Source organism: Larus michahellis, chromosome 17 (genome assembly GCF_964199755.1).
Source record: "Larus michahellis chromosome 17, bLarMic1.1, whole genome shotgun sequence".
NCBI lineage: Eukaryota > Metazoa > Chordata > Aves > Charadriiformes > Laridae > Larus > Larus michahellis.
The window spans coordinates 6577580-6690590 of record NC_133912.1 but is presented as its reverse complement, the minus strand read 5'-3'; the positions used below and the strand labels follow the sequence as shown (position 1 = coordinate 6690590).

Here is a 113011-nt window from a genome sequence, read left to right as displayed (position 1 = left end):
AAAATCTGGATATGTCATGCCAGGGCTCTAGGCAACATGTTCAAAATAAAGCAAAAATGCATGGGTATTTCTTGCACTTTGTACTTTTTACTCAGCTTCCAGTTCTGAGTTAAGGGTAATACATATGTGAACTGCTTATGAACCCTTGTTTTTTTTGCAGTTGCTGCGTTTATCTTGATCAAATCATGTCATCTGAGTGGGTCAGAAGGGAGCTGGCAGGGCTTCTTGGAGCTCAAGAACTGGTTGCTCAGGGAGCAGATTGTCTTTGTAGGCTCTTTGAAGCAGGTTGTGTGACCTTTCCTGATGGTGATTTTTGGAAAGCCTTCCCCAAAATTCCTGTTGTCATTGTAACTGCTTCTGCTGAAGTGAAGTGAATGGCACTCTAAGTGTTTGCTTTCCAAGTTCATCTTGCTCTATGGAGTATTAAATGCATCAGTTACTTGTCATTCATCAATATTTAGGCTAAATAATTCTGGGGAACTGAGAAACAGCTAATCTTTTTAGACTGGCTGTACTGAATCAGAGCTCTGGCCTCTCTTCGAACATGTGATTACTTTAAATAAACATTAATAAAACAAGGTGAAGTGCTTGGGGTCATAAGAGTGTCTTTGCAGAAAGAGGTTTAAGGGCCTGAGTTACACTAGAAAGACTAAAAGTTAAAGCCATGTGGTTCTACGGGGTGGCCAGGGTCTTGGTTATTTAACTGGAGTTTGACATCAGAGTGATATGTAGTAACCTGAGGTATTAAGAGGAAAGATAGCCTTCTGGCTTCGTGATACCTTGGTTGGGTTTTGTTTGCTGTTGCTCTTGTTAGAGGTTTTCTGGGGAAACAGTAAGTGTGTTTTGACTTTTCACAGACAATGCGGTAAACGTACAGGCTTAACTTCTCCTGTCCAGTTCAGCTTGGTAGGAGCCTCAATGCTTCAGTGCCAGGTATAGCTGCTCCTTCAGGGTACTGCAATCTGTCAAACAGGTTCGGGGAGGAGCAGCGTCCCATGTACATGTGTGCTTGGTTCAGGAGTGCACAGCAGAGTTTGGTTTGACTTGGCCTGACCCAGTCCTTGAGCCAGGCTTCTCTGGAGACACGCAGGTCACTGGAGGTTGCTGGGCTTGGGTCAGTCACAGCATCATCTTGCAGCTGAGGGGTGCTCATGGAGACCCTCAGTGATCTGCTGCTATCTGTTGGAAAAGTGTGATTTACCTTGTGACTAGAAATGGGGAATGCTGAGTTGATATGCCTTGTAGCAATAAGACTTACTGTGGTGTGAGGCCCGTGTGCAGGCATGCTGGCTGTGGGCATATTTTTCAGAGGTTTAGAGCAGGGTGTGCAGAGTGTGCCTGCCTCTCTGTGAGCCTGCCGCTTATGCCGAGAGGGAACCATTTGCTGCTGGACACAAGGATATCTGGTTTGTGCCTCAGTGACTCAGGCTCTAAGCAATTGCTGCCAGATCAGGACTCCTAGTATAGAGCTGTTGGTTTTTTGGGGTTTTGTGTGTGGGTGTTTTTTTGTTGTTGTTGTTTGGTTTGGTGGTGTTTTTTTTTTTTGTTTGGGGGTTTTTTTTTTCACCTTACTGCATCCAGAGGAGTTGGGATCCCTTGGCAGGGGAAATTTGGCATCTATTTCTATTTCCGTCAGCTGCTCTGCAGATTTTCTCTGGCTTGCCTCTGCTCCAGCCATCTTCCTGGGGAATAGCTTGCTCGGTTCATGAAAAGGGTTAAAGCACTTCAGAACCTTCCTTGGCTTTCTGCACTAAATTACCTTAAACTTTTGACAAGTAGGAAGGCCTAGACAGATGTGTTGACATGGCAACCGCTCCAAGGAAACGGCTTGTCAAGAAAGGGGAGCAGCTGGCCTCCCGTCATGACAAGGTACTGCAAGCAGGAATCTGCAGCCTCTGCCCTGGCTGTGCCCCCAGATCTTGCTGTCAGCACCCTGATTAGTGTGAATAATTTATACGTGTCTCTAACAGCCTTTAATGCAGCTGCAGTGACGTGAGCAGTGCTAACAGGACTCAACTGCTAATTTGCTGCATTAATAATAATGTCCTGCCGCTTTTGCTCAGAGCAAGTATATCCAGGGAAGGAGGTTAAAGCCAGGTTTTCTGCTTGGTGGTTCCAGTTGTTGTTCCCCTCTTCACCCCAGACAGACTGATACACTCTCAACTTCCACTCTGCAAAGCTAGGAACCTGGGGTGGGAGTGCATGCGTGAACTCTGACAAGCATGACCACTGGTTTTATCTCCTTTTCTGCATGCTCTGAAGGCAGCAGACCCAGCTTGCTGGAGAAACAGTGTGGCCTAGTGGCTAGGGCGCTGGGCTTGGGTCTGGGAGATGCTGTCCACTCACTTTCCAGCTTTGGCACTCTCTTTCTGAGTGCAGGTGGGGGGATTCTCCCTTTACAGGTTACTTGCCTGCAGTATCTGCTGTTATTGTACCTACCATTTTCTGGGTGCTGACCCTGACAGTATTTGCTGGCCAGCACCGCTGTGCGGTTCACTTTGGTTGCTGTGAGTCCGTCACGCAGACCAGGCTCAGTGGACTGGCTCGTCAAAGGAGAGGACCCCAGGTCTTGCAGAGCCATAAAAGGAAGCTCTGCTGCCTTTGTGGGCGTGTAAGCTCCTGATTCCCCAGATCAGCAGCAAAATGGCCTCTCCAAGTGACTAAGCTGTTAATTGCAAACAGAACAGCCTGTCCTGCAATGGGGAAAGGTTGCCTTTGGTCTCTTCTGAGAGTTTTTGCTATTTGGCATCTGTTTATCACAGTACTTGGCTCTTAGTACACAAACTGAGCAATGGTGCTATATACTGTGCTTTCAAAGAAAGAAATAACCCTGATAAACTCGATGTATTTATTTTTTGTTGGGGGGTGGTGGTCCTGGAGAACATTTACTTCATCTGATGTAGCATTTTCCATGCAAGTAGGCACCTGGGCTTCCCAGACTGCTTTGCTGCACAGTGTGCTCAGCAGGCTCTGTGAAAGGGTAATGCATACCTAGGTGATTTCAGTACGTGGTATTATTTACCCTATTGACGTCAGCAGCTGCACGCTCTCAGCTTCTCTCCACTATAGCAGCCTGCAGGAGACAAGCTGCAGAGAGCTTCTGAACTCTCTAAATGTGCCTAACCTTTCCAGAACTCAGCATATAATTCTCAGCTAAGAAAATGTCCATTTGTGAGTATTTTGGGAACAAACCTCCTATTAGCTTTCTGTGGGCAACTCATTTTGCTCCTATTCTGCAAACCAACACCACATGGATTCTTATCAAAACACTGTAGCCTTTATTTGCTGATAAGTCAGTTCAGCAGGGACTGTTACATAAAACCATATTATGGCGTTTTCCTTGCAGAAGATTACAACATTTAAGTACCTTCTGGAGCCAAGAGATCCCTTCCCAAACCACCATATTTAAATTCTTTCCTAACACTGAGTGACAGCTCTATGGAAAATGGAGCCTTCCCATTAGGGATATTGTATAGAATCTTTGCTGGAAAGCCCTGGAAAAACATACAGATAGAACTTTTGAAATAAACTGGAACGATAAGATCTGCTGTATGAGTCTCCTTTCCCTGAATAGCCTGTTATTGATATCAGTCCTTGTAGAGAAACAAAGAGAAATCAGTGTGTCTCAAGTATAATTCCATTTTCTTTTTAGCAGCAGGTTGGGCTTGGCAGCGTGTTTTGTTCATCCTGGTACTGTCATGCAGTGCTATTGTTGTGTGCTTCAGTCTCACCTTTGATTAAAAACTATGGCTCCAGCAGTTTGGGTTAGAAAAAGCTGCTTTGATGTGAGCTGAGTGTAACTGTAGCAGAGCAGAGCTGTCTGCCTGGGTTTGTAGCCAGTTTTTGAAAGGAGCCGCTGTGGGCCGTGTACTGAACTGCCCCTCTCATCTGTGTAGCTTTGTGTCACTTCCCCCTGGCCTCAAAGGTTCCTGTTGCATGCTCCTGCAGTCTTTGGCTGGTGGGAGAGGGAAGATCCCACACACAGTCTGTGTTAATTAGAAACAGTTGCAGATAATAATGTTGTGGCGATATAGCAGGCCACAGAGTGAGCCTTTATAGGGGGGGAAGGTGATTTTATTTTTAAACAAGCCTGACTTGAATTGCTTACACCCTTGTACCCACATGCTCATGAGCATGTTGCCATGACGTGTATATATTCATGTGGTCGGTTTGGGATTCCCTGCAAAGATGTTGAGGACAGGAATGGTGCCTTAGGGCATCCTGCTTGCTTCTCTGTGGTTATTCTCAGATTGGTGGTGATGTGCAAGTTTTGGATATGCCTTTTGACCCCTTTAGGAGCAGACAAGGTTCAGTTTCTCAATGTTTATGCCCTTCCCGGCCCCTACTGTTTACTCTGTGAACTCCCAGGATTAACTTCTCATCCTTTGTAATATTTGTTGGTTTTCTAACATAATACGCAGTTTTGCTGTTTTGATGTCAGCTTGTAGATAATAGATTATTGGCACTGAATAGTTATCTCTGTTCCTGAAAGTGTAGGCTTGATTTTTCGTTAAGGAACTTTTCTCTTCAATTAGAGGATACTGTGAGCTAGACATGTCTCTTCCCTGGTTTCAGTTTCTACTCTGTTTTGGGATTTTACACTCGGATTAAGCTAAATTTTCTATGTCTGTCTGGATGTCCATGGTTTGTTATAACTGATCTTTGTTCTGCTAATTTTCAACCACTGAGAATCAGAATAACCTGTCCAAATCAGGTTAATATACTCTGTGTGGACTAAACATGATATTCCTTTCTTTATACTTGGAAACCTTAGTCAGTGGCACAATGTTATTCTCTGTATGTTGAGGTGTAGTACACAGATGCTTTGTAATCATCTCCTATAATCCTTAAAGCAGCGGAGGCAGAAACACTCATTATTTTGCAATTGCCATTAACAGTAAGAGGCTGTCATGCCCACCGAGAGAGTGAGCTTCCCCTGATTGGTGAAGCTTTCAAATTGGATCTTTCTTCTTTTCCTCCCCCTCTCTACATGTTTTTACCTCCTTGTTGATCTTCCTGCGCCATTTTTTTTCTTGTGTCTTCCTTCACGTGTGGCATTTGTTTATAAGGAGGTTTATTTGTATTAAATGCTGGGGACTCATCCTTTTATATTTACAAAAGGGCCTTCCCATTTAGCCTGTAGATAGTGGGGGTTTGGGGTGTCAATTTCAAACATGCAACAGAGTCTCTTACTTCTCAAATGAATACTGGAAGGCTCTGTAATCCCTCTGAAAAAGGAATTGCTACCAGACAATATTCATTGCCGTGGGCTGTCTTTGTCCACTTAGGTATAAAATGTACTCGTAAGCGTGCACACCGTCTGACAGCCTGCTGGGGCAGCATGGGGAGGTGACTTGTCTTTGTCTTGCCTCTTCTTCTGCACATTTCAATTTTTGAATTCAATCTCCTGGCACCTGTTTCTATTGATGGTGTTCCACACTGCTACTTAACTTGTTTTTTTCCAGTTATCATGTAAAATATTGTAACATCAGTTCATCAATTTCTCCTTTTCCTGTCTGCCTTCGTCCTGTTGTTTCTGTTGTGCCAAAATAACAACCATTACTAGTTGTTCCATGTGACCCAGGCTGGCTACTGCTTTAGCAGCTACATCTGCCTCCTTTCTCCATTCATTTTCCTGATTCTTATTCCTTTGAGGTTTTGTGTACGTAAATCACAGTTGATTCCCTGTGAGATTCACCCAATTAGAATTTTCTTCTCATCATATTTAAAATAAGCTTTCTGCTGTCTGACCTCCAAACGTGCAATATAATATTCCCATCAGAAAATAATCCAAATCAGCAAAAATCACAGTGCTTTTGTTGTCTTAACTTGCAATTCTCTATACTCAGTTGACCTGCTTGGCAATGTTCCTTGTGTTTTTCCCCATCACGGTCAGGGCTACAGAATTTATGCACCATTTTCCAGTTTGGCACTTTGAATGTCCAGTAGTGGAGGGGGAAAGGGAGGAGAGGGGCATTAATTTCTGCTATAATTTTATATTCAGCCTTAAATCTTCTTCAGTTTCATATGTAGGGTGTTCTTATAAACGATTAAAGTCACACTTTACTCCCTCGTTAGAAAATACACAAATTAAGAGATTAAGTTCTACCCCCTGCTTGTCATATAGCATTGCATTCAGTCACATCCTCTGTAGCAGCAGCTGAATATACTTCCAAGTCACATCTTACATTTCATTCCCTGCTTCAGTATTTGTGAATTCTGATTATCATTAGTCTGTTGCTGTTGTGCCTTTTTGTTTTAACTCTCAGCTTCTGAGAATATTCTCCTCTGTGTCGTGACCCTTTTAGGAGAGCATGCCCTTAAAGACACAAAGAGGATGCCCGTTCTCCCCATTTACTTTTATATAAAGAATTTACACTTACTTACATGTCTGCATAAGACAGTATTTACTAGAATATGCCTCATTGTTAGACACGTTTGCATGTCTGAAACTGCTTTCACAGTCCAATGACCAAGTCCTTTTCTTGGATCAGCTCCTTCAGAAACATCTTATAAATACTTCAAGGGTGGGTGTCGGGAGGATGGGGCCAGGCTCTTTTCAGTGGTGCCCCACAACAGGACAAGGGGTAACAGGCACAAACTTGACCATAGGAAGTTCCATCTCAACGTGAGGAGGAACTTCTTTACTTTGAGGGTGACAGAGCACTGGAAGAGGCTGCCCAGAGAGGTGGTGGAGTCTCCGTCTCTGGAGACATTCAGAACCCGCCTGGACGCGTTCCTGTGCCACCTGCTCTGGGTGACCCTGCTCTGGCAGGGGCTTGGACTGTGATTATTTGCAGAGGTCCCTTCCAACCCTGACCGTTCTGCGAACCTTCAAAGGGGTCACCCACTCTGTCCATCTTGATCTTGGGGCTAAATTATCCCAGTTCTTGCTTTTTTTCTTTTTTTTTTTTTTTTGGGGGTGTGTGTGTGAACATAAACTTAGTTAAGCCTTTTCAGATCTACTAGATAATTTCCAAAATGCAGCCCTCTGCCTCTTAGGATGTGCACATCTGACTTGACTGCCAACTCTTTATTTAAGCAGTTCCAATTTAAGTAGATCCAGCTGCTATTTGATGAGGTGATTAATTGCAAAATGCATACACAATGGTTTTTTTTATTATTATAAGTAATGCAGCCCTCTGCCCAACAGCTCCATTCTTATTTGGAAATAACAGCCATTGAGGTAAAACTGGTTGGTTTGTTTTTCTTAAATCTCCTAAAACAGCATTGGCATAAAGCCTAGCATATGCGTTTCCCTTTTGTGTTGTCCAGCAATTAAGTCTATACACATCCTGCCTGCACCTTGTGTTCTTCTTCAGTTAACATGGAAAATAGTGTGAAAATGTGAGGTCTTAAAAGAGGGGAAAATGTGTTTTCACTTTAAAATAAACTTGATCTCCCTTGCACTCTCATGCCCACGTGCTTACAGGCACCAAAATGTGTGTATCCACATGATCTGGTCAGGATTCCTTTCAATGATGGAGGTGGAGGACAGAGGTGATGCCTATGGCATCCTCTTACATCTCCTGGGTTCTTCTTAGATCGGTGGTGAGATGCTGTGTTTGGATGTACTTTTTGACCCCTTCAGGAGCTAACAGGGATCAGTGTTCTCAATCTGCTTCACTCCTCTACCCCCCGCTTATTCTGTGAGCTGTCAAGATTAACACACCATGTGCTGGGATCTGAATGTCCTGTTAATCTAGATGCCACCTACACCTGCTATTCTTAAAGCCCTTCTCCCACACTTTGTTCCTTTCGGTGCTTTCACACCTGGATGTTCCCATTCATTCTCCATTCACATCAGCCTTTGTGTTTATGTCACGCTTCTCTAGACAGTGGGCAGCAGGAGGGGAATAGTCCCATCATCTCGTGGAGGCTGAGTTGAGAAGGGGTAAAGGAGAACTGAATCTAGAAATCATGTGGTCCCAATGAAAAAGGGATAGGTCAATCAGGAGATAAAACCTCCAAAGTCTCTCTTGTGGCCTTAGGCAGTGGCTTGCACTGGCTTAGCCTGGCTTGCATACTGCTCTTCAACTTCAAGCTCTGCTCTGTTGATTGCATTTGCCACTGCACAAGGGCTAGATGAAGGTATGCTCAGCAGTAGGTATGAAATAAATGTGTTTGGGCTGCAGGGTATTGGTCCTGTCAAGAACAGGAGCTGGTGAAGCACTTATTATTTCAGAGCTTGCTTTTATGGGCCTGATGTTTTGCTGTGGGAGAAAGTCTGCCTCTTGGGAGGAGCTATCTTGTATTTGGAAAGGAACTGTCTTGTATTTGCATGCAAACAGTCCTGTGCTGGCTGTTGCTGTAAAAGAGATGAATCCTGTCAGTGCTATAATGTTTGGCTCCAAGTGTCACAATTCCCTAACATGTAAGCGAAGTGCAAACCAGCATGGGTGTTGTGTGCAGTCTTTGTATGTAGGTGGTGGAGGGCTCGACACAAGCTGGGAAGAAGCATGGCTGTGATGCGGAGTATTCCTCTGGGCAGCAAAGGACTGGGCAATGCTGTTTGAGCACGATGCAGAGCTCTGCAGCTTGGCTATGGTGTTTCAGATAATCCTGAGGTAGCATCTCAGCAGGGGGAGACTTTTTCTTCATCAGGCAAACCTGCTCTTGTATCAGGAAATTGGCCAACTCTGTTTTGCAGCTGTGTAGGTGCGTCCTTCCAGTGCCCAAGCCAGTATAGCTCCTGGTAAAAGCATGTAGCCTTGTTGCTGTTTACCTATCCAAATATGCAAATCTGCCTGTACTAGCGGGAACAGTGTCTAGGTTAGCTGAAGCCTTGCAAGACTACAGCTGTTGGCTGTACCACTGTTGGAGCTTTTCTGGCAGTATGTCTGCATTCTGGCCTGCAGAAGTCCTTCCTGCTCTGTATGTGCAAAGGTATCAGGTTTTTGCAGTGTGGGTCGGGGTTTGTGTCTTTTTGAGCTGTCATTGAGAGTATTTGCTGTCTGGGGCTATCTAGTCCTGCAGCCCTCTACTAGATGCTTGCCTTTTCCCTCTTTCTAATGCACCAGTTCTTTTACGGGCTTTCTCTCCACTCTTCCTTCAGCTAATCTTCCCCCCTCACCTTCCCTTTGGTTTGCTCTATACCAAAAGGACTTGGGGATGAAGCTTTTTAAGGCTTATCCTGAATGTGTTTAGGACTCTGGTGCAAGGTGAACAGAGGCTGAAGCTCACGTCCATAGAGATGTTATGCACTGAATGCAGACAGTTTTACAGCTACAGTCAGACTGTAAAAGCCTAATCATCAGAGGAGATGTCTCTGCGTTCTGCTTTCACCCCATGCATAAACTGTGCTGATAGTCGGCTTCTACCTCATGTGTATTGTGTTCCAGTGACAACCTTGCTGCTGATCCATCTGCCAGGGACTTAAACGAGCACTGTCAGCCAGTTAACGCTGAAAAGGAAAGCTCTGCTGGCTTGAGGCCCAGCAGAGAAATGCTGTGCTCTGCAACTCTGCAAAGGATTTAAAGGCTCTGACCTAGTCTGTAAGTCAGAATTTATCCCAGTGAGGGGGAGGGCTTTCTCTTGTCTCCACTGGGATAAGGAGGGCTTAGCCTTTGCCTCTCGGGGTGGGGGAATGGGAGGGGAGCGTCTTCCAGGCAGCTTGTAAGGTTAGTTGAGGTAACCCCTTATGGTGTGACCTTCTCTGGCTTTGCTGTGATTGCTAGCAGTGAAAGACTATGTCTGTATGGGAAGTGCGTTTGTATTCTTTTTTCCTGTCCTGTGTGTAGCCTGTTTGCGGTGCTGTTGGGGAAGGAAGGAGTGACTAACAGTCCCTGTCTCTGTGCAGCTTGAGTCATCCTGCGATCTCTGGCTGACGTCTCTGGTTAAGCAGGGCATGCAGGCAGATACAGTGCTTCACCCTTCTTGCTTGGATCACTGCCCAAGACTGTATCAGGAGTTTTAGGAGTCAGCAGAGAAACTGCTGTGGGAAAGCAGCCATGAGAGAAGCGTCAAATGTGTCGAGCTTGGTGTAGAGTTAAAGCACAGCATTACTGGTGTCCTGTCCAGGTGTGTAGTCTAAAGGTTTCTTGGCACATCTGATTCACGGGAAGGTGGAAGATGATCAGTCAGTTGGTTGGTACTGTTACAAATCAAGCTACTAATTCTGTAGCAAGGTATTTTGTGTCCCAGTGCGTCATACTAACTGCTCAGCTGCAGCTGTTCATGGCCAGTTGTAGTTGAGGTCGCTGCACAAATGCAATAGGGACAGCAGTTTATGTGTGGGAGGACAGGTGAATCTGCTGGGTACAACACTAATTTTCACTCGACATCTGTGAGCATCACACTTCCAATAGGAAGGGTTCAATAAATGCTGAGGATCACAAGAGTGGTGCTAGTCATGTTGAGAAAAGAGCTATCGAGATTTTTTTCACATAGACACACATTTCGTGACCTTTTGTGTCACGTAACTGTTGCAGTCCTACGGAAGAACTATAATGTTTTCCTTATGTTTGGTAGTTATCTTCTGGTCTCTGACACTCCCTCTGTGAAGAGCATGGCATTTTGCTTTTCCACAGAGCCTCTTCTGGAGTTGCTCATTCTCTCTGTGAATGTAAACTTCCTGCCTAAATTACCAGAGAACAGATGTGGTTCACTTTCAGTTTTCACCCTCGACAGGACAGTAGTGTTGTGCTTCAAGCAAAAGAGTAAGATGATTTTCTTCACTGCTGTTGCTTATAGTTCTAGAGGAAAGCAGCCTCTCTTCTAAGAAGAAAGTCCTAGATTGTCTTAGGCTTAGTCAAAGTAAGCCTGTTACACCTCAGGTCAGGGTAAAAGGTTTTAATGAAAGTAGTTAACAGGATGCAATTCATGGATATCTGTCTTGTTCTATTCTTGGGAGTGGGGCTTTTGTTCTCAGGAGGTCTCTTACAGGCCAATTCAAACTTGCTGTCTGAGCAGAGAAGGGGAGAACAGAAAACATGCGTAATTTATTGGTTCTAATTCCACAGAATAAAAGTTTTCTCCAACTACGCCTAATAGTTTTTGATCTCATCTTAAGTAATTTTGAATGAGTCTTCTGTTAATGAAAGTGGAAATCTTCTGGCATGAAGTTTTCTAGTCTCTACAAAAGAGTGCAGCGTCCCATGCAGTGCCTTGATTCTCTGGTCTGCCTTAAACTCTGTGTCTATGTGGACTGCAGAAATACAGACTCGTGGCAGTTGGTAGCATAACTAGCTCAGTAGAACCTAGTTGTAATTTATTGTTGCATGAGTAGTAAATGCTTTTTTCCAAAAAGCTTTGGAAAGCTACTCATGCAACCGTAGCTTTTTTTTTTTCTTGTCCCAAACTGCTTTGCATTGCAGAGCTGCTCAAATATTGTAGAGAATGTACAGAGAAGGAATGTGTTTACAGCTAAAGATAATGTGTAAAGCTAGAATAGCAGGTAAGCAGATCTTTCTTGTGGACACAATCTCATTTTAATTGTACTTGATGTAACAGGAGACAGACAAAAAAAAAATCTAACCTCAAGAAATTTCATAGTAACTTTGGAGTCTCAGGGAAACTGTTCCACTATGATGCCTAAAAGAAAAAACTCATTTCTTTCTGCGAGGTACTAATTCTGAGCCCAAGCAGCTCCCTCTGTAAGTGCTTTTTCTGGTCAAATCCAGGCTGGTACTTCTCAGTGGAGCATGGGATGACATGATGGCATGCTGTGATTATGTTCCTAGGGAAATTATGACGGAGTCCCTCCGGCAGTACTCAAACTTCCCTTCACGTGCTGTTCCTAGGGTCTAGCATTATACGATCAGCATTAAACTGCTTTCGTGTCACACGTTGGACAGTGTATACCAATTAGTGTGTAAAAAAATGTCAAAACTGATAGTACTTTTGAGAATAACTTTCCTCTTTCAAAGTCAAGGTGATACACCACTGACAGATGAGCTTGCCCGAGTTGGAGGCATGCTCCTGAAGTGTTTGACATTCCATAGCATAGCAGACAGTAAAGAAATGGAGCTCTTTTGTTGAAGCTATTAGGATGCTTTGTCCATTCATATTTGCCTTCAGAAGTCAGTGGAAGCTAGTACCCTAAGTATGTCAAAATGATAGGAAGCAAACTTCAGTCTAGAAAATTCAGCATTTGCAGCAGACTTCCACTTTCTTTTTTTTAACCTCAATATAATACATAAAGAGGCTGCTAAGAACACAGGGGCAGGGTCTGCTTTAGCTCACCAGATATTTAAAAATCAAATGCACATATTCTTTATTTTGTATTAATACACTGTAATTGCATTACAGAGTCCAGCATATCAGTTACATGTAAATACTACAGATGAACTTGCCAAACTGGAGCTCACAAAACTAGTGCATTTATCCCAAAGCAGAGACTAAACCCTCTAACTCCTTAAAAAAATACATTAAAGAACGTACCACACACACATATTGCACTTTTCTCCATATGAAATTTTTACCCCATATACATCACACCAAAGTCTCTTCAAAGGAGTCTGTAATATGAGATAATAAAGCTAATAATTACTCTAACAGTAGTGTACACAGTTAGACATAACAGATTTGAACAAAAAACCCACTTCAAAGTAGTACGAAGTGGTACCCAATGGATACTCTGCCTTGTTAGAAGCCTTTTATTCTAATTGGCTTAAAGGAAATTACATGAAATGTTAAATATGGTTTTGCTTGAGGGGAAGGGTCAGTCTAACATACATTAAAAAACACTGTAGCTTCCCCCTTACCAGCACTGCAAAGCTCAAATGAGCTTAGACTAGTTGGCACATCCTGATAAATGAACTGCAGCACTGAAGAACGGAACTATTTTTATCTTAAGAGTCCCAAAATGTACAGTATCCTGGAGTTGGATGTGGAAGGAAGTGGTTATAGTTATGGCAGTAACCCAGTTCCTGGAGCAGAACTAGGCCTGTCTCCATAGGTGGTGTGTGTCCTGTTAGCAGTTTTCACTGCATAGTTCCTTGAGCGCTTGGTCAGATATTAAAATTCTAGAAAGTGTTATGCTGTGGGGTAGGGAGAAGGAATGAAAGGACGGGACTCTGTGTTGCCTGTTTTTTTTTCCCCAGTAGTGAAATGCCTGGCCTGTTACCCTGCAGTGTTTGTCAAGCTGTTTCCCGTCCCTTTGTTAGTCACTTAAGGTGTCATAGGGGCTTCCGTGTTCCACAGCTACTTAGTGTGTCAGATGGGTTTCCTTTTGAAGGGAAACCACACAATAAAAATCTTTTCTATCTCAGCTATTTAAAATGGAGCTTTCTAGCCTTCTTAATCTTGCATCACGTAGGTAGTGTATGAATGTGATCCCTGTTCTTTAAACTCTCCTTTGCTCATGCCTTGAGAATCACTAATATCAGAGGTAGAAGCTGAGCACTTATGGATTGAGTCCAGCTGCACAACTGGACCAGTATCAGAGCAGGCTACATAGCAACAGGAGTTGCCTCTCTAGTTGTAGTATACAGGAAGCAAGGTGCCTTCTGTCAGTTTTTAAACCCTTCCCTGCTTCACACAGCCTACAATGCAGTGACTAAAGTCCTACTATTCCACATTTAAATGCGGTCTTATTGCTATAAATACTGGCTGATTATCCACCTTTCTACACCCTCATTATTTTTAGTATCAAAGACCTTAGCTCACCAAACTTTCCAGCAAACAGTGGTGCTTTCTACGTATGTGATCAGCACCGTTTCTCTGCCATCCTTTGTGCTTTAATGAATCTGCATTTGTGCTTAATGTGTTTGCTCAGAAAAGGGCTGAACTGTCTAGCTGTCAGTCTTGTTTGCCTGTCATCCTGTGATGTCCCACAATACTTAAAGGCTAAAGACAGAACCCAAACTAGAGATCTAAACTTCCTGCAGATTCCTAAACAGTCCTTCTATGACTCGCATTTCATGACTGAAAGTTCTGGAGACGCAACTGCTTGTTGAGTTTAGTATTTCTTGAAATGGTTGATACATCAACAGTTTGTGATGCTAAATATTGCTGTAATACTTTCAATGTTACATATACACGAGCAGTCAAAACACTAGAAAGTTAAACATTATGTTCCACATGGTGGAACGTGTGCTCTGAAGGGACTTTGGCTGTAGCAAGGATATAAATGGGGTATTGTCTACTTTCTTCAGAAAAAAAGCATATAGGCTGATAAAGAACTGAAAAAGGCACAGCACTATCACTTCACAGGGGTTTTTTTAAGCTCATTGTTTTTATCCTTAAGTTCTAAAACCCTAAATAATTGTCCAAATATACAAAGCTCAATAAACCACCAGCAACACATACTGCAAATTCAAAACACAGTTTGTTTGCTTGTTTTCAAAATGCAACAGAAGGACAGATGGATCCTTTCCAGTGATTGGAACTTCCCCAAGACAGAGCCCTCCACAAAAGGCCTCCCTGCAAAAACGGTTGATTTCAAAAGCTACCCAGGTGGATTTTTTTTTTTTTTAATGCCATTGTTTGCAGCTCTTGATTTTTCTCATGGTACTTCTTACCTTCTATCACTGTTAGCTAAGGCTTTATCCTTTAGTATTCTGATTTCCACCCAGAGGTCTGTACAAACCGCTGTGGTGGCCTGTGTCAGTTCCAGGTATCTTTTGACAACGTAAAGATGTCACTTAGCAGAGATCCAAAAGCTTCCCTTAGCGGACCATTAAAAGTTCCTTGGCAGGCTTGAGAAATACTGTTTGCTTGCTAGGAGGAGGAAGTGGCAGCTGTCTGAGATGCCTGGTGATCTCAGAGACTTACCATGGAGTAGTTCCAGATCAGTAGCTTAACCAGCAATTGGATGCCAAAGTGCAACTTTCCTTTAATTCCACCTTGCACTACTGTTTTGAGAGTATTACAGTTGCCATCAGCACAGACCCAAATCTACCCTGAATTTCAATGAAAACTATTGCTTTTATTGCCAAGAAGTACAATACAATGTACACTCATTCTTGTTTCTCCAACTGAATGTTAGATGAATGCTGACAAACTCCACAATCTTTTTAAAAGGGGCTATTTCCTTCCTCTAAAATTTAATATTTTCTTTTTTTTTTGCCTCCTTCTATGCAAACTAGTTCTTTGTGGGATGAAACTGCACTGTCTGTTCTCTAGCCCCTGCCACCAGCAAGAGGAGCTAGTGGCCAAACACTTCTTACCACCGCCCACTTTTCGTCCAGTCAGGTGGATTTTTAGTTCCCCTGTTAATTCAAGGGTCGAAAAATTACCATGAACTTTTGGGTAGGAAGAAAAAACAAAAATTCACATGCTTCTCCATTAATTGTCTTCCACTTATGGTAGTCACCTTATGGTATTAATTCACCAGGACATAGCCGCTGTGCTGGGGATCTACAGTCTCCATCATTTCACAATCAAAGAGTCCAGGCAATTCTGAGAGGGTTAACGCATCATAGTTTGACTGGGACTCATGAGCTGCTGAGCTGCTCTGGCTGTCAGGCAATGCTACACTGCTCTGTTGTGCTGGGTCCATGGAATACTGGCACTGGTCTGGGTAGTCTGGCTCAGAAGAGGCGACAACAGGCAATTCACAAGTCTCATATGAATATTGTAAGGACTGTGGTGGCTGCTGCACCTGAACTGGTGATGACAACCGTGATGAGCTGGTGATCTGGGAGGGTGGCAGCGGATCCAGCTGTACCTTCTGGTATTGACTGAGGAAAGGGTCATATTGCATTTGTTCTGAGGAAGGCTCCATCACAGGGCTCAGAGGCTGCTGCAAGCTGAACTGGGCTGATTGCTGCTGCTGCTGCTGTTGTTGCTCCTCCTGGCATGAAAGTGGCAGTTGACTTGACCTCGGGTATGAGCTCTCAGCTATTTGCATTTGGTTAAAATAGGCCTGTAGCTGGGACTGCTTCTGGAGAAAGAGTCTCTTCTGATGCAGCCTGAATCAAGGACATAAACAGCAATTATTTTTGTCTTTTGAAGTGTTAAGGTGCTAGCATGAGTCCTGCATGCTAGTCACTCAAACAGTTCCAGCAGGGACTGAGGTACACAATTGGAAAATTCCGGGGCAATCTTGTGTATTAAATTTCACAGCGCACCAGAATCTTTACCTTTCAGCAAATGTGCAGAGACTGAGTTTGTAGACCTCTTTGATAACCTTTTTAATCGCCTAGTGATTTTTTCCTGTGCAGTTGAGTTAATCCCATGCATTGTTTAATTTTGTTTGCTAAGAATAAGATGCATTGTATGAGTATTAAGCCTGCTATTCAGTGCTCTGTGGAACTTGGGAGCTGAAGACTTGAGTATTGCTGGCTACTAATGGAAATGAACAAAGTCTCCTTCCCCACCGTATTTTCTCTGAACTGCACTGTTCCCTATGAACTTTTATGAAACTCCAAGGTTTTTGACTCTTTACAAACAGTACGAAATTACATGCAATGCAAGGTTATAGGTACCTTTGACAAATTCCAGTGATATGACAGAGTGGAGCTCTCCGGCCAGCCAATTCCCAAAGCATGCAGAAATAGGAAACCTACTACTGACGCAAGGAGACTGCATTCAGAAAAAGAATCTATTGCTTCTCCCAGCTTATTTCTCCTTGCAGACTTCCTATTCTTAAAAGTAGTACAGAAGTACACCAAAGGTGCTCTCAATACTGTTAGTTAAATTCTTGATTGGGATTAATCAACTCTACAGTTGTCAGGAGTGGCCATAAACTAGAAAGTAATATCAGATTGCATGCTTTCTTGAAATCAAGTGGCATTTTTATACCCCTGTTCCTCAGTCTTTTTGTTCTAGACAGCATGTAGGTATGTTATTTTCCTTCCTCTTTCTGTGATTCTTTTGCAAAACTCAGTAACTGTCTTCAGTATCTATCTTGCTTACTTGTTTGATTACCAAATTAAGAGCTCATAAAGAGCTTACAGCCCTTTAACTTGGCAATTAAAATCTTGTCTGCTATAATACATACAGTTATGAGGGGACACTTCAAATCTATTCACTCTTTACTGTAACTTTTTCAGAGGAGGGTCACTTCTAAACTGATCTTGTTATTACAAGAAAAATTTGATTTACTTTACTGTAAAATTATTGGGTCATGGGAATGAGACAAAATACCTAAATGACTGCAGGGCTTCCCAGCAGGCAGAAATACATGTTTGCTGAATACTGCAGTCTGTAGGTTATAAACAAGGGGTGGTTGGGAGGATGAGGGTGAAATTAAGTACAACAATGTAAGTAGTAGGGTAGCTTCCTCCTATGCTTCTATACACCCATCAGTACTAAATGTAGCATGCAGGTATTTGCAGTTTACCTGCACCCTAGTAGTGTTAGCTGATAAAGAGCTCGTAGCACAGAAATTTGTAAACACGTGGCAGGACTGTTGTCCTTCTTTTAATACAAGGACTGTGCCCTTACAAATTTTAAAGTGAAGCTTTCCTTTCTCAAAGAATTTCTAAATGGGCAAAGATTGTTCTAGTTCTTTTATTACTCTTAAGAGCAAGAATAAATAACTTATTTGAATAGCTTGAAAGCTTCTTACCTGTGCTCCTGTAACTGCTGTTCCAGACTCCGGGGCAATTCTTTGCAGTATAGCTGGCACGTATTCTGAGCTTTTGATAGTAGAGTGGGTTTCTGCAAGAAAAGCAGTGCTGTTTTAAATTGCATTTGATATAACGCATTAGTCCAGAAAGCAAGTGAAAGAAGACCGACTACCCTTATGATAGTGTAACTGCCCAGCTCCATTTTCAGTACCTGTCAATAGAGCTACTTTCTAAAACCACAGCCACTACTGCTTATTGGCTTCTAACCCTTAGACAAAGAATATCTTTGCATGATAGATCATACCATAAACATCCATAGAAAGATTTCTTCCCAAGTGAAAGAGAAGCTGCAAGCTGGGAAAAAGTTTTTTATAAATAAAGCTATATGAAAATTGGTTTAAAAAAAAAAGAAAAAGGTGGTGGTGGTGGAACAGTAAGGCCCAGGGGGTCAGAAGTGGCTCCTCAGATGCTGATGCATAACATTTATGGGGTGCAACATAATCGGTACTCACTAGCAGTTACTTCAAATTGCCTTAATAACACTACACAGTAACAGACTGAGTAGGAAACCAGCAGTAATATAGTATACTTTTTGCATAATTAGGGTCAGTGTCTGACAAAAGAAAAATACAGCATAATTTCAAATTCAGCTGTTCTCCGCTAATTTAGCCTTTGACTGATTTTTCCTGAGTAATAAGATCAAGAAGGCTAGTCTGCTGTGTAGTAACAGCAGCTGTTTTAATTCAGTGGAGGGGAGGTATGGTACCTGGAGCCTGTGTTGTAAGTACTGTGTTTCTAAACTCTGCCGTCTGGATACTAATGGGGGATGTGCACCATTAGGGAAAGCAGATGCAGCTTCCTGCTGCTGCTGAGATGCTTCCTCCTGCAGAGAGAAGAGGAACAAGTTTCATCCCCAGAAAAGGCTTTTCTGCCTCAACCCTTTCTTTAAGGATTTCCCCTGACAAAGGTTTCCTAGCTGCCATATGGACTGGTCTCTGGTGTCACTCACCAGTTTCACTGTATGGTGAGGAGCCTAAATTACAAAACTTTGTACTATCTGTGCTGCCAAAGGGCAAGAGCTTACATCTGTAACTAAAATGATACTATATATAAAATGTATTTTCTGACTTGCCCTCTGAAATAGTACATGTACAGTGTTAGAAAACTGTGCAAACTCTAAATGTGCTTTTGTGCAGCTCTGATTGCACAGCTTCAAAAAGCAAAGTGAAAAGCTTTCAATAGTGGTGGAGAGGAATATGCAGAGAGTAATCATCTCTTGCAAGCTGGAGAGTGCTGATATGGGAGGGGAGTGAATTGTTGTCATGAGAATACCATGAGCACTGCGGCGTGTTTACATCAAGCGGGAGATTCTTGTGAAAGCATTACAAGTTTGTGGTTGTCAGAACTGAAGTTTTCCAGCAGTCAGAAAGTAACAGCTGCAGCTTTAAGAACAGCAGACTTCCTCTGGTGCTTAGAGTGCCTGTGTACATCTTACCCATTCTGTTCCTGGGGTTTAACAGAAACTTACTATTCCTCTTTGCTGTGACCTGTTCCATTTGAAACAAGTAACTAGGGAGCTGGTAGAAGCTATTTAGCATTTCACTACGCAGATCAGGCTAACCATTATCACTTGGCTTTTGCACTAACAATTATACCAGACCAACTCCAACAGGGAAAGATGTTACTGGGCTTTGTTAAATCTAAATCATCCTTCACATTAAAAGCAATAATAAAATGTTGTATTCAGAAAGCTAACAATGCCTTCTCACTGACACCATGAGGATGGTAAAGGCTAGCCTGCAAATGCCCATTCTCTATTCTGCAGAAGACAGGAGAACAGGGAATTTTAGCTGTGAATTAGCTCTTCTCAGATCTCCAGAACACCTTATCCTCTCCTTATAAGTCCCAAAGCATGAAGATCTGAAAGATGGAGCTTGATTTCTGATTTAAGTACCTGAGGAGGACTGTTAATGAGGTCCTGCAACTGGGTGGCAGTTGATGCCAGAGAAGGTTCTTCTTCAGATCCCATCTGTTCATACAGCAACTGGACTTTGTTCAGTTCCAGGATTCCTTTGGTTCGTGCCAGATTCTGGAGGTGCTGTCTAAATGCTACAATTCCTGGAGAAGAGTTGAACAAAATCCTTGTCAGAAAATCAGTTAATTCATATCTGGTTAGCACAGCAAATATGAGATAAGCTGAGTAACAACTAAGTCACAAGATGGCTTGGTGCTTCTGCGTAGGGAGTACAGTTACTGATGTGTCTAGGTATAAGGTGTCATGACAATAGTTATAATTACCTTGTGTGAGGGATGTGTCAGAAGCTCTGCGCCCCTCTCGGAAACTGACAGGAGAGCGGTTGTGGGTCTCTCGCTTTTGGGAGGTGAGCGCCTGCATGGCTGGATTGGCAGGTCTCAGACCTATGAAAGGCGTCATTCTGGGTGCTTGGTGGTTAGTTAGCACCATTTCTTTCAAGGAAGGGGTGTCTTCCAGGAATTTAATATCTCTCTGAATGGATCCCATGTCATACTCTGAATCAATACTGCCCAGAGATGAGTTTTCATCCAATGAATAGACTTTCCCTGTGACAAAAACCAAAAGCCAGAAAAGGAAAATGTAGCAGTAATTTAGCAAAGGAAGTGCCACAGGCTCAAGCTATTTCTGCCAACAGTGACTGTCTTAGAGGAAACACAACAAAAAAATCAAGTTTCATAAAGTAATTGTAATTTAACATTTGCAGTACCAGAACGGGGATTTGCTACTGATTTTTACCGCAGTGATAAGATGCTATGCAGATGATGTTCACTGGTTTGTTTGGAGAGCGGCCAGTGTTTGTTTTTTTTCTATAGATAATCCTGACAAGCCTGAGCTGAGAGACTTGGTCATCTTGACAGCTTTGGACTATCTGAGAATCCAGAGGTTTTTGTTTTCCCCACTGTCCTCCTCTGTCAGTACATCTTTAGGGGATGAATGATTTGGGGACGTTACGTGAAAAAGTGCAAGCCAACTCACCAGACTTTACCTGTTGCTAGTGGGGATGTACTTGACTGTAGCCAGCTGTATATTTGCTGCTTTGGTTTTACACTGTCTGTACAGCAGGTTTTGGGGTGTCTTCTTGTGGTTTTGTTGTGTTTTTTTTTGGTTGGATGGTTTTTTTCCCTTTAGCCTTTATAGCAAATGCTAAGTAACAAAACCAAGAAACTCTGTCTTGTGCTTGTCACTCTTAAAACCTAGTGTTTTTCATCCTGGGCTTAGTAGATTGAGTGCTGAGAGCAGGAAATGAGCTTTGAGATATCTATGCTAACTTCTATACCTGTGCCTGGCATCATCACCAGCTGGTTGGTAACTTCTGCCAGAGTGTGACGTCGCTTTCCACAGCGAGCTGCCTGGAGGGCTGCAAATGCCTGTGCAGGGTCATCTTCTGACTCGCCTTCTGTCTCTATTCCTTCATCAATAGAAGTTTCCATCATGCTGGTAGGCAGTGATTGGCATCCTTTCCTAATCACCATGGGAGGTACAGGATCTAGCAGGCAGCCATTTACCTAAATGGCACAAGGAGAAGATGGACAGCTTTCAATTATGTGCACAGAGCATCACCTCAAAGTGCAAGAAATGTCTGCCTATCATGTAGACTGAAAGCAGCTTGGATATTTAAATTGCATGAACCTCCCTATAATCTACTGAGTTAAGTAAGACTTGTTAAGAATTGTACATGACAAACAAATCCCTCCTGGTAAGATCACCACTGACATTCTCTTAGTACTCAAGTCCCTAAATCTAAATACTCTTATTTCCACAGTACTATGTTCTCCAGGGCTGCTTTTTTTTTTTTTATAGTTATTAAAAACCTTTGCCAGCTTAGTCACAAATACAAAATATTTATGGAACACACAATATTATTGTTTCCCCTTGCTATACCTACCACGCTTATTTATCATGCTCAGATAAGCACTATAAAAAAACAGTCTTGTATTTAATTCTGCAGCGTTCTTGCAGAGCTGTGTTCAAGAATAATACAATAAATGCACCCTTTCCAGGAAAAGTCCATTTGATTCATGGTGCTCCTCTGCAAACAAAGGTTGTCTAGAGATCCCCCTCCTTGGATTCACTCAACTTGGTAAGGCTCAGAGCTAGACCTCAGAGCTCATCTAGCTTTGAAGGTAGACGTGCTTTTAGCAGGAAGTTGGACTAGAGGGCCTTTAGAGGTACTTTTCCAACCTAAAATACTCCTGGTATTTTAATTTTGTTTTAATTCTCTGAATCAGTTTGTCCTGAATTCTTCTGTACCGTAGCTAATTCTTTGCCATATGCAACCACTTGGGTTTTGAGGACCACGGCTTGCATGTACCAAGTTTTGGGGTGGGTATTCTGTTCTGTAATACCTTAGAAGCTCTAATTAGTGTCCTGTTGCACAAGTTGCTCCTACCGTTTTGGTAGGGTCAGGTTGGGTAAAATATGAATGAAACAACACACTCATTTAGCATAAAACCTGTCACTACTACACATGACTTTATGTAAAACTGTTGATGAACCGTTCCTGAATTTTCTTCAAAGTTCTTCAATATTTTGAGAACAAGTGCATCCGGAAAAGAAGCTTCACCAATTAACGGTAGCTTTTAACAAATGGTCTTGCAAGCAGACTATATGGTAGTACACTAGGAAAATATTTAATGCTGTATTGAGAAATAGCTATAAATATTTTGAGCATCAGTGTAATGATAATGCTTGCACAGTAAAATTTTGGATCTGTGGCCTCACTTTTAATTTAATGGATTACGTCTTTAATTTCTGGCACACATTACTTTCCATTTGTGACTTTCCCATTCAAATGCTTTCTACTGCTGGAAAGGAAAGAGAGAACCAGTACCATGTGGGCAGTTGGCCCTCTGCAGTTTACCATGGCACATGGATCAGAGCTTGGAAGTCTTTCGCGGACATGTTCTATAATACTTGAGACACTGAATATTCCCAAGTCAATTGTGATCGGCCACCTCACTGTAGTAACCATTTGTTGATCTACTCTGGTCAAACTGCATCTATAAAAGCAAAGGGGGATGCAAAGTAAGTTTGAAATGTTAATTTCCAAATATCTTTGAACTGCTTTTTGCTTTCCAGCTGTAAGAGACCACACAAGGAGTTACTTAAAACAGCAATGAGAACCAGGGCCACACTCTTAAGTGTTGGTAACTAACCAGTAAGTGAGCAATAAAAGCTTCAAAATTGCAAGCATGAAATCAAACCCCCAAGCTGGCACCAGGAGAAATACGATATGCTGAAATTAAGGTTATAATACCATGTGATATGTGAAAGAACAACAAAAGTTTCATGAGAATAATAACAATATACCTCATCAATGTAATTTTTTTAAGCTAATTCCCCTTCCTCACAAAAGCTCTAACTGCTAACTCCCATATACTTCACTTATTCTTTGCTACCCTGCAGAGTATTGTCACAGACCTCAAAGTTGCATGGCAAAATAGACCAGACTGTAGTTCCCTTCAGAGAGTTAAGCTGTAACCATGCATTTGTAAGGCTGTGGAGCTGTCACATCTTATTAGTTAAGTTCAGTTAAGTCTGTTAACTGTGGAGGTGTGGAAAGCTTACAAGGTCTTCCAGTCTGATTACTGGAAACAAAACCCATTAGATGGAGCCGCAATTTTACATCGATTCCAGTGAAGATTTTACAGGCATTCCTAGTTACAGAAATGGCCTACAACTGCTACAACCTATTTGAGATGCTGCAGTTCTAATAGCTTTTGACAGTCAGAAGGTCCTGCTGGCTATTTACCATTCAACAAAAAAATTAACAAAAATGCAACCCTTTTGGATGGCTTATGAAATTGGCAGCGATATGGAATTTTAAGTGGGTAATATTTTAATTGCCTTAGCTAGCTATGGAAACTTATGGTTAAGGTTCCATTATACCTTCCTGTTCTCATTCGTCTGAATTTTTTGGGTAAGTAGCTGAGTAGGTTACTCTAGATGCTCAGCAGTGAACCCTTTGTATTAGAAACAATATATGACGAATCTTCAGGCCTTGTAAAAATATGTTTGAGAAGAAGAAAAAAAACCCACTTCTGTAGGCTGATTTTTCTTTTACAAATGATAGTGTGGTAGGATTGAATGTAAGCAAAGAACGCTAGAGGCACACTAGTGATCAAAAAAGAGGCACAGCTATTGAAAGTTACATGCAAGAGAGAAGCAGAAAAAGCCTCTGAAACATCTAGAACACTGACACCCAGAGAATACTTAAGTTTAGAGAAACAGGCACAACATGTTCTATCCAGCTAGTACAAGAAATGTACAAATCAAGTGTTTAAATACTAAAGGTCTTTGTATTTGACTTGCTGTCTATCCTGAGAGGTTACCCAGGAATGAGAACTTCCTGGAGAGACCAGAGTTTTGGGGACAGCATATGCTTAAGAGCATGTGCCTGGGAGCAGGTTGAGAACAGAGGATCTTTGAGGAAAAGGCTGCTGAAAGCAGAGAGAAGCAGCAGGATTCTCCAGCTCAGCAAGTGTGAAGACACAGGAGGCATACTAAGGTCAATGAGGTGACATTGGTCTGGATTAGCAAATGCTCTGGCCCAGACTCTACAGTGCTTTGTGCTAGGATGATGAACTCTACCGTGTCAGAAGGAACTGATCTTCAATTAATTATTGAAGAGCTACAGCTACTACCACTAGCTGTGCTTTTACTAGGCAGTAATTTAAAAGGCGACAATCTTTTTTTAGCCTTAATGATTTTTGACGAAACATTAGGGTGATTTTAAGCTGTACCTTTGGCGTCTCAACTCTTTCTTCCTCCATAAATGCTGTCTCTCCCTGGCAGCTGGACGGAGGGAATGAAAAGGCTTCTGCTCCCGAAACTGAGGGAAGACCTGCAGACTGCAACAACCTTGCATTTTGTGAATGCAAGTTAACTGATGGTACCACAGCTTGTGCCTAAAAAAGATTTTAATAACTCCAAAACCAGAACAATTTTAGGTAGAAAACAACATTCAAAGTCACAAATTAAAAAGATACAATAGCTATCCCATTTCCACAGCAGGAGAAGCATAAGATTGATTTCCTCATTCTTAATGAATTACACAGTCTTTAGACTTTAAAAAAGCACCACCCCCCAAAACACACAAACCAACCCCCAACCCCGCTAAGCTAGCTACTTATTGAAGCTGAGCACTTACTAGTAAAGACACTGTTTGGGACCCTTTGGTGCCCTCCAACTTCTGAGATGCTAGAATTACTTTTTATATTCAGTACACAACCCTTAATATTACTATGAGGCACAGGGCTATCTTCAATGACTTTTCTAACATGCACTCATTCCTGTAGGAAAAAGTACGAGAGAGAATAGAGCGGGCTGGATCTGAAATAACGTATTTTAACAGAGGGCGCATGGCTGCAGGGAGGGGAGTGCCTCGGGAAAGGCAAGCATAGCACAATTAGGAAACGAGTGGTTTTCACTGTGTCTTAACCTTAATTTCCTGAGGTGCAGTATCCACACAACTTGCCTGTCAAAAAGGAAACACGCAGCCTTATCCAGCAGCCTGTGGTGCCACCATGTGTGAAAACAAATTATCTTGTTACTCAGGATAACTGCAAGATTGCTTGCGGTCCTGAGGAAAAAGTGGTAACCTGTCTAGAAAGTACAGGAATTTAGGACAATAAGGAACTACCTTCTAGGAGGTTTTTTCTTCCTCTTTGTTCATCTGTCTCCACCTGCTTTTACTACATCTTATAATTAATTACCTGCTTTCAAATACTGCGTCTTGCTAACCTTTGAGCTACTATCTAAGAAAATAGCTGGTTTTAATCTTTGTCAGCCATATTGTTCCTGGGCCTCTGTTTTTATATCTGAAGCGATTTGGCTTTCATTTCAACAGAATCCAAAACCAAGTAGCATCTTGCTGCCTCAAGCAAAAATGGAGCAGCATGGTTGTGATTTCTCCTGGAAGTGAAGTCTGGGCACTTGTTCTATACAACAGCAATACAGTACCTAGGAGGCTGTGAACTTGTGAGAATATTTACTTGAGACCACGATAAATCTGAGTCATCTTAGACCAAGTCTTTCATGTTTCCTGTTACGCATTAATAGAAATCAAAAGCTGTACAATGTCTGTGTATCTTAATGAAACAAAAGAACATGTAAAATACCTGAGAATTATTGGAATAAGACATGATAAACTGTACATGACCTTTCTGAAGAAAATTACTAGGGAAGAAGCAGACTGAATAGCCTTAGAGCCTGTAGCTGAATCAGTCAGTATAATTAGAGAGGATACTAAGTGGAAAGCCTTCCGGGAAGGGCTGGCACCAGATGTAAGGAGCACCCAGAATTGCTCTTGATAAAATAAATGTGACATCCTTAAGACTTAAATCAATTAGTCAGTCGTCACTTTGGCTCTATACACATAGAGGTTTTGCAGCCATGCTGCGAAGTCTCCCATGAAATTGGACTCTTGCTGGGTCACAGGAGGAACAAGTGGAGCAAATCTTAAAAGAAATTACATTATTTAGTCTTGACAATGATATTTTTATCAGGTGCTTAAGATACCACAATGACTTGGGCATCTTAACCAGACAGGTTGGTCCTAATATTTTCTTTTGGGTGCCTCTTTACTATTCTTTGCCATGCTTCATTTTATGGGAGACAGAAAGCATATCTAGAGAACAGCAGGGGAGAAAGCAATTTTATTTTCAACAGGTCCCTTTAGAGCGACAATGTTTAAAACACTAAGTAGCGCCTGCATGCTTTTAGCCTCCATGCTAGCACAGCTCTCCATAAATTCAACAGCTCGTTTGTCAGTCACATTAAAGATACTCCAAGTGTTGCACAGTCTCCAGAAACGGTATTTCTCTAACATTTTAACCCATGACTTCCCAGCAGAAGCTTGAAATTCTCAAAAATGGAAGTGTTCTAATTAGAAGCACAAGCACAGTACTTTAACTAGGAAATAAACTGGGAGTTAAGGTTAAACCCATGCACAGATACCCACTAAAGCCAAAACCTTTGCATTTGCATTTTGGACTTTAGAATGCAGTCAACTTCCCATTCACATTTAAAACTTATCCAGTCTCCACCAAACTCCTCTTTTTTTTTTTTTTTTTAAACCCCCACCCCACCCCGCCACTAGGGGGTGGGGAGGAGGCAGTAGGAACAGTTGTAGGAGGCATGCCAGACAACTGATTTGTCATCATGCAGTTCTGACAGGAGGGAAATTCAAAAAAGTCCTTCCAAAATGATGCTGCAAGTCTACATAATATAGAAATCAGAAAACAGCACTGGATTCTAAGTGAATCTATGTAGAAACACCATTTTGAAAGAGAAGTATGTCTTGAACAGCCTTAAGCCCAGCTCTGCTAGGAATGAGATCTTACCTTGGCTACTGTCTGCTCAGCGATGGTGCTTGGCCGACGCTGACGAGCATCAACTCTGTGTTCTACGGGAAAGCTACTCCGATGTGACTTGAGTCTTTCCACCAACAAATAATAGATAGCAGCAAAGTGGTTATAACTCTTGTTCTGCAGAGACTGAAAAAGAGAGGCACAAAAGTGTGGGTACAGCCAAATATGCATTATCTTCTATGTTCAACGAGACCAGGAAAGAGAAAGAATTGCCATCTAGGGGGGAGAAAAAAAAACAAACAGAAAAGCAGAAAAGATGATGATGTTCAAGAGTCAATGGGGTTGGCAAATGTTCTGAATTGAGAAAGTGTCACACCAGAGTGCCAGGCAAAGAAAACCATCAACCTTAGTTTAGTGGCAAGCTCACAGGAGCTTGCCATGTTCTGGGCTGCAACAGTACTTGTAGCTAACTAACACTGAGGTGCTACTCTGAACCCTCAAAGATTTGAACCTGGCAAAGGGACTGAGCTCCAGGGCCCCCTGAATACATGGCCATTCCAAGTCACTAGAAGCAATGGGGAACTGAGCCTCTGCAAAACAGAGAAACTAGCCTCTTCTTGCAGAAAAGTACTCAAACTGCCAACCTCCGCAATGGTTTAAAGTATCAACTCCATAGGGAGTCTTAGCATTTACGTTTGGTAAGAAGCAAGATTTGGGACTGGACGGACATTCAACTGCTTACTGCTTTTATGCTCCTTTTTGAATTTCATTTTCCACCCTCCTAGAAGTTCAAAATGAATTTACTTTCAATTCTGATTTTCCCTCCTCTCTCTCCATTTGAGAAGTAATGACTCACCCAACCCCTTCCCAGGAAATCTAACAGCATGGAACCTAATACGGCTCCTTTATTTTACTTCCAAACCTAAGAATCAACTTAGCTAACAAACAGATTTCCAGAAATGACCAATCGTAAGCAGCAGCAAGTATCACCATTTTAACAGGCAGCCCTAATGGGCTACCATTTTTTACGCAGCGCACACTATATTTCTATACACCCTCTAGCTTAAAGCAATCGCCACAGAATTTTTTTAAATGTGTGCTTGTTTAAATTAAATAGTTAATACACTGAAAGGACAGTACCTAGTCCTGGGACATGTGACCAGAACACATTATTCTTTTCCATGGGTTCCAATTTGCGTTTCTGACCCAGAGGAGCATCCTTTCTCTCAGAGTGCTGCCTTTTCATTGACATGTTTTCCTCTATGGGCAATGGATGCCTTGGACTGGAATAGACAAGTGTGTCCGGTCAGCATAAAGCACACAGGTGAAGTTGGCTGTGGGCATACTGCACAATGTTCTCCCTGCAGTTTGCATAACACAGACACCTTCTCTCCACTAGGAATGATCTTTAGGTAACTTTCTAGAGGGATGTCTTTCCTCTTCCTGAGCAATCTGCTGGCACAGACTGAAACATGAGTAGGACAAGGAGGCAGCAGCACAGCATGTTTAATATGGTTACCCTTGCTAGGGCCTGACTAGGTAAAATACACCACCAGTTTTGTTTTTGTTTTCTCTCTTCACTGTTGAAATAAAGAATGTTGCAAGCAACTGAGGTAATAAATTCTAGTCATCAAAACAAAACAGGAGACCCTCCCTCCAGGGACGAATATCTGTTTGAACCTGTTTTACCTCAATAGTTTTCTGTTGGTCTATTCCAAGACTGTGCATTAGCCGTAAGACCTGCTCGTTATACTCTCCAATGGAAGGCTCATTCTCCTCTCCTGGTGGATAAAGAATAGGTCTCTGTGCAGGAACTTCTATAAGCATCCACTTGTGCTCCTTAATCTGAGCAATAGTTAACCGTTTGGATGGGTCTAGGACCAACATTCTTCTAATCAGATGTTCACACTCTGTTGGGGGAAAGAAAAAAAATTACCAACCTGTTGAGTGGTACTCGCATGTATTCACCTGAGCCCTACCAATACAGAGCACGACAATAGGAAACCGCCTTACTTCTACCTAACTTCTGCGTTAAATACATTTCCTGAAGGCTAAAACAACCTCTCAAAGTAAGATTGTAAGTCACATTAAGAAGGACAAAAGCCCAACTTCTTTAAACGCATGGTAAGGCTCAACAGTGCCTTTTCTTCTACACAGCTCCCACATTAGGGTAATAGTAATATTTAATACCTCTTTTGAAGCTGCTTGCGCCCTTCTAAGTACAGTGCTAACATTAACTGTTAAAGCTTCAAACAACCTCTGTGAATCGCTTGTTCTTGTCTGAAGAGGCATGAGGAACAATGAAACCCAACAGATGGGCAATTAATTGAGGCAGAGAGATCTCACGTCACATGCGGGAGTGCCAGATACGGGACAATGAGAACCTGGCATATGAACTGGTTGTGCACTTTTTTGCCTTTGGTTAGCAGACACTGTCAAAAACCAGGAAACACCCAATCCACAACTTAGGTTTGACAACGATATTGCTCTCAGCATATTTTCTTTCCACATTAAAATGTACATGGACTTGCAGGATGAAAGCTAACTGCTACACAAATGTGCCTCTCCCCCTGCATCCCCATATTTCTGTTCACAGTAGGATGAGAGATCCTTCAGCTTCCATTTCGACTCTCTCCCTGCCCATAAGTACAGCCACATTGCAATCTCCACGCATTGCATAGGGAAAAATGAGTTGGTTTGCCTAGCAGCAGCCTAACTGCAAAGGCATACAGCTCACCTAGGCTTATTTGTGTTTCTCTGCAAAATGAGTAGTCTGCCATACCATAATCTAGTGTGCAGCTGCACCACCATTTGCTCTATTGCAACAGACATTATTCTAGAATTTACTCAAGGTTTACAACACTAGGAGCATAAGAGGACACCTTGTTACCTTCTGACATAAAATAAGGGATCCTGAACCTTCCTTCAAGAACTCGTTGCCTTAGTATGGGGAGCGTTGGTCCATCAAAAGGTAATGCTCCACAGACCAAAACATAAAGAACTACACCCATGCTCTGTAAGAAAAAGAATAGTCATTTTGTTTTCCAAGCCAGAAGCAAAGTCCCTGAGGTTGGCTGGCCAAATCCTGTCAGAGAAAAAATTAAAATTATGTTCTGCAGAAACAGGAAATTTGTACAAGGAGGAGTTAGATTTCTGAAGATCCCTAAACATTAAGAACAGTCAGCTAACCCATAATGGCTAGGCTTGCAGTACCTTGTGCTGATAAGCAGGTAAGCTGAAGTGTAATGGGTTAGAGACTCTGGCTGCTAGCAGGAAGCTCCACGCAGATGACTGAATGATACCTGAAAAGTGAGCCCCAATTTCAGGTGAGAATTAGAGATACGTTTTATTAATCTCAATGTTGGTCAAACAAAAACAAACCTTAAACAGCAGCCCCTCAAAATAAGAAACTATAACCTTTTACATTTACCAATTTGTAAAAGCCTGGGTAAGAGGGACAGTGGTAACTTCCTGAACGGTCAGCTTCAGGGCAACACCAACTAGTAATTCTGCACTGCTGTATGCAGTGCTAAGCATGACAGATTATTTGATATAAGCAAAAGGAGACAATCTGGGCAAGAGCTCTCCTCCAACTGCCAGACTCATTTTTGAAAGTATGCAAGTTAATTGGCGCTGCAAGTGGAAATAGTCTTGCAGTATATGCGAAAAAAATACAGCGCCACACTAGATGAAATAACCACAGCAGACCCTCATGCCAATCAGCTGGCATAGACAGCCACAGCACTGGATTTCTCAAGGGGAAAAAGCAGGCATTCAACATTCACCTTAAAACTTTGTAAGTACACAGATTTTAATAAAATTAAATATGTATTTTTAGAAGTACTACTTCTTTCCTTAACCTGCCAAAAACTGAACTGTCGATTGTTGCATTCCTCCTGCAAGCTTAGCACTTTCAGCAGACCCATCCTGTGATTGGATGGTGCAGAAATACAGACTCTTTAACTCATCTCAGAAGATAAGTGAAGATGATGATGATGATTTTATCTTAAACACATGTGTGCTTCTCTTTGTGGGCAGGCAGATTGTTAACAATTTAGGATCTTATATATTTAAAGAACACTTACCAAAGTTCAGAGATTCACTTCTGACATTCAAACAGTGCCTGTGCTACTTGAAAGAGTAAGCATAGCTGCGGTCTGCTGTAGGTTTATTTGTCAGTTACTAAAGGTTCAAAAAGGCTGTAGCCTTTTTTTTCCTTAAATTCTAACTAGCTACATATACGTGTATGTATATAGAGAGATACATGCATGCACACAAATATAAGTAAAAGTACAGCTTTTATTTGTTAATGCAATTAGATTAATTTAAATTAGATTAGCAGCTGAAAGGTGACTTTCATTGAACTGCCCTGTTCGCATAACAGGCTCTGACCAAAATGACAGTGCCCATGTTATGCTATGTGCGATATTATCACTGCAAATCTGATGCCAGAGCAGAGACTGACAAACGAATTGTACTCTGGTTGCTTTAGAATATGAATCCATCATGGTAAGTACCAAAATACTAAAATTAAAAACCAACCAAACAAAAAAAACCCAAACAAAAGCAAATTAGGAATGAAAAACACTCTCTGACAACGCGTGAAGGGTGCACAGAATTTCTTCAGTTCATTTTAGTCCCGTTTCCATTGCATAGGAATGTGGGTTGCGCTCTCTGTCCTCTTCCGTTAAGAGTAGTACAGATGGAGACACACCAATTCAAAAACACGCAGCTGCCTGCAGTAGAAATGTTTGTGGCACAAATGTGCTTGTTTCCAGCCCAAAGTGCAAAGCAGTCATCATCCCTCTTGTGTTTCAGTGGCTCAGAATCCCTTTAACCTCATCAAGAACTTACAGCCTTACAAGTTCAATTCCCACTTAACACAGAAGATACTAAATGCATTGGAAAAAAAGCAAAGTTCATGCCTTCAACCAGGAGAGTTTTGGAGGAGCTAGTTTTCCCTCTAGCGGGATAACATACACCTACAGTGTACATTTAATAGCCACCTGGATAGGTAACTTTAATTCTATTCAATGTTAAGAGGCATTTTATGACACTCAAGAAATAAAGCTGAAGAGGAACAGCTTGTCTGCAGCTTAAGAAAAATCAAAGATGATTCCTTTGTTCCAGATTCCTAAAAGTTGACTTGAATCCAGTTGAAAAAAGAATAATGATACCCAGATATCCAGCTGGGGTCCCTCGTATTGCTGTCCTTCAAAGACTTCTGGGGCTGCATATGGTGGGCTTCCACACCATGTCGTCAGAGGTTCACCACTCTTATAGAAATTTCCAAATCCAAAATCTGTTGAGAAATTAAGGGGAAAGTCACTCCAAACTCCAGTTGTGTGACAAAGAATAATTATATGCATGGACTAGATCTGAAAGCTCACCTTCGTTCATGAAAGGCTCTATCACAAATCCTTTTATCAGTACTCCCACTGAAAATATTTACTGGGATGCCGAACGTCCTCTACTGCTATTTTCATGACAACTATGTAATTATTAAAACACTCTGCAAAATTTCACAACCTGTAGGAGTTTTGAGCAAACTTCTACCCATTTGCTAAATCGAAGTTTATAAACAGCTATCACTAAAATTCAACAAACTGACATTCATGCATAATATGAGCTTATTTACTTGCCAAGAGATATGAGATTCAGTACTGAATCTGAGATTCCCTGAATCTTGTTTAGGTGCTCTCCAGCCTTGAATACACAACAAATTTTGACAACAAAAGCATCAACTTTGGAGATGGGAGGGAGGCAGGAAGGAACTCTGCCAAAAGCAACAAGCATGGGAAAACAGAGCCTTTTGCTAGGAAGGAAACTCAGCTACTGGGATTGTCTACAGCCCTTTCAATCTACAACTGAAATTTACCGTTCCACAACTAAGCAGTTCTTTTAAATGTTTCTTTTTCTGGCTTAATATGGGACCAGACATGGGTCCCATGGGACTTCAGTATTAGTCACCATTTGTAATAATCCAATAGTAAAAAGCAAGATGACAGACAGTATTGCATAGAGACATAAAGTCAGATCAAGTCTGATGCAATTTTTTTTTAGCTTCCCCTATTGCTGCTTTCCCAGGTTGCATTTTTATTTTTTACTAGAACTGTACAGCAAGCAACATTAATACTGAAGAAGCTGGCTTTATGACTGAACTGAAACTGATTATTTTCAAAATGCAGAATTTCAGGTGGCTGCTACCACTCCCTGGTGCTCCGATCTGTAGCTGTGGCCTTCCACTCCACTCCACTCTTACCAGTGCCTTTGGAGCTCTTCAGAGCCCAGATCCTCCAGTTCCTCTTAGGTCATACTATCACGCTTGCTCCCTTTGCTTAGTTCATATATCATTTGCTTTAGCATTCTTTATTCGTCCTGCCAAGATCCTAAAAGTCCCTCCTACATCCACTGCAGATACCCATTTTGAATACACTCTTTCCATGACACTCCTCAGTATTAATACACAAGGCTCTTATTCATCAGGCTTTTAATAAAAGCCATCGGAGCAAAGTTTTTAGATAACGCCTGTTCACACCATGAATCAAAATACTTGCTCCACTTCAGTGGAGTTTTCTCATGGAATTCAATGAAACCAGCATTTTTCCCTGTTGCTCCCAGAATTACCACTCTACTGCTTAGGCCTCTATTCCACTTGCATTGCAGGCCACTCTGTATGTTCTCTGTGACAACAAATGCTGTTAATACTAAAGCAAAGAAGATCTCAAGGAGAGAGATCTGATAACAGGGACAAATATTCTTTGGTTTTAAGGCTTTCAGGCAAACTGGCTTCAATTCACTAACTGCTCAGCTATATCTCCAAAGGAAAACACAGAGTGGAGCACTGGCAAGTGACATGCAAAGACTGTCAAGCACAACAACATTGTTTATGTTTGTCCCTGGTCTACTCCCGTGTGGACAATGATTTAACTGTTCCCTGCCACTTCTTCCACACAGGAACAAACTATGCAGTAGAAGGTTACAGAAAGTGTTTCTTTTCGTAAGGTGATAATGCTAGCTTTACCCTTGTAGCTAACCAGGCTCCTGCAGAGTGATACTGCATGCTGGCGTGACTCGAGGAATCCTGTGAAAGTCAATAGTGTTGATAAACAGTAATCAGGCTGTTGATTTAGTACTATCAAGTGCCGAATACCTCAGAGGTATGTTAACACAATGCGGTGCTGATCAGCAGATAGCAAAATTGATAAACAACTGTGGTTAGCAGACACAGTACTGGCACTACTGGTACCGCTTCATTTACTTCTGTTTGTATAGGTTGTGCTACTCAAAGAGCCTGGCTCTCTCATCATACATCATGAGCTATCAAACCACAAAAGAACCTTCAGTATCAAAGCAATACAGAGATATTAAACACAAACTTACCAAGCGTAGGTTTAGCTTGGAGTTGTTCTAGAGAAGCTGTATGGAAATTGAACCGGACTACTTATACTGAGCTTAATGGTAAAGGTATTTGCTTGCTTTCCTAACAGAAGGACACAAGAGCTCCAATAGTTCTTTTAATAGAACTCTTCCTGCAACATATATAAAAAATGAACATAGGCGGAAGAAGCAGTTTTGGGAACATCAGAACTGAAGAGGCTTCTAGAGCATTTTTTATTCTGTCTTCCAAGATTTTCCAAGCGTCCCTGCCCATGGCAGAGGGGTTAGAACTAGATGATCTTTAAGGTCCCTTCTAACCCGAACCATTCTATGGTTCTATGATTTTCCTTAGTTTGTAATAAGCTACAGAATCAGAATAGTTTGGGTTGGAAGGGCCCTTTAAAGGTCATCTAGTCTAAGCCCCCTGCTGCCATAAACAGTGGCATCTTCCATTAGATCAGGTTGCTCAGAGCCCTGTCCAACCTGACCTGGAACGTCTCCAGGGATGAGGCATCCACCACCTCTCTGGGCAACCTGGACCAGTGTTTCACTACCTTCGTAAAAAATTTCTTCCTAATAGCCAGTCTAAATCTACCCTCTTGTAGTTTAAAACCATTACCTCTTGTCCTGTCACAACAGGCCCTACAAAATGTTTGTCCCCAGCTTTCTTATAAGCCCCCTTTAAGTATTGAAAAGCCAAAATAAGGTCTCCCTGGAGCCTCCCCTTCTCTAGGCTGAACAACCCCAACTCTCTCAGCCTGTCCTCATAGGAGAGGTGTTCCATCCCTCTGATCATTTTTGTGGCTCCTTCTGCAACTGTTTCCACAGGTAAGACATACCACCCACTGCTTTAACACCTATACATGAACCTGCAGGAATGTTTTTGCCTTTTGAGGTTCCTGCTCTCTGTCAAATTTGGTTATGGGCAAGCAACGGGTTCAAAATTTATCTGGGAAACATACACAAACAGCATGATCTCATAGGCCTTTGGCTGTTTTCACTAATCCTTTTAACTTTGAGGTCACTAAAGAGTTCAGCAAGAAGTCTACAAGACTTAGAAAGAGATTCCAAGTCTCTGTGTACCACTGGTTAATTCTTATTACAATGACTACCTCTTTAATAGCTTCCTTACCTCTGATTCCTTACTGCATTGCACCGCGGACTCTACATGGTGTTAAGCAGTACCACTAATATAAGCAGGTATTTTTAGTTGTCTTTAATGAAGTGCACTAATTAGGAATAATAGATAATCAAGACTATGCAACCACCCAGCTCTCAGTATGAAAATCTCTACACTGGGTGACATACACTGTTAAGGTAATAAAAACAGTCACTATTCCATTCAGCAGCAATATCACTGTGGGGCATTCATAGTAAATTATATTAAAATATATGGACTTTTTTATGTAGTCCATTGTGTTGGTGGTCCATTTGATTCAGGTAAACAACTGGTAACTGTAGATCAGCCACAGTTACACAGACGCAATCAGTGTCATTCTGTCCTCATTTTATCCTTCCTTTTTCTAAAGCTCATTTGTGGTAATCTTTAAGGAACAGCTAGATATGGCAATATAAATATCTAACCTCACTTAGACCAGTTCCCACTGGTGTTCTTCCACAAAAAAAATGCATCTTTCAAAATATTTGCAGCATGCATAAAGCCGCTCTTTGCACTTAGGAATTTCAAGGTACTGATTATGGAATTTGTCTCTCTTATCAGGGGTTTTAGGGTGTGAAAAAGCATACCAGTTTTACAGGTGAGGACACTGGAACACACAGGTTAATAGAGTAGCCCAAATTCAAGTAACAAATCAGTGACTGACCCAGGCTACGGCCAAGCATAACTGAACTGCCTGGTCATTCTCTAAACAGCAAATAGAAACCAGTCACTCTGCTGAAAACTTTTGCCTCAGCATTTCCACAGCCTGAAATTCGATGCTGTAATTCTGCTATAAACTTTCTGCCACCTTTAATGCACATCACATACTCTGGGCACATCTCAGTCCAGTGACCCAAATACATCAGGGTATAAGCGGAAGTGCTAAGTCTCATTTCCTTTTGTAAACATTGGCCTTATGTGTTTTTCCCTCAGGTGTAACTATACAGTCCAGTACTCTGCACATACTTCATCACTGTCGCAACGACTGATCAGAAATTGCCTTTTATTTTAAGTAAATTAATCCTTTTCACTTCTCATCTCACACTAACCATACCCACTGTCTGCATTCACACAAAGCAGGAATAGATACATCTCTTATATCCATGCAGTTTTACCTTTTTTTCTTCCTCCCCAAAATGCTTTTGTTATGAACAAATAGATCTCTGTTCTAGGAAAGGTGATTTGGTCATTAGATAGCCTTGTCATACTCCCTTCAAGCCTACAACTACAGGGCTTATCTGACATCAAATCTGTTAAAGGGATCCTAGTGACAAATAAGGAGCTGCAGCCCATGGCTTCAGTTTGCAAGAAACAATTCATGAGAATCTACTGAATAAAGATGATGATCAGAGCCTTCGGACTTAAGCAAACTGCTTGGTAAGGGGCCTCTGGGGCATAAACAACTTTGAAACAGTTATATTTCATCATTTTTCTTAACAGATTTGTTTTAGACTCATCTTCTAGGCAGCATAGTAGTATTTGGTGGATTGATTACTTTAAAAATCTGACTAGAAATTTGAGGACTTTTAAAAAGATAAACTTTAGTTCAAATATGAATGACTGAGTTTGCTGGAAACAGTGATTGATTAAATCGGATCTACAGTCATGCTAGGTCCTTAGAGATTTACGTATCTGTGTGCTGACTGATAATGATGAGCTGTCATTTTTGTGATGACACTCTTTTCCCTCATCTATTTTTGCATTGTCAACAATCAAACGGGAAACTTAAAAGACAAATATTTAAGCTTCATTCTACCCTTTTAACCCAATGTCCCAAAATTAATTGTACTCCGGATAATTAACATACTTTCTTACAGGAGAACGTCTTACATTGTAAATAGCTGGTACAGGTGGAACCCTCAAGTGGTTAAATCTCCAACATCAGTCCAAGGTCTCTGTATTTGTTCAAAGTCAGAAAATCAGATACCCAATCTCACAGCAATGAACTTCTGGCACTTGTCCATAATCAAAGAAGAGCCCCACTGCCTATCAGTAAGGAGGCTACAATGCCAGAAAGACTATTTGAAGGTCACCCCACAAGAGACCCATAACAGTGTCATGCTCTGCAAGCACATAGAATGCCTGACAGTTGCGTGAACTGTTATGCAATGGCATCCTGGCACATCACCATACTCTGGAGGTGCAAATGGTCAAGGTCAGCTCAGATTCCAAATCTACATAGGAAACACTGCATATAACATTCATGCTATCCTTCCTTTTACATCCTCCTTCAGCTCTGAAACAACTGCAACTTCAGCTGTCATAACGGAGGGGGAAACAACAAAATCTTCTACATAAAAGAAAAATCCCCCAATTGCTGTACGTCACCTGCCTTTTTCCTATCATAGCTACGCTTTTGTTGTGAATTCTTTTATTCTCTATGAGGAGACTTTTCTTCACACATAATTGGCTTGGCAACCTTGACAATACTTCAGGAGACAGGAAGCAATTTATTCTCTCAGAAGCATTTTGCCATCTGTGTTAGGTGTCATTAAATCTGATCTCTCCGTTCACTTATCTTGAATTTGTCAGATTTTCAACATCCTCTTAGTACTGTAGGTAAACATCAATCTTTATCTCTGAACTGCAGCTCCTATTCAGGTGCCACCCTCATAAATCTTCATATCAGATTCACACAAGTACATGCACGTAATATTTGTAAGCACAGCTCTAGAAAGCATGACCTGCTTGGAAATACACAAGATTTCAATTCCTAAGAAAGTGAAACTCTGCCTATCCAGGCTGGATTTACAGTTAGCTATTTGGTGAATGTGAGCATGTGAGAGCCACTTCAAAAAGAAACATGAACAAATCTGAACAGCAAAAGACAGAATAGAGTCTTTAAGTATGACTGATCAATATAAGAGAAGCTTCCTGTTTAGGATTAGGATTTTTGGTTTTTTACTATTATCTTTACATGCTTGATTTCATAACACATAATAATTTTATTTATCATTACCAAAAGTAGCTCAAGAGCAAGGATATCTTAGAACTAAATGGCATGATCCTTGCAAGGCTGTTACCTTTAGTCCCTCTCTGAGCAATAGAATTATAGAACTTACGCTGTTGAGACAGTGCTTGACTGGGTGGAACAGCAACACTTGGCTTGCATCTGATAGTCTTGTGACAGCATAGACGATTAAGTTTTATTAGGCAAATCCACGTATGAAAGGTTGATACACATTGATACTAGAAAGAGTAGCTAAGGATGCACTCTGTACAAGCACTAATACAACACTGGCTGCTGGGGTTTGGGCATAGGGACGCGCACACAGGGAACAGGCTGCAGAAAATGGCCAGCCTGGTATACTCTCCCTGTCACTGCTAGATGGATCTGACCCAGTACGGAATTCCTCATGAGTCTGTGTACTTGTCTAGGAGTATGTGGTATGTGTCTTATAAACCTGGAAAATGGTTCCTTCATTCTGTCTTTGATCTGCAGTTTTAAACCTTCTATTTCTTCCATTTTTCGTGGTAATGAACACCAGTATTCTTTAGTTATGAATTTTTGCTGAAAAAATAGCATGCATTAACAGTACAAACCACAATAAAAGGCACCTACTAATGCATACTGGACTTTTTCATGTAACATAGGACTTAAAAACAGTGTTGTATATTTCAGCAATCTGCTCTTATCTTTAGAAATCCAATTGTATTATATTGTTGGAGAAAATTACCTGTGCGGGGAGATCAGCATTATTTGTTAGAGTACATAAATTATTATGGTTACCTCTTTTTCTTTCCGTTTTGCTTTCTACACTTGTGCCTTCAAATGATGTTAAGCCATTTCTTAAGAACTCAAGAATTAATAGCATCCATGAAAGCCATTTCAAAGAAGTTAAAGATTTAGATAGGATACTGGATGCTTGGTCCATTGGGCTTCCTCAATTTTTAATTATTTTACTGTTGGTTTAGTTGTCCCACTTTTTGGAGTGTTGGAATGGCCAGGATTCAATTAAGCACAAAGCAATCGCTAGTCTCTTATTCTCTCTTTCCCCCTCCACCTTGTTTCTACTTTGCAATTGCTGATTTACCAGAATCATTATGGATCAAAGGTAATAGTTTTTAACCTAAGAACAATGTTAAGATTTTGCATTCCAGAGAAATGGATTTTACGAACGTTACTGGTGTTTAAGGAGAAAATGTGCCAGCCCTCAAAAAAAAATGCCAGCCACAGAATTCAAAGAGGACTGAAATTGGACTCGTTACCAGAGGACTGAGATTATAGAATGGAGTGATCTTTATCTTCTTAACATTTGCCTGAATCTGCACATTAAAAAAAATATGATCATTTGCAGCATTGTGTTCAGCTGAATAAACTCTGTGTTTGTGCAATCTGCAAATATTGGCTCTCAACATTTGCGGTATTTTATTTCTCAATCTCATTACCCCCTTTAGAATAATCTTGACTTTAGAAAGGTATAATTTTTTGAACATACATCATTTAAATGGAATCTGTTTTCCTGTTAAAAATGGAACCAGACTAAGATTTCAGACCCATTTGCAATTTGAGAAATGGAAGCTCCCTGCCAAAGCCACTGCAACTTCTGCTGTGCATCTAGCAATATGAGGTAGTCTCTAATTTGTACCTCTAAAAATCCTTTAGAAGGGATACCCGCTTCAGAGCTATAATTAATCCATTCTTCTAAAATTACCAACAGAATTCAATCTGCCTGGCTCCACAGAGCCACATGGATCTTTTGTTATAATAGTAATATGAGCAAAGGAGATTACCGTGAGAGAGGTACTGATAAAGGAAAGGTATGAGTGTGTTAGAAACAAACCTGACCCACTTCATGAACTGAATGCTGATCAGCCAGTTCTGACGTCAATGCATATTTTACTGTCCACCAGCAAGACAAACCAGCAGTACAGCCTACTTCAAAATAACAGTCTCTCCTACCTTATCTGGTTCAAACACAGTAGCTTTACCACCAAGATGGCATGATTTCTGCAGACATCTATAAGGCATCGCAATCTGGCAGTTTTGTGGGGCTGGAAATATACAGAGAGAGGCTCACTATCCCATCCTCAGTTCAAAGCTGTATTTAATTTTCACAAATGCACAGATGTTTCCCTGTACAGACAATGCGCAAGTTTTATTTGATGACAGCATAGCGCATCAGTGATCAGTAACTGAAATCCAGTCCCTATGATCCCTTCAAAAACCAGCAAAATGTAAAGGGTACGTGAACAATCCAGCTATCTACAGGCACTAACTTTGAGAAGAACAAACAAGGTTTACCTTGTTAGTGCTAAAAAAAATTCGATGTCAAACCTGATGGAGACTGCTTGGTATGGCGTTCTTCAGCCACAACCTTCTTAGTGGACATTTTATCTGACTAATGCCTTCTTTTACGTTACTTATGCTAAAATTTAAGCTTGAGGTTTTTGCTCCCAACTACCTAGCTCTTCTAGAAAATAATAGTTTATCAAAGCTCTTGCCTCAAGGTCTTTACACATCCTCTGTTTCTTGTCTAGTTACTAAGACTGAAAGATCCTTTGAGTTCTATCTATCTTCTTTCTTTTAGAGCAATATTAACACAAAACTGTTACATTTCAGTCCAGCCTCCTTGTTTAAGCATACAAGGTGCAGTCTCATGAGCTCAAGTTTTAGGAACACTGATTTTTGAATCTTAGTTTATCCTCCTGGTAGCTGAGATACAGAAGTAACTTTATGCATGTTTCTGTATTTGACTAAAAAAATGTTGTATTTTAAAGAGTAAAAGCTTCAATAAAAGTCTCAGAAGTATAAGAATGAATCAAGCAGTCCATTGGAAGTTAGGAAGAGCCTGGAATGGCCACGAGCATTTATGTGGATTTCATAGCTGCCCGGAGTGATCAGCAAGGGACAGCCCTGTGTACAGTGCTGGGGTCCAATGCAAACACTGACAGAGCAGAGCTTTCTGTCAAAATAATCCATCAATTACTGTGTTGTCTTTCAATTGCTTGATTAATTTGAATTAGAGAGTAATTCTAGCTATCAGAGTTGGGATCCTGGCTGCCCTTTGTTCTTCCACGGTTTAATAAATGAACCATGAAGAATACGAACCACTGGTAGAGACTGTTCTTGGGGATCTGCACAGCACCAGGTAACTCCAAAAGCACAGATAAACCATTCTGTGGAATTCCTCTATCTCTTTAATAGAGAAAAATAAAACAACTGACTCGTCATAAATCACTACAAACTTTCTAGCGGTCATAACTTTCCTCCAGCTACTTTATCACCAAAGCTGGACATGGGAATTGCTATCAATCTGATAAAGTCTGACAAAGATACCTGAAAAAATCATACCATAAGAATCACTGCCAGTTAACATGATCGTTTACATACAGACCGCCTACAATTAACTTTCAGTAATACACAGGTAGAGCACAAGAGCAGCTAAGAGGAGGAAAGAGACAGCAGCAGCTGATAGAATCTAGTAACTACCATTCATCAATGCTTTTATTTGAGTCCGTGGAGAACCTATGCATTGAAATTCCCTGCGACACAACAGTTCATGTCTCTAACCTTTCTTCGGTTAACGGGTCTCCCGAGATGCCTCTGAAGTAGTGTTTTTGTAAGCCTGTGTCATGCTTGCACTGCAGCGTTCAGGGAGGCAGGGAACTTGCATCCCCGCAGTGCTAAGGACATCACGAAAAGAATACCTCTGAATACGGTCCCTCTCCAGTGCAGCTGAGGCCCCTGAGGAGCACTGAATAACTATGCCAGGCTGAACGTGACAGGTTACAGTGCAGAACACTGATGTAGACGAAAAGAAATTAGAAGGGATAGAATATGGTGGTGAAAATGGGGAGAAGAGTGGCAGATCCAGAAGTCAAGGAAAGAAAGCATAGATGAACAATAGCACAAAAATTCCCTTATATTTAGTTCAGTTACTCAGGGTAAGTGGGGTCCATGTGGCTTGCAGCCCTTAGACACAGTACTTACTGAAGCCATATATTGTCCTGGTAAATACAACTGTATGTCAGTCAAATCTCCAGGTGCTATGACTGTGAGTAGCTGCCAGAAATAAATGCAAGTTTGAAATCAGAAGTGAGAAAAGAAGAAATACTCTACAAATGGTAGTGCTGATGAACTCGCTAGATTAAAGCTCAACACAGTATTAAACCCTTTCACTGTCAAATTTACAGCCTTATTACCAACAGCTGTGAGCAAACACTACAATGATCCTACTAGTTTTCAGAATTTTGAGATATTGCCACCAATTCAATGTCGATGTTATTAGTTATTATAATTGGGCCACTTCATTATCTCCATCCCAATTGTTTTGTTAGCTTTCTTCATTTATCAAATGCCATAAAAATAAGAACTTATACCAGAACTGCATCCCCCTGCTACAACAGTTGCAAAACCCTTTTACTTCATCTGATGGTAGCTTTTAATATTTCTACAGTTCAACATTAATACAAAAGCCCATAATAGAATAGAGAAAATTAAAAGATAACCATAAACAGTTTAATATCAAATGAAATGAAAAAGACTGCAAAGACTCTGCAATTAATTTATATAAAGTGTTAAATAACAATTTTTACAGCTTTTATAAGCCTGCTGTAAAATTCCCACTCTGAGATGCTAAAGAGCCATGAAATACAGAGAACATGCCAAAGAGCAGATTAATAGGCTTCCCTCTCTAGCTTCAGAGAATCCGTTTTCTACACTGTTCCTTCTCCGCCTTGCATTCAGATTTGATAACAAGCAGTAGCCTAATACTCTATGAAAGTCATGGTTCTGTAACTCATAGCTGTATTTTCCTTTTCCTCAATTTTAATTTATCTGTTACTTCACCTTTCTGTAAACTCTTAAACCATGTGAAAAAGGAGCTTTAGGTACAAAGGTGGCAGGTAAAGGAATGAAGAAATAAATGTTTTAAATATATAGACAAAACCAAAGGTCAATACAAAAGCAACACATAGATCCAGGATCTGGGAAAGCTGCTCCATTAATACATACATTGATAAGAAATCCTTCTTAGTGCATCAGTAAAATCCCTTTTCATAAGCAAAGATAACCTATGTTGTTTTGGTTTGTTTTTTTTTGATAAAGGAACCCATAGTAATTGCTAACTTTAAAGAGGATAAAATTCTTGCTCAAGAAATAGTTTTCATCTCAAAGGTCAGTGCTTATTTTAAAAGACTGTGTAGATTTCCCGTTCTGATAAAGATGATTTTAAAGGATTTAAAACATTTTTGCTGAGGGTGAAGTTAATCCCCAGAATTAATAGCCTAGTCTTCCCAATGTTCGGCATAGTATTGCAGAGAAAGGGGTGAATCCTTGTGACACAGATGGTAACCAGTTAAACAGCTGTTAACTTTTCCCTTAAAAATCTTTAAGAACACTGTCTCCATACTCCATAGACAAAAAGGAGCACATCTTTTGAAGAGCTGCTGGCACACGTAAAGCTTTTCTGCAATTTTATCCTTACAGAAAGCATCAGAGATCAAGATACATTTCCAGTTCATCCATTTCAGAAATGCCAGAGAGGAAATTCAGGGGTAAAATAATCCAGCAGTGATTTACAACTCAGAAATGTTTTATCACTTTACCCTTCTCAGCTGGATTGGCTATCTATTGGCACTTCCTTCTCAGAACTAGCAAGCTTACTCCTATACAAACCAGCTTCTTACGGCTGTTAGCCTTCCTTTCCTGCTCCCATATTACCCACGACTGAAGTTCAACAGTCCTCCAAATCAAGATGTTATCTAGCTTTCCCATTTCAAGTGTCGCTGGGCTAAAGTCAGTTCGGAAGGATTTGTGGAATTGTAACGAGTTGACAACCGACAAAATGATTTCCATTGCTAGCAACATCTGCTGTGTCTAAATTTATAATTAAAATGAAATCATGCATGCAAAAAGAAAAAAAAAATCAATAAGCTTCCATTTTGAGTTTTTCTAATGTTGAAAGAAGTTATTTGATTAACTGTTTTAACCTGAACATCTGGCAGCATTATAGACATGTTGTAACACCCACAAAAAAAGACTAGAACTCTAAAAATTATTTCCTTTTTCCTGAAAGTATAATAGAGCTAATTTAGGAATTATTTTAGCTACATCTACTGTGATATCCATAATGCAAAAATATTATGTGTATTACCTCTCCGATTTTCTGTACCTTAAGCACAGCAGGATATCTTGGGCAGCAACAACTGAATTACTGGAACAGCCTCCATAAAAATAAGGTGTTACTGAATATCATCTACATTCTGAGTACCTGCTATTTTGATGTTCATGTTGTTGTCAAGCAAAAGATTTTCAGCCTTCAGGTCACGGTGAACAATCTTTCGACCATGGCAATACTCCACTGCTGAGAGGATCTGCCAGAATTTGCGCCTGGCCTCAGACTCACTTAGACGGCCATGGCTGGCGAGGTAATCTGTTAAAATAAAGCAAGTTTAAATGGATTAGACAGCAAGCAACAACCCTGAAACAAAATGATTTCTCTCAAATAATTAGCACTAGGAAACTCAATTAGTATTTCAGCCAATCCCAGTGTCTAACCCATTATTCCCACACCCTCCCCTCCAAAAGAATGGAAAAAAAGTAAGAAAAAGCTGCTGCGTAGTGAAACTCTACTCTCTCTTCCTTCTTTTATAGTTTCCCGACTATTCTGATAAATATTTTCATATAACACAAGTCCTGTGGAATGGGGAATACTTGGAATAACTGGCTTCACCATCATGAGGTACTTTAAGCTTTAACCTCTTATCAGTTCACAGAAGCTTCACGCCACACAGAAGCTGTGTAGTGGCTAAACGTTATTTTTTCTCTGGAAATAAAACAAGTACTCATAAGGTACCCATCCTGACCTCCCTCTCATCTTCATTGCATCACAAGCAGAAAGAACATTTTGTTTGCGTATTTGATTATGCTGTAAAAACTAATGTTACCCCTGAAACAAATGATAGCTCTGATGAAACTGAAGACTTCATTTGTCCTTGGGAACAACAACAAGTGAAGCAGCAGCTGTGTGAGTCCTGAGAGAAACAGTTTCTATAGCCAATTCTTTCTCTTATGAGGCATAAAATCAAAGAATCAACTGTTAGGATGGTTTTAGAATTGTCTTCAAGATCCTACAAAGAATGCAGTTAACGGACAAGGTGCAGCAAACACATATAGTTATTGTACTCAGTGATCACAGGCAAGGACTAAGCCTATAGACACGTAGCAATCTCCAGTCACTTACTGCATCACAACTAGTACTGAAGTTACACAAAAAAACAGTGACCAAGAACTAAACTACTGGAGCTGCCTCCAGCCCCTTCTAATTATCATTAATAGAGAAAGTCCCATGAAGAGGAATCATCATTTACAGACATATTCATACACAAACATTTCTGTCTATATTCAGTTAACAGGTTAAAACAGTGGCTTCTGCAAGTTGAAAACTGAACATGATGTAATGGAGGTTTTGAGCCTACTTCCGTTTGTAAGAATCTCTGACAAAATCCTTAAGTAAAATGATTAACCAAATCTTCTAAGCTAGTTCTGTAATCTCAGTGATTCAAAAAGGATCATCTTGCCCAACACAATGCCAAAGCAGAATACTTGGCTTTGTTAGGCTGTGGTTTTTCTTTTTTGGTTGTTTTTGGTTTCGTTTTTTTTTTAATAAAACATTGTTTATGGGCTTTATAGGTGCTTGCAACATTTTCATTTAAGCTTTTCTGCTTTCTTTATGATAAGCAGAGAAGGCCTGAGCAGCTCACATTAAGCACACTCTAAAACCTGAAAACACATTTCCAGTAAAACTTCACCAACAGCGCACTTCTGCTTCATTGTTACTACAGATAAGGACAGACGAATATCTTGTTCACAAGAAGGGGTCACAGACCCGCCCAAAAGTTATGAGAATTTTTGCAAACATTCAGAAAAACATGAAAAGGAAATTACTTGTTGTTGGATCATATAAAACTGACCACTTCACTGACCTTGCATTCTTACACATCACAAGTTCTCTGCTCTAGCGAGTACACTGAGTGAGTACACTGCCATGAAGTGCTCCGGACAGTGTCATATCAAAGTGACTTCTGAATTATATTTTCACTCATATGGTTTAAATAAACAAATGCAATCATCAATACACCATCTTCTTAATATGCTCAATAAAACAGGCTTATTTCAAAGATGTTTTATAGGGAGATCATTTAGGAAAAAGTTCTATACCCCATTACTGAGGTAACTTAAGTTTGTTTTACTTATGGTGAGACTGAAAAGATTTCATGCACTGCTCCTACTACCTCCCAAGCACATTCTGCAAGCACAGAGGTGGCTGCTCCTGAACCATCTGAATCATCAGACTAGACGCCTCAGTTGCAGTATATTCAATTCAGCATCCCTCAAAAAACATTTGTAAGCAAAGCACATTAGGTCTGATCTCTGGAACCTGCAGATCTAAAAACTCTCCTTAGAGCCTCTAACCTGAGTCTTAATGCACTTTCAGCTGCTTTAACTTGGCAAAGCACAAGAACAAACAAAAGCCTGTCAGTAATGGGAGATCATAATATTTGCAAGCTAAATATCATTCAGTCACAAAGTGACTGACAAATCATATGATATCAAGGTGAAGTCAGATATCAAAGGCACAAAGCTAAACTACACTGAATGCAAGCCAGCCCTTTAAGCTGTTAATCCATCATTTGTTAACAATGCAGCAAACAAGTTAATGAATCCAAGCTGTCATTTGCTTTTATGGCTCTAGCACCTCTGGATTTACTTAAAGATTACAAAACACCTTGGCCTTAAGTATTCCATCAAGTCTAGCAGTCTGCATGGAATAGGTCATTTATTCTGAAATAGACCGCTTTCCCTCCGGGAGAAGTAGAGCATACCAGTCTATCCAAATAGGTGAATGTACATGCAAGGATACTGTTTGTGCATTAACTAGCTTGCAAATAGGAAAGGTGAGATACAGGCAGTGTGCCAGCCCCTGGATTACAGAAACCAATTTAGACAGCTGAAATTTGCTAGAGACATTCTACCACAATAGCTAGAATCTGGACACTGTTCAAATATGTGTGTATATGCTTCTGGAGCCAAGAACCATCACTCTATAGTTTTTACTGCAGATACCTAGAGCAAAGCATCCTGTTGTACCTTGCAAAGATCGATACAGTAAAGCTACCTATGCTTTCACAAACATATCCTCTGACAAATCTTACCCTCATGTCATACCCTCTGGCTATGTGTTTCTATGGTAGGTTTTTTTCATTTTTCTATAATAAAATAGAAACCAGAAGCTATCTTAGATTGAGCTGGATTCACAGCAGAATGCAGCAGGACTTCGGGCACAAGGCAGCTTCCTGTCCAGCCTTTTCAGTAGTTCCAAGTACATTTGTTTACTGGACAACTGAGAGGTTAAGATGGTGTTTACTTCACAACATACGACTCTGAGACATTGTCTGGCAAACCCAGTGGTCAATGCTTTTCATTTACAATACTATCCTTCATTTAGATAGACAATTGTACACATTTTTAATTTGGTATGTTAAGGCTCTGTTAAAGCGGCCCACACATACCCACGTGAGTACAGTGAAGGTTAATGAAGATAATTAAGGGACCAGAGTGCTTGTGATACAAGGGGAGGCCGAAAGAGCTGTGGGTGTGTTCAGCCTAGGGAAAACATGGTGCAGAAGGAAATCTCGTTGTCTGTATATGTACTGGACTGAAGGAAGACAACAAAGCCAAATTCTTCTCAGCAAAAGGCGCCAACTGAAACACAGGAAATTCAATTTAAACCTAAGAAAGAGTTTGGGTTTGGTTTTTTTTGTGCAGGTAGTCAAATGCTGCAACAGAGCAGGTAGAGATTGTACTCTCCATCCATGCTCCTGAGCAACCTGCTCTGGTTGACCCTGCTGAGCCGCAGGGCTGGAGTACACATTCTCTACAAATCCCTTCCAGCCTCAACTATTCTGTGATCTGGGTTCAGCGTAAGGCAGTCAAGACACCACTCATCCAGTTCAAGCATGGTAAGGAACAAATTATCCCATATTAAGGGACACATCGTATTTCTAGTCTTACAAATGCCTATTAACAGAAGCAATCAGTGAGAATTTCAGCTAAGGAAATCAACATTGAACATTAGAAAGAATCTTCATAATTAAAAAAAACAACCCTCAGATCCTGAATAGCTTCATCTAGGAAGGTTACTGAATCTCTCTCTCAGGACATTTTCAAGAATGGTGCAGCTGACCTGCACCAAGGCTGAGACAAAGCAGATAGCTGCTCAAGCCCATTCTAGTCCAGCTTTCTGCATCTGTGCTCAAAACACGTATGTAATTGTCCAGGACTGCTAGGTAAACTGCTAGGTAAAACTAGGCTTTTGAAAGTACAGATATAATTAAATGCTAATACTTTTTAAATCAAAGCGATGTCTGATTGTCTCCTTCATGTGAAAGCATTTCTGGAGATACTTCAAGTTTATTCTTCACTGGAACAGGCACAAAATGCTGAGAAGTTGATGTTGTAAGCACAGTGGTTTATGCTATCAAACATGCCTCCTTAAAGTTTAGTATTTATGCTGAAATACTCTAAAAAAACTTGTAAGACCATCTTTTATATCACCAGAGCTGGGATACTGCAATATCACAAAGGACTAATTATGAAGGGAATCTCATTCTCAGCAAAAACTGGTTTGAGGACAAGAGAACATGACTTTGGCTTCCCGAATGAGTAGAGCAAAATCCAGAACAGAATTTAGGTCATTTGGTTAAACTGTTCTGAGTGTTTCTCTTAACTCATGCAAAGTGTCAATAAAATTAATACCACTTATTTTTTCCTTTGCACAACCAGTTACTGTACTTATTTAATGTAGGAGTGTTTTCACATGTAGCTGCTGTTTCATGTAAGAAATGTTTTTCCAAACATTTACCAGCCTCTCTGCAAGTCCAGTACTTTGCTATTCCAAAAATCAGATTTACATTGAGATCTACTTCTCGGGGATGTTTGATTTTGTGTATGTGGAAGATAAGACCCACCAGACTGCCTGGGCTGAACTATTTTCCCATACAAGCATTGGGCACACACTGTGAATGCATAAGAGCCACTAGCAAAAACAGGCTTAAGTCCCAAGGTACCCTTTGGGACAAGGGAGGCAGAGCATAAACAGGAGTGATTAAAGGAGCTCATTTTGCATTTCTGTGCATTAATGTCATTCCACAAGAGTTATTTTTTAATGTGGTGGTGGACGGCCTGATTGGCATCTGGCAAGATGAAGAAATATACATTTTTTTTGCATCGTGAATGCTTCTGAAAAATCTCAGAATACTCTTATGGTTCTTCACAGTAAAACAGATTCCTGTGTAAGAGTAGGAGTATTGGCGTGATAATATAGCCTGACAGTACCCCATTATTTCCTGTAGGTTCTCTAAAAGGCAGCAAGGTTCTCACAACCTAATGCCTGATTGCAAAACAGACTGAAGGTTGTAAGGAACAGCTAAACAATCAGGAAAGTCAACTATGGGATGTAAGATAACAAAGTCAGCATGCAAACGCAGTGAAGGTCGTCTTCCCAGGCACCACGTCTGGCAGTTGAAATGTTTGCCTCTTAACTATTCCTTAGTCTTCCTCTTGTTCACATTTCTTGCATGAGGTACTAGAAAAATACATACATAGGTACAGTGACCCTGTCACAGTTACAAATCTTAAGTTAGACATAAATCACACAAGCTGATAGTTTGATCATGTTTACTGTTTTTAAAATGCACATGTAGTATGTCGGACAGCAAGCAAGAGGGGGTAGAAACAACCATAACTGAAAGCTTGGATATTCCCTTTCCTCTTGATGAACAATTACATTGGGTTTAGGCTTAACAGTCAGCTTCCCACTCTGCAGCCTGGATTCTTGCAATATAAACAGTCACTGATGAGAAACTAAAGAATTAGTCCTTCAGAACAGGTTCGCTGTAGTTAGTTTAGCTAACAGATAAACTGCATTTCAGCTGTTTTAATGTCTTCTAGTGAGAGATGTTGAAGAAGGTTACAAGGTTGTGGCTGTAAAGATACTTTCAAAACCATAGCAGAAACAGATAGCTAACAGCTTAGTAGATCTGCAAAGTATTAAGCACAACTGAAACCTTTTAATTCAAATGTTTTACTAAGTCTAAAGACTTTCTTAAAACACAAGTCTAAAATGGAACAGCATTTGAAGTCTCTAAACACATTGACTGCAATGACATTAACTGGCAAAAGGCAAATTCAGAACTGCTGTTGAGTATGGAAAATTTGACTGAAGCTATGAAGATGGTGAAGAATGTTAGTTGGGGGGTTAAAAAACAATCCTGTCCATGAACTACCAGTCAGCACAATGAAGCAGAGTTGAAGAGACTCAGTGAGGTTTAATACCAGGCTACACCCAGTGAACTCAAAAGCCTGGCATGGTCTTAAGGGTACATTTACCAGTTACCAACTACTGATAACTATCTTGGAGAGCATGCTATGGTCTTTGAAGTGTCTTATTCAAGAGGAAGATAGAAAAGGGACTTCTATAAACTCTCACAAATTTTGTACATCACTGAATAGCAAAGTTACTCAGAAGAGCAATCACAAAGGCTAACTTCAACTTAGGAAGTCTAATCTCTCCCAGCTCCTCCTGTACTCAGAGAAGAAATAAGAGGCTCCTCTGGAGGGTCAGTCAAAGCTGTGAACCAGCCCCCTGAGAAGCCTCTCGCTCCTCACTAATTACAGAGCGAACATACAGGAAGATCACCCCCAACAGACTGAAGTTTGTCTCTCTCATTATACTTCTCCCACCTCACTAGCTTTGGAGACAAAATTTAAATAATCTGCTCTTGCTCAAAGTGAGGTTTTGTTTGGGTTTTGGTTGTTTTCTTATTTTTTTTAATCCCCCCTTCAAGTGCAATCAAAGGTTAGTCAAAGAACAAAACAGAGCACAATTCTTAAGTGCTGTCTGGAGATTGATTAGCGAAAGAAAAAGCAGGTTCCACAGGTCTCTAACTGTCTTGCTTTACAAGAGAAAATGAAGTAAAATCCCCCAAGAAGCAGGATCATACATAGCAAAATGTTAGAAACTTTGAAGACACTTGTGTACAGGACTCTAGAAGAGCATCCCACTATTTGTGCTGTTTAAAAACTAATGTCATAAAAGGAAGACTTTATTTCACACATTGTTAGACTTGACATGGCAAATTCAACAGACCCAAAGAAGGATCAGGACAGGAAGGAGGAAAAGCTCATTTAGTTTGAATCATCTTTCTAATTTTTTTTTTTTTACTACCCTGTTTTTCTCTGCTTTCCAGTTACATCAAAATTGCCCTGGACATGATATCCTGCTTATGACACAAGCAATCCAATGGTAAGGATTTAAGGGAGGGGGGAGATAACCCAGAAACAAGGAGGAACTTTGAATGTTTGAGTTCTGTTTCCATGAAATCCATCCCCCCTCCCCCCAATGTAAAAAATAAAGATCAGCCAGGCTCCACCTCTTCGGCACTCCAATGACCAGGGCCCTTTACACGCTGAACTTTGTGCCATTGCCCTCTGAGTTCATTCTGCCTGGTGATGTTGACTGACAGTTTCAGAGAAGCTCTCTCAGCAACTCTGATTTTGTTATTGTAACTAAAATGCATGTGAAAACTCCGAGTGCCTCGGTATCAAGCATAAAAAACTAATGAAATTAGCTTTCATTAAGCAAGCAAGGTGGTTAATTTAACACCTCAGTCCAATTCCTAAACAAAGCAACAGTACCTGCTATGTATGAGGTACTCCAGCTAAAGAGATTTTCTTTACCTTTTAGAATATTTCTCCTCCTCTGCTATTTTTCTACTCCTTCCTCCTGTTTACTGTACTAGGACATGCTAGACTCATTCATGGAAAATAAACCCACTGTCCTGGGTACTGTTCAAACTTAAACCAAAGTTGTTATTCATACTGTGACCAATTGCTCTTCACCTAGCACTTACTGTTGTAGTGCACTTTCTGATTGAAAGCCCGTAGAAAAAATAGGAGAGACTTTTCCCCCTCTGAAATTCTAACATGTTTCTGCCTTACCTCATTTCTGCTTCCTTCTCCAAAAACATATATAACAGTGACAAATACATACAACAGAATACCCCATCCTTAATTACAAAAGGCACTCTGAGAAATCTTTCCAATAAATCAGGAAACTGAACAATTTAGAAAAAACCTCTACAGAAATATTAAGTCTCTAATAATGGATCCAGAAAGATTCCTTAATTATTTTAATGAGAAAACGAGGTCTAAGAGAATTAGCTAAACTATGTCTGAAACATACATTAAAGGATCTGCAAACAGGGAAAGTCTCAGAGCCCAAAAGGCTTTGCTTCTTCAGAATAAACTAAGAGTTTAAGTCAAAGTTTTACAGGAAATGATAAACATTAAAGCCAAGACAAATAAGAAAGCAAAAAGTCACCATCCAAGTTACTTCTAGAATCTTTAGCCATGCTGAATGAAGTTTTATATTTTTTGCCTTCTGTTAATTTGATTTTCATTATGACCTCCTCACTTTATCACAAAAAGCAGCAGCAGCAAAAAAACCCCTCAACTTCTGGCCACGTAAATGCAACTTAATAGTTAGAATCTTCACCAAGTTCTGAGAACATTTCATATAGGAAACCCTAAAACTACATAAAATAAACAAGCTTAACCTGATGTAGGTACAAAGGTAATTTTTAGATAGATTTTTAGCTTATCCTAATCACTGACGCAAGTCTGCATTCAAATCTTGCCAGATAAACAACCTCCAATGTTGTAGCTCCCAAGGCAAGCTATAAGATGAACAGAAAAAATTCAGAAGGAAAAAAAGAAAGTGAAAAAATTTGTAGGCCAGCGTGCAACTCATGGTTGGGCTTCAAGATTAGCACTGGTTTGAGAACAGCAGCTTAGAAGGTGAGAAAAACAGAATCCCTTTTCTTCTTACTTCGTGTTTCCAGATGGTAATCAGTGTAAAGCAAATCATGCTGTTCCTTCAGAGAAAAAACACAACACAAAAAACGAACCAACACAACCAAACACACATTCCTGAGAAACACACAAGATATCCAAAGATTACCACCCCCCAAAACATTCTAACATGCTGTATACAGAAACAGGAGTAAAACTGATGGTATTTTATCATTCCAGCCTTATTTGAACATTGTCTTGCTATTCTGCAGGTTGTCAACTATTTCAAACAAGTTTATGAATACCAAGCTCATCTTTGATCAGAAGAACTCAAGCTCTCACAGATTTTTTTTGTCACATGTGCAGGAGCTGAAAAAAAGCATTTTTACTTTGATCACTAATGTGTATTTTAAAGTTAAAGGTATTAACACAAGTCAGTTAAGTTAAAGGCACTAACACAGGTAAAAAATGAAATGCATCTACCTACTTAGTGTCACATTTCATGTGTTTCTTCTTTGTGGCCTAAAAAGGACCACTGCTATATATAGCAAGTTCTGGGAAAAAATTCAGCCTGTCCCTCCTCAAGAGGGCTTCACTGCTACCCTAGCCTCAATAGCTTAGAAAAATCCTAAACAATGACTTGGGATGTGTATGCACAGTACAGTGGTGGAAGACAAAATGCCCTAGAGATAACCGATAATGGCACAGCAGATACCACAAGCCTGACTTTTCAGAGCTATGACAGTTACTCAAGCTACACTGAAGGAGAGCTCAAAGGCCACAACCTGGCTGCCATAACCAGGTCTGTGTTACATATATGTAGAAGATTTTTTTTTACTGCGCCAGTTACCACAATCAAGAAGGGAGACAAGAGTGCAGGAATCACCTTCAATACTAGAACGCAAGCCTCAAAAACACAGTCTTGCTTTAACTTATTCAGTCCATAGCCCCTGGGAAGAGTAAAGGCAATGCACAGTCACTTCAAAAATTCCCTTTTACATAATCAGCAGCTGTAGATTTTAAAGTTTAGACCTCAATTCTTCAGGTCCTTCAAAACACTGAAGGGTCTCTGCTGTTCTGCACTTTGAGGGATCATGTACACTAAGATGGCTGAGCAAGTGTGAAGTGTTACCTGCTCAGAATATTTATATACTACAATTGTCCTGCACCAATTTAAATAACTTTTTCCAAAGAAACAGAATGAGATCTCTATTGTAGTCTAAGCTGAGCATTACATAACAAAAAAGTTGCATTGTGAAGTATTACAATTAAAAAAAAAAATACTGTATTTCATATAAATTTAACACTGAGGTTCTGCTTGAGTGATGAGTTTGAGCCAAAGAACAAGAATTAATGTGAATTTGACTATGCAGGTCAACACAGACAAACTAGAATTTTTTATTATGAGTGTTACCCCAAGTCACACTGACACCCCCTCCTGCCCAACATGTTTTCCTGAAAACATATTTAAAATAATGCCTGATAAATCAGTACATAATTGCATAAGGAACAGATTCTTCAGTTTACCTGAAATACTGCATGGGCCACTATTCATTATCAAGCTAATCATTTAAACATAGTGTTGCATCTCAGCTCAATGCTGAAAACCTGGTAACTGTGTCAGTTGAGATGAGAATTTATCCTGCGCTGTTCTGCTTAACAAGCTATGTATTCTGCTGAAGGAACGTCAGTAATTTTAAACTTTTTTCTTTACACTAGTGTACACTGTAACCATTTTTCCTAAAATTCTTAGTTCTAAAATGAGAAAGTGACAGTTATCTCACACTTCTTGACAAATAAAGGAAAGTGACATACAGTAAAAGGGATCCTTGGGCAAGATAACTGCAATTGACAAACATTAAAATGTTGAACATGAAAATATTCTCTTGCTTACCGAAAATTTCTCCATTTTTGGCAAATTCTGTCACAAGGTACAACATGCTTTTGGTCTCCATCACCTGTTGATGGAGAAATTGCACATGAGATTGATTGAGGGAAGAGCAAAAAGTAAACACACACCCAAATGGATACTTATTTTCATTGTTCTCTTCTGGTAAAGATGTGAAAGTCTTTGCCTTGCACATACAGTTATCACAGTCTTTCACTTTGTTTTTTCAAGTTATTTCAACAATTTCAAGGGGAGCATTTGCATGCTAAGCACAAGGACAAGCTTTAAATACTTCATGCTTGGGAAAGATGACTAGGGCTAACACTGTCAATAGTTCTCTAGTTATAGAAAGAAAAAAAAAAGGAAAAACACCAGATAAGCATCAGTCTTAAAACCTGGAAAAATTCAGGTAGAAGCACCACATCACAGTATCCCATTGTATAATCAGTCAGTACAACTACAGAACAATCACATCCTCTGGTGGGAGGAGGGAAAAAATAATAAAAATAAATCAGACTTTAAGCACCTTCTACTTTCTTTTCTGGCAAGTTCCAGCCTTCCTGTTACAAGAACAGACTACTCACAATTCAAAAACATGGGATGCTGGAAGGAATAGAGGGAAACAAACAGGAGAAAAGAAAGAGGGTAAGGGCAAGACTTCAAAACTTTTCCATGACCACTTTTTCATGGCCTTGAACAGAAAGACTTCACCCAACAATTCAAAACTCCATACTTCCATGATACAGGTTGGGAAAAGGCAGCCCCATCAGTTATCTTGCAGCTTTCTTCCTAATTATCTACTCCTCAATTGCTTAGAGCACTACTCAGGAATGCATTGTACAAATACCATAATCAAAAGATAGACTGAAAGTGAAAAATCCTCTACCTGGAAATAAAAAAGTCATTTAGGACTGCCCTCCAGTACAACTCAGTAATTTCACCACCCAACACATTTTGGGGCTATTTCAATAACCACTGTAAAACAGTTTAGCCTGAGCTGTCTGTGGACAAGACTTCCTTCAATTTGATTTTTGTGTTTCATTTATGCACAAGCTTGAAAGTACTAGAAGACTGCTCACAAATAAATTATTCTTAGAGAGAAAAAAAGGCAAACCCTGAAAGATATATAGTTATAAAAACAGTAGAATTACCAAAAAACTGAAAAGTCAGCAGACAGAACAAGATGGCAGTTCTTCAGTCTCTCCTGCACCCTTGTTTAACTCTATAACAGCTGAGCATGTTATGACTTAAATGTCTGTATCTGGAAGGCAAAACAGTTTGGAAACACTGCTTTAAACCAGCATTTGGAGACAGGAAACTGCAACAGCCTGTAGATTACATATATATGGAACCATTCTTAATGAAGCCAAGGTTGCTAGCTTCATTACCTGAATTTGACAATCCTCAGTAGTTCCTTGACATGAGACAATTCATAAAAACTTGTAGTGTGACCACAGTATAGTGGTGGGCACATTATACACGTAAATTAGTGAGACAATTTGATTGAAGGCTATTTTAAAAATAAACTCACCTATCTACCAAATGCATTTCTATCAAGCCAATCCCTTACTAGTAAAGGGGTAAGCAGTACATAACAATTCCCCTTCTCTTCAAGTGATCTTGCTGATGTCCAGATTTAATTTAACTATTTTCAGACTCTCCTCCCTACAATTCCTCTCTCCTTTACCATTTTTGTGTTTTCAGAAGGAACTGCGGTAGAACTAACTTAAGCTAGTTAGAAATTTAACTCCTTAAGGTCTGCCTCTACTCAGTGAATCAATATTTTAAAAAGGAAGTGGCAGACTCTTTCCCATAAGATGAAATTAAAGCTAAACAAGTCCAAGCCGGGATCTTTGTCTTTATTCCGTAAACCAACTCCAACACCATAGGTCCAGGTCCTTGTGCTCACATTGCCACTATAGTCTTAGTCAGATGAACTAAAATTCAAAGTTTGGTTTTAGCATGCACATATCTTCATTTATTTGTTGAGCTAAGTTTATTTCAAACAAGTAAGAGTATCTCAGAAGCACTATGTGATTTGTTAAACAGAACACTAACAAATAGACCCCAAAGGGAATATTCTCCGGAAAGCCTTAAAAGCAAGACTTAACTGAAGCAGAAATGCTAACAGGTCAAATATTTTACCGTATGCTAGCAGGAACAGATAATGAAACAAAAAAGAAACAATATAAAACAAACCTATGTTTCACTGTACAAGTTATGCACAGTACGAAGAGTGATAAGTAAAAACCTTCAAAAGTTTTCATTGTCTGCAATTGTATGCATTATCACAAGGGCAGGTTTATCTCTTATGTAAAATACACATTGCTGTACCATGATTATCATCCTTATGTTATAAAGGGATGCATTCAAGTCCACAACATACATAATTCACTTCAGGATAAATACAAATTGTCCATATCCACAACAGAAATGAAATGCAAGATTCCAACAAAAGTAAATCCAAAAATAAGTCTCCTAGTAAATGCACTTCAAGATAAAGTGTTTGAGAAGCTGTTTGGTGCGTACATTTACATCACAAGCACATCTGCAGAATCTGGATTTATGTATCCTCTTGTCTTATCATCTTTGGATAAGAAAGAAAATCTGCACTGAGCCAAGACTTGACTAAATAAAACCACTATATCCATGCAGATCTTCCCAGCTAGGACTCACACATTATGCTGAAAATTCCTACCCTGCTCTAGCTTACATAATACTTTGACTACTAACAGACAGCAAAGTCTCATCACTGGGTATTTCCAATTCATTTATTTCACTAACATAAAACACACAGAAGGTTGTATATTTTAAGCAGATTACCATAGAATGAAAAAGGCCACAACTGATGCACTTTCAAGACAGTTAGACACTTATCCAATGCAAATCAATTCCAGAAGACCTGAGTATGTCGCAGACTGGTGATCTGCCAGAAGTCACTAGTGTAGAGGAAACTCTTCACACAGTAGCAAGAGAGAGGGGCAGAAGGGAAAGAGAGACACCATTAACTATACCTGGTAGAGCTTTATAATGTGTGGGTGATCAAGCATTTTCATTATCTGCACTTCTCGGTAGATCTTCTCCAGATTCACAGCATCCAGCTGAGACTTATCAATGATTTTTATTGCCACCTGCAGACAAATAGAAAAAGTGAGATTAAAACTCCCCAACATATTCCTCATTAGTTTATCCTCATTATAAAGGGAATAATGCAACCCCAGATAACTGGGGGCTTTCTTCTATCTCAGAAATACACATCCGACGCTTAGAAATACAGCAGCACAACATTAAGCATGTCAGTAGTCCTACTAAGTGGCTGCAGAAATATCACCTACATCAGCATGTCAGAAAAGGAAAGTTTTACAAGAAATGGAAGACACAGAACAGGTGATGGAAGCCAGTGCTCTAATGAGTCCAGGTGCAGAATGCTCTTACATCAGAAGCAGGTGGGAACAACTGAGGACCCTCCATGTAGCAGTGTTGTAAAGAGAATATCTTCTTTAAAAGCCTAATTGTTTCCATTTCTAGAGTCAAGGTAGCCAACTGGAATCCCACAAATGCAAAATGATATTTTAAAGAAAAACTGTTGGCTCGACACAAGTTATCAAAACATGGTGGATCCATGTAGTTTCAACTATTACACACTTATTTTAACTGTAATTAATATGCTACTACATAAGGAATTTGCAGTTCATCTGTTCAAGGAAAAAAAGCCTATGTGAAGATGTTTGTCAGTCAAACCTTGCAAACAGATCTCAATTAGTTTAGGAAACAGATCCTGGTCTTATTGACCTTGTTTTTAGCCAATACCACAAAGTGAATTACAGAGAACTACACATGCTTAGGAGACTAAAAATTTCAATCATAAGACATTTAAAAAAAAACTTAAGAAAAATACAGCTGCTATAAAAATCATGTAAAGGATAACAATACTAAAGAATACTGAATATATAAATGGTGTTTATTCACCTTGAATATCCCATATTAATGATGAAGCATGAGCAAACAATGTAGGTCACACAAATGCTTCCAACTGTAACTGCATTTCATAAACTATTGAACTATAGGAGGCAGCTGCTATGCAGGAGACAAAAATCCACAGGAGGTGAACCTCATTATCTCCAGTAAGGAGATGGACCCACTATGGACCCACCCGAATTCAGAATTAACTATTTATTGACTTCATTTCAGTATGCTTTTGCTTGATATCCTCTTCAAAAGTCACTTGTCTTCCCCAACCACCAGAAAAATAAGATTCTGATATGAATGAGTAAACTGATCTAGCCTTGTAATCAGTAAAAAGTTGTTAAGATACAGGATGCACTCTTACATAGCTCAAGCAGAAAAAGACTATTTTCCAAAGTAAACAAACAAATTTTTTAAACTTTTTTCGAAAGATATGGGTGGCCTTTTTTTTTTTAAACAATATCCAATTAATGTAGAACTCACTGAAACTAGATTTATCAAAAAACAATACATGCTTATAAGTATAATGACATATACAGCCATTAGACAGAAATCAAGAAAGAGGGTTCACATCCCACAACAGTTTCACCATTAATCACGAGTTATTCCATAGCCTTTATTCTTCAACACATAACAGTGGACATTTGGGAAGAAATGGTACCTAAAATGGTATTCAACCACTCCACACTCCTCCTCCCCAGCTCTCAGCAACTTTCTTGTAGTATAATAGCAATTTCGGGGATCCCAATGCCTGATCTTTTCAAAACAAGCTTCTCCCTGTTGTCTTCTGCTAGCTACTCTCCATAATGCACCTACTCTGCCCTCTTCCATATTACATTACATTCACACTGAGAAGTACATAGGAACAGTGATAATCAAGGTGGTCCTAAAAGATTACAGATCTCCCTTTGAAAGTTTCTGTCTTTTGACTACGAAGACACTATCTCCATGCAAGGAAAAGATGTGCATCACCTGCTTCTGCTCCTATTTGTTACTCTCTCATCCTATTCCCAATCCTTTGAACTACAATATTAATTTTCTGTCTTACATTTGGTACATGTATAAAACTTGATAATGAAGTCCTGGCTTCACACATGCAAGGAACAAGGGACAGGCAAAAGAAGAACAGTAATATGCATGGAACTGGACTATCCAAATGCATACTTCCCTCTTGGTCTTGCCAGACTTGCACCCCCTTTGACTGTTCCCTACAGTTACTGCTCATTCTCTCAGCAGGTCCCCTTTCCCTCGCTTATAACACCAGAACAGCAAGCTGCTTCCTTATTTGGTCTGATTATATGCCATGTGGCAGCAGAGGATGCAAACAATCATTCATGCAGCCTAAGAGAAAAACCCACACAAAACCCAGGCCAGTCTCCCTGGCCTACTCTAAGATCACACCTAATAAAATGACTTCTAGTTATTGTTTATTTTTTGCAGGCATAATTTATTAGCTTAAGAAGAAATCACTTCACTAGAAAGTCACAAAATGTCAAAGTAATCAAACCAAACTACTAAAGCCAGAAAAAATTCTTAAACACACATCAGGAAATATTTATTAAAAACAACCCATGTGTCACTTTTCTCCACTTCCTCTAATTTATTTTACACTGTGTCTCTGGAATCAACCAGAAACACAAGCTGGTTTCTCTTTCATTTTCCACATCTATCCCAGCTTATACCCCTTATTTGGGTGACCTCCAGATTTAAGGGGAATGGAGCCCACTATTTCTTATTTACAAAAGAATGAAGAGATTAGTCTGTAGTGTCTTACATCCCCATCACAAAACAGTAACACATCTTTCAGTCAAGCAACAAGGTACCTCCAAGTCTTGAATAGATGAGGTATTCAGGAAAGTCTAAATGCCTCCTTCATCAATCCAGAGTAATACAAAAAAATGCAAGATGCATTTTTTTATTTATTTAAAGTTTAATGGCAACCTAATTAGAATAGCATTTTACACAGACAGCATCAGCCTCTCAAGTAACTTGAGGTATTTACAGTAACTTCTTTCTTCACATAGACAACAGTATAGAAGCTTTACCTAAAACTTGTATCACTTGTAACTTTTAAGACTGCCCCCGGTTCATTTAATTTCACCTTACAGTCACTGTGCATTTCCTCCCCATAGTCAGGTGTTTTACTAAGCTCTCTTCAAACACAAGCAAAGAAAAAAACAAACCAGTAACTTTCTCCTGTTTACTCTTCTTGCACATAGGAAATGTGTGCAGTACAGGAAAGCTAATAAAAGCAAAGCTACATAGGACTTCAAAGAAAAGAGGTTATATCTAGCATAGAAGAGGGAAAAAACCCAACCACAAACAACTGAAACTGCAGCCAAGAAATAAATAAGGGGGGTGGACAATTTGGAAGAAAAACAACAACAAACCAACCCCCAAACCCAATCAAAAAACCCAATAGCAGCCTGCTTTCTGGGGCTCATGCTGAACCTTTGTGTATCTATTCATCACACTGTCATCGTTTGATTAGCACAAATATTTATACTTCCTTCTTCTATACTTCTCACCCCCTTCTGATGGGGAGGGGGAGATTTCTCCAACTGTATGTCTTGCTAGGGATACTTTCTGCAATGAAGCTTGACCCCCCATCTCCTTATCCTAGTGAAAAATCTAGCTTTACAAGCACACTGACTCTGTTTTTTCCAGTATAGTTTGGCGCTTCCACAGTTTTCTCTTAAATTTTGAGTATTCCTTTTACTCGAAGTACAAATACTTCAAATACAGCCTGTTACCACTTCCAAACCTATCTACAAGCGTCTATGTTGCCAGCTTTCTCCAGAGATATCAGGCATTATTCTGAACACTGCAGTTCCTAGTTTCTAACATCTGCAAAGACGTCCAACCAAAAAAAAAAAAATCCATTTTTAACTTTGTTTTCACAGATAACAAGAGGATCCATTTACCTAGAAGAACCTAGATAACTCATTTGTCCTTCCGTTTTAAAGATTAAATACTTCCATTTCCACTTCAATTTCTTAATAATTGGTGCCTACTGTAGTTTTATGTTTTCCAAGGCTAGTAAGACTATGCAACTGTATAATCACTTCAATTTTTAAAAAGTGATTTTATATAAAATAAGAATATGCAGGAGACATTTTTAACCTTTACATGGTTAAAATCCTTGAACAGATCTTACTTCCTGAGCAACAACCAGTAAAATTTCATTAGGGGAAAGAAGCATTTAGAAAAAGAGTAATAAGAAAAGAATGGGTCATATAAATTTGGGAAGCATGGCTACAAATCCTGCTTTAACCTTCACTACACTTCCTGTCCAAGAACAGCACTTCATGTTCCAATGTTTCCTACTTTCTTCCTTTTCCAGAAGTTTCCTATCATATCTCCTTGTGGCACACATTTAGAAATACAGCAATTCCCAAAGATCATTGAAAGACTGAAACCAAATTCTTCTTCTGAAAGTGTGGAAGCAAGAAAACAAGTCTTCAGGTCACACATTTCTTGGAGCAGAATGCCTCCAGGAAAATCCTCTTTCAATAGTTTTAAAACATTTCCTTACCTCCCCATATCACAAGTAAAAAGCGATCGTAGATTAAAACAAGTCACAGAAGGTTAACACTCCCCAGAAGCACACAGTAATGTTCTACATTGTCTACACAATCATCCACCTACTCTCAAAATTATAACGCTAACATGTATCACTGATGAAAGTATTCTGCATTTATGGCTTTTGAGCCTGAAAAAGATCCATTTTTTTAACACACTGGGTGTTCAGGCACAACAGCGCATCAAGGACTTGGATGAATAGTTCCACAAAAATGTTTTTATGAAGAGATCACCAGATAGTAATGACAGCATTAATAAAATGTCCTTTATTAAGTCAGTTAATACTGAACTCCTGCAGGCAGCTATGTAACTAGAAAAATTATATTACATGTGACTTTGCAAACATTAGAAAACAAGCTGTTTTGGAGCACTACAGAATGAGCCACTGCCTCAGCAGGCTACTTGCTACCTCTGTCATCATACTAAGAGATGCATTCTGTGCTGCTACATCCATAACCTGTTCAACAAAAGACAAACGAGACTGCTTTAGCTAGATCATTCAGTTGACAGCTATCACTGATATATTCATAAAAGTGTGTGTTGTGTAACCACATAAGTTCTGTCTTTCAGACATCTGAAATAATTCTAAGCACAGCTCTCTACTAATTATCTTGTTTGAGATGCAAACTAATGAAGAACAAGCTATATTTCCAGTTTAAATAGGTTTTTAGTTTAGGAAACCTACCACATTACATCAACCCATACTTTGTCTTACAATGTGGAGTTATTTGGTAATATTAAGTGTTAGTTTTGAACACAGAGAGTAAAAGCACGTGCCTACTTGAAGGAAAAAATTTTGCTATTTGCAATGCTTGTACAACTCTCAATGTGTATATTATATATGTGCACACAGTGGCAGGCTTCTATAGGAAAAGCAGCATAGTAGCAGCTGGCACCACTGCTTCTACAGTCAAATGCAGATTAGATATCTCAGTCTATTCTGAGTCTTCAGTTTTCATGCATCTTGACAGGGTCATAGAAGATTTAGAGAAAAACGTCTTGGGAATCCTTAAAATCCAGCAACTTCTTCGTAACAGAGTGAGAAGGAACAGGGCATTCAAATAGCAATAGCTCACTTTTGTCCATAATCTCAGCTGTGTCATGATGACAGGAAAAAGGGAAGTAATTCTTAGAGGTGGAGAAGCTGCTTCAAGATGAAGAACAGTTTCCTATCTGGAAAGTGTGTTTTGTTCCTGAATGTACAGCTTGTTAACAACTACTAGCATCTTACGGAGACGCCGCAATATCATTTTAATCTTTTGAAGACAGTGCAGAGAGACTGACTGCACACAGAAATGAATTCTCATTTCTCTAGTATGGACAATCATTGCCATAGCACAAGCAAACTAACTCTAATGTGGCACATGCCAAATTAAGTACAATTACACAAGTTTTATGAATCTAGTTTTGGCTTTTTTTTTTAAATACTTATCACTTATAAAAGACAACAAACCACAAAATCCCAACTGAAAAACAATATATAGCATTAGAACACAATTCAAATGACAGAAAAAAAGAGGGAGTCCTGTTCGTTCCCTTATCTTCCTTCCCCACCACCAGTTTTTGCTGCTTAAAGACTTATATTCCAAAATATCTTTGAAACTGTCACAATTTCTTTTAATTTAAAAAATTTTAGGCACAGCACACATTTCCTTCCCACTTTCACTAAAGGCCTAGAGAACTGGAGTTTGCTCAATCCTCATCTGACATCTGGGAATTGAAACTGTCAAGCAGTGAAGGTGAAATGCTTGTCTAAAAAGAGGAAAGTTCTTCTATCCTTCAGCTACTCCAGCTTTCAGTTTTCATTGTTTTTATGTTATGCATTTAATTCTCTGACCTAGTCTTTCAAAAAAAGACCAAATAAACCAAACCACAACACAACATGCCCCCCAAAACATGGCCTAACAAGTTAACACACACATAAAAAAAAAGAGGTTTGTTTGTGTCAGTGCAAGTGTTAAGGTTTCATGCAGATTACAGAAATTCAGATTTGAGTTGTTAAACCAATACATCCTAAAAATAGATAAACTGCATTAAAATTAACAAACACAACTTCCTGCAATCTAGAGCAACTCTAATTTACAACAGCAAAGGGTTTGGATATCACAGATTTATAAAAGCATTAACGCCCCTTAGGGTAGCACATTATGCTCAACTTAATCTACCTGTGACCTCCCACTCTGTCTCCAGATATGTGCTCCTCCTCTCCCCCCTGCAACAGATCTAGAGAACCCACAGCTGCAAACAGTTAAATTGGCACCTTGTGTTTGGTGTTTTTTTGGCAATAGTGTAATTTTCTCACTAAATTACTCCACTAATCCAAACTGTGTGCTATTATGCAAAGGAGCTGCTGTCTCCACTTCTATCATTCACTTTTACATGTACCTAAGCACACTCGATCAAGCACCTACATCTAAACTAGTATCACATCTTGTACCAGGAGCTGGTAATTTTCAGAGAAAAGTGCAAAGCAGCTGTAACATACCAGACAGATAAAAGGATAACTGTGAACCATAAGGACATACTAGTCAGAAGGGTTTCATTTTCACCTGAGGAGCAATGGCTAGTATTCTTCTACAGATGACTAATCCTCAGGGAATATTAGTTACATAATTTGGGGGGCAGGTGGGGAACATGACTGTCGCACACATAGCCTGTTCACAAAGACTTTTCTTCATCCTTAAAGTGCATTGCTTTTTTCCAAGTAGTACCTTCATCTATACCGAGAGCTTTTCATTACTGTTCATTATTTCACACATCATCATATTTCACTAGAAGCAAATATCCATCTTCTTGAACTTTATGGTTCCAATTACTTTTGTTCTCTTTTCTTAGTCTCGTCTTCTTCTGAGGAAAAATTCTGCTTATTTGTGCATGCCTCATTAACAAAAGTTACCCTGAGATCACAGGATTTCTTGGCAATGGGATAAATTAGCATGGCAGGAAAGCACATGTCATTAGCTTAAATGACAACAAACACACAAACAACAAGCAAAGCAAAGGTCGCATTCAACCATGTAGCCCCCTCTGGGGCACCCTGTGTGGACTGTCATTAAAGAGTCATGCACTACCTCTATTACTACAAATATGTATCAATCCTACCATTTTTCTTAACTTTCACACTTAGAATGGTTTGAGTTCGAAGGGACTTTAAAGATCATCTAGTTCCAACTCCCCTGCCATGGGCAGGGACATCTTCCCCTAGACCAGGTTGCTCAAAGCACGGTCCAGCATGGTCCTGAACACCTCCAGGGATGGGGCATCCACAACTTCTCTGGGCAACCTGGGCCAGTGTCTCACCACCCTGACAGGAAAGGATTTCTAATCTAAATCTCCCCTCTTTCAGTTTAAAACCATTCCCCCTCATCCTATCACTCTGATCCCTGCTCCAGAGTCCCTCCCCAGCTTTTCTGGAGCCCCTTTAGGGACTGGAAGGTCTCCCCAGAGCTGCCTCTTCTCCAGGCTGAACAACCCCAACTCTCTCAGCCTGTCCTCATCGGAGAGGTGCTCCAGCCCTCTGAGCATCTTCATGGCCCTCCTCTGGACTCGCTCCAAATTTCTCTGTTTGACTGTTTAGTCATGCAATTTTAGTGTTGCATTAATATAGGATTCAAGTTATGATTTCTGAGTTTGTTCACAGACACCATATACTGTCTTATGTGTATCTTCTGCTTCAGGCCTGGTTTCATTTTATTTCCACCTATACTTTGCTAACAGTTTATGGCAACTATATTTGCTATTCTCATTTCAAGTTACAATTTTATAGTCCAATATGTAGGTTTTCCATAAAAAGGTCGGATTTTGTACATAATCTAAGTGCTAACCTTTCAAGGTAGTAAGATTCCATCCTTTTTTATTTGCCAGTTATTGCCTAGTCAGGGTTATGTAAAAAATAGGCAAATATTTTTATAGGTCAAAGTCACATAAAATACAGTTTCAAAGTACCAATGCTAAAAAAGCCCAACAACAAACACATCCCAAATTTAAACAGTTCAAATAGGAAGATTCATGAGAAACTCAGACAAGAAAATCATCCTTTTTAAAAAGGTTTTCTGAGCAATACTCAACAGCAACACAGCACAGACATTCCTGCAGTACAGACCTGATGGTACACAGGTGCAGCCTTTCCAGAACCTAATAAGCTGAATATTCTTCCACTGGAAGTTTAATGAAGGCACAGATGAATGTGAGAAATTAGCAACTCAATAAATTTAAGCAACAGTTTAGAACAAGCTTGAAATATGAACAGCCTTCCGTCTAGAAACATTAATAAGCAGGACTTCCACTTTATATGCATAGCAAACTTAACACTAAATCAAGTGAGGTAATCCAAACTTGAAATACTTATTCAAAGTAGTATTTGACTGGAATTAATTTCACCTGAGACCACTAGAAGTGACCTCAATAGAGTTCCTCTTCCTCAAAGACCATGTAAATACTTCCAGCAACTAACTCAGCAGTTACGTTCCAGAGAAACATTCTTGCATCTCTTACTGCAGAAAGTCAAGGTAGCTGTACTGAAAAATGAAAGACCTTGATACAACTCTCCAACACAGGCAAATCTGCTGTGAAAATCACACAGAAGATAAAACAGCTTCAGACTGGACACAAGGCTCCTCAGAAAAGGAAAGCTGCTTAAAAAAAAAAAAATCAAGACTGTATTAGAATGCACTCAGATTCAGCAATTTTTAGGACACAGATAGAAAAATCATACCAGACTTGGGAACTGTTAAGCTCTTAAGTTTTCTGCAGCCTTTGTTATTTTGAACAATACTAAACAAATATAGTTTCTAAAACAACACATAAAAATAAAGATGAAAGTTTTCATTCCCATCACAAAGTCCGCCAAAGAAATGAGAACCAAGAAGTAAATGACAACTTACTATCTTCAAGGGAAGTGTTTAGAAGTTTGGCATATGGCATCAAACTTGGAAACAGAACACTAACATTACAAGGTCTTTGCTTGGCTCTTCAGTAATAGCAAGGAAGGATTTACAAGTAATTATGTTTATTATGAAACTTGAGAAATTTCTTTTCATACTTGGGATGTAAAGTTCATCTACCACTGCACGACCAGAACAACATTAGCATTACAGGTTTCTTTTCCTTAACTGTGGTCCAAACTAAGAGCATTTTTCATTCCTATAAGGAATGATTTTACCACACAAGACCACAGTAACTGAATAATCGCAGGTCTTTTCAGTTTTTTTACCTTGTACTACAGACAATATTTTATTTACTTTTGTCTGGTACGGAGCAGCACAATAGGCTCTTCTTCAGTAAACAATGAAAGCAACCATAACAGAGCCTTGCAAAAACCTTACCTCTAGGTGTAGCAACTAAAACTACCTAAGAAAACATAAAAGGAAGCTGATCTTTCAAAGTCATTACTCTCATTAGATACCTGTTTTTAAAAAGTTAACACAACTACATTTTATCCACACAGACTTACAATTGGTTTTGGTTTAGGTAAAGCATAAGATGTTAGCAATCTACAGGCTAGTAATCACTGGGTGACATACGTGGGGAACAGGGGGTGGTTAAACAAAGGGACTAAAAAAGGTTGAATTTGGTTAACCAGCAGGATGATATATTGAAGAATTCAGGACACAGAAGTTCCTTTGCTAAAACAGATTACCGAGGTGGAAGAACTGCTCATCTACAAGTATTGGCCAGCTCAGGAAACCATAAAATATTCAGGACACGAAAGCAGGCACAGCACAAGATTTGAGCCTTCCCAATTAACAGAAAGTTATCGCTATCTGACGGCTACGCTCACGAGCTGAACCGACAGCCACCCGCCCCCTACGCCCTCCCAGCCCGAGCATCCTCACCGTGACTGCAACGCGCCAGCCATGGCCCGGGGCACCCCGCGACAGCCGGACCCGGAGGCGTGAGCACGGCCCTTGTCAGGAAGGTGGAAGCAAGAAAACCACAAGAACGGCGGCCAGGGCTCCCGCTCCACAGCCTGCCCGCAGCCGAACACCTCAAGTAAATAAGATATCCCCCGCCCACCCTATAGGAGGAGGCTCCAGTGCTAGAAGGGACAAAAGGAACTAAGCAGCCTGCAAGGGCGCTGCTGCCCACCCCCGCCGAGCCACCCCGGCCACCCCCCAGGAACTCCCAGCTCCCCAGAAGAACCCCGCCGAGCCCCGAGGCCGCCCGCCGCTCCACAGCCTGGAGCGGAGCCCCGTAACCCCAGCGCCAGCCGCCCCGCCGCAGGAAGCCCTGCCGGCCAGCTCCCCTCAAAGCCTACAGCAGCACCCCGCAGCCCTGCGCGCACCTCCAGACCCCGAGGGCTCCAGAGGCCTCCGCCCAGCCAGGCTCAGCGGCCGCGGGAGGGGCCCGGCGGCGCGGCCGGGCTAAGCCGGGGCAGGGGGCGAACCGCGGCCCCCTTCGCCTCGCCGCGCCTCACCTCGCTGCGCGTGATGCGGTGCCGCGCCAGCTTGACCACGGCGAAGTTGCCTTTGCCCAGCGTGCCCTCGATGTCGTAGAAGCCGACGCGGACGGGCCCGAGCCCGCGGGGCAGCAGCGGGGGGGGCCGCCGGGGCTCGGCCATTACCATGCTGGGCGCGGGGGGCGGCGGCAACAGCGGCTCCGACGGCGGCTCAGCTCGGTCTGCGGCGCCTTGGAGCCGCGCCGCCCCGCCCCTCCGCCCTCCGCCACCAACCGCGCGTCACAGCGCGCGTCAGCGGGGGCGGGGCCTCGCCATGGCAACGGCAGCAACGACGGCCACCGCGGCGGGGCGGCCGCCCGGCCTGCCCGCCCCTCTCCACTCCCCGGGGGGCCCCGCGGCACGGCCGGGCCGCCCGGCGCCGCTCCGGGCCCCTCCACCGTGCTGCAGGCATGTGTCATCCCCCCCAGCTCCGCCTCTGCGGCGCGGCCGGGGCAGAGCTCCCGCTCCCGGCTTTGTCGGCCCTCGCACCTGCGCGCGCAGGGAGGTGGCCGGTGCCCCACACCTGCCAGTGCTTAAGAGGAACAATTGGACAATGCTCTTAATAACATGCTTTAACTTTTAGCCCTGAAGTGGTGAGGCAGTTGGGCTAGACGATTGTTGTAGGTCCCATCCAACTGTTCTGTTCTGTTCTATTCATTTATTTATTTCCTACACACCTAGAAAGACAGATTTGGAAGCTTTGTTAGGCCCTTTGGCATAAAATGGTTAGAAGCCCTGCAGAGTTTACAATGTAAGTGCGAAAAAAGTGAAGGCCTTTTATGCTAAATTTCCAGTACTAAGTCCACCTAGTCTACTTTATGTTTGCACTTACATGTTACCTTGCTTTCATTCTAAAAATTCCATGCTTATTTCAACTCTGCAGCAATCCTTCCTCTCCCAGTTCATGCCTGCCCCTCTCTGATCGCTGCCTCTCCCCTGGCTCCTCTCACACTGGGAGACTGGTACCTTCTGACAGCTGGAGACCAGGAATCACCCCTGGAGGTTTGCTCAGTTCCACTGACTAAACAAGGCAGGTCCAAAACCTGATGGTACAAGAACACACGTGTCTGTCAAATCAGATGCACGTTCAGCAACAGTCACAGACCTTTTATGAACACAGAGTGCAGTGGATGCAAATACAGTTCAAAACAGAGCATGGCCACAAAAAATGAGTGGAAGAATGCAAGAAATAAACTTCTGTCTCTTGCTTCCCCTTTGAATACAACTTACACGTAAAGCTGCCTCATACTTGTGGAAAGCTGGTTAAATTTGTTACCTGTCAAACAGCAATGACTGTTCTGCAAAGGGAACTGAAGACCTCCATGAAAAGTTAATGCTTGTCCTTCACTGCACTTGACAGTTCATGAGATTCCTCTAAGGAATGACATTTTGAGATGATGCTGCTGCCTTAGACTGCTATGGATAATAACCGTGCTGTTACTGTTCTATTTATCCCCTTAAGAAGTTCTGGCAATGACTAACTGATGACTTGAGTTAGTCAGACAACCACCCTTTTAAATGATTGATAGGTGCATGAGCAAGCTTACCATAATCCTACTTGAAAAGGGTGTCATCCTGAGCTGCTACTTGGGAAATTTTGCTCCTGTTTTGCCCTGTAGGATCCTTCATTTTTTTCCAGAAATCTGAAACACTGACCAAACAATAATTCTAGCATGATGCAAGCTTGGCTTGTTAAAAGTAACTTTTTTTACATTGTGCAAAATATTGCCCAATATTCATTCTCAATCACTTTATTACAAATAAAAATTTTAGGAATAAAATTTGCTTCCTGCCCGCTTTTATCCATGTAAAATCTCACCAGACTGGTGCAAAATCAAATGTTAAGTCAGATGTAGCGTTTGCAATAGAAAACTTCTGCAGAAACTTTGTGTTGCAAATCACAATGCCATTTTGGGCCTGAAAGTCCAGGTTACAAAAACATATCTTAATAATGCTGCTGGAAGAACTACAGTCACAAAACCATTCTTTGCACAGCAGCCTTTAACGGCCATTGATGGCTTTTGCTTTGATTCAAGGAAAGTGATTCAAGTGCTTCTCACAAACGCTGGTACAAATGAGCTCTTCCAGCCTATTTTTCAACCGTCGGCTGAATGACACAAACTGTAGAGCACATGTGCCCTCTTGTGGTCAATGTTCCTGTACATAATACTACAGCTGTGATACTCTACTAAACGGAGATGTCAAAGAAAGAGATTATATAAACACCTCGCCTTCTAATAACTTCCAGAGATGCTAAGCACATGCAGCTGACTTTGCCTGAGTTCAATAAGCCAGCAGCTGAAAAGACCAGGGCACACATACACTTGCCAAAATACGGCTTTATGTGTTTACACACCTAAGCTCCAATGTCTAGCTTGAGCTTTTCCCTCTCATTTCCTGTTTTTCAATGCCTAAAAGATGCTTAGTGCCTGCCAAAAAAAAGAGGAGAGACCAGGGATATAAAAGTGGACACACCATTGCTTGATAAAAGAAGACTAATTACTGCATTAGAAACCTCAGACATTGCAAGTGCCCAGCAATGACTACTCTCCTATACCAGCATTTTGCTTTTCAGGAGAAATGGTTGCTAACTGGGTGTCATTTTCAAAACAGGTAGAAGATTTTTTTTTTTGGAAGGGCTTACTTCTTTCAGGGCTTCATCTTGCACCACTGTCTGCTGGAGGAACAGCGTGAGATGGGCAGAGATTCTGTGATACTCCAGATATGCAGGACAGAGCCATCTTGTCCATCAACCTCACCTATGGCATTCAGGAAGTGAGAGAAGCAACTGACTGAAATATTTCCATGTTCGCAAGAGACAGCAATAGCGCAGAGATCCAGAAATGTCTTCCTGCATATTTACATTGGCAGAGCACACTCATGGCCACGTCGTGCACTCATTTCTGTTATTGTTTCAGTCCCACATAAAACACCTTCTGCCAAAACCTTTGGCACGCCCTTGTTTCCTGGTGGCTTATACAAATTGGCTTGCTTCCTTTTCCTATTTATTTATTTCCATGCAATGGAGAAGAGCAAAGTTTTAGGGAACCTGGTCAAGAGCTAAATTCATTGCAAATGCTTCATAGATAGGCTTGTTTAGCAGCAAAATGTTGCTCTCCTGGAGCCAGAAATACTCACCTGCAGAGCAACAGATGAGTAATACTTGTGTTCCTGCTTGGCACGCTTTATTTGCTTGGTCATTTTCCCTCCATTACCTGGTTTCAGATTGAAGAAGAAAAAAACAAAACCAAAAACCAGATGGATCCAAAACCTGGAGTTTAGCAAATCCCTAGAGTTTCCTAGTGTAAAGACAGACAAAGCAGATATAATTTTTTATTATTTTAACAATGTAGTCTGAAGAGTTCTGGTTTCAGTAAGAATTTCAGTGTCAAGATTGCCTCAACCTGTACCTTTCTTTTAGGTCTGCATTACATCTTGTATGCCTTCAGACAAAACTCGTCCAGCAGAAGACTGGCACTTCACTACCACATCACATTTCTGTCCATCACAGTGTGCACAAGGTATTCTAAACAGAGGAAATACTCTTAATGAAAACATTCACGCAGGGAAAGGAGATGAACAGAAATCTTTCCTTGCCACAATACTGGAGGCTATTAAATAGGGGCATTGGGCTGAGAAATGACTAGGAGTTATGTGTCAATCTTCAAGATTACTTAAGACCACCAAGTAAACCTGAACTAACTATTTAAGAAGTCTAGATAGGGCTTTAAAGCTTAAAAATTTCCCACGTCCATTTAAATTGTAATATTGAGGACTAACTTCAGTGACCAGTAGTTCTTGCCTTATTGCAGTTAGCACTCCTGTGTTCAGAAGTCCTGTGCTTGCGATCTATGGACAAAAGCTTTGTTGAAAAGTTGATATAATTGCAACCAATACAGAAAGGCAAAACTTGGGTGTGTTGTGGGTTTGGTTTGTTTGGGTTTTTTTATAACTAGACAGATAGATAAACAGGCATTTACTATTTTTATTTGGTTTGTGAAAAGGTTGAACATGATCCAACAGAATAAGTAAAAAAGATTACTTGCTACACACAGGGCCAGTTACCAGAACTGATCAACCAAACCGTAACAAATAAGTGTTTATACATAATGACTTTGTCTAGACATGCTTTAAAATGGCCGCACAGATCTGCTGGACAATAAAATTAAAATTTTGCCAATTACAAGGCCTCATTATTGTAGTCTCAAAACTCACTTCAGAGTCACTCATTTTTAGATTCCAAGCATCCCTGGAAGCCTGTAAAATACTGTTATTTCTGTTTTTCACATGGGACTGAGACACCCGGTAGTTAAGAACAGACTGAGAATACAGAACTGAATCCAAATGGCCCCACATACATGATAACGTCCTAAATGCTTTCTTTTCTTCAGTGCAGATGTCTGGCTTCCCAACATTCAGTGTACTTGGTTCTCTGTGTGGCACTCCCACTTCTTTCTCAGTCCAATGGGATACAATCAAATAAAAATCCTGTTTTAAGGAACAGCTCCATAGCTGTAATAATTGAAAACACAGTAAGTGCAGACAAAGCAAATTGTGATGGTTTTCTCAAAGCTGAACATATTTGCCTTGAGAATATATAAACCAATGTATGAAACAGCTGAGATATCTGTCCTGTCTGATGTGTTAAATCTTAATGGCCTAACTTTGCAGTGTTTTCCACACATAAACTGCTACGAACACGCAAAGATCCCAAGCAAGAAGCTGTACAGCTCTGAAGCCAAACTTCTAAGCATATTCGTGACTTCAGTATTAACAACTGGACTGAATTCACATAAGAATCTCAGACTAGCTCTGTACTGACAAAAATCTAGAGGCCACACCGTTGCTATCAGTACTTCACAGCCATTGACTTCATGCAGAACTTGTGCTTCAGATTCCACATGTCCATTTAGCCAATGTGTTCAGGTAAGGACAAACATCTTTAAAAAGCAGAAAGTGCAAAACAATGCTGTGTTGCCCGTCTATAGCCTGAAGCAGCTGGGGAAGCACAGGAATAGATTGTGCCTGTTCATTTCAGTGGGGGAGAATCTTACGTTTGTAAATGTGTTTTCAGTTTTGCAGATTTCAGCGCTAACATCAAACATTTTACAGACAGTAGTCCTTTATGCAACCAGATCATGTGCTTATTTGATAAATCCGAATTCCCCTCCTATTCCTTTCCAAAAGCCTTGATAATTGCAAGTACTTCCAACTTCCTGCAAAGTAACTTTTACAATGGAATTCAGCTAAAACAAACCCATATCCAGCAGCACATGGGATTCTGCCCTGACCATATTCAAGTCAATATGAATGTCAGTTTTCAAACTCCCGTTACACTTAGCTGCACTGGCAAATTCAACAGTGCAGAGATCTTGCCACAGGAGTTAGCTCCAAGCTCCTATGAAGGTCGTTGAGTCCTTATAACGAGACAACCATTGATCTGATAATTTCTCATGAACAAGATGCATATCAGAAAGCCCTAGCAAAAAACAAGTTATACATGGCATAGGAAATTACAAGCTTATATAGGAGATGCTGGAATGTCCTCTCTATAATGCATAGAAGATGAAAACTTGTCCATGTGATGAGTTCAAAATCAAAGACAACTAGTTACTTAAGAATCCATGCTAATGGGCAAATTTGTACCTTCCTGATTCCAAGTAAAGTTGTGTGGTCCTCAACTTGCTGTGGATAACTATAGATATCTCTTCACCAAACCACAGTTAAGCAAGCACAGTTTAAAGACACAACTTTTCATTTAGTTGCCTTTCTGCATTCTCAGTGATAAATGACATTACCCTCCCAAGCACAAAAGACAGTGCTGTGAAGAAAGATGCATGGGACCACTGTCTCTCTTTTCCAAAATACGTTCCTTATTCTTGTGATACAAGTCATCTCCTGAAGTGTGCTTCAAAAGCCCTTAAAGCATACCAATGACCAAGTTAAATTCAGTTTATTTTTTAATAGGTCATCACAGCTGTTTTTAACTTCCTACACCAGAAATCTCATATTTATGTACAGCTGGCAAAAATAACTATATACATCCTGCTAGCCTGCTCTGGCTATCCTCAGGTTGGAGTTTTATCCTCTCTGAAGTTGCTTCTGCAGACATTTGGACAGGTCCTTCATACCACTTCCACAGCAAATGCATACTCTTGATTTCTCCTAGCTCCTTAACAACTTTTTTAAATGTGCTGCAAATAACAGAGAAACAGAGATGATGATGTGAAAAAACCCTTAGGGTGAAGGATCATCTCTTGTCATTTTCCCTTAGAAGTCAAGCAGTGAACTACAGACCATGAGTTCTTTCTGAGGTAAAAGCTGTTGCTTCATATTCTTGCTTGTTCCACATATCTAACAGGAAAATTCTCATTTAACCTGAATTTTTATTTAATTGCATAGCAGTTACTATGCCCTGATGCCATTCATTTCTATTCCTCCAAAGGTGCAGAAGAATGGGAGGTACTAATATTGGCTTAGTCGATAGTCAAAAAGGCGCCTTAAAAATCTGTGGTAAAATAAGATATAATTCCCTCACACTGTCAGAGAGGAAATCCCATGAACTATCTGCAGTACCTCACCTTAATACTTACTTAACCTACATACCGGAATATGTGAAGTCCCTGGTAAATAGGCAACAAGTAATTTATTACAACTGATTATCATGATTCTTTAGTGTACCTGTCAAAACGCTGTTTTTAATCCAACTCTTTATGTTCACCTACCTTTCCATAAACTCCATCTCTATGAAGATTAACATCAGGATGTCAGTCTTCATGGAATTCAGTACACATCACAGGCCCAAGGATGAAAGAGATCTAGAATGAAACTGCAACTGGCTACTCTTTCTACAAGAAAGGAACTGGTACTCCATTTGTCATTTAGGCCAAATTAGCACATCTCTGGACAGCTAACCAGGCTGTTTTAATTCCTGAGACCAATCAGAATGCTTTGCGGTACTCCATTCCCTTCCTTTAGCATTGCAGAGAAGACGAAGACCCTTGTTCCTTGCTTTGCAATTCCTTTTGCCAGAAGTTAAGTGAGGGAACCCAGTTAGCCTTATGACACCAAAGTACTTGCTGGGATCTTTTAAAAACCAACCTAATGGCGTAAGTACCACACAGTTATGCGTTGTGACTCACATACGCTGCCTTGGCAGTAAGAACTAGGAGGGAGGGAAAGAAGCAGAAACCACACTACTCTCCTAGTGAAGTGTCTGTCAGTGTCATAGGCAGATGGTGAGGGAGGCCAACACAGCTGGGATACAGGCTGACACAGAAATAACCACCAACCTACAACTGTGGCAGCTTTCTTGGGAACACCTATGAGAAACCAAGTGTCACCAGTGACTGACTTTTGACTTTTTAGCACCTTTGAAGAGGAGTAGGTGAGTTAAATAGGGATTTTGAACTGTCCTTTAGTTTCAAAGATGTATCTTTGGAGTACAAAAAAGAATCAGGACTATTAACAAACCATTCCTGTGGCAAAAGGAGGCTCGATGCAAACCAAAATATGTACATTGTTTTCAAATTGGTCTTTATGGTATTGATAAAGATCAAATGGATCTTTAAAAACCCATATTCTTTCAAAAGAGAGAAGAATATAGGGATAATGCAAGACCAGGATAAACTTCACATATACTATTATTAAAACAAGTACATAGGGAGGGCAGGTTAACTTGCATTGATATACACTTTGTCATCCATATTCCAGGGTTTTTTTTGTCCATTTCCTTAATATCCATAAATCTCATTCTCCACCCAGGCTGACTCCTTGCTCCTCCCCACACGATCTCCACACAGCTCATAGATATCATTGGTCACAAAGCCACTTTCAGTACTGGCCAATGTCACAAAGCCACTTGTTGATGTATTCACTGGTGCATCATCATAATCCCTGGAGAGGCTGTCAAGCACCTTATCTGCCTGTGTACGGAAGGAAGAATTCTTAGTGTCAGGCCTGGTTCCAGCCAGATCTGCTTCTGATTGCTTCTTGATTACTTTATAAATATCCAGATCTGGACTGTTCCTCCTGTGGTTAGACAGCCATGCATCTTCCTCCTTTGGGCTTGCATCTATTTGCTCCTGTCTCCTTAGGGATGGAGGAAAGAGCACAAGTCATAATATGCTTTTTTACAGAGGCAAATACAAAACAGTACCACAACTCTCTTACAGTAATTTAATCATAACCCTGAAGAAAAGCTGACACTCAAAGGCTGGACTCAGGATGACATTTGTTATTACTTGCCGTTCCAGGTGTGTGACAGCAGGCTGCACACCTGGAGTAGTCCCATGGCAGGGCTGCTGAGGTACCCTTGCACTCTGCTGCTAGCTGAGAGGCTGAGGCAGCAAAACTCGCCACTGACACTCCCAAAACCACAGCCAGCATCCCCACCAGAGGTACTGTGCACACAGGGAAATGTTGGTAAATGTTATTTGTGCCAAATGTATATCCTTTTATTTCTCTTACGTTTTTCCCTTTTGAAGGGGGTCTTCTGATAATTCAGATCTTTTCTTTAATAAGAAAACTTGAGTGCTAACACTTCAAAATCATCATCTTGTTTTACACTATCCCCTAACTACTATATGTCTGTGAACATAATAAAATGGCATAATGTGATTTACTTAAAATTTACTTTGCAAGTAATTCAGCCTGGAGGATCCATGCCACTTTTTAAACATTTATTTGGCTGAAAGCAGTCCTCTGCGGAGCATTGTACAGGGTCCCAAAGCTAGCTGTAAATGATTGCCAGGACAAGATATCACAGGTTCACTTGTTACACAAGAATGCCACTTACCTCTTCACGAAAAGCCAAAAACAGAAGATGGCTGCAACGACCATCAGAAGCAGCACAGGAATGCTGGGAATAAGGATGTAGGCAAGACTCTGCACAGGTTCTAGGGGTAAAAATTATATTCCAGCTTTTACTCACTGCCAGCTGCATTTGACATGCAGAGAACTTAACAAAAAAAACCCAACAGTGGCAAAAGGCAGCATCATCACATCTCAATGGGCTTCTAGTCTTGTTCATAATCTAGCAGTATCTACTTCTCAAAGGCAGCAAGTCTAACAGAGCCTGATCATCTAGTTAAGCAGGTTAAAGTAAAAATCAGCTCAAATCTTCAAGATGAGGAACCAACAAGCCTCACTGTCTAACCACAAGAAAGCAACGGTAGTGTAAGTTAATGAGATATGCTGTCTTTTAACAGCTTAGGAATCCCCATCCAAAAGACTTAGAAACCAAAATGTCTTTTATGATTTGTAGGGGGGAAATCAGTGTGGTAAGAAGAAATAGCAAGTTTTTGGTAGTTAATAATACTTACTAACTAAACGTTAACAATGGAGACATTCAAAAATGATCAATAAATTAAAAGTACCTTTTTCAGACCCAAAATACTTTGCATTGCTTTAGATTTAGAACATTTTGGTAGCCAAAGCAATGAATTTAGATTTGTACTGGAAAAGATGAGGGAAGGTGGTTGGTTTTTTTCAGATGCAGTTGTCTAAATTCAGTCTTCTACATTTAGAGTCAAACACTTCAAACTGAAATGCTGACTGTTTGCAGCCACATGTGAGAAATGTGTGCCTGCACAGTTAGAGAACCGGCCAGCTGTTGAACACACAACATACCTTTGGCCTCTACAACTGTTACATTAGCATCTTTCTTATGATGTTCTCCGGGGAGTACTGGGTTCAAGGGCTCTGTTGCAACATCTGGAAAGAAGCAGCTTAATTAATATTGCAGATGTTATTTGAAAGAGTTTAAGAATCATAAAAAGTGAGAGTGAGAGGAGATTGAAGAGACTGCCAGCTGCAAAGATGCGTAAGGTGTACTGGTACTCTTTTGCTTAAATTTCTGCAGAATGACCAGCAGCCCCAGATACTGCATCAACAACAGCCAGACTGTGTTCCTGCAGAACGGATTACAAAATAGCACAAGGAAAGTACAAACAAAAAAAAAAAGAAGGGAAGCTTCTTGCGCAGTAAGTTTTCAGTCTGTAAGTGTTCTTGACAATGAATGTAACAGAAAGTATTTCTACTGAAATTAACATACAACTAAAAAAGGCCCCAAACAAATATCTGTAACTTACCTCTTTGAGAATTCTCTACTGGAGCATTTGTTGGTTTCTCTAGAAGAAAAAAAGATATGCGCAATTTCTTCATAGGCTTGAGAAGGGAGACCAAGTGTACTGAATATAGTCTAATAACATAAGCACCCTTCTTTAGTGTTCTCCCTCCCTCACACACCATTTGAGATCTCAAATACTTTATAAAAATCCTCTGAGAATTCATATAAGCCACAAGGCAAGTAGCTACAGATATTAGATACTGCCATTGTTTTCCCCAGGACTCGCATAAATTTAATGTTATCCGTCTCCCACCCGATCCTTCCAGTGAAGATAAGAAGGGGTTTCCCTGTCTGCTACTGCAATCTCCTCATACCTCCTCCTGAGGACTGAGAGCACGTTGTTTTTTAAAACAACAGAATGACTCATTACCAAGAGAATATTTGCAAATGAAGTTATTTTTCATGTTGCATCTGTCGTCATTCCATTGAAACATGTAAGGACCTCCAACACCTGGTGGGGCAGATGGCTGGTGGTACATCACAACACAGATTTCACTCCCACAGGATGGCTCATCTACATACCAGTTCCTAAGAAAAGATTTGACGTTACTTTCTACAGTACTGCAGAAGCTCAGATGGGAATACAGCACACAGGGCATCACAGAGCGCAGAATCAAAGAGGATTACAGCTCAGCACACCCGACCCCACTCTCACCCCCAACTTTCACTGTGTAAAAGTAGGAACAATAACAATACAATTATTTACAGTGTATCTTCTCCTTTTGGAATTCTTAATTTTCAGAGAAAACTCAGCAAGCAAGGTGTTCAACAAATAGGGAGTGAAGGGCCGAGTACCTCACTGCTTGAAACTCCTGTGTGAGGCTGAGTAAAAGCTCAGGAGAACTTTGACTTTTTCTACATAATTTTAGACCTGTGCAAAACCATCTAGCAAAATTATTTTTGCTCTCCAGCCTCAGTACCCAATGCCTGCAAAATTTTGACACCTATTTAATAAGAAAATGAAAAAGCTAAAGCAAGATCTGTTTTTCTCTTTTTTTGGTAATAATCAACTTCACCACTGAAGAATTGTGTAGGCCTTTCCAAATGGCACACATGAAGTTGACTTCACTATTTAGCACTCTATAATACAATCATTACTGAAGAGGCATTTTATGCATCTTGGAGAACACTTCTAAGACTATGTCCTGATTTTGAAAAATGTTCAATACCCACTGATTTTGGAACAAGCAATGTTCTGCACGCCAAGCACTTTCTGAAAGCCAATCCATACAATATAAAGAATTACAGATATACCAAGGTATTCAACATGGGAAAAACCCCACACATGTTAAAGCAGTAATTTTCCAATCATTGCAATGCTGTATGCCTCCCTCACTTCCTTCCTCTCCTAGTCCCCGTCGTGTGTGTGTGTGTGTGTGTGCGTCACCGCAGATCAGGACTGAAATCAAATCACAACTTAGCAGAACTTCTGAGGATAAACACATTTTGGTTCTATGCTGAACAGAAATGTGAAAGTAGTGAAAACAACTCTAGCAAACTTGTATTGTTTGTAAATGTTGTTGCCTTTGTATTATAGTTACAGCAAATGCTGTGGTTCCTCTTGCCTCAAGACAAGGAGGCAGAAATCTAATAAGTGTTGTGAAAATTTTGATTTTTCATGCCTACAATAAATACTGCAGGTCTCTAATTTTACTGTCTCACAGGAAAAAAAATGCTATTTCCTCAGCAAGTAGAAGGAGAAGAGCCCATTGCTCAGGACACCAGGGACAAAACTTCAGGGGATCTGAAGTGCAGGAACCTTCAGGTCAAAGCACATATTTTGTACATGCCTAATCGGAAATTTTTAAGACCAGATTGCTTGTTTCTTCACCTCCTTTTAGCAATCAAAAATTATCAATCTATCCCAAGCTAAACATTCTAGCTGTGTTACACAGAGCAACAGAGAGAGAGCAAAGTCTCTAGAGGGTAATTTTTCTACCGCTTACATCTGGATGGGATGAATTGCTCTCTGGAGGAACTACCACTCTTCAGTGACTGCAGAAGGAAGACAGATGACAGCTGGGACAACACTGCTTGATTCTTTTGAAAGAATCCTTTCTGATTTCTAAAGGCAGGTGACAGTCCCAGACCATGCTGCTTCCTAGTCTCACTCACAGGTACCTACCGAAACTTGGATGAGCTGCCATCTGACCAGGAGTAGAGGTTCTGACACTCTGTACTATTGTCTGCCTCCTCCTTTTTCCTCCTAAGCCCAATCCAAAAATCTCCATCAGAAGCTAAGAGACTCTCAATAAGTTTTTCAATCAGTCTTTGCTCTGCTTCTGTTTCAATACTGACAAGATGTCCGCCATCAGCTCTGCAGGCAAGGTATGCTTCTTCATAGCTGATCCTGCGTGAAGCATCATGAAAATAAACTATTTTGTAGCATGGTCGCTGTGTTCCACCCCGGCAAACTGCAGAAATGGGAAGAAACTTGTTACAGAAACTATGCCTGTTAGTACCAAAAGTGAGTGCTAATACTTCCATTCGGTTGAGTTTTGCACTGTACAATAGTTTATATGGAAAATACAACACGGGTAAAAAGCCTCTTGTATTACTGGGCTGGCAAATGGCATCTCCAAACTTTTCTTACTGCACTTAAGAGATAAGGTTGATCTGCATAGCACGGTTCTTTCATGTCCTGCACTGCTCAGGTCCCTCATGAATTTTCTGCAATTTGAAGACTCTAGTAGTTCATTACAAAGAAGCAATGCTGTGCCACAGAGCAAGATGACATGCAATCTTTTTAAAAGAGAGGTCCTTTACAAGGGTTCAAGGAGGTGTTTTTGGTTTTTTTTAAGGAATTCAAATGTATAAAACTAGAGAATCCCTTACACAATCAGAGATAACCATCATTTATCTTCTGGGGTATATGTAAGTTTCATGGAGTATATACTGCAGTGTATCACGACGTGTTCACATAGTCCAATTGTAAGCATTGCTCTGCACTGTAATGTTACTGACTGCCCAGGAAGTAAACAATGTCTGTTTTCAGACTACCATAAACCAAGGACTTTCGCATGCATGAAGCGGCATAGCTTATTTTGATTACAAGGAAAGTAAAGATCAAAGTGAAAAGATGCATAATCAAAAATTATGCACTTGTATGTTTCTCAGCAGAAGAGTCCCAATATTTAGACTGAGGAAACAGTTTTGTTTTACTCAGTAAATATTTCTTTCCAAACACAGGGCAGACACAATCTGCTAATACACATCTTTTTACAGAAGAAAAACATTTAGCAACATTTGCAATGCACACAGAACAAATGTGATGTGAGGACAGGTCATTATAAACCCCTCTATGGGATATATGCTGGCTTTTCTTTATCCTTATATGTTTCTGCATGGCCACTCTAAGAGTGAGGATTTAAACGCCTGTCATACTGGGATTTTTGAACAGGTAAGTACGCAGAATCAGAGTCTGCTAACATTTTACACAGAAATGAAAACCGGCCGTACTGCAAAGGCAGTATTCAAAAATGCATCTCTAGACACAACCCCTGTTTCTCTTGGTAACTTAACACTCATGCAGGCTTGGTGAAAAAGGCAAAAATCCTTACCTCTTCTGAGGGATATGTCCACTGCTATTGTGAAAGATGTAAGAGAAACACAGACAACACATTGTTATTAAAAAACTGCAGCCACTGTCTAGAAATAAACTGCACTTGGGTTCTTTTCTGATACAAAACCACATACTTTTTTTTTCCCCATTATCTGTCAGAAAATCTCTGTGTTATCAGCCGAACTTGGCATTGCTTTCAGCTAAGGAAAAATGTATTGCAATTCATTACTGTCTAGACTTCACTACTAGTTAGGTTCCCAAATATAGTTTGGGTAACAGATGATAATTGGATATGTAGCATTAATCAATGCTGAAAGGGTTCCTCCTGTTTTCCCTTTATCTCCTCATTGTCTACATGTGATCTGCCTCAAAGTCTGCTGACTTCAGTAAGCCTCAGTAATGCAAGACTAGGGGTGAGTCCATTACACTGAGAAGTAACAGAAATACATCTCCAACCCCACAGCTGGCAGCTGAGTGCTCCAGCTTACTCCCACAAAAAGCCCTATTGCAGAAAGCAGCGTGGCAGAATTAAAAACGTATTTATAGGTATAATAAGACTATTATTTGCCTTATGTTAGAATAACACGAACACTTCATGGGTGACAGTGTTCAGGCTTTCTGCTGAATTCACTAACCTATGAAGTCAGGCAGAAACTTATCCCAGACTGGCTATTCTGTGCCCTAAAACCAGGCTAGACTACCTAGTTTGGGTAGTACATCCAAAAATACTGCTGGACCAGCCTTCAGCTGCTATATATCTGTTCCTATGAAAGGCATCTAAATAGGCGACATTCCTTTGCACAAAACCAGGAGGACAGACTGATAATCAAGAGAGTGTGTAGAGGAAGAATAAGACAACTGGAAACTCAGCCAGGCTGGTAATTACCACTGACAAAAGCGGTTCTGTTAGCCAGGCCAGCATTTAAAATTCCTAGAACCGAGGCAGAAACGCAGCAGAGAAAGCAGAAGGGTTTCTCATGGACGAGTTGAACGAACCCGGGCTACCGGCGCGCCGCCCTGGCGACCAGGGACGCAGGGGTGCTCCCACCCAAGGCGGAGGATGCCCCCCAGGGCAGGGCTCGCTCCCACCGCGGAGGCAGACGGGAAAAATCCCAGCACAAGGCAGCTGGGGCTCACGCATCCTCGCCTACGTCGCAACGAGCCAAACCCCCCACCGCAGGCGGGGAGCGGCCGGCGGAGCTGCGGGCCAGGGGACGAGCCCGGACCGCGCTGCGAGCCCTGCGGCGCCGGAGGGACCGCCACCCCGCACCGCCTTACCGCTGAGCCGCCGTGCCCCCGCCGCCCAGCCCAGCGCGGCTGCGCACAGGGCCAGGGCCGCGGCCGCCAGCATCCTCCCTGGCTCCCTCGGCCTGCCCTGGGCGCCCGGCGCGCTGCACCGCCCGGCCCCATGCGAGTGGCCCCTCGGCCCGGCTGCCGGCCGCAGGGGAGGAGAGGGGAGGGAGAGGGGAGGAGCCGTCGCCTCCTCCCTCCCCGAGCTCCGGGCCAGCCCCTGGGCGGCAAGACCCCCAGCCAACGCCCGGGGGCGGGACCCACCTCTCTTGCTGCGCATCTCTGCGCCGGAGGCGTCTGCCTCGCCCTGCTGCCCCGTTCTCCGCTGTCCCCTCTGCCACGCTTCGGACACCGCCCCCGGCTCCGGCCTTATAACTTCCCTGTCCCACACATAAACGACAAGGCGTGAGTGCAGGAGACATCTCCAGCCACCGCAATGTAGGAGTGACGGAAACCACACCTGCATCCCCTGAAACGCCCTTGAAACCACAGGCCGACCCTCCCTATACTGATGTGCAGCTGCCTCTAAGAAGCTGCTTCAAGACTGAAACCAGAACACAGGAACTTTGCCTCAAACTTTATTACATGCTGAGCCTGCTTCCTGGCGTCGAGGAAGCTGGTGTGCACCTGTTTCCGGAATCACTAGCTCTCCAGCGAAGATTTTAGCGGCTCAGCCTCTAAAAGCATTTTGCAGGTTGCAGAAAGGGGCAGAGCACCAAAATAAATTAATACAGGAGCTTTAAGAGTTTCTGCACAGTTTCTGCACAGACACATCCTAGCTGGGGTCAGTGTTTTAAAATAGGAGATTAATGATTTTATGAAAGACTTGAACCCTAGACCAACTCTTGGGAGTTCAGTTGGAGAACCTATTTCTGAGATCAGTATCTTGAACAGAAGAAGATCCTTTAAAATATCATGAAGACATTCCACGAGAAATCAGGAATTCCAGGGGTAGATGTTGGAGCTGAACTAAGGCTACGGCTTTGCAGCATGTGTCATGTCTCTGAAATGCACACATCAGTGGTATCCTAGAACCGAACTTTTACATTTCTCAAATCCTTGGTGATCAAGGTTTGGATTTAGTAAATAACCAGGCACTTGAGCAACTTTACAGACATGAACAATTTAACTGATTTCATGAACCTGAATGTGGACTAATATTTCAGTGAGACAGTTTTGCATTTAATTTCATGTATTTTAGAAGACTAAACAACTCAAACGTGAGGTATGTCCATGAAAGTCACATATGCATGTAACTATTTCCAAACGGCTAGGTAGTATAACTGGAAACGCCTCAGATACAGGGAAGAAGATAGCTCCGAACCGGCTAGCCTAAGTTATAAGACAGAGGTCAAGCCTTTATCAAGCCAGTCTTCATTTTCTTGAAGTTCCGCTAGTACATTCATTCTTTGTAGAACTTTTGACAAAGGAAATCCCATTTGGGATTTTCTTGTTTTGCAGACCAAAGTAACCAAAATAATTACAGCGTCTCTAGAAATTAAACAAAAACTCACCTTCTTTACAGCTGTAGGTATTCTTGTAACACAGCTTAACCCCCCTGCTAATCATTTTAGCAGACCATCCTTTTTTCAGTGTGTTTGATTCTAAACCCATTGGAAAGCACTTCTGTAATGGCTCTGAAGGAAAAACAAAGATTGAATATACCCATGGCAAGTAGCAGCAGCATTATCAACACGCTTTCTTGAATTACTGGTGAATAAATATTCTGCCACTTGTGTTTTACAGCCTTTCCCATACCAAAAGCACAACCGAGAAATACACTGTCACACAACAGCAGCAAAGTGATTACCAAAGATTTTGCTAACTTCAACAGGAAAATGGCAGTAGCTGACAGAAGCCTTTGTTGATCTATTTTTAACAAAGGTCAGCTCCAAGCATTCAGACACTATGTATAACACGTGATAACAAAACTTTGTGTCTTTATTGTGCAACTAGCGGCAGACTCTTCTGTTTGACGTGTTTTCCATTTTTGTAAAGAAATTTCCTAACACAGGTGATGCAGTTCCTCTACAATTATGATTTTGGTAAAATTAGCACAGATGAAATACAGATATTCAATTTAACAGCCCCTTCAGATCATAGAAGTATGCCATTTGAAAGCTGTTTAGTAAGTTCAGAAGATTTCAAATCCTGCAAGTCAAAAATCCCAGGATCACAGATGTGCACAGCATACAAGTCTACAACTGCCTGCGCACATATTTTGGCTCCCAAATATTTTAGTATTAATATTTCAAAAGCCAACTTTGATGATAAAGATTTATGTCAATGTTAGCCAGACAAAACTGGTACTTTAATTGAGGTAGAGGGGTGCACATGTCTGAGAGAGCACATGAGAGGACCAGAATAGAAAATGTGTTTTCCTGAAGCAAATTGTATCAATAGATGATATCTGGCACGAACCTGAAATAAATATATAGTCTATCTTCTTGATGAAAGATGTAACCACATGTCTTTCCAGTTCTAGAATTCCTAGCATACCAAATGCTTCATTGACACTTTTACATTTTATTGCCCTTTTTCTTTCATGCTGACAACTTCAAAAAACCCACAAACGAAACAAGCATTTTCACTTCCTGCACACTGAGAAGGCAGTCAACTGAGCCCTCCATTTTGTCTCACAGTACATTGGTGTAAGATGCCAAGAAAGAACAGAATTCAGACTGATTTTGAGCCTCGATAAGCAGCTATTGGCATATGTTGTTCACTGCTGTAGTTCCAAGACAATAGGAAAGCAAGAGGACAATAAAAAACTTTGTGTTTTCAAGATCAACAACAGCACATTAGGAGGTAACAATTTATTACGTAAATAAATTACATAATTTAAAATGTTTCTGAATTAAGGATTTCTTTTAACTTTAGCAAAACAAAGAAATTTATGGATAGTCTGACAAATTGCTGCAAGCCTATCCACAGCCTTTGTCACATTCATGCCATGTCTCAGTAGGAGCAACTAGATATGTAGTCAAATGAGGAATGTACATGGCTTGAAATCCAAAGCAACATGGTTCTGATAGCAGGATATTTTTTCTGGGGCAGAGAAATACTTTATTCTCTCTATCAGACAATGTAGCTAAACTATTTAAGGGCCTTTACTGCTTCTTGATCCATCAGGTCAGCTTCAGATACCTTCTGCCTGCTGGAAATAACAGAACTACATCAGAAAAAGCAAATTGCTGATGGGGCAGCTGCAGCTAGTCTACATGAAACATCAGCTTGTTACAGGCACACTAATGTCCTGAAAATGATGTGGGGTTTGATTTTTTGGCCAGTTCTACAGAGAAGAGTCAGTGTGAAATAGCTGCCAGGATGCAGACTTAGCCCAGTCTATGTCATCATGTCAGGTACTTATATGTGTATCTAAATGCAGAGATGCCTTGTAAATGCCTAGCTACGTGTAGAAAGGAAAAAATCACAGAACACTAGTTCAGAGAATCCGCATGAAAGGATGCTTATACAAGTATCAGAATTTATGGGAAAGTTCACTGAGAAAAACTTCAAAGGCAACATACAACCTAACAGAAAAATCACATTTCATCAGGTGAAGTACTGCACAGAATTCATATTCCAAACTCCTCAGTTCTACACTCAGGCACAGAGCAATTGGATTAAACCCTTTCAACATGCACATATTGCATTCATATAATTATATTGCTAAAGGTACATAGTTTATTGGCAGATTTTTTTGAAAGCTATTCCAATATAATTCCCAATAGGGATTTAATTATGTATCAGTATAGAATTGCTTTATACTAGCTTGATGCCTTTCTCTAAGGAATTGTTTTTTTCTTTTTATCAGTGCACACAACTCTACATTGATAGATCTGTATCAATTTGTGGATGTAAAGCAATACAAATTCATTACAAACCCCTCAAGCTGCTAGTTAAACAAAGCTAAAACCCCCAAAGCACTGAACTAGTTAAGCCATTTCCCCTGAATATTGGTAAGGAAGAAATCATTATTTCTATTTTTAAACACTTGGAAAGTGAAGGCCTATGAAAATACATACACAAATCATGAGTTTGCTGAAATCAGGAAAAAGATAAGCAACAAAAAAAAAGAGGACCTACTGAAGAAAAAAAGAATCGGGAAGAGAGCATATTCTGTCCATGGAAAATATTTTGACAAATGTAGCTCTTCTCAAAATATGAAATATTTCCTCAGGCATTCATCTGACTTGCCACTGGAAACAGGAATCATCTTGGTCATTACGGACTATAAATATTTTGTGAGACATTAGTAAAATTGGTATGCGCATCTTTCCTAGTAAAGAGTGCTAACAAACTGTTACAAAAAGACAATCATTCTAATTAAATACAGCAGTAATCAATACCCTGTGCTCTGTGTGAGTTTGCTTCAGTAAATACAGTGATGCATATTTTTTCAATTAAAATGTTTAAAAGAAAAAATGTAATAGTTTAATAAACTGGACTACAGTTTTCTTCACAGGCCATAAGCTGCTACATAAAGCATGAATCTTAATTCTCCCCATGCAATTATCATTTTGGGTAAAGAGCTCCAGCAGTTGTCCTTGGCACAGCTTCAAGACAGCTTAAGCTTTTCTCCTGTAAGTATCTGATGATGGAAGGAAGGATTCTGTAGGTTGTTCCTACTCCTGCAGCTGCTCACCTCAGCAGACGTTACACCTTCAGCCTTTTCCCTTGTTCCAGATACTTCTATTTTTCTTTTATAGCTACCTTCAGAGGAAATGGCCATACTAGAAATTAATTCCACCTGATGCCCAGTATTTTACTGAGATATTTGCTTTCATAATGAATTGTTGTCAGTCACTTCACAGCTTTCATATCCGTATGTTAAATTGGAAGGAAGATGTAAGCTGCAGATTCATTGCTCAGTCTTTAAGTTGTGGATATTCAATGACACCAACTTGCTTAAACTCGTGCCAGTGTGAGGAAAATGGCCTCACTTAAATAATTTAAATGGCATTCATTAAAAGGAAGAAATTGCTGAATCAAGGGCTGTGAGGTACCTTGTCAGCATTTTTAGGAATAAAGAACAAGTTCACAGTAAGTGTAGCTATTCTCTTTAACTCTTCACACTGTAGCTTAGCCCACGGCCCAAACACACCTTTAGGACTGCCCACTTAGCTCCCATCTGACTGACACAAGTATGTTTGGGGAAGGAGATTAAAATTTTGGGATAGACAGGGCAGAGCTGAAGTACTTTAAGGGCAAAAGCAACTGCCTCAACTTCACAGTACAGAGCAGGAAGTGTCAGCAGTAAATGTGAAAAGAATCAGCTACCCACTAGTTATAATATAAATAATAATCCTGTCTATCCTGAATTGAGAAATGACTTAAATATACAAGGCCAGTTAAATAAACTGCCTTTTAATCTCAAAAAAAGAGATAATCCCTCTGGCAAAGACAGCGTAAAGGGAAAGCAAGTGCAACACTGCATGTAGCCAAAACATGGTGGTGTAGTTTCGGCGGGGCAGTTTTCCAGTTCTTCTCAATCCCAGACTAACAGTGACAGTGGATGACCTTAAACGTGTATTTCTGCTTGCATAGTCCCTACCTGATAGCTGCAGGGATCCTGTTTATTTTAACAGATACTTACTGACGCTGAAAAATAACAGCATTTGCATCATTCAGGATGTCACAGCCAAATGCCAGAAAGGAAACTGTCTGACGTAACATAACCAGATTGTCAGCACTCTGAGGCCTGATGGTTGTTACAAATTAAGGAATCCTTCACTGCCTGGTTTAGTAACCATTGCACCTATGTCACTGGCCTAAACTTAAAAGAAGTCTACTCCAGGTCATTTCATCCCACCTATTTCCAAAGTCTTCAGGTACTCCTAAAGACTTAGTTTACCAGCTATATCTTACAGACGTGTGTGATGATAATTGCAACAGGGCTCCATAAGAATGCTGCAGTGCATCCAGGCAGAATAGTTTTCAGGATCAAACCCTTGCTCTGTATTTGTGTGTTAGTATTTTTAAGGCTGACTTTCCAAAGAATTTGAATGAATCATCTCAAGCAACAGGACATGATGATGTAATATGCTATTTTGGTGACCTATTTTTGGATCTATAGTGGGGCAATAAACATGGAAACTTCTTAAAATTTGGAAAATATAACCAACGAAAGCACCCATACAGTGTGATACTACTGACAAGGTCACTCTGGTACTTCTTCCCTCATTCAGCCAAGACATGCATTGGGAAGGAACAGACTTTCTGATATTTCATGGCCCTTTCAGAAATATGGAAACACTTTCATAACTGGTCTTTTTCCTGACTTCCTGAATTCCAACCAGAGTAGCAAAATTAAAGTCTTCATAACTTTTAAAATATGTCTAAGCTTCCACTTCTTTCCCTTAACCTCTATTTAGAAATAAAAGGGCCTTATGTAGAGAGTAAAGGAGTAAAGTACAGAACAATAGCAGAAGACTTTCAGCCTATTAATGTCTAATTTCATAATAATAGCTATTAATATAGGATAAACCAGAGTATTTGTTGTAATAATAATAATAACCACCAACAGAACATCTTTCCACCCAAAATAGGGCCTGACTGTTTAGACAGAGGAAAAAAACCACAAACCAAACTTATTTTAAGTATTTTCTTTACCTTACTTGATCAGTTTTAATCTATGGTTTATGCGGATGAGAAATTAGCTCTTTCTAAAAAGATAGAAAGACTTATTAATTATCACTAGTTCATTCTAATCTTACTGTTTATCCCAGAAGACAGCTTTACACAAATACTGAAACAAAAGACTACACTAGCAATAGTAAACAGTTTGGGTTTTTTTAATGTGCTAATATAGTACCTAAGTAGTCCAGAGTATAAAACTCATAGGAGTTAGAGTGTCAGAAGGAGAGACTCATGTTTTGTTTAAGGCCTAACTTTAATGCACAGAATTTGGACAAAGCAGATGTATTTCGTTCAGCATTTAAATGAATTTTGAGAAGAGGAAGTACTTAATATGGACCAACTTAAAAACTTAAATAAGGAGGAAGAAAAAAGGAGGCTTTTATGTCTAAAATGAATACATCATTTCTGTACCTATCCTTTGAAATCTTGTTTTCCAAGTTACTGCTCAAATCACTACACTTATCAGATTTAAAAATTCAGTTCTGCTCTCTACCATTGAGTAATGAAATTGTATTAATTAGGATATGTAGTTCTTCAGAAGGACAGATGTTTAACCTTATATGGAGTAAAAACTCATCTATCTCTGCTTTGTGTCTTGTGAATTACAACTGAGATTACAAGGAGTGCCTTAATATAATACAGACCTCTTATCCTTGAATTTTCTTCTCCTCATAAACATCCGGCCAGGCCAAGAAAAACCATTAGAAATCAGTAAATCTAGAGTTCACTACTGATAATAATAAAAATCCCTAAATGGAGTTCTTCCTTTTATTGCTCAAATTTAGTTTATGAGAGCTTTTTAGGGAGCAGAGCATGTGAAACCTGCAGCCAGTTTAATAACTTTGTTATAAACTGAGTTTTAGTGTTTCAGTGGAAAAAAACCTAGAGACAATAATGAAAAAAAATCAAAGCAACTAACAATGGACATGCTGTAAAGATTCCTTTGGTATATTAAACTGAAATTTAGGCACTTACACATAATTGTATTAAAATTGGTTTAATTTAAATAACTGAGGTCCTTTCATTATGTGTCTCTATATAGAATCCAGGGCCTTCAGCAAAGTGCTGACACAGTCCTCACTGCCATTCTGACAGCACTGTAGTCACTGCTTCTGCTGTATTTCTCTTCTCAGTCCCAAGTTCTTCCAGTTTTCAAGATTCCACCTTTTTGTATTTGCCCTGTTCCCTGTCTGCCTCCACCAGTGAGGTCAGCTTCAGTTCCTGTCTGTTCCTCCCACAAGCATCTCAGTATTTTCTGTGAAAATTTTGATGTACTAAGTCATCCTTTTGAGACAGTTTGCAAGAAGACACACAATCCATTCTCAATGACTCTTCTATTCTATTGTCTTGGAGAAAGTAATCAAGGCCAGCGTGTTGTAGCTGACTAAATTATAGATATACCCATACAAAAATAAAATGTAGCATCAAGAAACAGTCAATTATACCTTCAAACACTTTAAGATATGTATAATATCACTGTCGAACTCCTTGCAGTTTTCAGATTGAAAATGGTCCAATAACTATATTTAGCTCACTTAAACTTCATTTAGCTTCTATGCCTATTACTTCCGACTGGCCCGAGACTTTCAGAAACACACAGCCTACAGGATCCTCTTTGCTTCAGGAATTTGTTGAACTTTTCTGCATGCTTACTTAGTTCAAACTGAGGTGCTTTTGCTATGCAAGACTGGTACCATGGTATAGTTTGCAAGACCCCATGAACACTCACACACTGGACTATGGTCCTTTGAAAAGCATGCACAAACTTTGAGATACATCCATAATAAAAAGGAATCAGACTTACTGGAATCCTTTCTTCTCTCTGTTTCCTCAGGAGAGCTAGTATGTCTTCTCTTCTCTTGGCCTGAAAAGAAATATATTTACCACAATAAACTCAGAAAAATTAATTCAAAGCATGTAATACTTGACTAGATTGTAAACTTTAAATTCCTCATTGAAGCTGAGAACTAGAGTGAACACACAGCAGAAACAAGCACAACAGGTTACTGGATAAAGTACTTTGATTTCTCTTTCTTCCGGAGATCCAGAAAACACACCGCTTGGGAGAGCAACCTTCTCTTGCTAGATTTACATGAGGTTTGAAATAATCATTGTTTTTAAATCAGATGGAATAATTCCAAATGTCAAGATGAATATACATACTAAAGTTAGCAAATACTATTCTGTAGAATCTTGAGATTAAAAAATTGGGGTAATTCAGGACTCATATATGCATAATGACTCATTACAAAACTCTTTTCATCTGAGAGCTGCAACCAGAGATAACTTTTGCTTTCGGTATGCATCTTTGGATTAAGCCAGTCTCTGCTACTCTGTAGAAGTGATTTAAAACTGTGATGATTTCGAAGGTGATAGAATTTAGTCCAGTTTTGAATTTTGGAACATTTAATAACTCTTTTCAGTCAATGGTCCCGGTTCTTCTCTCTACAAGAAGAGAAGTATACATCCTAGAACTTGTTAAAGCTCCTCTCTTTATACAGTTGGAAGAAAAAATAATTTCCTAGTGAGAATAAATTCCTACTGAGAATTTTTCAGTATTGTGATTCTCAGACATCTGAGCACATCTGTATGTTTTTGCCTTGGGGAAATGAATAGCTTTCAGCTACAGTGAGATATCACTGTTTAAGCTGAATAAAAGCATATTAAATTGTTTTCATAAATTCCTAGCAATTTATTACGAAAGAGACGTTCCAGGAAGTATTTTGGGAAAACCCTTAACCAATGCCAGAAAGGAGCACATCTCAGCATATAACTAATAAAAAACAGGAGAAGAAAAAGAGTTTCTTATTTGTTCTTTTCCATCCAGAAATGGTTAAGAAAAGATGATGTAAAATTGATGGGAAAACCTCCTGGTTTTTAGTGCAGCAGATTCTTTTGTCTGATGACAATTTCTTCCATGCCAATTTGATTTTAGAAATTAAGCAATCTTCATAATTTAAAGTGGTTTCTTCAACAACCCTTCCCAAGTTTTAATCAGCTTTAAGTCTAATAAAAAAAAATGGCAGCTTTTCTTTTCCCCCCAACAGATTAATGTAAATGATAGTATTAAAGACAAGCCCAAGCTCTAGATGTTTGGGAGTCCTGATATTGAAAAGTGACAGCCACCCAATATTCTAGAATTTGAATTCTTATCCTTTACTGTTCCCATTCACAAACAGGAAGTAAAATACCTGAGTTGATGAAAAGACAAGCAAAACCGAGCCACATATTAGGTCACAATAGGAAGCTGTATTTTTATTCCATAGTATGGGAAGTTAATGTAAACACAATACCAAAGAAAGGCAAGCAGTGCATGCCCAGGAGTGGAAACCAGGTCCGACCAAGAGACCAGATCATCAGGCAAGTTCGTAGTGATGAGGCAGTACAAGTTCTAGTCATGAAGGCAGTCCACAGGTCAGGCTCAGTCATGGTTCCTTAGAACTTACTAACTAAAGACAGCCAAATAAGACCGAGATCAAAAGAAAAAGTGACCAGATTGGAAAAATGTCTAGCAATACAAAGATCTATTCAGACAAGCCTAGCATTCCTATTTTAGATGCACTAAACTGATTACTCAGATTTGCAGTGTTTATAATTTTGAAATTTCTTTGTTAATCATAAAATATCTTGTAAAGCCTCTAGGAATTAATGAATTACAGAAATAAACATCCAGTGAAATAAACATCCAAAAGAGAACAGCTTTTTTGCCATGTGCTTCACTACTATTTCATTTGAAATTAGCTAACTAATTAAAATAAGTCTTTCTAATAAATTAATTCACTGTCAGTTTGTGAAATAAGAGTGTTAATGCAACTAAGCTTTCTTTTTTAAAAAAACTGTCCATGTACCACTGTGGAGACAATATTCATTTCTCAGATCTTCCAGGTTTTGCTCTCCCAGGGGACCATGCCGCAGAAACAGAATGTCTGAATCAAGTCTGAAGTCTGGATTTGAACAGTAAATGATACCTATGACTGATAATAATGTGAACATTATTCTTATTTCATTCAGTGTATTAATTTTAATTTTCTTAGACTTATGTGAGGCTTATAGCATATCCTGTAGTTGTATAAAGTAATTTACTCATTGAAATTAATCAGTCATCTTTATGGCTGCCAGATGCCCAAAGCTGCAAAACCTTGCTATCATCTATTGTTACTGAATTTTAAAAAAGTGCATGGAAGATTCAGGGAACTGTTGCTAGTTTCAGCCAGAATTCAGAAAGAAGGCTAATTGGTGATAATGGATGGGATGCATTTTGGAATTATTAATTGGAAAAGGAGGATTGCTGACTTGCAGGAAAGACTTGCAGACCTCAGCACCTTTCTGCACCTCTTGCAGATTGCTCTCGTCTGGCCTACTTCCCAAATATAGGCTAGAGGCTTTTCAGTAAAAATGAGAAACGTTTTACTAAAATGAGAAAAAAAAAGTATAATTACAGAGTCAGGCTGAAAATGTTATTACAATATTTAATACTAGTTGTCTTAGTTTGCATTGCTTGTATGAATTGTATTCATGGTATATATGTGGAACACTAATTCACCAGTTAGATTAATAGGGGCTTCAGTAAAAGTTTATATCAGTGTCTCAACAGCAAGCACAACTGTTGTTTGCATCTTCTTTTTCTTGGCAAAGTAGTAGGAGAAACCCCAAGTTCTATATACTTGGTCCAATCCCACTGTTTTGCAGGAGATGACCCTCAGTGATCCGGATACCATGTCACTTAGTTTGCTTCTTTTCATGGCCAATTTAGTGCTTGAGTCACTGTATAAACATGAGTACATATAGCTCATAGCATACCAAATATTATTGATCCTATCCACCAGTTATAGACTACAGGAACCATTAGCTAAAGTGCCGAGTGGGCAGGTTCATGCCAGATTGATGTTAGCTTTTGTAAAACTCACACTGAGTCAGAAGGCTCTGCACACTCCAGAAGGATCCAACCTGAAAGGCACTACAGCATCCCAGTTATGCCTTCCTTTGGAAAGATGGCATGATCTATAAACTCAGTTTTGATGTTATTTGCTAAAATATACAGTTTGCTCTGCAGCTAAGTAGTTTCTACAAAAGTTGAATTGGCTTGGTCTAGCAGTTCTTGAATTATACCTCTCTAAAAATAGCACCTAAACCTGTCCCTGAGTGACAGGCTAAGGCAGAAGCACTTCAGTGGAAGTTGATTTAATAACCGCACACTACCAAGTTTCCCGCACCTCTCACTCAATGAACTCTTGGCACTAGCTGCTGCTGGGCAGAGGCGAAGATCTATTAATAACTAAGACAACTAAGGAATAAACTTATGCTTTGAGCTGTGCTTCAATATCTCTATTCCAGGATTTTATGTGTGAAAGTGGATGCAGCACTGGTGGCCTTTTTTGGCTTTTGTCCCCAAAATTATCCACTTTTGAATCTGGGCACGCTCACTTGGCTACTTTTAAATACTAAATCAGAACAGACATTATGTGCTTACTATGAAGAAATTAAGTACACAGCCTACTACTTTCAGCCCTGCCCCACCTCAATTTTATATATTCAGCAAGAGTAAATGGTGGTAAATGTGAAAACAAGTGTAAGGCTGAGACCAATACAATCAGAACGGGAGCTGATGCCTGCAAATTTTGGGAAGAAAAAAACCCTTTCAATTTGCTCTCGTGTTTTTTAGTGTCCTGTATGCAGAACAGTTGTAAATGAAGTGTGTCACACAGTAAGGTACAGTTAAAGTGAATTCACAAATGCACTGATGTCTCTTTTATGTGTGACAGGCAATCCAGTACGTTTCACTTGTTTTATTTTACTGTTCTGCCTGTCTATTAGATGCTTCTGCAAAGAGCTTAGTCTACCTGCCTTCTGTTGTTGAAATTCCTGTGCATCTGATTTCCATTGAGATATCTTCCAAGCCTTTTTACCTGGCTGTGTGGCTAGTGATTGTTACTTTTGGCAATCAGCTAACTACACTGCCTAGTAACTAGGCTGATGTAAAAGGCAGTTCCCTTTCAACTCCTACTTTGATGAAGACTGGGTTTTGTTAAAAAAAAACAGAGCAGGTTCTAGTGCTATTAAGTATTTTCTCCATTATTAAAATTCTTGAACGTTAAGCAAAGTAGGCAGAGTCAAAAACATTTATAGCATTTCGTGAGTTTAGTGTTTAATCATTCCTCAAAACACCCTTCACTTACTAGCTTGTTAAATAAGACATGAAAGCTAAATGAAAATTATTTTCATAATACCCAACAGCTAAACTGAAAGGTACAACCAAAAAAATTCTTTGTCCAATCTTGCTGCATAAACAAATAAGTATACAATAAGTCTTCATGTGGCTAAACAATTTAAACACGACAGACAGCAGTCTTGCTTCATGAAAGTTCCTAAGAATTTTAGCACCAACTTCAAGAAATCTAAGATTTCACTTGATATTGCCCACATATACCGTACACTTCTGTTGGACAGCTAAAGTTCTGGAAATAAAGCTGTAAATGAATAAACATTATTACTGATTTTGCACTAGGAATAAGGATGACATAAGGAGGTTTTGTAGTGCAGTGTTCTATACTGAGGTTGTAGCAGGGAATCCTGTGCCTTGTTTTGATGGCAGTGAAGTTAGTGATTGTGAAGTGGTGGATACAATCAGCTAACTACACTGCCTACAAACCAAGCACTACTCTTGTGATGGTGTCATGGCATTCAAACCTAGAAAAAAAAGAAAGCACTTCCAATAATTATATTAACATACTCTATCTCCTCAAATGCTCTTATAACTAAAAGCAATTGACAATAATGGAAAATGTTGCTCATATCATCATTACTGTTATTCTACTAAATCCAAAGTCTTTATATCACAAATTTATTGTTCCAAATAATTAAAAACTGCAGTGGATGCATCATAAAGATCATTTCATGAGTGCAAAGACAAAGCAACGAAATACTAAAATTTAAATGATTATAATGTACCACAATGGAAATGGGAAATGAGAAAAGCCTTGCCATGCAGTCCTTGCTGCATGAGTGCAGACTAAGTGGTAGCTGTATTCAGAGCTGGATGTGCAAATGCAGCTGCAAATTTGGACCAAGACAAAATGTTCAAGATGAATAACGTTCTACCTGGTTTACAGCATGTCAGCTGTTTGTGCAGTGATCCGACTTATCCTTGTTCTCTAGTTGGGGCATTTGAGTTAATGTCCTAAAGCACCCATTTTGTGCAATTTACACTTAAAGGTTTTCAGAAGAAACTGCATATAACTACAGCAGCAGTAAGAATGGTAGAATTTCGCTAGTTCCCTGAACTTCAGAAAGCCTTTTTTTTCCAGAAAAATATAGGAACACAGATCATGCTGTTAGTCAAATGTCAGGCTTCTCAAACCTTTTACACTAATTTGTGGTAGCTAAAGAAATTAGCAAATCTGTTCTGCAGAACAGAACTGAATGTGTGTAAGTAGTTACAATCAATTATGCCTTGTGTCTAATACATGTGTATGCAATTAATAATGTGATAAAAATATTTTATATAAATTTATCAGGCCATTCCTAAATCAGGAGTGAGACAGAGTCTGTGAGGTTACAAGGATAAGTTTGTCTGCAAATTGAACAATTTTTCTAGCTTTCACCCATAAATGCCTTATTGTTAAAATGCATAAAAAGAATTCAAGACTTACCCTCAAGAAGCTTGCCTTGTAATAATCCTGATAAAGACTGAATTTATAATAAAATGCTTAAAAAGATTTAATGGAAAGGGAAAACTGGATAGCTTCTTCACTTTTCATTTCCTTCCCTTTTCCATGGCCAGCATAGCAACCTATTCAACTGAGCACCCACCACTCTTTCACTGGCAGACATGCCTCTGGAGATGCTTAGGTGGTCCCTGGGTGCCCCATCTCTTCCCCTGGGACTCCTGGGTTGGAGTGTCCCCAGTTTGGGCTGTGGGCCAGCCCCATGCCTGTGACCTTTGTGTACACTCTGTCGTCATGGTCACTCACCCGGGGCTTGTGCATGGAGACTGGACTGTTGCTTTGAAACGTGCAGATGGCTCTTGCCAATGGAAGCTTTGTTTCAAAAGAGGTTTCTATGGGCAAAGTCAATAGGAAGCATACATGGAGTTTCTGCCCTGCTTCTGTGGACAAATGGCTACAGGTTGTGTCACAGACACCGAAGGTGATCCAGGCTTTAGTGTCACATGCGGCAGTTCAGGCACACACTTCTAGGCTGACAGCTGGATACTGGGGCTTCAGCTTGATTTTTTTCATGCCAGGAGTCTAGTGCCATAGAAGGAAGATCCAAGAAAGACAAACAGCTCGAAAGAGTGAATGCTTTGTGCTTCTGCAGCGGGAGGCACGTGCTGCACATCTTCATGCAACAGTGACCCACACCACCTCTCTCCCTATTTCTTGAGGGCCTAGACAGCCATTTCTGTATGCCACTCCTGACCTGTTCAGCTCACTGCAGTTCTCTCAGTCCCTTGCATTTCAGGTCTTGTTTCTCTAAGTAACCCTTTGCTTTTTTCTTCCTCACAATCAGCACCAACACAACCCTATCCGGCTGCCACTTATGTTTGCAGGGGCAGAAGGCAGATAGATAAGCCCATATGGATTAGTACAATGTCCTTTGCTCCATACTAGCCACACTGGCAACCAAGGCAGAGCAGGCAAAAAGGCATTTTGTGCTCTGCATTGCCCCTTTTTGTGTGGGAGGAAGAAGTGCAACAGAAGAACAACATGCTCCTCCCTGCCACGTTAGTAACAGTGGGAAGATGGGATTCTTAGCTAGTGATGTGATCAACAAGCACTGTAAGAATAAGTCTTTCCAGACCATCCAGTGATTTGGGATATCTAATTGACCTGAGATGCTTTTGAAGGGCTTGTCCTTTAGAAATTTCAGAGCATCCCACCCTCTTTGAGAACTACATACATCTATAAGGCCCGTGCAAATTGTGTCCACCTGGATGGCTCAAATCTCTTGTCATTTCTGAAAATCACGGCATGCATATAGAGAGGAAGAAAGAACTGATGAAAGTAATCAAAACTTGATTGCATTAGCAGAAAAATTTACAAGGCTACTGCAATAGCTCCTAGACTGCATAAAACAAGCCCAGGTACCTTTGCAGTTTTTCCTTTACTATTTAATTTTAGAATATGCTAGACCAGCACCAGTTTTTTTTTAAAGTTTAGTTTATTGCTTAAGTTGCAGTTGAAGACTGATGATCTTAAATTCTAGCAATATGTGGTGCTCAGACACTTAAGCTCCTCTTCAAGCAAATTTAAGCTTTTCCCAATTCCTATACTGTAATATGAATTGAATGAATTGACTTTAAAGTATTAGAAGGTGCTAAACATTGCTACATAGCCGCATGAATCACAGAGTTTTTCTCTTCTGCAAAGGAAGATGGCAGGTCACAGAATGAGGGTAAAAGCAGGTACTGAAATCAACTGTTACACATAGAGTTGCAAGCCAGAACATCTTCTATAGCTGTATAATATACCTCCTTAGCAGTTACACCTTATCTGCTACATCTACCCTGTATGACACTGTTTTGTCATACCATCGTGGTTTGCCTGCTTACCTGTGTGATATGGGTGTTCTCACAGACCTTGTTTGAAAGACCTCTTACATCAGTGAGTGTTTTCCATGAGCAGAAGGCTCTTCCTTGTCAGTGTAATTAGCATGGTCATACTGTCATGTGTGCTTTGCATAATAAAATACTGTAGTCATGATGAAATCTGTAACCAGAAAAATTATTTGTAAGTACCTATCACCTGGGTTTTTACAGAACACCCATTGAGTAACTTAGTAATCAAGATGAAAACCTTAGTCGGAACATGGTTCGTTTCTGAAATACCTATTGTTAAGCCCTTTCATGAGGCCCAGAAAGTGTCTACTTATATAAGCTGAAAGGGAAAAAATTTTGAACAAACAGTATATTAAAATTTTAGTTTGTGGCTTTGATTGGAATGTTTGTCTTGTTTCCGTCAAAATAATTCTTTGCACAGAGACTGCACAATTTAAATAAACGTGCAAGTTTTAACATCCAGATATAAGGTTTCTTCTGCGTTCTGACATAATGGCATAGTCAATTGAATTGGTGCTGTGTTCATGCAGGACTACCATTGTTTGTACATCGCTGTTACATGATAACTTCTGAATGCTATCAGGACAGTATATAGCCTGACAAAGCAAATGCAAAGTGCTTTTTTCTAAGAAGATTGTCACCTAGGATGTTTTTCCATATGGAAATAAGTCAGGCTTATTGATTTTTTCATCAATAGTTATGAACTTCAGCTGCTTACCTGGAGAAATTGTCTGTCATCCATCATCCACAAAAATCAAATGGCTTGTAGAAGGAAGATTGCTACTAGCAAGCTGCGCTTTGTTTTGTTAGTTCCATGTACTCAATCCTTTAAGTCAAAAAAACTGCAAAAAATTCTGCTGGGGTGACTCTTGCCAGTAGTGTGTTTAGGGAAACAGTGTTTGCTCTTGGTTTGGCCTGCAGTTACTAGAGAAACTGTGTCTGACTCTTTGCCTTTGTAGTTCATGCCTAGGCTTGCCTGGTGACCCAGGAGGCCCATAATGTAATCTGGCTAAGAATGCTTGTGCTGGGTTAGGGGCCTGATCTGAATCCCACTGAAGTCTTTGGACAGATCTCCATTGATTTCAGTGAGCTCTGGATCAGTCCCATGAATGTCCAGGCACTGTAACGCAGTGTTTTTTAGTAGTTTGGTTTTTTTCTCTTCCTAATAAGGATTAAAAAACAACAGCCCCATTTTACAAAAGGTGCAAATGTCTACTCATTTCTCTTATGCATCATGTCAGTCAGAACACTTGGCTATTCATCATGGATTTTGCAAAATCTGATGGAATGCTAACAGTTTCTGTTTGGATGCAATTGGGAATGAGTGGGAGCACAAGTTGTTGACTGTTACTTAACAGATGTCACATGTCAATGGACTGTTCAAATTTTGGTTGTGATATTTTGTTTCTTAGCTGCTTATTATCCAAATAGAGTACCCAGGGCTATGTTTTCTTCAAGTCAGTGACAACTGACAGCATTATGAAGGATTTGAGTTCAGTGAATATGCCTAATTAAGAGAGCCACTTTTTCTTGTCACTGAAATGGGAAGCCAGAAATACTCTGTGCTATTCTGGTTTCTGTGCCATTCTGGTTTCTGTGCCATTAACAGAAACACTTTTGAACTCCTGCGTGATATTAAAAAGTTCTCAGAACCTTACTTCTGTATCAATAACAACCTTAATAATTAGAGTCAATTGGATGAATTGCCAGAGACATTGTTTACATTTTCCAGTGTTTGTTGTTATAAATGTGTGCAGTTTGGCCTGGGTTTTGCCTTCTAACATCCAAGAAATGGCATCTTATCGCATGATTGATTGCACTGCTGTAATCTGGTTTCTCAGGTGAAGCATTTGTTTACCGCTGACTTGCAGTTTATATGTTAACTATGGGAACAAGTAACTCAACCAAAGGAGGTGTTGTAGGGATTCAGATTTCTCTTTGATTGTCCTTTGTGGAATCTAGTCACTTCACTCTTTTGTCACAGAATTCCTAACTCACAGGGCCTGTCTGGACAAGTTGAAGTAAGTAGGAAGGCGGGAGAAAGTTCAAAGTCCCATCAACTGATGCGTCCCACTGAGCCAAACCAGCTTGGCATTTATCGAGGATAATTCCTGAGATGGAACTGTGTCAGAGTCAGATCCCAAATGGAAACTAGGATCACATTATGGACTCCGGGGCACTGTTTTGCAGTGGAAATGTTATTTTAGCCTTGATAGTTCAAGAATAAAAGGTAACTAAAGTTTATGGGAAGAAGGAATATCCTTTATTAGATTATAATATGATATTGTGAAAAAATGAGATGAAGGCAAAGAAACCAGACTAAATAGCAACTTCCTAAGCTTTGGAAAGAAAGGCAGCAGCATCCCTAGAGAAGTCAGAATCTGTATGTCTGTGATTGTGCATGAAACCCTGAGTGGGCTAAACTTAGTGAGAAGGATTTCAAAAATTATAGTTATGTGCATTATCCATCATTTTTAGGTGGCAAATCTTGCTCTCATTTTATATTTTCCTGGACACTGATTTTTTCAGCAGAGTTAAAAAACCCCAGATCTGTGGTAGTTGCTCCCAGCTGCATTTTCTTAAAAGCAAAGACACTAGAAAAGGGATTGGTTCATTGCATTTGCCTCATACTTTGCATGTTTCCTAGCTTTTTCCTCGGCAAGGCTTTGGGATACTTGTTTATAACTCCAGTAGAAAATTCTTAGACTTTTAGGATACTTCATGAAGCCAGTGTCATCTCTTGGGGACATAATATATGGCGACCTCAGGGGTGGCTGGATGAGAACGCTGGAATGCTTTTCAGGAATGTACAGCTCTGACAGAGTTATGAGTAAATCCTGCAGGGTTAGAATGCTATAAGACATTGCCTCTCAGGATTGAAGATTGTTCCGGTGCTGTTCAGAGAGCTGACAGTCCACCATAAGGCATACAGTGAGTCAAGAATGAGACTGTGAAGACCTCCTTATAGAAGATCTGTATCTAGCCGTATCTGTTAGTCTAACCCCACTCATTGATGGATTCACTCTTAAAATGAGAAACAAAGCCCCATTTTTTATAATGCCCACTTCTTATGCAGTTCAGCAACACTACATAGCAAAATCTATGTGATCAAAAGTTTCAAGTCACTTGAGAACTTCTTTTTTTTTTTTTTTCTTTTGACATGTTGCCATGCAACAGATGTTTAAAACAAAGAAAAATTGATGTGGCTGTAAACACGGTCTTCAGTGTTGATGGTCTTCATCAATTACCTGACATTTTTAAAGCAAGTTTAATTTCTGGAATAAAATTCAGGCCTCAGGCATCAAAATCCAATTTGCCTGTTCAAGAATACTCATCTGTTGCCCACAGCTAATTTTGGTGTATTGGATTCAGGCCGTCAGCAGTGAGTAAAAATCTTCACAGCCTGCATTGAAAGAGACCAACCAACTCTTTAAAAACATTGTGTGGAAATTCTCCCTGGCAATGCATAGCAGTGGTTTGCTGCTGTCCTACATCATTCTCCAAAAAGCATAGAAAAGGCTACCATTGCCCTCTTACGCTATATATGAAATGGAAGGAATGACTCGTGGCTTGTGTATGGAACAAAATCCTTACGTGTCATCACAAGCAACCAAAGCAGTGCAGAGCGCATGATAAGGATACTCTTGTGGTCGAAACACTGGTGTACTTATTTAAAGCTCAGGTCCTGGCATTGCTGAATGCTTTTTCTGAAGATTCATTATCTATCTCAGTCTTTGATTTCTTTTTCATTTGAGTGGTTATTGAAAGGTCCCCATTAGTTAAGGAGGTATTTTGATATGTGAGAAAAAGAAAGAGAAGACATCTTTTTTTTGTAATTTATTACACATTCCTTAAAACCAGAGTTTCTACTAAATGCCTTGGTATGTGATGCAGAAAGAAACTGTGAAGAGCAAGGAACTAACTATGCGAGCAGAGGTGAAAAGAAATCCAGAAATAGCCAGAAATTCATGGTTGAGGGTACACTTCTGCAAAGATGTGTACTTCTGTAAATTTGTGCCTTTGTGCTTTGTTTTTCTTATCCCCTGTCTTGTATCACAATCTATACACAAGACTGAAATGTAAGCACTTGAATTGTTGGCTGCACCTACAGTCAAATTAAGAGCCAGTTTAAATACTCAGTTCTTTTTACCTTAATTTATTCTTTTGTCTTGACAGTTCTTGATATCTGACACTGGAGGCACAACTTCCTGACACAGCAAAGGGAAAAAAGAACACATCAGCTATTCTCCAGGTGTGCCCCAGATAATTATTGCCTGAAGTTTTAAACAATGAAAGACTCATATTTGAGAAAATGCTTGTGTATGAACTCTTTAACAAAGCCATTCACTCTCTGTATGAAATGCCTCAAAAATAAAATAAAGCTATGCTAATAATTTGAACATTTATGTAGATCACTAGGAGTATTAATGTTATGACAAATACAAAGTCATGCAATTTTCAAAATAAAGAATAAAAAATGTGAGGGCTTCATAAGGAAAGTAACTGTATTGTGTAAGGTCTGCTAGAACAGTCAAGTGCAATTTTAATAATTAATTAATAAGCCTGGTACTGTTTGTCTCCTGGTGAATATTTCACTTAAATATTTCACAAATGTTGATGAGAAAGACTGATGGACACAACACAATACAGTACCAAATCAATTAAATGTACCCTAAAAGAAGGAGCTGATATTGGAATAAAACCAAGTAGTCTGGAAATAGCTTTGAAACCAGCATGTTAGTTAGTCTAATGGTGCACACCTGAATATTGTTACATTCCTCAGAGCCACATGATTAACTGTTCTATATAAACCCTAAGCAAGCTATACTAGAGGAAAAGTGAGGGAGGATTTGGGTGTTGGTTTTTTCCCCCTTTATGTAGGTTCCTGTAGCATTAGATCTGTTTACTTGGTGACTGTTTGAAGCTGTTTGTAAAGCATATCTCAGGTTCTCAACAACTCTGGTCTGAGAAGGTAATGTTTGTGGTCTTCATGGTATGTAAAAGAACCATGTAATTGTAAGAACTGCTGGTTGTTGACTGTAATATATAAGTGCTATATAATAAGGAGTGCCATCTTTTAAACTCTTTTTTTAATATTCTGTTAACTTCCTTAGTGTGAGTGCCTTCTTGTAATGCATTAAATCGATTTCATACCCAGAACTAAACTTATCAGTTGTTTGGCAATTGGGCTTATCTAGGCTCTATGTGTCATGGCTTATGCGGCTTTTGCAATATCTGTCCTTGGAACTTGATAGTGCCTTAATATTTTTAAATCTCTCTAGTGTAGTGCCTCATCTCTACTGAGGACTATCCAACAGCTAAAGGATTTTGTGTGCTTCAATTTAAGATGAAAGATGAAATTGCTGCCACAGTCTTCTTCATCACAAGGCTCGTGAAAAGGGAAGACAAGCTGAGCAAGCATAAAATTGAGAAATTTGCAGCTAAGCTGACAACAATATTGTTTGAGAAGTATAAGAATCACTGGTACTTGGACAATCCATCCAGAGGACAAGCCTTCAGGTAATAGGACCCTTAGTAAAACGGGAGGGGGAATGGAGCCTTTGCATGACATTCAAGGTGCAGTGAGTACCCTTTCAATGCCTGGAGCCTTTAAATTGGAAATAAGTGACAGAAAATTGAAAGAACTGCTTAGCTATCCCTTAAGGGAAGAAGGATTATTAACTGGTAAAGATGCACCTATTTTGAAAGTGGTTTCACAGGATATGCCTGTGTAGGTAAGACAGAGAGCTGAGGTGGAAACATTAAGACAAAATGCACAATGTATCTTGAGTAGCCCTCTGACTTCTTGAATGCTGAATTCAAGTGGTCTTAAATTGACTTGTGGAATTGTTGTAACTGCTTTTAATTCCCTTAAAAAATTACCAGTTAAGTGAGTCACTGCATTATGTGTTTAAAACAAACAAAACCTTGTTTAGGCTTACAAATCAGCTTGTTAGGCTACCTTGCTGGTTGGGCCTATAAGTGAGAACTTGCATCAACAGGATAAATGTGTTGAGAAAATAAATAGTCAACTTAAGTGTACTTCTTCGTGAGCAAAACTTGCAAAGTTGCAGTGAAATCTTAAATCCACCTGCACTTTGTTCTTACCTAGGTGTATAAGGATAAACAAACATCACACAAGAGATCCACTGCTGGAGCAAGCTTGTGTGGAGAGTAATGTGGACTTTAATAAGCTGGGTTTGCCAAAAGAGATGACACTATGGGTTGATCCATTTGAGGTGTGTTGCAGGTAAGTTGAGAAGCTGTGACTAACATGTCAAGTGCCCTACACAAACTTGATCGGCTCCAATCCTATTGCTAGGGTCTTAGTGTCTGAGGGTGTATTTACTAGTGTCAGCTGACTTCTAACAGATGTCCATACTGCTAGTGCAGAGCTGCGTTATACAAATACAGTCACTTTCAGATATGGTGAGAAGAACCGGCCCTTCACAATTGCACACTTTGAAGGAGAGGAAAACCCAGAGCTTCCTCAGCAGATCAGCTATGCTGTTGACAGAGCAGCACTAGACTACCATTCTGGCACCTCTTCAGATGAGGAGAGCTTCAACAAGGAGCCGAAAGCTATTCCCACCGTCAGCAACCCTAACAGTGTCTACCAGGTAAGCATGCGGTAATGGTATGTGGCTTTCAGTAAGAGGCATCTGCCCTCTAGGTTCTCTCATGAAGGAACACAATAGAGTTAACAGATGGCCAGATTTAATCTCCCTTCTTTCACAAACACATTTTAACTTTATCTCATTTCTTGCTGTTTAGTTCAGTGACTACTGCAAGGCACCCATACAACCCTGGTCTCAGTATCTTCATAGGAAGACCTATATGACTGATGGCTCGTGCTATGCCCAGCCCAGGGGTTACAAAGTCTACAGGCCGACAGCTGCTTTCACAGGACTGCGTGTTGATAGATACCACTGGATCAATACCAAGCGGTAGTTCTGTGGCTGCACCTGTTATAGGCTGTTGAAACACTGAGTTATGGTATGCAGTGAAGGCTGGCATTGCAAAGTTTCATAAAAACAGAAAGCCCTTACTGCCTAATCCTTATCTCTCTTCTTGTACATCTGAAACTTTGCAGTTTTACTATATAACCTTTTAAATGTTTTATTAATGTTAACATAACATTGAAAACTAATGTGAGACTCTACTTGTAAGTTAAAAAGGAAATGCATATATCAATAAATCTACTCATGTTTTTTTTAAAAGCCATCTGATCTGCTATCAGTGCCCTGAAGGGAGTTAAAAGCTTTTTGGTGAAAACACAAGAAAGTCCAGGAAGATAAAAACATCCTCCAAGATGCTTTGAATGATAGTCTGCTTCCTTGTGGCAAAGGTAGCAAGGGAAGCTGCATTGTGAGCAAAACATCTACACATCACAAGCAGAATCACCTCTGTGCTCCCCCTTGAGTGAAGCTTTGGTATGTGCAGCTGTGGAAGACTGTCTTGTCGCTCCAGCTAGGCTTTTGCCTCTAGACTATAGGCTACCTGTCAGAAGAACACAGCCTCATGGGCAGGAGAGGGGTGCATACATGGTGGTGTAGTTTTACACAGCTGTAAGCTAACACATCACCTTGCAGAATGATGGAGCTATTATCTCTAAGGATATCTAGCCTGCCAGTTTGCAGTACTGTGGCCCATAGGAAGCATTTCTCATAGCTCTGGATAGCTTGATTCAAACTGTCATCTAGCTAGTCCAGAACTCCAAACAGATGGAGACTCCCCTTTCAGTGGAAAAGGACTCACTGGAATGCTACTGGGCTTCAAAACCATGCTCTAAGATATTATTTCCAGTACTGAGTAAGAAAATGTTGTCTCAATGAGAATTAACAAGACTTTGCTCTGTTGACTTGCAGTATGTCTTCCTACTGACTCAACTTGTCACCTGCTCCATCATTACCTGCTGATTAAACTGTGGGGCATAATGGTTACAGAAGTGATGACATCAATAGCTTCTGTCTTGCTGGCTAATCTGGTCAAAATACTGAACAAACTAATTTGTCAAAATTTAATAGCACATGTAAAATACCTATGGTTGTCACTTACTGCAGCCATCTCTACTTGCTGTACTCCATCATTACCTAATAAGCAATGATGGGGAGGGAAACCTGCTGGTAAGTAGCCCTGAAGGTGAAACATTATTTTTTTTTTGTCCAGTAAAAGCAGGCAGCTAGGAGCGTGTTCAAGATTGCAGGGCTAACTATAAAAGTGAATCCCTAGAGAAAGAATTAAAACTATAGTATAGTTTTTAGGAAAATCTCATAATAGGTGTGAAAAAGCTAATACTTGCTGTGTCAAACCATAGTTGCTCAGTAAACTGTATCCTAGCTTACCTTTCAAACATGATGTGGATGGGAATAATCAGAAGGAGGCAAAGGGCTGTAATCAGCTATTCTCACAGTTATGTCTCAGTCCTGCTTCATGCTAACTTCATCCATATTTCTTCAGAACAAACCCACATCAGTCACATGTACTCTTGCACAAGAATTTTGCAATGAACTTGGTATTCATAGGGTTTGGTAGATCACTCATGCAAAAAGTAAAAATCCTACACTTCCTATAACTAGAGATAACTGCCTTTTTAGAAGGCTTCATTTTAAAGTCAGTTTTTTATGTGTGAACATTCTAATCTGTGGGGTACTGACTAAATAAGATGTGAGGAGTGGCTTCTTCATTACTGTAAGTCAGAAGCAGTGTTTCCAACTAATTCTTGCGGCTTTGATAATAGAACTTGCACTTTAGCTATTTAATCCCTTTATTGCAATCAGTAGTGGTCTTTTTTTCCTAGCAAGATCAAAATAAGCATCTTTTCAGGGGGTGAAGGTGTGAAGAATTGATTCAGCAGTTCTGAGAGAATGGAATGGATACATAATTTGTGAAATTATAACAATCCAACCACTTCTCAGTGTTTAAGATTTAATGTATAATGAGGTAACAGTGTTAGTGTTGGGATATTCAGTGACTCATGAAATAATTTGAATCTTGTCCTGTGTCTCCATGAATTCTTATTCTGGTGGGGAAGGAAGGTTCTTAGGTGACTCTGCTCTTTTATTGCTTGCTTTTTACTTAAACCAGAAGGTGCGGTGGGCAGGGAAGAGGTGATGTTTCATTGGTCAGCAAATAATGAATGTTTTGTGTATTTCAGGGTTTGGCTCTTGACGTTGAGAGGAGGAAAGACCATCCCCCCAAGCTTAAGAGCAGGGCTAGCCTTTGACAGTGCAGGACCTGTGTTCCTCTATAGGTAGTACTACAGAGCAGCTGAAATACTGTGACTTCAGAACAAGGAAAGGTTGTCTGGGCTGGGCAAGTTGCTTTCAGTGGTGGATATAACATTGCTTGTTCTTGATGTGTAGCTGTGTAGATACAGTTATTTGGACTGATTATAGTTTTCACTGTATCATAAAGTCAGGAGAAAAGTGTAACTATCAGCTGATGTCTGCAGAGGCTTCAGAATATGTAGCGAAATGATACATTAGTTTAAAAAAAAGTTTTTAACACTAAGCAGATTTATGAGTTAATCTATATTTTGCTTCAGTTCCTGGAAACTCCAAGTCTGAGTTTTTGCAACAGTGTTTGTCTCTTCACCACTTGGATATAGCCAGAAATGTCAGTCACTTAGGCTAAAGTCTTGTCACTTAAATTACTACATTGCTTTCACTCCTGATCTAATGAGCCTTTAGTATGAAGGGGAAAAATACAGTATAGTAAAAACAAAAATACAGGATTTACTTTAGCTTAAAGCCTGAGGACAAATGCAGAGGACCAAGTTAGAACCAAACCACGTCTTCTTTTGAGTACCGTTACAACTTTCTGCTTAAGGCTATTTTCTCTTCTAATGCATCTATTTGTTTTACCAAACAGTCTTTCTCCAAATTAGTTATTTCAAGGTAGTAGAAAAGCAAGTCTTCATTGCCTTTACAGTTTAAAAACTGGTGTTCATCCTCTATGATATCCACCAGCTCTTCAGTTAACATATCCACTCTGTCCTCAAGTTCTGAAGGGGACAAGCAAGTGCAGGTTTCCTCTTCAAAGCTAAAAAAAATGGAAAAGAATGCTTAAAGTTGGACAGTAGAAATTCCACTGTTAAAGTGATATCCATAGACTCTTCACAAGAGCAAACGAGAGAGACAAGTTTCACTGGAACTTAACTTCTCTGTTACTGAGAAAGAGATGGTAGTGTACAGAGAAGTCATCAATCTTTCTGTGACATAACTTGGCATCAAATCTAATCTGCCCTTTATACAACATGCCTAGATGTAGAAGGTTATAGAGATCAGCTTTGTAGTATGAAGTGAGGTTATAATGAAGAGGCGTCATGGCTTGCTTTATATCAGACCACCCAGATCGTTCAGTTGCTGTTGCCTACTACAACAGTTAATAATACCTCTTGTCAAATCATTCTTACCGTGTCCTCCATTCAAAGCTGCTCTTTCCGTAGCTGCTTGGGGCATGAAGGAAATGCAATTTTTTCCTCACAAGCAACTTGTCATTCAGTAGTTCCTCAGGTTTTGTATGAAGCAAGAGATTGTTCTTCATGTGTTACACAATAAGCACAAAAGTGGAGAGAGCAGATCAGTGTTAATTTTAAAAGCCTTTTTATAGACCCTTTAAATATATTTTTTTCATGGTACTACTCTTTTATGCTGTCTTAATGATTTGCATGAGAATTGTGTTTCAGTTTGTGTCCCTTGCCTCTTGTCCTGTCACTGGTCCATCTTCTTTGCACTCACCCTGCAGGTGTCTATATGCATTGATAGGATTCCCCCTGAGTCTTCTCTGGTTTAAAAAAAATCCCAGCCCTCTCAGCCTTTCTTCATAGGGGAGGTGCTCTAGCCCCTTAATCGTCTTTGTGGCACTTTGTTGGACTATCTCCAATACGTCCATTTTTATTTTGTACTGGGGAGCCCAGAACTGGACACTGTACTGTGTGTGGCCTCGCTAGTGCTGAGTAGAGTGGAAGGGTCAAGTCCCTTGACCTTCTGGTGATAATTTGCCTAATGCATCCCAGAATACCGTTAGTCACCCTTTTCAGCAAGGGCATGTTGTTGGATCATGTTCAACTCTGTGTACACTAGGACCCTTAATCCTTTCTACACATCTGCTTTCCAGCTGGGTGGCCTCCAGCATCTATTGATGTGTGGGGTTGTTCCTTCTGAGGTGCACGACTTTGCACTTCCCTCTGTTGAACTTCGTAAGACTGCTGTCAGCTCATTTCTCCAGGTTGTTGAGGTCTCCCTGGATGGCAGCAGCCTCCCCTCTGGATCCCAGCTGAGTTGGCTTATATGCAAAATGCTCAAACTGCTTATGCTTATCCATATGCCTGATTACACTTAGGGATACACCTGTTTCTGATGGTACAAATGGCCCTTCTCTTCACCAGCTCTAGTTTGAGTCACAATAGTTTTACCATCATTGTGGAGATGGGATTGTTAATCCTAGATCTGCGTACTCAAGGGATGGCTGAAGAGGTTTTTGGCTGCGTTGTTTATGAACATCTCTTTGCGGAAAGCCAATGCTATGCCTTTCCAATACAGTAGAAGTACCTTTAAGCTCAGGAGTTTAAATAATGTATAGAGCTTCTACTGACATCCCACAGGAGTCTGACCTTACCAAGCAACAATTTGGAGAGGCAGGCATCTATAAGCCAATTTAAATTGCCATTTTTTAAAAAAGTAAGAACATAGGGATGACAATCTCTCAACCAGACAAGATCTCATGATCTTTCTTATTACCTTCTCAAAGGCTTCCATGTCTGTGAGGCTTTTCACTCTCACCTCAAAAAGTTGAGAGATGAGATTTATTTCCTCCTTGAAGAATGGTTCTTCCTTTAGCAACATCTGACTTATTCCATAAGACTTATCACCCTGAGGAACTGCTGACAGCTGGAGTCTGAGAGAGAACATTTCACTAAGACAAGCCTTTAGTGCCTAGAAAAAAACACAATGTTTTGAAAACCTGGAAGCAGTGGAACACAATTCCTTACAGCTAACTACTGAATAGGGATATTAATGGAGGGGAGGAAGGTGGAGATGGATCAAACAATAGTAGGATATCAAGACAGGTTTTCAATTCTGGAAGCCTATTCTATCCAGAAAAAAAACTTCATTTCTCTCATGGGGATTTGATACAGACTACAAATATGCTGCATAATGTGGTTCATAAAGGGTAGCTTTCTGTGGGGGACTAAAATAACCGTGTGTACATTGGAAATACCCATTATCATTTCATTTTCCCCAAAGGTATCCCCTGTAATACAAAAGTGCACTTCATTGAAGGCTGAATGGAAATGGTTGCATCACATCAAGGTGTTATGGGAAGAACACTGCAGTTCCATTTTTCTTGATCAACAAATCTGTGTCTGGTGTAACTGTGTTCTTTGAGTCAGGACTATGATTATGAAAGCGCATTCTCTGATTCTGCCATGTATTGGCCAGCTGATGGTTAGAATGTGGTTGTCTGTTTTTATCTCCCTAGCTGTCAGTGGAACAAATGGGTATTTCTGAGTTAGTGTTGTTTGTATGCAGGCAGGATATTAAGACATGATCTGGTGGATTTTTCTGTTGTCTTACTGTCTTCAGCTAATGTGAAGCAGTGTTCTTTGAATGTTGACTATGAATCTATCTGTGAACAGCCACTGTGTAACTGTAACAGAATCTGTGACTCTGTAATGGCAGTTCAGGTAATAATTTATATTAAATAACTCTCTTATCTCTTTTTGATTTTTATTATTGGAAGTTGTACAAAGGTGTTA

At 40.2% G+C, this 113011-nt stretch overlaps 3 protein-coding genes across 10 annotated transcripts; 1 reads left to right on the top strand and 2 right to left on the bottom strand.

The window, feature by feature from the left end:
- Positions 1 to 12189: 12189 nt before the first annotated feature.
- SIK2 (salt inducible kinase 2) lies at positions 12190 to 69285 on the bottom strand. 2 transcript variants are annotated; one of them, XM_074561298.1, is made up of 15 exons: positions 69049 to 69285; positions 58100 to 58216; positions 55092 to 55155; positions 44556 to 44717; positions 31979 to 32103; positions 29692 to 29815; positions 28491 to 28711; positions 26835 to 26987; positions 24234 to 24398; positions 20768 to 20996; positions 19755 to 20036; positions 19411 to 19574; positions 18223 to 18339; positions 17456 to 17547; positions 12190 to 15854 (listed from the first exon to the last, which is right to left on the bottom strand). In XM_074561298.1, the coding sequence occupies exons 1-15, from the start codon at positions 69196 to 69198 to the stop codon at positions 15266 to 15268; spliced, it is 2754 nt and encodes a 917-aa protein (XP_074417399.1). In that variant the 5' UTR covers positions 69199 to 69285; the 3' UTR covers positions 12190 to 15265. The 2 variants fall into 2 exon arrangements, with proteins under 2 accessions (XP_074417399.1, XP_074417401.1); XM_074561300.1 differs by lacking the exon at positions 18223 to 18339.
- A 3755-nt stretch (positions 69286 to 73040) lies between these two features.
- On the bottom strand, positions 73041 to 84516 carry LAYN (layilin). Of its 4 annotated transcripts, none has more exons than XM_074561217.1 (8): positions 84315 to 84516; positions 82759 to 82782; positions 81324 to 81612; positions 79569 to 79726; positions 79161 to 79199; positions 78700 to 78783; positions 77867 to 77966; positions 73041 to 77160 (listed from the first exon to the last, which is right to left on the bottom strand). In XM_074561217.1, exons 1-8 carry the CDS (start codon positions 84514 to 84516, stop codon positions 76803 to 76805), a joined length of 1254 nt encoding a protein of 417 aa, XP_074417318.1. In that variant the 3' UTR covers positions 73041 to 76802. The 4 variants fall into 4 exon arrangements, with proteins under 4 accessions (XP_074417318.1, XP_074417321.1, XP_074417320.1 ...); XM_074561220.1 differs by lacking the exon at positions 84315 to 84516 and adding an exon at positions 84039 to 84221; XM_074561219.1 differs by lacking the exon at positions 82759 to 82782 and having other exon boundaries at positions 84315 to 84427.
- A 20574-nt stretch (positions 84517 to 105090) lies between these two features.
- Positions 105091 to 107429, top strand: BTG4 (BTG anti-proliferation factor 4). 4 transcript variants are annotated; one of them, XM_074561288.1, is made up of 5 exons: positions 105091 to 105220; positions 105596 to 105768; positions 106361 to 106498; positions 106673 to 106868; positions 107023 to 107429. In XM_074561288.1, the coding sequence occupies exons 2-5, from the start codon at positions 105596 to 105598 to the stop codon at positions 107197 to 107199; spliced, it is 684 nt and encodes a 227-aa protein (XP_074417389.1). In that variant the 5' UTR covers positions 105091 to 105220; the 3' UTR covers positions 107200 to 107429. The 4 variants fall into 4 exon arrangements, with proteins under 4 accessions (XP_074417389.1, XP_074417391.1, XP_074417392.1 ...); XM_074561290.1 differs by having other exon boundaries at positions 105100 to 105220; positions 105531 to 105768; XM_074561291.1 differs by having other exon boundaries at positions 105106 to 105241; positions 105531 to 105768.
- Positions 107430 to 113011: the final 5582 nt, after the last annotated feature.

What these genes read in the sequence shown, in the direction of transcription:
- BTG4 (XM_074561287.1), top strand. An exon ending in TCCAGAGGACAAGCCTTCAG is followed by an intron (nt 105,769 to 106,360) that starts GTAATAGGACCC and finishes GTTCTTACCTAG; the next exon opens with GTGTATAAGGATAAACAAAC. An exon ending in CCATTTGAGGTGTGTTGCAG is followed by an intron (nt 106,499 to 106,672) that starts GTAAGTTGAGAA and finishes AGTCACTTTCAG; the next exon opens with ATATGGTGAGAAGAACCGGC.
- SIK2 (XM_074561298.1), bottom strand. Translation starts at nt 69,198, where the DNA reads ATGGTAATGGCCGAGCCCCGGCGGCCCCCCCCGCTGCTGCCCCGCGGG. An exon ending in ACCGCATCACGCGCAGCGAG is followed by an intron (nt 58,217 to 69,048) that starts GTGAGGCGCGGC and finishes ATTTGTCTGCAG; the next exon opens with GTGGCAATAAAAATCATTGA. An exon ending in CCCTTATTTTATGTCAGAAG is followed by an intron (nt 28,712 to 29,691) that starts GTAACAAGGTGT and finishes TTCCCCCAACAG; the next exon opens with AGTGTGAACATCTGATTAGA.
- LAYN (XM_074561217.1), bottom strand. Translation starts at nt 84,516, where the DNA reads ATGCAGGTGTGGTTTCCGTCACTCCTACATTGCGGTGGCTGGAGATGT. An exon ending in GGACATATCCCTCAGAAGAG is followed by an intron (nt 81,613 to 82,758) that starts GTAAGGATTTTT and finishes CCATTTCTGCAG; the next exon opens with TTTGCCGGGGTGGAACACAG. An exon ending in TTTTGGCTTTTCGTGAAGAG is followed by an intron (nt 77,161 to 77,866) that starts GTAAGTGGCATT and finishes TCCATCCCTAAG; the next exon opens with GAGACAGGAGCAAATAGATG.